This window comes from Aquila chrysaetos, chromosome Z, assembly GCF_900496995.4.
Source record: "Aquila chrysaetos chrysaetos chromosome Z, bAquChr1.4, whole genome shotgun sequence".
In the NCBI taxonomy this organism is placed as follows: Eukaryota; Metazoa; Chordata; class Aves; order Accipitriformes; family Accipitridae; genus Aquila; species Aquila chrysaetos.
Window position 1 is genome coordinate 30,789,395 of NC_044030.1, and position 119,033 is coordinate 30,908,427.

The 119,033-nt window shown below is 41.1% G+C and overlaps 1 protein-coding gene and 1 long non-coding RNA gene across 15 annotated transcripts; one reads left to right on the forward strand and one right to left on the reverse strand.

The window, feature by feature from the left end:
- Positions 1 to 40,287: 40,287 nt before the first annotated feature.
- Positions 40,288 to 103,260, reverse strand: PCGF3 (polycomb group ring finger 3). Of its 14 annotated transcripts, none has more exons than XM_041120813.1 (11): positions 82,949 to 84,311; positions 80,051 to 80,294; positions 69,547 to 69,589; positions 62,372 to 62,489; positions 55,520 to 55,616; positions 53,160 to 53,215; positions 52,066 to 52,176; positions 51,510 to 51,598; positions 50,136 to 50,273; positions 48,041 to 48,121; positions 40,288 to 45,710 (listed from the first exon to the last, which is right to left on the reverse strand). In XM_041120813.1, exons 4-11 carry the CDS (start codon positions 62,478 to 62,480, stop codon positions 45,663 to 45,665), a joined length of 729 nt encoding a protein of 242 aa, XP_040976747.1. In that variant the 5' UTR covers positions 62,481 to 62,489; positions 69,547 to 69,589; positions 80,051 to 80,294; positions 82,949 to 84,311; the 3' UTR covers positions 40,288 to 45,662. The 14 variants fall into 14 exon arrangements, with proteins under 14 accessions (XP_040976747.1, XP_040976745.1, XP_040976750.1 ...); XM_041120811.1 differs by lacking the exon at positions 82,949 to 84,311 and adding an exon at positions 81,505 to 82,229; XM_041120816.1 differs by lacking the exon at positions 82,949 to 84,311 and adding an exon at positions 49,581 to 49,618 and having other exon boundaries at positions 80,051 to 82,229.
- LOC115336914 lies at positions 103,132 to 112,551 on the forward strand. The gene is made up of 3 exons (XR_003921990.1): positions 103,132 to 103,206; positions 108,285 to 108,572; positions 111,785 to 112,551. It is a non-coding gene; the product is annotated as an uncharacterized LOC115336914 (long non-coding RNA).
- The last annotated feature ends 6,482 nt before the right edge of the window (positions 112,552 to 119,033 follow it).

The following is a 119,033-nucleotide window of genomic DNA, read 5'->3' on the forward strand; positions in this document are numbered from 1 at the left end:
CAGGCCAGAATTAAGCTAGAAGTCATAATGTACATGCAGGGGAGAAATCCACGTACTAAAATCTCGGTCCTTGAAATTGGATACATTTCCTCAGGGCCCATATATGTCTGAAGAAGCTGTGGTAAAATTCAGGTACCTTGGGCCACAGTAAGGTCCAGGGCCAGTGTGTCTTGAGGTGCTTTCTGAAAAGAAAACAGTTGGCAGTGCAGAGCTGCTCTCTACTTCATCGGCTCCACAACAGCTCTTCCCATTCACTCTCCAGACACCCAGAAACGTTGGTAAGAGGGGCCTGCTCCAAATGACACCCCAGAAACTTTGGCACCTTTAAAGGATCCAAATTCTATTGTCTAGTTAAGATAGACCCAGAACTATTAAAACTCTACAGGACTTCACACATGGGGCAACAGCCAGGAGGTGTCCTGCCATGCTCCTCCTGTCCAGTGCCTTCCTGGGGACTCTGCTCAGTGTTCAAGACAGTTTCTGGGGGTTGGTGGCTATGACTTTGTCCTTGCTGTCTGGAGAAGACAACTACCCCAATAACCTGGTGTGTCTGTGCCAGGTAACCCCACCATAGTGCACAATCAGAAAGCCAAGGAATATCAGTATGAAACTTCCTGGGACTGGGGCACTGATTCACTTCAAGAGTCATAACACTGAGCAGGTCAGATACACAGACCTGTAACATTTCTGAGTGCAGTCCCTTACTTGAGTCACTTTATATCCAAAAAAAAGTTCTTATCTGAGAACAATAATAAATTTCTGTTTGCCAGGATGCCTCAGGGAAAAAGAAAAAAAAGTCCATTTATTCCATGAAAATCTTCCTTGTTGGACCTTTTAAATTCAAGTTGTCCAAGTCTAAACTGGGAAAAATTCTACAGCTTTTATCTTCTTTCATGTTTGATTTTGGTTTCTTTCATCTTTGATGTACTGTGAGACTGGTGTACACCAAGACAAGTCCAAAAAGTCTGCTGCATTGATGGTGAAGATTGCCATCTGTACAGTATGTTCACTGCCAGCAAAATAATAACAGTAAGAGGCATCATCTGAGGTGCTAAAATGGATCATTGTTAGAGACATCTCCAATTACTGTTTTAATTAATTTTGTGGAAGGAAGGCATCAACTTTTTTCTTATATTCACAGATGATATTTCTGACCACCAGGTGAACAGCCCTTCCTCTCCAGGCTGGTGGGACCAAGGCAGGAATGAACACACAGTGCAGGGGAATGCCTGCCAAGGAACAGATGAGGTCTTCCTCTGAAAGAGGGGGGATAGGGGGAGAGGTGACTTCCAGAAGCATCAGGAGCACCAACACCCAGCCATTAGCTGCTAACACCTGGGACCCACAAAGCCTGAAACAAAGAAACCTGTGGTTAAGAGACTGCTCAAAGTTTTCACATAATGCAGCACAGTGCACAGTCAGTGCAGTGACAGGGGTAACCACAGTACATCTCTACACAGCTCCAACGGGACTCCCCCAAGGACATGCACTCCATTTTATCTCATTGCTGGCAGTCAGTGACGGAAAAGCCAGAAGGATCCATTCAGAGTTGAAAGTAATGAACTGTGACAAGGTTATAGCACAAGTGAACAAGGACTACAGTGCTCTACAACACATATCTAAAGTCCTAATTACCTCATAGGAAGGAGAAAGTATTCAGAGCAGCACAAAGAAATAGAAAAAAAAGGGCAGAAAGGATCCAGGAAAAGATTCAGGATGTTATAAGGAACTTGGCCTTGTCAGTACTAGGTCTGGGAGTCAATTTTAATTAGAAGTGGGAAAGACTGCACAGAGACATCAGGCACACCAGTATACTGGACCCTGGAAATTCAGCACAATTAACTGTTGTGCCTTAAGCAAGCAGAGAACTAGAAGAGAAACTCATCATATCTTACATGTACAGTCCTTGTCATGCCTGAGCCTTTGCTGTCTGTTAGATCACCAAGAGAAATCCACAGACCTTTAGCAGGTAGTAGCCATGCTTCCCCTTAGCAGGAAGCTACTCAATGTAGCAAATGCTTCCCCCCAAAAAATCTTTCCCCAACTTTGGAGAGCTTTTCCAATGAAGGGTGAGCTGACCTCTTAGATAACAATATTTTCTGGAGCTTGCAGGGAGTTTGTCATTGAAATTTTTTTTTTTTTTGACACAATTCAAGCACGAACACAGCAGGAACCAACCTGAGTTACACAGCATTGCCAAGACCACCTCAGAATGAGAAGACCAGATCACGTAAGTCCTTCAATAACCTTTTTGGCATCAGCAAGAAAAAAGTACTTTAAAATAAAATAATAAAAACCCTAAATACCTACAATGTTTATTATAATAAATAAATAAATACATACATACCAAATTGTTTTAATAACAACAAATGCCTACATACCTAAATACCTCTGAAAGCATAACTGAAATTAGACTCTCAGCCCACTAGACACTGTCTACCTGTAACTCTTATTTCAGCACCCCAGAGCGGAAAGTGGGAGTCTCTGTCTCTCCCATACATCACCTAAACTGCAGTGTTTGTGTCATATAACTGAGTTGCTTGCTGGCTCCAGGTGACCTAAGGGTATAGAACCAAAACTACAATAGTGCACACAGGAATGCCAAAGCAAGTTTCCAATAACCTGAAAAAGCAGTCACCTACTCCATTATGTGAATTTGCAAGAAGCCTCCTTTAACTGAACTGACGTATTGCACATAACGGGCATTTGACCCCAGACACTGTCAGGTGTAAGGAAATCCTATAGACAGACATAACTGGAATTGCTAATCTGCAGCCATAGCAACTAGCATGTTCCCACTGAAACACAACAGGCTCGGGACTGGTCCCAGCAGGAAAGGATGGCATTCTTCAAAAAACTCCCCTCATACTTCAGCTGGCAACCACATGAGAACTTCTAAGACATACTCAGCTTTATTTAAAAGGCAAAGACATGTTTCCGACCAATTAGGATTTTGTTCTAATTTTTTTTTTTACTGCATAGTCAGCAGGTCTTAGTGGATCTTCTCTTCAAGAGAGAGAGGTCTCCTCTGAAAGACATCTACACAACAAGTAAAAAACCACCAAACCCTCTGATAAGGATCCCTTTGTCAACCCTGGTAGCTTAGCAAAGGTTCGAGGCCAGTGAGTTGACTGCTACCTCCCAATTCATTGGAAAAGATCCTTAACTCAGGCAGGAGAGACTCCTGATCTGGGATCACAGCACACTCTGCTCCAGCTGTGCCAGGAGTCCCATTATAGGACTTTATACCACATGTTAGGAAGGGTTCAGATAGCTGCATCAAGAAAAATCTGTGCTGCAGAAGATATGGGGAGGCTCCAGGTCATCTGCAAGGTGGAGGAAGCGCATACACCTACCTGGTGTCAGTCAGCCAGAGTGAGGGTCCTGGAGGGGGAAGAGAAGACCCATGACAGGACTAGAAAAACCACAGTAGCCTCCTGCCTTGAGGACTAACAGCTTGGGGTCTACCTCTAGCTTACCATTTCCATCACCACATCCTCCTGACAGAAACTATCAGATCAAGTGACCCTAAAATGCTCAGCAACACCCCTGAAGCCAGCTGAACCAGAGAAAAAAAATGTCTTTTTTGGAAAAGAGCTTTCTTCAACAACCTCCACCCCCCCCCCCCCCCTGACTATTTAGAAATCTACTTTGTAATTTCAGCTGGACAAAGTGCTGTGAACCACAACGTGTTGCCAACTAATTTCTGAGGATAGTGGAAAACAGACTTAGCTAACTTAGTGTTAGCTAAGCAATTAGGAAATCCTCAGTCTCTTTGCCAGTCAAAGTACAGAGCTCTTGACTCAAGACATAGTGGACAGTATTCCTTAAGTACACTTTGTTTTTTAAGAAGATAAGCAACAAATCACAGGTTGGAAATAGAATGTATTGTGGCTGCCCTCAGCATTTTTATTTAGATCATGATCCAAACAAAAAGGGAAAGACTTTTCCTTAATGCAAACTGTCCCCTGAACAGATGGACAAGAGGAGTTCTTTCCTCTTCCTAAACTTTTCAAAGGCTGTGGTTTTGTCTGATGCAAGCAGCAACAAGAGAATAGCACCATCAGAAACCACTTCATAAAGCCCAAGGCTACTTTAGAGGCATCCTTCTCTTGGCAAAGGACGGTGATTAATATAGCACAAGGGAAAATTCTAAAAGAACTGTATTAAACTGACAATAAAAAAAGTATGCAATATCACTGGCAAGTGATACCACAATAAACGAGACCACAGGCAAAAGCATAAAGTCCCTGGGAACGCAGGAGTCAATGTTAGCATTTTTCGTGTTTCTGCTTTCAATGCCATTCCATGCTTAAACATACAAGCTTAAAAGCACTCAAACAGGCATAAGCTGATACTCAATGAAATAACAAAGTTATCCAGAATGCCGTTCCTGAAGGGGATGTTTTGGTGGTTCTGACAAGAGATTAATTTCTGCCTGAGAATCAACAATCATTTCTCTGGCTGCTGGCTGCTGTGCAGGCCTTTGGACAAGAGTTTCTCTTCCCTTCAGAAGAGAAGAATTCTTCTCCTCCTCTTGCAGAGCTGATATGATAAGGCCACTGGGCTTGTTTAGTTTTTTCTTTGCATTTAGGAAATAACTATTTTTCACCTGCTTCCAAACACAACTAAGTTCCTACATCTTTCAAACAACGCATGTATGTTCTTTGTCAAAACCTCTTGCAACTGTCAATCACAGGGCAAAGGCTAATCTTTTCCCAAAAGGAAACTGCTTCCCAAACACATGCTGAAGAAACTGTCTCACAGAGCAGGTGCAGTGGAGACCAAAAAGATCTTGGTACACCTGCACATAAACTGTGCATCAGGCTACTTGAGAACCAAGGAATGATTTAATCAGTGAATCATAGAACAATTAAAGTTGGGAGACACCTCTGGAGGTCTATAGTCCAACTATCTTTTCAAATCCGGGTCAATTTCAAAGCTAGATCATACATTCTCCTATGCCTTCTCTTCTTCAGGCTAAATAAACACATTTCCCTCAGTCTCTTCTTGAACATCAAGCGCTCAAGCTCTCTAGCCATTTGATAACAGATTGTGCTGGACTCACTCTATTTTCTCAATATCTGTCTTGTAACAGAGAGCCCAACCCTGGACAAACTGCTCCAAATGCAGCCTTGCAAGTGTTTAATACAGGGAAATAGTTATTTACCTCAATCAGCTGCTTATACTTCACTAATTCAGCCTACCACAGGATGGGCCTTCATTGCTGTAAGGATATACCGCTGACTTGTGCATTGCCAGTAACTGGGCCTCCACAGAAGACTCGCAGCTAAGACCTGCACAGCTGAGCAAAAGGAAAATACATTTTTTTGTGAACAGGAAACCTGGGACTTAGGTTAAAAGCAGGCTGGAGTCTTTCTACCCTGAGAAACACACGTTTTGTGAATCACTCAGAGAAAGTGCTCTGTTGCATTGTAAAAGCACTTGCAGCCCGTGTATGGGAAGACCAACAGCAAACATCTGATGGCAACTCTATTTCAGCAAGATTTCCTCCTAGGCTCATTCTCACTGAAGTCCACAAGACCTACCCAGCCTGTGCCTGTAGACCAAGGACAGGTAAACCTGTGCTGCTGCTCCTCCAAAAGCAAAAGAAAAGCCTCTTGCCTTACAATCACTTCACCTAAGAATCAGGTGCAGGAGAAGGATGAGGCACACTGAGACCTCATCTCTGCCACATGGTGATGCACAGCCTACAACAGGTTCAGGATCACCATTTCCAGGTGACTTTCCATTCTGAATTAGGAAAAGAATAAATTCCAACACCAGACCAGACTAAATGAGCAAATGTTCTCAATTCTTGGTCATCAAGGGAGAACCAAACTTGCCTCACAAGCAGAGGAAACCAAACTAGCCAAAGAGAAATCCTCTTGCAGCCAAACACAAAACATTCCCTGTATTTATACTCATCGTTGGGCAAATATCCATTCTTGGAGAAAGGAGAGCACCTGTCCTAATGCCAGAGAGGAACCTCAAAATAAAGACTACCTTAAAAAAAAAAAATTCTTTAAGGGCCCGCTTCTCCAGTCTGTTGTTGTTATCTGTGACCACACGAAAACAAAAACTTATTCCACTCACTACTCTGATTCATGTAACACCAACTGGATGGCCACTCTGAACAGGTTTCACCATTTGGCCAGGCAGGAATAATCTCTGTTACTAATCTGGACACTTGAGTAGCAAGTATAATGACCACACATATGTCCCTCACACATCTGCAAATAGGTAAGAAGCCAAAAGAAAACCCCAGAAAATGCTGAGGTTTTGTCTCATTGACTGTGATGAATCCAGGAAAGGGTAGCAAGACCACATGTATGGAGAAAAAGTTGAGAGATTCCCACACATTTCCATAATCCTCCTTAAGACATCCCACAGTACGTTTGCACAGTTCCACAAGCCCACTCAAACATCTCGTAATGAATTTACTTATTCCCAGGAGACCCTAGATAGTATTGTTTCCCCTTTTTTTATTAAGTGGAAAGTCCTTAGTTGAAGGTCTCTGAGGCTATGCTTGGTTCCTGCAAAGACCTGTCCTTCATGGACCTAACAGCTCTGGCCAACTTAGAATCATAGAATCATAGAATCATTTAGTTCAGAAAAGACCTTCAAGATCATTAAGTCCAACCATCATCCATGCCCACTAAACCCTGTTCTGGAGTACCCCATCTACTTGTTTTTTTAATACCTCCAGGGATGGTGACTCAACCACTTCCCTGGGCAGCCTATTCCAATGTCTGACAACCCTCTCAGTAAAGAAATTTTTCCTAATATCTAACCTAAATCTCCCTTGCAGCAACTTGAGGCCATTTCCTCTCGTCCTATCTCCAGCCACCTGACAGAAGAGACCAACACCCACCTCACTACAACCCCCCTTCAGGTAGTTGTAGAGAGCGATAAGGTCTCCCTTCAGCCTCCTCTTCTTCAGTCTAAACAGCCCCAGCTCCCTCAGCCGCTCCTCATAAGACCTGTGCTCCAGGCCCTTCACCAACTTCGTTGCCCTTCTCTGGACACGTTCCAGCACCTCAATGTCTTTCTTGTAGTGAGGGGCCCAAAACTGAACAGAGCTCTTTGTGTTCATGCATTTAATTACATAATGCAAGGCTGGATCCTGCACAGAAAATCAAGAAAAAGCAGAATTGATTCACTAGAACTGCTGAATAAGATACAGTTTTCACAGTTGTGTAGAGCCAATGACAAAACAGGTGCAGCAAGCTGGTAGGGTAACACAGATATAAATGTCTGATCCACAGCCCAGAGCTTTGGTCAGCTGCCTGTGAAAAGCCCGCCTTCACCAAATTTGCTGAGCTTCTTTATATGAGTATCTGGACTCACAGAGAGCCACAGAAAATAATGATTAATGGATGTTCTCCACCCCAAGTCAATGCAGAGGCTTATTTTTTCTGACAGCATATTACTTAACTAAGGATTCAGCTTTCTGCTGCCCATACCAACAATACCAAGGATGCTGTCCTGCAGTGCACCAGACTTACCATTCAAATGCTCATGTTTCTAAATGGCTCCCATTGTTCATTATTTCCCACAAATTCCTGTATGTCATGGCAAAGCGGCTTTCCCTGACCCACCATAAAGGAGGTTCTGACATTAAGTTGGGTAGGTTGTATAGGTTGCCCACAGTTCGTAGTTGTAAGTGGGCTCAGATGTTCCTGTAGCACTCTTCTCTCCGCTCATCAACTCCCAATTCCCAAAGCATATCTTGTACCTATGGTAAGAAGCAAAATTCCACATCAACAGAGGTTGGCAGTTCACTTGAGGATAACAGATACAATAGCATGGCAACTGGCATCTACTCATGAGCATTTCCCCAGGATCACTGCTATGAAAACAGCCCAAACTGCCAGAAGGCTTCTGAAGACAAAGCTTGTTGCTAGAAACAGCTCCATATTGATGCAGAGCCAGGTTTTCTCTGCTTCTTTCATCTTAATTCATAATTTCATTATACAAAGTTACAAAAAATTAAATACAGCCAATTACGGAATTTCAAAATGCATCCAGAAATAGGAAGGGGGCAAGCCCACAATTAGCACAGTCCTTAATGCAGTTTCATAAAGCCCATAGCAATTAAGTTGCAAAGTACTGTAATTTACATAAACAAACAAAACCAGGGGTGCGTGTAGAAATGTTTTCTTCAGAAACAAAATAGATGTCACAAACAACTCTAATACAAGACTGTACAAGCTACAGCATGGATAACATTGCTTAGTGACTCTGGCTGTTGCCTGCACAGACTCGGCTTCCTTCCAGATGGGACTGCATTTGAGAAAGAGAGGCTGGAAAAGGATGGACTGTTTCTATCAGAGGTTCCCACTCCAGGCACAACAGCTAAAATATGCCGAGAGCTATGGGACAGCTAAGAAAAATCTCTTCCACATCAGTGTCTGGCCCCAGAAAGAGGATCAAAGAAACAAGATGCAAAATGGGAACATCACACCCACATTTTAAGTGACAGCCTATGACAACACTCCTGAAACTTCAGCAGTAATGTTAAAAATCTCAGCATTTACACAATTTGCTGAACAGCAAATCACTACAGTGAAAGGGTGCTCACAGGAGTCCTACAAATGCCAGCCATCCCTGCTACCTGCCACCATAGTAAGAGGTGTCTGGGCCCCGTGAGAGGAGGGAAGCATAAATCACTCTTTGAAGCCCTCTTTGAGGAATAACAGCCCTTAACTTTGTTGGGAAAAGCTATGCTGCACCCTCATTGAATATTTTGTCAACTGCCCAGTTGGTGTTGTGCCTGCTCAAGACAATAGGACTAGTTAATATCAGAGTTCTCTTACAGCCTTTGGGCCATGCTGTCTATTTTGAGTGTGTAGGGGCCAGTCCTGGTCCCAATGGCCAAAGTTTTCCTATGAACAACTGGTCTTTCAGGAGCTAGGGAGAACATACCAGTCCTTCAGACATTTTTCAGCTAACTGCCTGACAGGTAGGAGCTCTGGGGCTTCCAGCTTACTTCAGGCAGGCTGCTGAACACTAGGAGAAACTTGCCTCAAAAGTATATTTCATAGGCTGCAGAGAAATGTGTCACTTCCCCTTTGTGTAAGAGTGAAAAATATGTGGAAATGTCACAAGATCCCCACAGGACAGAAATCCCAGTTTTAACCAGCTCGCCTCTGAAATTCGTCAGCATTCTGATGTGCTTGCTGCCACTCCAGACAAAACAAGCGCAGCTCATTTTTTCCATCTGTGCATGCAAGCCACAACAGCCAAGGCTGGAGAGAGGAATTACAAAGTGATTCTATCTCCTATCTCTTCAGCTCCCTCTCCTTAAAGTTTTAGCAGATCACAGAAAACGTGCAGTATCATCAACCAGAAGGAAGGCTTCAACTGGTGAAAAAGTGTGAATATTGGCATTTAAGAATAGTAAATGGCCTTTAGAAGAATTAAATTCCCCAACAATTTCACAGCTTAAAAACTGGAACAGATTCAGTTCTGCTAAAGTTCTGTAAATATCACATCAGCAATTTCAAAAATGTTTTCCAGCTGTTTTCCTCATAGAACCGTAAATACCCTACATTTTAAGTAATATTAGGCAGTCAAAGACCTGAAACACTTGCAGATGTCATGCTTCCCCAGAAGGGTCAAAATGTTCCAGGGAAACGGTTTAATTATTTCTAACTCCTGTATAATCTCTCAACAGTTTTCAAAACATGCATTGTGAATGGTGAACAACACAAGACGTGCCTGACCGGCTTCCCTATTCTGCTGGTGCCACGCGTTTCGTACCAGAATCCTCCACCACTGCAAAGAAGGCCTTCTGAGCAGAGGACGAAGCATGGTGTTATTGAGGAGCACTGTCACTTTTCACGCCCAGAAATCAGTCCTACTGCTTCAGTCTAGGATAGAAAAGGGGCTCTACTTTAAATTACAGATAGTCTTTAAGACAACATCAAGAAAGTACCAAGCAATTTTGCCAAGATGTTTTAAGTTCAGTGTCTTCTCTGTGCCTAATTCTGTTGCTGTGCTCTTCAGAGAGGTTGGATGTGTACATGCAGTGAGTCTACTATTTCTGCTTGCATCCAGAGCCAGAAATATCTATGATCCACGCATGCTAATACCCACCTCCTGTGATCATTAAATTCTACCAAAAACCTTTCTGTTGGGGAAAAGGATCCTTTCTACCTTTCATGGATGCAAAAAAAAGTGGGTGCCCTGTTCAATCTTCCTGGGGTTGCAAGAGAGAGGAAAACCTTCTTCACACTTTCACAGATTTTGTAACTTGAAGACCATTGCTTTAGGCTTACCACCACCACTAACAGCAGTGCCGGTCCCACAGGGAGAGTCTGTCCAGGGGTTGAACACTGGGCCTACGGTATGATTGGAGGTGACTGGACCATAGGAAACACTTGTTACAGCATGGCTAAAAATCCCCAAATGTACACATACACAGTCATTCAGTCTTCTAGAAGAGAATGGTGGGAGTCACCTATATGTGTCAGTCACAGCTTCTTCTGGAGGAAACTATGAATAGCCAAAACACAGATCTGCTTTGCTCAGGTCATTTGAACTCTGTTGTTTTTAACTTCCCTGCCACAGCTTTTGTGGCAGGCACATCTGTTTCCCCAAATCATAAAAGTCAGCAGCAGCCAAGTTCCTCCATCCCCGCGTTGCTGGTGCAGTTGCTAATCTGCTGTGGGTCAGGACAAACCTGCCTTTACAGAGCCATCTTTGCATCCTCAACCAAACCAAAGAAAAACCAACCGTGTACCTTCTCCCCACCTCAGGTAACAGCTAGCTGTGCAGTTCTGCTCCTGTTACATGCCAGAGGACTGTTCAAGAAGACCTCAGCCAGTCAATCTCTACACAAGAAAAACTTGCCCTACCTGGGATCACCAAAGCATGTTCAACATGTTCCCAGTTGCTCTGAATTTGTTGGCCACGGTCACTGTCAAGGCAGGCAGCATAGGTGTTGTCTCTGTGTTCTGAGTCAGCAGGCCAAGAGCCTAAGTAGTGTATGTCCTCCAGGGGGATATCCAACCATCACTGTCCTGACTGCATGGCTCCCACAGCAGCCATTGCATTCGCTGGGAGATGTCCAACACAATGCATTCACAACTCACTCCTCTTAACTCTGAGGAGCAACATGGGGGCCCCACAGCCAAATCCTACTGGGAGCACCCAAAAGCTGGTCCCAAAGGAGAGTTTGCTCAATTCTCTGGAAGACAGCCAGCAACTAGAATATTAGAAGCCATTTGGGATTTGGCTGCAGGTGGGTCCCTCACAGCTCTTCACACATCAACACTTGCATACATCCTCTCAGAGAAGCAGCTGGGTCCTGGCTGACATTAACAGGCATAAATTTCCATCCTGTCCCTGGCACTGCCATCTGCTGAGTAGAAGTATGAAGTCAGCACATGCCAATGCACCTCAAGCTCAACCAAAACCAAAGTACCAGTATGGATGTTATAATCCTTTAAATTCTTTTCTTCTCTTCCCCCTGTGCACTGGATGGAAATTACTGTAAACATTTAATGCTCTGAAATGCTAGAAAAGGTCAAAATCATTTAAAAGTAAATCACTGAACAGACTATAAAGCCCCTCTGCTCATGAGCTGACATCTCTGGCAGGAAGCACAGCTACGGAACTCACAGTTGTACTGGCCATTGCAACAAGTGAAGACTAAAACAAATATTTGGGACTTTTATCTTCAAAACACTTCTACAAGCATTAGAACAGTTAGAAAAGCAAAGGTCCTGGGTAGGCCTGTATCTCCTTACTGCAAATCAGTGCAAATCCAGTGGCAAAAGAACTGACCTCCTCCCTGATAGCAGTTTGGCTCCTTGCGAGAGGTAGAATTCCTGCCAACTAAAGCAGTGGATAGACATTGCTGTAGGATTTGATTTGCTGTTGGCATGGATTGAGTAAATTTTTGTACCCACTACAATGTTTAAGCAGTTCTGCTGAGGCAGTTGTATTTGAGCCTGTATCTCCCTCCTGCAAGTTTTCACACATTTGCTGAGTGTGGCAGCTGGAAAGATGCTCCACAGCAGCTTCTATCAACAAATCAGCTGCATTCACACTTGATGCCTGTGGACCTTCCCTCGTCAGTGTGGATTAGAACTTTTTTAACCTAGACTTACTAGGCTTGAGAAGATTTATAGCCCTTAAAGGACTGAGTAACTACAATTTCAAATCTGACCTCCTTGGCACTGAAATACTTTCAGGTAGTTACCTACTTGTTAGCAAGCTTCCTATTTATGGAAACTTTTCTTGGGCACAAATCATGTAAGAGGCTACCAAGCCTTTCACTATCTTTACAAGCATGGTTACAGATGAATGTAGGAGTTCATGCAGTCTAGCCCTCCTGCCGTATTGGTTAATTTAGTTGGGAATTTTGCTTTGCATTTATCCACAAGACTTGGGATTGTGCAATGCTGAATTTCAACTACTAGTACCACCTGCTGGTTTGATTGGATTTTTTAAACTTCTCAGATTTATTTATCTCATTTTGGGCTGAAATTTTCTGTGATTCATTTCATTCCCAAGGCGGTCTGAGAAAAGAAATCCGATCATGGCTGTTTCTGAATTCTGTTTCCGTATAAGCTATACCATTTCTTCACATTTCAATCGCAAACTGGTAACTCACTAGCTAAAACATTACACACTGTTTACTTTTTAACTCTCCTGTATGCCATGGACCGAGCTGAGACCACTCCACTAAACGTTAGAGGTTATATAAAGGGAATTCATATAATGAATATGCTTTTCACTATTTGCGATTGACTGAACACGAAGTTTGCTAAACTGCCTTCGTATCACCTATTCATACACTGTCTGGCTCCAATAACACCACCTCCATATGAAAACGTTGAGGTCTGCATTGCTCTTTAACCTCCAGCTCTCTCTGACTGCAGATTCTGTGGTCCTTAGGATAGACTGCAAAGTTCCTAATAGCTCACATGGGAAAAGCTGGGCACTTGGGTATCCACGGGTACAAGAGGTCTCGCCTATGAACACTTGTGCTTCTCCAGCTGAAGAAGAGACTTTACAGGCTCCTATTTCTATTCCTTTTAGGGAATTTCTATCCAAAACTCTTCTCCAAATTACTTTGTTAAATCCAGAGTTAAAAATCAGGAAATGTATTGTTAGATGAGAAAGATTTGGATTAAATCAACACATCTGCACACATCTACAACTTTATTCACTGCCTCCAAATTTGACAGGAGTCTTCAGAAAAGAGACACAGCAAACGTTTCACAGTCCTAAGGCTGTTGGGTTAAACAAAAATTCTCTTCTAATGTCTTTGAAACAGAAACTGTGCCTTCACACATAATAAAAGACTAATGAAGAGCAAAGCCACAAGTCAAATCTGCTTTTTTCCACTCCAGTGTACTTTCAGATAAAAGGAAATCAATAGTAGCTGTGAGATTCACATCAGAAAGATCAGCTTATTTAGGTATGAGCACAGCTCTCCAACACCCTGAGGATGCCTGTGCCCTCCCTAGGAGCAGGTCAGCCCAGCACGAGGGCAAGAAAAGCCCACCACAGAGTACTCAGAATTGACATAAGCCTTTGATCTCTGATAAATTGAAAACTTGGTGGAAGCAGAGGAAAGGGATGCAGATAGTTTTGTTATTCGCTATAGCTGAAGAACCTATCTTTAAATTCCTTTCTGTGCAGCAGTAGTCAGAGAAGATTTCCTTTTTGTAGCTTTCTTTGTTCTGCAAAATTCATTTTTCTGCTTGAGAGGTTTTCCTCCTCACAGCAGAATGGGGATCTCTTCCTTCGGAGCAATATACCAAGCAATAGACAGTATAATTGTTTACCAAGGTACTCGAAATTGCTGAATGACACATATTTGGATTTCTGTCCCTCACTAAAGTCTCAAAGCAGAGGCCAGACATTTGCAGCAAACACAGGCAGCTTTAGCATCGTTCCACAAGGCACGTGCTGACACATGGATCTCACTGTTGGCCTGCTACCACAGTACCCACAGACAAGCCCACAGAGAAACTCACCAGCAGGCTGAGCCTGGGAACCAGAAGAGGACATGAAGTGTCAGACTTTGAGAAGGTACCCTGTCCTTCACAAGACTGCACTAAATTTCAGAGGTAAGGAACTGGCACACACCTTCCTCAACTGTGCATGAGAGCTAGAGACACAAATACTGGTCATATAATGCATACCAAACTAGGACCATCCTTTCTCAAATATCTGACTGCCAGGAAGAACATTTTACGTTAAAGGGCCAGACCCTCATCTTCACTCACTTTACTGGTGCAAGCATTGACCATTGCCAGAAGCTCTTCCTTGTCATATTTCTGCATTAGAAAAAATGCCAGTTCACTTCAAAAATCTATTTTCAGATCCAAATTCATTATGAATCCAAGCTCCATCTCCAATTCACAGATACTAAATGCTGTTTAAGATACTTGGCACACAAAACTAGGAGACTGAACTGGAGGAAGACCAAGAGATCTTCTCATCTTCCAGACTGCCTGAATTTTCTTTCAGAAAAGGAAATACTTCCATTTTTACAATGGAATCACTCATGACAGACATCATAAAACACAAACACCTGGGCAGGGCTTTGTAGAGAGTACACAGAGCAATTAATATCTGTTACTTTTTTCTCCCTTCAGTTTCCAGAGCTCTCTCCCTGAACAAATGGTGCACATACTGAAGATGACCTCTCCATGACCAATTTAGTTGTGATGGGACTGTTGATTCTGACAAGCTTTGTTACATTCTATTTGGAAATTTATGAGCTGCATCTCACTGACTGTAAAGTTACAAGCACAAGCACTGACATAAATTTTGCTGCAATATAAAACAGATTGCATAAGAAGTAAACAGAAGTTTAAATACCAGATAGTACTGAGACACTCACATCAACATTAAAGCACACTAGCTGCATTGGTAAACACAGTAATAAGCAATAGACAGTATAATTATGTTTACCAAGGTACTCTGCTGAGATCTTCCCTGGCTGTCCATAAAATGTTGCAGCCTTTGCTTTAGGTTATAGCAAATCTCATCTAGAAGGAACCGACTGAGACTGTTCAGTTTCATAAACCACCTGTGGGAAAGCAGGCAGAACACCATTCTTCCATTCCTTTAATTCTAGGAATTGAAGATAACTGTTTGGGAAGCACAGTATTTTTTCAAATGTTCCTTAACAGAGAAATTGCAAGACAAAAGAAACATCCTTTACCAAGTATGTAACAAATGGATTTAGAACATCATGTGCTGTTCACACTTCTCCTGTATAAAATTTGACCTGCTGGGGTGCCAGAAAAGTCCTCAGTCATAAGTGTATGTCTACATCTATTTTCTGCCAAATTCCAAACTAGAACTTCAACTGAATGAGAATGGGACAACTTTACACATGCTCTGACCTTCCTCTAAGCCATTAAAATCCTGGAGGTGCTGAAGAAAACATTACCAGAATGATACACAAATTATCTGGGGAAATCTCTGTACAACCCCTTACAGGCTTTTTATGCCTTTTTTTGTATGTAGTACATGATGAAAGACAGACCAGGTGTTCACAGGTGCTGTCTTCTCTCCGCATACATCTAACAGGTAAAATAAAATGTTTTAAAAAATAAGGTGAGAGAAGAACATACAGTTTGGGCTTAGGAAGGACCACTTGCTAGCAGATATCTTTGTCCTTTGGTGAGTTGTAAGGGAGTTAAGCCAGGAGGGACACAGTTTACTGGTAAAGGCAGGAATTGCTTCACCAGTGTAAGCTGACTCAGAAATCTAGATGTGGAAACATGGACCATATAACTGAATGTTAATGCCTCTCTCACAGCTTCATACCGCAAAGACACCTGCTCACTTGAGGGGGCACTGCAGGGGAAATCTATTACCCTAATGCTCTGCTAATGGTAGTGGAAAGCTTTCACAGGGCTTCCTGAAGATGATGCCTCACTGGTGCGAACAGCAGCTATGGAGGCTTGACTCCACTTAGCAAGAGGCAGTCAGCTGGCAAAACTCAGCACAAAGGGGCATGCACCTCACCTGTGCAACTTACCCCAACTCTCTCATGACAGGCTCAACACCTTTGAAATTCTCCTTTGGGAATCACCACTGGGCCAGTGTGATAAGAAATGAGGAGAATCCTGGTGAGGCTGGAAACTCTGTAGGAAAAGGAACTTGCATAAGAAAAGCAGACGAATGAAAATAAAACAGGTTGTATGTCCCCAGAAAGACAGCATGGAAAAGGCAGCCGGGAAAGGAGGTAGTATCTCCCCCCATCTGCACATGCACATGGCACAAGGCAGACCCATCCAAACCATAAAATTCAGGGGGAAAAAAAAAAAAAAATCATTGCCAGTGATGAGGGTGAGGGGGAATCTCTTCATTTCCTGATGAGGAAATTGGTACAAGTCTTAAGGAAAACCAATAGCAGATTAATCGACAATTGCATCAACTAGCCAAAGGGTAAGTACTAAAGAACTAGTCCCATGGTATCAGCCAGCTGAACACAAGTGTTGGAATGAACAGTGGATGCCAGAGAAGGATAAATACACCCAGAAAGAGTCATCAGCTTGCAGCCTGTAGTAAAAGCTCGATTTCTGCCAATGGTCCCCACAAAGACTTTTTAAGAAAACAGCAGGTTTATGATTTTTGTTTTAAAAATATTTCTAACTCAGTTTTAGTACCAAATTCACTTCTCCTTTTGAAATGTGTGTGTGCAGAGAGGCTGATGGTTTCTTTTTTTCCATTTTCAGTCCATGGTTTATTTTTAGACCTAACCTTTTGTTCTGAGCCAGGAGGGGGGGGGGGGGGGGGAGGCAGTGAAAATTCCCACAAAGCAGGAAAAAAAAAGGTGTTGCAGAACACCAGTTCTTGAGGAAGACCCAGAGTTACATAAGCCCTTCTTCAAGTCCGCACAAGATGAGCCCTCTAACTCTGCCTATGGCATGACTTTGCCCCTCCTCCTTCCCCACAGACTGCTACAGCCCAGCCCTTCTGAAGCCTTCCTCCCTGACCCAAGATCCTTGTTCCCAATGTTGCCAAGATCATTGCAGGTTGCTGCAATGTGCAAAAGCCCCATAGCAGGCAGGCCAGCTCAAATTTTACCTATATATAATTGCCATCATTGCCCAGATCAGTGGAAACTGGTACAGTACCTTAGAAAATTTAATTGTTTAGAAAACACTACAATCTCGAAACACCCTTTAGTGACTGTTGAGGCTTAAGCCCAGCCAGTAACAAAGCACCACAAAGCCGCTCACTCACTCCTCCCGCCTGCCAGTGGGATGAGAAGAAAATATAAGAAAAGCTCATGGGTTGAGACAAGGACAGGGAGGGATCACTCACTACTTATGGTCACAGGCAAAAGACAGGCTCAACTTGGGAAAAAAAATGAAAATAAATACAATTTGTTACCAGTCAAATCAAAACAGGATAACAAGTAAACCCAAGTCTTAAAACACCTTCGCCCCACCCCTCCCTCCTTCCCAGGCTCAACTCCACTCCCGATTTTCTCTACCTCCTCCCCCCAGTGACACAGGGGACAGGGAATGGGGGTTGGGGTCAGTTCGTCACACATTGTCTCTGCTGCTCCTTCCTCCTCAGGGCGGAGGACTCTCACTTTTCCCCCGCTCCACCGTGGGGTCCCTCCCATGGCAGACAGTTGTCCATGAACTTCTCCAGCATGGGTCCTTCCCACAGGCTGCAGTCCTCCAGGCACAGGCTGCTCCAGCGTGGGCTTTCCCATGGAGTCACGGCCATCTTCGGGGGCATGGGGTCCTCCATGGGCTGCAGGTGGGCATCTGCTCCCCCCCTCACCTCCAAGGGCTGCAAGGGGACAGCCTGCCGTCTCACCACGGGCTGCAGGGGCATCACCTCCTCCAGCGCACCTCCTCCCTCTCCTTCTTCATTGACCTTGCTGTCTGCAGAGGGTTTTCTCTCACATTCCAGTCTCCTCCCCCACTGCAGGTTCCCTTTCCTAAATCTGTTCTCCCAGAGGCACTACCACCATTGCTGATTGGGTTGACCTTGGCCAGAGGTGGGTCCGACTTGGAGCCGGGGAAGCTTCTGGCAGCTTCTCACAGGAGCCACCCCTGCAGCCTCCTGCCCCACTACTAAAACCCCACCACACAAACCAAACACAGTGACATAGGGAAAGGGGGAAATATTTCACAGAAAGAACACCAAATTAAGAAAACTGCTTTACACAAAACCCACTCAAGCACTTCTGTGTACAACTGATGTCACCACTGACAAGTTAAGCTGCTTATATTGCAAGAAAAAAAAAGAAAGCAGGTTTTCACTTGCAGCTGGAGTTTAGTTTGATTCCAGGATAATACCATGGACACAAGAAGTTTCTCATTTTGGCTTCCTTAGTCTCTCATTTCAAAAAACATTTTTCACAAAGAGACTGATCCCTCTTAGTTTACAGTGCAACAGGCACTTAAAATTTCACAGGGCAACAGATGCTGGCATTAGAAAGCTAGACTGCGGCTTGTATCAAAATTTGAATATGCATAACTGCTCTAAATCACAACCTGCTTTGGCCTTCCAGATTCTCTTCAAACCCACAAACTGCATCAAAAGCCACTTACTGCCATGTGCTTGCAAAACTCAATTGGCTCTGAAGCACTTACCCAGCACGTTTTGAAAGAAGCAACATTGGCTAGGGATGGACAAAAACACACACTGCACATGGATTGTGATTACTCAAGTCCTTTCACTTGGAAGAACAGCAACTTTCACAGTCTCGGCTCTTTCACAAAGGTACTGCCCAGGTGATAAGGTCTGTCAACTAATTTGCTGCTTTGCACATGCTGACTTAAAGCCTTTATAAGCAGAGGTGTTTGGCAGTGCAGCAAATGCTGGTTGCTAAGCTGCATGTGTTTCCTCTAACACACTAACTGGGAAACAGCTGCATGAGTGGAGCTCTCCTTCCTCTCCAAAAGATCCCCCACAGTCCTCACAGGCAACCAGCATGGGAAGCTACCCTCTCAAGGGCAGCTCCCAGGGAATGCCATATTGCAGGCCATAATGCAATCCCAAAAGAGCAAAAATCTGATGAGAAGCAGCATCCCTTTTCTTGCTAGTGAGCACCCTAAGATGCCCAGTTCCAGTGCTCTGCTACCAGAACAGAAAGACAATCAGCTGTCACCTTATGACTGAGCAAAATTCTGCCAGTGGAGATGGACTGAAGAAACGTGTTTGTAAACACTGCTTTTCTAGCAGAGGGACATCCATTTCTCCGGCCATGTTCCCAACCACTGTCAGTGGCTTCCTGAGCTGGAAGAGTCCCACAGCATCCCCAGAAAAGTCTCTCTCTTTGTCCCTGGCCGTCTTCAGGTTGTCCAGTTTCCTCTATCAGCTGCACACTGAAACTCTTGGAACAGTCAAGTGGAGCCCTTACCGCCCATCTGCTGGAAAAGTACTGTTTTAAGGCAATAACAACCTTACTGAATTTTGCAAATACTTTTTTCTCCTCGTGTAATCAAGCAAGCTGAGCATATGGACAAGGCACTTCAAGAGTGTTGCAGTCAGGGCCAGGAGGCCACATTTGTTTCTGTTCAGTGTGAAGTTCTGTCAACAGAGAGCCAGCAGAAAGCACCACGCCTATGGCTTGCCTCTCCCATGGCACAACCTGACAACTTCTGGTTCACAGCTTTCAGACACATTAGGAGAGACTCCAGCTCCTGGCATCTAGACACAATGAAGCTTTTGAAGAAGGATTTCCAGTGCTTTGCTGAAACTTGCTGCATATCATCCATCAGCATCTGGTTTTTCATCTACAACAGAAGTAGGCTCAAAGACCCTTTTTACCAGTTCTTTCAGATGGTTTATATGAATTTCAGAAAGCTTTGGGAAGTGCACACATTTTTCCCATTGATATGTATACGGCTGAAAAGATTTTTTTTTTTTCCCAAGCAACTCTCCAACTATTTTTTTTCAAAGTGGGATATGACATGGGATGGCCCAAAAGAGCAGAATCTTTCCCGGTTGGTGAACTCCTACTCTATAACACTCTTGTGCAGATACAGGTTTTGCACTTTGGCTGGCTTTCCTCCTATGCTTTCAAAGGTTCCCAGTTTCCATTTGATTAAAGCACAGAAGAGGCTAGAAGTATTTTTTTTCCTGAGTATTAGATGGTGCATCTTTGAAAGGACTTCATAATCCTCTTCTCCAATTTACAGACTCCACTTGCTGGTGCATGCACCACAGCAGTTTTTCTTTATAATCTCTTTTCACCTCTGTAGCATTTGCCCTTTTCTTTGTGTCACAACAACACACAGAGGCTGCCCTATACTGCTTATGCGAGCACTGCAAGAAGAAGAGCAATAAGGCCATTCTGAATCACATGCTGCTAATTCAAACCAACACTAGAGCACAGCACAACGCGGTTCTTAAAACAAGGGAGATGAAGACGTGTGCCAAATCAAGTGCATTTCTACATCTGTTTCCAGGATGTCATAGGGCCTTGTCATGGAGGGAGTAATGGAAACCGTGAATCTGACTACGATCACAGAGGTCCCTATGAAGAACTGTGGTTCAGCTTATTAATTCTCAGAGGCTTGGGAATTGCAAAAGAGCAGATGCTGTCATGAAAAGGCTGTGACTGTGAATTCATCATTTTAGCACCACTACCCATCCTACATCTTTAGAGAAAGTCAACCCTACTCTACAGAGAAAGAATAATCTGGTACCTAAAAATTCTTATGTTGACCTTAAGAATGATTTTTGGTGGAGGGTGTGGGGCATGGATCTTAATACATCTGTACATGTGCTCTGGTCATTTAATGAAAATACAGAGGAAAGATTTATGGTGCTGTTACAACTCTTTTTCAAGCCACCTAAAGGAAAATGCCTTTGTTACTATGAGAGCAACACTGCTGAAAACTGAGTAGAAAATTACAGAATCAGTGATAACAGCTTTGGAGAGGGGGGAATTCACAGCATTGCATTTTAGGACTTTGGAATCTTTTGTGATCTGGAGACAAGGTTACCATTTTTCTATTATATCAACACAGAATTCATCACAAGGTGTTGAATAGTAAATGCATGTCTAGGCCATAAGCTTTTCAAGGTAGCATTCATTATTTTTTCCTCCCTGTATAGCCTCTAGTATAATGAATCCTTCACTCTAATAGTCACACCTAAAAGGAAAATTTTCTGCTATTACTACTGATGATTGCACTAGGCTTTTGGCCAAGTTTTGTACTATGAGAAAAGTTTAATGTCATATTCTTGGGGCAAGAATGGTACAGGAAGGTTTCGCACAAGATGTACTGTTCCCTGAACAGCAGCTGCTGGAAGCAGTCCTGGAGGACAAGAACAACTGAGGCAGTCTTTGGGCAGATGGGATAAGCAGTCATGATGAGCAAAGGTGAATGTAAAAGCTATTCTTGATGCAACTCTGCAATTAACAGCCAAGTCACATCTCCCAAGCATGTGTTTGCTCGTGCACAGGGAGAGAATTAGCTATACAAACACAAGCTTGCACTGCCATGGTTTATTTTTTCTGTCTGCCAGAGTAGTTCTGCACCTATCAAACACCACCGCAACTGGGTATAAAGTCCTCAAACAGACTTAAACAAATGGTTATAAGAGAAGAGATAAAGAGTAGGAGAAAGCAGTAAATTTTTCCAACAGAGGAAAATCTCCAGAGACATGTGTGTTAGTGACCTTTGCTGTTCAACACAGTCTCAGAGAAGCTGTAAAATGTCAGGAGAGAAGTAGAGAGGCCAGAGACTTCACTAGCCTAATCAGACTTATCCAGACAAGAACCAACTTTGCATAACTATCTGGTAACACTGAGTGACTAGGCAATAAAATAGCAGATTAAATTCCACATAGATAAGCATAAAGTGATGTACATGGGTGGGAATAAAAATACCATCGATTTCATGTATAAAATGATGGTGTCTGAGCTAATCATAACCACACAGGAATGAGATCTTGGGTGATGATACATCAAAAACACCAGCTCTGTGCTCAGCAGTAGTCAAAAACATCACATAGTCAGAATTATTACAAAAGCGGTAGAAGACCCTGGAGAGAACCTTATCATTATCCTCCTGTACAAAGGAATAAAACTTGAATGCTCTGTACAATTTTTTTTTCTGGCACTCAGGAAAATATAATGGATTTACAAAAGGTTCCAAGATGTCAAAAGGGATGATAAGATGTCTGAGACAGCTTCTGCCTAAGGAATATCCCCCCAAAATGGTTGGAACAGAGGAAGGGAATTATGACATTGGCTGCAGAGTGTTATGACACAGAATCAAGAAAAGGGGAGCTACATGAAATGACAAGAATCTCAGAGAGAGTGACCAGGAAAAACTCGTTCAACTGTCTCCTCTGGTAAAAAGTTGGGGACAAAAAATTAATCTATCTGTGATACGTTCAAAACAAATGAAAAGAAGTGACTTTTGAAACACGTAGTTCATCTGTGTGACTCCCTGCTACAGGATGCTAGAGGTTTACACAAGTTCAAAAAGAAACCTGGAGAAATTTACCAGTAAAAGCCAGTCCAGGGCAGCTAACTTAGATCTGCCATCTGCAAGAGCCCAGGAGAGAGTGCTAGGAAAGAATCCTGCTTGACCCATTCTTACACATGTCTCTTGGTATCAGTTGCTGACCAGGGCCACGGCCAGACCTTTGGTCTAACTCAGGTCAGTTGAACTTGCCTTCTTAGGCTGACAAAACTGTAAAGCTTCCATGAGGATCAAAGCACTACCCACCTTAGCAACAGGATGAGGGTTTCAGATCTGCCAGAGTCTGTTAGCAAGTTCCAAATGGTTCTCTCTGTTCTTATGTCCCATCTAAAGCTGAAGTTGAAATTGTTTTAACTGGTGGATAAGCACAAGTTGCAATGGTAACTCACTACAGCTATTGACCTATAGTTAGATAAGTATATAACTATAGTCTAACTGTGGACTATAACTTGCTTCCCTGACCTGTTAAATGTTGTCATTGCATTTATTCCTTATGCATCAGCATAGTACAGTATCTTAGAGAAGGGGGTACAGAACGTGAAAGAAGTAGAGCTAAAAGCTGGAGGAAGGAAGAATTTACAGGGTTAAATAACTTCGGGAACACTGATGTTTTTGCAGCATGTTTTCTAGTCCATGTGCAAACCTATCTAATTAAAGAGTATAATCATAAAGCCTAGCATGCTGGAATACTAGCACCTGCCAAAATCAATAATGTCAAAAGGTGGACATAATTAAAAGCAATATAATTGTAATCCTGCCAAGAATCGGCTATGGCACACTGTACTAAGCAACTCGGAACAGAGCTGTTCAGTGGGTTCATCAACATTCTAACTGAGCTACAACCATTTTCTAAGGTTTGTAATTACTCCAATCAAACAATGCTATTGTCCTCTTATTCACTCTTTCCTCTAAAGAAAAAAGTGCTCAATCCGACTTAACCTCAAAGTGCACAGGTTCCATGTCTTATGAGTAATTGCAGGCTGTAGTCTGACCACAAATCAAACTGTCTTCCCTCTTGCTATGCACCCCATTTCCACTAGAAGTTTCAAAGTCTTCCACTTGGATTGTTTCCGTTTGTGGCAGAGACAGGCTTAAAGCAGAAGTGGATGCTGTGAGCAGCTGAGGTCTTTAGCAATCTCTCCTTCTTTTACTTCCATTTTCAGGTGCACTTCATGCTGCCTTGTGTTAGTAGTGATGGACCATGCATAGCATAGGTTATCATATCACGAGGAAGGCTGAAATCTTTACTTCTTCTAGCTGAATCACGAAAATTTCCTTTTCTCCCTCTCAGTTTCTACCTTCCAGAAGTGGGAGGGAAGCACATTCAAGCAGATCTCATCAGCATGACCACAAATGAAATTCACTTACCAGACCAAAGAATCACAAACTTGCACAGGCCAAATGATGAGAGGTCTTCTGAAGCCCCCCTGCAGAGTTATCAGTGAAATATGTAGTTATTTGACCTCATCCATAATGCTGCCTTGCGCACCTATGTTGTGTAATGAATCTGAGGGATCAGACTGCTGCGTTAGGGTCCTTGTCAGGGAGAGGAAAATGTCTGCTTGAGTTTGCTGATGAAAATTCTTGCCTGTTGATATGGCTATCAAGATTTCCAAGTAGCCTTCTGTCTACCTCCCCTTGCCCAGTTCCAGGAGAGCCATCCCAGGCAGCCCTCTCCAACTTCTTGGTCTCAGGAGCCTTACACATGCAGAACAGAGCTGCTTGTGACTAACCAAAATGTTTGTGAGAGGGATCATACAGCTTGTGGCTCCAACTGTTAGGCTGCATACCAGGCATCATTCCAGGTTACATTGCTATGAAGTCCCCTTTTGGACTGGGATGCAATCTGTTACCCACTGGGATGCAATCTGTTACCCACTGAGACAGAGAAGCAGGCAGGCAGGGCCCTGCGACAGCTTCCTCGGAAACCTCTTCCCAGCCTCTGGCTCGCAGGCTGGTCCTGCAGACCTGAAGAATACCAATGGCAGCCATGTCTCCATAAGGTGGAAAGGGCTGTTTCTGTACAAGATGTTAATTAACATCTTTCTTACTTCCTCAGCATGGAGGGGTAGAAGGGTGAGGGGGAATGTGAAATTTAAAGCCAGTCAGAGCTAAGTAAGTGCAGTGTTAGTGTCTGACTCTTTGTCCCTCAGCCTGCAGACGTTGGAAGGATTTCATTCTGTACCAGTCCAAAGGGACATAGTTTGCTTACCGTGCTTGACAAAGCTTCTGTGGATTCAGAGCAAAGAAGCAATTCATGTTTTAGCACAGCTGGACCCAAAGGATGTTCCTCTCCCCCTCGCCCCAAGTCTTTTCTGTCCCCACTGGGGTCAATTTCCCTAGCCAGACCTTGTGACGTGTCCAGCCATTCCTGCAGCAAGGCTTCTCTGTGATGTGAAAACAACCTTGCTGTCTTTCTGGAGTTGGAATAAGAGGCTGCTGGAATGCCCCACTGCAGATTGCTGCAGGTTAGGCCATGCTGCTCAGCCAAGGCTGACATCAGTGAATTGCTCTCTTAGCCAAAAGCCATGTTGAGATTTCAGGTGTTCCAAGCCAAGGATCCATCAAGCAATAGCCAAAGATGTGTGAAATATAGTATTTTGCTCAGAGCCACCCCACAAGACTAGACCCGTCTGTAAAAATCATGATCTGCTGAAGAGAACATACATGCAGATGTGTGACAGGGATATCACTTCCCCGTAACTTTTAAATTTATTCTGTCATAATGATATGCTCTCTCTCTCCCCCCAGCAGAGAGCTGTCAACAGCTCAAACACTTGTCCCCCATTAATCCTCACTGTGACCAATCTTTTTACGCATTTCTCTGGTGAGGAAACAGGGCTCTGAACAACAGCACTCAAAACTCTTCACCAGTACTTACCGAGTTTGCAAACTTAGTAAAGAGTGGTTATTTCTGCCCCAAATCAGTCTGATGGTCAAAAGCAGAAAAGATTTGTCCTTCCAATCTGTAAGCTTCTTTCTCTGTCTCTTGTCCAGGCTGAGATGCAGACAAGCTTCATAGACAATGTGAGGATCCCATCCATTCTATTGCAAATTCTATACAAGGACATAGAAGAGAAGACAAACACTATCCGTAGCCAGAGAAAAATGTTTTCTCTGAAAGTCTAGGAGCTGTATGTTTTAGTTCAAAGTCTAGTGTAACTTTTTGTAAAAACCAGGTATTTCCACTCATTTTCTAGAACTTGGCAGTACATTAAGAATTACCTATTCCGATAGTCAATTTTTCCAAGGCATGTAACTGTAATAACCCATAGAGAAATAAGAAGACAAATCAAAATATGTAGTGGTACTTTCCCCTGTACAAAATCATCTAAAAAGTTTAATTAAAAAAGAACACATTTATCAGACCACTTGCAGAAAACTCATTTTGGCATGCATTTCAAGGTAGAACCTGGCTCTCCTGGGGGCAGCTGTAATTCACTTTTTTGCCCTGACTTCCGGAAGCAGACTAAGCAAAGGTATAAAGGAGTTACACGAAAGAAGATAGCTGGGAAATGTGCAGTGACATTCTCTGCATTAAAAAAGCAATGAGACAAGGACTTGCACTCTCATAAATGGTACATACGCAGCAAGTTTGCAGGAAACTAAATTAAGTCTAGATTAATAAACTTTATTCTGCATTGAATTAACAGATATTTTAGTGTATTCTGTAGCAGTACACAGAACGGACATTTACTGAATATTTGTAGGGGTGGTATTATTAATTATTATTGTTGTTGTTATCATCATCATCATCATCATCATCACCCACCCCAACTACATTACTGCCGTTTGAATTTAAGGCCGTGGTCTGCAAAATGAAGGAACGGCATTTAAGTGAGGAACAAAACCACTGATGGATGCTGGAGTATTTGGGGTAATCTTGCCAGCCGGCCCGGTTCGCGCTGCGAATCAGAGCGGACGGAGGGCAGCCCGCCGCCCTCCCCGGCGTCCCGCCAGCCAAGCCCTCCGAAAGCAGCACCCAAGGCTCACAGCGTGAGTGACGCCCGGCCAGCAAGGCCGGTGGCGGGGGCAGCCACCCGGCGCAGGGCGTTTGGATTTCGCCGTTCGGAAGGCGTTCGCTTCCACTTTCTGGGTCGGACGGGGCTGGTCGGGGCTGTTACAGTTCAAAGAAAGCACGGCGGTTTTGTCCGCGGAGAAGCTGACGGTGAGCCGGTGGGGTGTAAGGCAGGTGGAGAAGGAGGGGTCTTCTAAGAAAGTAGTCTTGTTCCGGCGCCGAGGGGAAAGTCTGGGACTGCAGGGTTTCCCCAGAACTGGGTAAGGTAGTTCCTGTGTAACAACTTTGCCAGGCCTGAAATGCCTCGTGCGCTGGAAACGCGTCATCCAGAGGAGGTTGTATGGGTGTGAAAAGTGAAGTGCGAGTCACTACACTACCATTATACGCGCATCTCATTAAACGCTGCTCTCCCAAGAGGAGCTGTGAGGATTCTTGTGAGAACTGTAAGGGGTCGATATGTAGCAAGAAAGACTGAAGATTTTGAAAGAACTAGAAGCTAAGCTAATCACTGAAAGCTAAATGATTGGCTTTCTCTTTTGGACCACCTTTTTGCTTAACAAAAGGTGTTTTATTTAATAAGAAGTTGATCCAAAAGACAAGGATAATTTTTTGAGAACTCAATATATTACTCAGAAACGCTTGTATTGTTTGCTTTATCTTAATTTAAAAAACAGCTATAGGCTGCCAAAAGAAATACATGTTTACTACTACAGCTGGGGTTGGAAATTCTCAGTACTGTTAGTACTTGGCAGGTCAGGGAATGCAGAAGAAATAGTAATACTGAAACTGTTTGGGTGCTGAGCTATCAGTTTCAGCTGCCTTTCTAAAAGAAATCCAACACAAATTTATTGTTCAAATAACCCATGACGATGCTACAGCAGATTTGAACAAATGAAATGGCCTAGAAAACAGGTTCAGAAAAGATGCTCATGCCAATGATACCTCAGAGTCATTAGGACTGATTTACCTGTCTACCTCCACACACTTGGAGAGCAACACTAACCAGAATGCGCAGGACATGGGAGAAATCTATCAGCAATGCCAGTGCACATACAAAGCTCCTGGGTTACTTCTGTTAGACGCCACTGAGGCACCTTAAGTCTTTGCGGCCACAGTCTGAAAAGCACAGTCTGCATGGAATGAAGAAGATGCAAATCTGTAATGACAGAGGAGGAGTATTACTCAGCCTTCATCCTCCTGCACCTGCCTGCTGGCCCAGGCCCTGGAGCTCTCTGCATAGTGACACTGGCTGCTGATGGCACCAGGCTGCTGGGCAACTGCACAGACACTCAAGTCAAAGGCCTGTTTTCTTCTGAAAATCTGAAGTAGCCACATGTCAGTCAGCTTATCAAAGCACAGCATTGCCTAGAGCATAGTTGTCTGAAAGACAAGGCAAAGGGAGAAAAGGATAAAAGGACAATTCCTTCTGCAATTTAGCTAACTGGTTACTCAAAAAAAGCGCTGCTGTGAGTGGCCTCAGAGTCACTAAGAAATACAGCAGGTGACTCCACAGTTCAAAAGCTGTGCTATGGCCAACCTACTGGTGCCTTCCCTCTAGCAGGCATGTGTTGGCTGTTTACCATCAAGCTACGGGGAGAGAACAAACAGGCAGTGAACAGAGATGACCATGGAGATGACTGGTGTTTGATCGATTTGGAGAATGCTAAGGCTCATCCCAGTGGCCTGAAAAAGGAGAAGCTGTGAAATAAATGTGCCCTGGGGCTGAAGCAGAATCTCCTCTCTGTCTCAGAAAAAATCTAAGTCAGTGTCCGATGCCCTGCAGATTTGGCAGTGCCATGTTGCATCTCACTTGTAATAGTACTGGACTGCACCACCAGATCACGGTGCAAAACATGAGACACATCTTTAATTTTGCAGGTGTCAGTCCCTCATGAGCATTCCTGACAGTTCTGATTTTTTTGCGAAAAGGCTTTCCAGAAGAAGTGAGGCCTTAAGAGAAAAACCTGGGATGTTCATATACCATCTCTGTGTTGTAGCTTCTGACACAGGAAAAGCCTTTCAAAGGCACTGCAGGAAGGAACCTTCTGAATTATCTGTGCTCTGGGAGAGGTACTGAAGGGCAAAAAGTGGAAGAAACCAGTGAGTCTTTCTGCCATTACATGCCTTTTGCTAAAGCTTGAACAGAAGCGACACGCCCAGAGCATTCTGGTTCAGAATTCATGCAGTGACACATAAAGGTAACTCGCAGCCTTGGCAATTAAGACATAAGCTCCACCACACTGTCCCATCAGATTATCAGTCTGTTTGTGAATTTGCCTATACGGGGGCTGCAGAGCAGACTTGGCTTCTCATTGCTTTCCAACAGTGCCACTTCCCGGTTTAATTGAACCACTGCACTTCTTCAACCACTGATTTGTAAGAAAAGCTAGGATGTGGACTAGACATGTTGTCCTAGGCAGGAATCAGTCCAGGAACCCAGCTTGCCCTACTGTAATGGGCTAAAGTCCTAGGTCTGAAAGTGAGGGTGCTTGAACCAGGAGAAAGTCTGATATTCTCCTTTCAAAGTTTGTTCGTATCCTGAGGAAAGTTACAGTAACTGTTTTGGGAGCACACCAACCAGTTCCAAATCCTCCATTTACTCTTCTTGACTAAATCTGCTTAACAGCCACCAAGCTACAGCATGCTTCAAATGTCCCCAGCTAGCTCCCCAGGACAGATGGGAGAATCTCTACTCATTACAAAGCTAATGTATTACTAGATTAGCCTCCTGAATTTTACACCCTTCCACTATGTTCTCGTTGCTCCAAATATGCCTCTGGAAAGTTAAATAAAATTCACCACTATGAAATACCCAGGAATTGCTGCTGGCTTCCCATAGCTGAGTGCACTGCAGACATCTAAATCGAACGTTTCCTAGGGACAACAGTTAATTTACTTCAGATATTAGCTGTGAAGTCTCACAGAATCCTGCAGTCCTCCAGTGTCTCTGTAGGGCAGGCAATGGTCAGCTGCAAGCTTAAAAAAGAAATACTGGAATGTGAAGGGACACCGTGAATATTTAATCACTTGCATGCATTGCTTCTTAGGGTACTACAAATATTTGGAGAACATTATCTCTGTCTTTCTCCAAATGTAAGATACATGGTGGTAATGAAACTGCAGTGGGTAAGTATTAAAAATACCTCCCTGCAGAGATTTTTAGAAGCGGTTTATGTGACTTTCACACAGCTTCCTCTGGTACTGTTTATAACCAGCCCAGCCCTCTGAGGTGCCCTTGAAATATTTCATTATATCAGCGTGTACCATTCTGCATACACTGCTGGTTCCCTCAGGCACAAAGCAGTTAAAAGACATCATCCTGCAAAGAGTGCATATTTTTCAGCTTTAGTTTATGTTCCAGAAAGCCCACGAAAGCCTGGAAGGAGCTCCAAAATGATCCAGAGCTCCAGGACTGACCTGACTTAGACCTCCAATCAGTTGTGCAGCCCAGTAAAAGGATATTTTCCTCATCTCTCTCTGTACTATGACATCTTTTCTGTGTTAATGTAATAACATATTGGAAATTTTTCAATAAAATATTGCTCTGGAGAGGCCTGCGAATGGTAAATCCAAGAATCCCAGGTGTCGACTACCCAAATTCCCCTGCTCTCCTAGAGCTGTTGCCTTGAGCCCTTTAAATACTACTTTGTATGCAAAAGCATACAAAAAAACCCTCAGAACCTTTCTACGTTTGTAAATCTCTGACATGAAACACAAAAGTTGAAATAGGCAAAGGGTCTGAAGTAGAGCTTTAGATTATGAAGTCAATAGCCATTTTGCCCTCAAACTCAACTGGTTAACAGTGACTGTGCCCTCTGCATGACAGGCAACATAAACTCCTGTGTGACGCCAATACCTCTACTTGAAAACATTGTCTGGGAGTCCTTCAGTCAGAAACATGTGAAAAAAAGTACTGCTCCAGACAGTTGATCAGAGCAGTCCTCTCCACATCCAGCATGGGCAGATGGCCAAGCATGGGAGAAAAGACCCCATATGAGGGTGAGGGCAGGAGAAATGTGGAGTGCTTTCTGAAGAGAAGTTACCTCCAAAAATGTATTTGGGCATACAGAACCAATGGTCCTTTAGCTCACAAACAGTTTGAAATTAGTTTGTACAGGAACCAGAAAAGCCATTAATACCCTAAAGTTTAATGCCACAGAAGTACACCATGGAAGGAATTGCCAGGTAGGCTGAGAAACAACACCCCTCATCCCCACATCAGACAGTTTACATCAGCTGTGAGCTCCTTTGAGCAGTTGTGTTCCAGTTCCCAATGTCCCATACACAGCCTTGGGATTATCAATCATTATTCACAGCTTTCTCTCAAAGGCTCTTCTTGCACAAAGGATTGCATTTAGGTGACAGCAAATAGATTTCTTTAAAATGCTCCAGGACCTCAAGAGCAGGCAGGTGCACTACCAAAGTATTTCACTGGAATAATTTAACATAGGCATGCCCAGGAGGGTTTTAAAATTAATTCGCTTCCCCTTCCCTACAAAGTAGGTGGAGGCTTTAAACAAAGTTTATTCAAAATGCCTTGGAAATTTCATAATCTAGCTTCAAAATGAAAAAATAAAAAAAAGGCAAAAAAAAAAAAAAAGCTACCTGATTTAAGGATTAGTGATAAAAACAATACTAAGGCTGAGGGAACTTGGTGGTGCTTGAGTCATGAGACAAAACACATATGCCCTTAGGGCCAGCAGCATTTTTGTGATGCAGCACCTGCCTGCCCAGCCCTCACTTCTCTGCATATTTTATAAGCTTCAGGGTCACAGGTGCAAAACAAGACAATAGCTTATTCAAAATGGCATCAGGCAGCAGGAAAAACAGGTGGTGGTGTGTTCCCAGCACCCTGAGGAATGGTGACAGTAAGGTAATTGGGCCAACTGATGAAGGAAATGGGGTCCATCCCTGGCTCTGGCACTTCCTCTCTGTGGTTACCTAGTTGATTATCTCCAGATAAAAGCCAGGCAAGTGCTTTGTTCATGAAACACAAAAGCTGTGTGATGGATGGTTAATCCCATGTTGGCAGGCATTACCTCTGCAGAATAACCACAAAGTCTGACTGCCCCACATGCAGCTGAAAATGTTCTTCATCATCATCATCCATGCAAGGAAAGACTGTCCAGTCCTTCCAACGTGAGAAGTGGGCAAGGCCTGCAACCAGCTCTCCTCTACTACCTCTCCTGCTATTCTGTGCACCCACAGCAGCAAAACTGAATCACTTTTGCACCAGGAGGATTTTTGTTCATCTCTAATTCTGAACAGAGGTAAGTATACCCTCAGAGCATACTTATTTGCTCTTCAGGTCCAGTCATAGGGATGCTTGAAGGGAAAGGAACTCACTATAGCCACGTTATTTGCATTAGTATTCCTTAAAAATAAATAGGCTGGGAGATGGTAGCAGGGGCAAAGGAGTAGGAATGCAGAATTTGTTTTGTACTGTAGTTAAAGGTTATAATTTGGCACTTGACACCATCATTTGAGCACTTCAGTCATATCATAGCTGCCCCAGGAAGCCTTGAGCAAGATGGCATTCTCTAAGCTAGGTCTAGTGGGACAAACAAGCAGTCTGCGTGGCCAGGACATCCCATGCAACTTTGCCATGCTTGCACATCACATGTAAGACCTGCTGTTACAGCCCATCTCATACTCCAACAGCATTCTTCTGTGTCAGGAAGACACCTCTCATGTCAGATGCACATAGCCCAAGACTGGCATGACCCTGACACTGCCACATGGGTTGGACCTCATGCCTCAGTCTTTCCATGTCACTTCACCTAACACATAGTTTATGTGCTCATAGCTTTAGCTCATCTGCACACCCACAAAGGAGCACAGAAAGACACCAGTGGGGGCAAACAGTACCAAGACCAGAGGAGCACAGGGGCACAATGGCAGGCAAATTAAGGACTCCTGAGGAGCCTTGTCCAGCCCTTCCCAGGGCTGTCCCAGGAGAACCATCAGCCCAATGACTAGGTGCAATACCCACCATGATAAGTCATGGGGAGCAGCTCTCCAGATCAGGTGTCTGAGGGGGTCTGCTGCCTAGGGCTGTGGGATATATTATGCGATGCAGGGGAAAAACAGTTCTGGATTGCCACAGGACTTATTATGGGATGTTTAGGGGAGTAACCAAAGGCAGGAAGAGGGAGAGGCTTAGGTGATTTGGGGAGGAAAATACATGGGGAAAAAGAGGGTTGAGGGGATTAAAAGGGCCAGTTTTCTGTAAATACTTGGCTGTTCAGCACCCATGTCTAACCATGCCCTGCGCCTGAGCAGTGCCTGTCTTATCTTCATAGTGAATTCCTTTCTAACTCCTTCCTGGGTAAGGGGCGTCCTGTTCAGTGTGCTTGTTGGTCTGCAGGGACCTGAGTGTCAGCAACTGCAAGTCAGACCACAGGTCAGAGGGCCCGGGGAGCCAGCAGCTGCTGCAAGTGTGGCTGTGTGAGTGAGTGTGTGAGCACTAGAGAAGGTCAAGCCAGACGAGACGGTGAATAGGTAAAGTGGCCTGGGAACAAGGGGCTGAATGGGCCAGCTCTGACTGTGAGAGTGCCTGTGTGTCTCTAGGAGCGAGAGCACAGGGGATCGTCTATGGGACATGGGGAGTCCTGGCAAGTTCTGTCTGTGTCATGGTCTGTACCAGCAACTGGAGTGGAGCTGTGGCCTCGGAGGCATGTATGTCCAAGTGACAGCAACTGGGGAGACTGGGTTACAGGGGTCAGCTACTGGGCAGACTGGAGGTCTGAGCCCAGCTGCTGGAGAGATCCACCTTGTACCAATTAAATTTTTCCTGTGAATGACTAGAGGTGAAGTTTGGAGGCCCCAACACATGCAGACATACACAAGCACGTGCAGTCTGCATGTTTTGTTACTGGTGCCAGTTCTGAGCTTTTGTTTCGTCTTTGGCTTCTAGATAGAAGAGCCTGTGTTTCTCAAAACTTTGCTCTATCCTAGATCCCTAAAGACCAATACCATCAATCTGTTCTTTGATTAACAAAATAAACTAAAATCCATGATTTCATCCACTTTCTGCTTTGTCAGGCATATACATCTCACTTGGTGCTGTCAGAGCACAACCTCTTCCATTTGGAACCAAGCGCTGACAATTGAGCACAGCTTTGCAGGCTGGACTGCACTGATCAATTTAGCAGCAGATTAAGAAAGATGAGGATAAACACTGACTAACTCCAACAGCAGGACTGCATGAGGATGTTAAAGAATGGCAGCTAAAGAGAGCTTTTCTCCAATATTGACAGACACAGGAAGCTGACTGTATTCAACAAGCGTCACTAAGCCTGAAATCTGGCTGTGCTACATGGAAGCAACACCGAAAACAAACACACTTTTGTGAGCAGAGTGCTGTTCAGCATCTGGTTCTTTTGCTATATAGCACGGATATCTTTTGCTGTTCTAAAGCAAGCTGCAAATAGATCACCAGCTGGCAAGGAACACAGTTTTGGAATAGAAACCCTTTTGCACAGTAAGACAAAAAACAGATGCGTGAGCTTCAAGGAAAGCCAATAGCTCATATAGCTCAGCTTTCATGTCCATTAAGCAAGAAGCTGGGCTTAAGCAGGGTGGAGGACAAAACCAAGAGGCTTCCTGAATTACAATTCTTATGGCAAAAAACATGTCTTGGCATACAACCCAGTGTACATGTGACAAAATTAACTGTCACTAGTGTGCATCAGATTATCTGCAGCCACCACCTACCCCATCCACTTCTCTGCAGATGTCTAGACCCTGTAGTTATAAGGGAATTTCTAACTGCTTCTGTGCTGTAGTTCAGAGTACGGATCCACCATGCCTTGGCCCAACTGCTTGCTCCCACGGTGGTTTTTTTTGTCAGCTGAGCAGTCCAACACTGTCTTCTTACCATTAATAACCCCCAAATGAACCAGACAAAAAAATCTTTGAAAGGAGCTGCCATTGCATGATACAAGAGTCTCTAAAGTAAAACAGAAGGAGGTAAGGGAAAGCCAATCAAAGTGTTCTTTGACAGATAAAGAAAGAAAAATTGCAGTTAAGGCAGGAAAGTCCATTTCTAAAATAAACAGAGCTGTTTCTGGAGTCCAAGACCAAGAAGACTTACAAAAGGTGGTACGAGCAAGGAGCCTGAACATGGTGTAAACCTATAAGCACTTTGACTGCAGGAGCTGAGTCTGCTGTCATGTTGTAATCTGTCAGCACAGTGCTCCCAAGACACCGATGAGTCCCTGCCAGCAGATGGGTGGGTTCTAGCTGACAGTGGCTATGCATCAGTGCTAAGTTTAGCATAGTTGCATGCATCTCTGATAAAACTCTCTGATGTGTCAGAGAACAGATGGATAGATGAACCATTCACTTGTCAGCTAATGACTGCACCCTAGCTGTCACTTTGATGGTGTATCATGGCCATTCTCTGAAAGATACGGCTTCTCTGCCCTGATGCTGTCTGGCCAGTGGCCATTCAAGCTATGTGTTGTCCCCGTCTTTGGATGCCCTTCTTGTTACTTCAGGGCTTGCCTCTCCCACTGGTTGTTTCATCACCACAGAGGTGCTCCAACGACCCTGGAACACCCCAGGACACAGCTTCTTCCCCACCAGCTGTGATTGGCCACCTCAGAGTTTCTAACCAAGACTCCCTCACAGCCACATGACTCAATACTGGTCTTCTTGCACTAGCTTCTGCATTAGGGCAGTTGGGTCACCGGGACATGCTCAGCACCCAGCAACATGCAAGGGAAAATTAAGAGATATTCAATACAAAATCCAAATACCCTCATGTACTGCAGCAGGCATTTCCCTACTAGTCTCTTCCATTGTGCGCTTCTCCAATTAACCAATTACTTTACACACATACAACGCATAGACTTCTCAGTCATCCCAAGTACCCCCTGCAAACCCTGTGCTTTTTATGTTGTCCAAGCACAGCTCCAATTTTTCCCATTCAGCTCACCCTTCCTGATTGTCTTCAGAACCTCCTGTAGAATTCTGTTTTTTCTTTGACATATAACAAACAGCCTTCAGATTAAGTCTATTATTAGTATGTAACAAGCAGCTGTCCTTTCAGCTCCACAGCCACAATAATTACATTTTGTATTTTCCAGGCACTTAGTGCGTTAGTCTACACGCAATTCCTACCTTTTTCTGTGAACTGTGGACAATAATTCATTAGTAATAAAACCAGCCTCTGCTCCCAATTCCAATCACCAAACCCAGACAACTGTAAGTCATTTGTACTGTTACCAGTACCTATGTATGCAATTCGTACAAACGAAACTGATCATGACTAGCTTTCCTGCACCTGACTGCCTCTTCTTCCCAAACACCCCATCACTTATAACAGGCAGTTGCATGGGCCATGCTCTGTCCCACAGCTACTCAGAATGCCACAGAACATTTTCATTCAGCATTTGTTTAGCAGCAAGATGCTTATTCCCCACTGCCCTTGGGAAAATTGAGTGAGGTGGCTGCTTGGCTGCAAAAGCCTCTGGGTTGCAATCCGGTGTGATCAGGGAGGAATTTTGCCTTGAAGCCAGGCAGTTGTTGAAGCAAAGACACACATGTGGATGCCTGACCCTGCTCTAACCAGGCACTGCACGACAGCAGGCACCTATGCTAGGAAGGTCTCTCATTTTTCTGGGACAGTCACACATGCAGATTAAACTGTGCCCCTGGCAATTAAAATCTACAGAAACGTGCCGGTGCTCTGGCCAGCAAGGACATAGGCACCTCAGAGATCAGCCACCAGGTGATCTCTGCACTGTGTCAGAAACACAGGGCTGTGCTTAAGGTGCCTCTGCATCTCACACACCCTCTGCAGTGTTGGGCTTCCTTGTCACAGCAGGGCACTAGCACTTCCCGTGTGGAGAGCCACTGCACCAAGCACCTCCGGCTCCTAGCACAAAGCAGAAAGCTGAACTGTCATCTGCACCACTTAGCTATGCTTCACATCGAAGTTCTCTTGTTTCCCTTTTTCTTTCTCAGCATGCCCATGTGAATGTCTGCCTTATGCAACTCGGGTTTACCTTAACCAAGGCACTATTAAACACGGAGCAGTCAAACTCAGAACAGAGCTTTCTGCAGGGCAATGTGAGATATCACAGTTGCCCATCACAGAATCCAAACTCACCTGCTAGCAACTCTTTCCATGTGTTTAGCTTCCAGCCATTCTGACTAAAACTACCAAAGTTTCTGCAAGACTTTGTGAACCAGAGTAGAACTATGTAAACCTTGTCTGAACATGAGGATCCTCTAATCCTGAAATCTCCTGACAAGAGCAATGATGAAGCAGTCCCTGTCATATCAAAATGCACGCAGACTTGGGACTGCTTGTTTTCTACGGAAAGAGGAGACTTTCTCCAGAATGAGAAGCCAGTTGTCCTCAAGTCAGAACACACAATATCTGTTGAGGTGCCAGTGGCAGAGGGTCCAGAAACAACTACTCAGTATCTTTGTTTCAAACCAGCATTATCACCAGTTTCAAGCAATGCCCACTGCTGCAATGAAATCCAGAGAAAGCCTCAAAGCTAAGCAGAGGATGAGTTGAAATCATCGTGTCTCAGATATTGCAGCTGTGGACTGTAAGGCTGAAATGAAGCAGAGAAAGGAATCTTTTCCAGAGAATGTGAAAGCAGGACCAGAGGATACATTCTACTTGACATCCAGGTTCACCACTCTACTATCAGTCTCCTTCCAGGCTCTCTCAGAAATGAGCAAAACACATTTAAAACAATAATCCAAGTTATGCTGTCACAATCCATTTAAGCAATGTCTCTGTAACCAGCTGAAGTAGGAAAACAAAAGCATTTAGAGAATATATTGTATTATGAAATATACCAAAGCAGAAATATTGCTCTGCAGCCTATTGAGAACTAGCAGAACAGCCCAGAAGCAGAGACATTATTTGCTGCATCAGCAGTCAGCATTTTTCACAACAGCAATGGAGACCTTCATATGGTGCAGCCTTAGAGCAACCAGAATAAAAGGCTTTGTGTTCTGTTGAATGAAGGGGTCAAAATTCAGGCAAGGGACAGTGAGCTTTTGCATCAAAGGAGAAAATAAATAAATAAACAGCCTTAACAACTTTCATGAAAATGAAGCTTCCCTTCCCTCAGGTGTGCGAAGGAAAAATTACATGCTACAGGCATAGGCAGAAAACAAGAGGCAAGGCTGTAAGGACAGCACCCCCTCGTGGAAACCATCCAGTCAGTCTTCCTATTGAAGCTAGTTGCTTGGATTTTTGTTCTGTTCTTATTTTCACAGATATGGTATATGTTTGGATACATCAAAATACAATCATTACACACAACATACAAAGCACCGACATGCCTAATTCAAACCCATCAATACAAAATCTCTACACAGTGACAGTACAAGTCCAAGAATATTGTCATGTGAAAGACTAGACATGTTTAGATAGATGTGACCCACATCCTACTGTTAGTGGGGGAATCTCTCAGAGTACTCTTAAAAACTTTCTTCTCCACTAAGGCCAGGCCACTGCTTGAATTTCTCATAGAAAAGCTAATCAAAAGGAAGCTTGGGGGAAAAAAAATTCAAGAAAAGAAAAAGCTAAATGAGGTCCTTGTTAGAAGTTAAAGACATGCAGGAACTTTTTACATGAGGGTGCATAGAAAGCTGCATTGCATTATACCTCTATTCAGACACTTACTCAGATGTGGTACTGGATTAAGCTTAACTGAGTTGAGATCAATTTAATCCTGAGTGACTATGCCTACACCAGGGTTTAAACAGCTGAATTTATCTATCTTAAGTTCACATATTCCATTAAAACGAATTATTTTTTCTGACTGCTCCAATCTCAAGGAAACCCCGAGGAAGTTATTGCACAAAAAGAAATCTTCTGCTTGCAAGTACTGATTTTTACAGCAGAATACTCAATCAATGGAATAAGAAAAGTCAGTTACATATAAAATAAGAAATACTGGTTAGACCTTGCTCACATTGAATTACCTCTGGGGAAAAAAACCCGCAGTTGGCTGCTATTAGCTGCAGGGCAGGTTTATGCTTTCAGGGCTAGCTAACACAACTATTAGCACAATTTTGTGTTGTGAGGCTTCGGAATTTCAGTCAAACTGGAACTGTTCTTACTCTTATTTATTAGATTAGTACCACGTTCAGGTAATGAGGGGAGTTAGTTCAATTCCATGATGTATTTCTGTTGTTTAGGTTTTCCACGTTTTGCAGTCTAGTTTTAAATGACTCATTTCAAACTAACACAAAGTAATGGTAATAAAAGATAAAATGTCCAAGAAGTTATTTTTTTTCTGTCCAAACCAAAGCCAGAGAATAGTCTGAATTCCTACAAGTATATTTTACATGGGACAATACAAAACATTGACTTACAAAACAATTTTTGCCACAAACATTTCAAAGGTCATATTCACAACAGATGCTGATGGTGGTGCTTTGATCATTCCTGAAGTAAGGTATACATGTCATTCCTCCTGCAAACCTGAGCACTTTCTTCATGTCTGTGCCAATTAAAGAGATCACAACTTGTGTACAGCACTGACTATGTACTTCTGCTTGCATAGAAGAAAGCTTCTGTCACCTCTTAACTACTCCAGCATTTACAGGGGCCAGAAAATCTGTAATCATGCTCCCATGAAACAGAACCCCTCCGTTCGAGCACATCTCCTCTAGACTCCTGTAATAGTTGCTGAAAATGCAAGAAGGAAAGCAGCAGGCTGAGCTAGGCCCATCACTGGTTAGTTCATAGATTGGTGGAAACAACTGGTAGTACAAAATTCAGGGAAGTGTTAGAACCACCAATACTGAGAGCATGGAAGATTAACAAAGGGACCTTTCTGGGGTAAGTCTCTTATGCTGGTATTTAGATGAAACTAGTAAGTGGCAAATGCCTAATTTCCTCAGGACAATGATATATTGGTATTATCAGTGCAAATAAGAAATACATGTATTAATAAAACCCTGACTTCAAACCAGCCCGTAGTTGTTGGCAGCTCCTAACAAGCCAATAGCAGGAATAAAAGCCCTTCCTGCCCTCTCAGTATGTACAGAGCAGTTCACAAGCTATAGATTTGCATTACTGCATGTATATACTGTAAGAAATTCAACTACTGTAGCATCTGCTTTGCAGCTTTACTGTATTCTCTCAACTAGGCATTTCAATTAATTTTACCTAAAAATTCCCCCATACCTTTGATCTGTTCAGGTATTAAAATAAATCTGAAGGATCTAGAAGGAAAAAAGCTCTTGAAGTTATGGCACCAATGCTTGCCAAATACCACAATGGACCAATGTTTTCAAAGGCAAAACATATTCAGTTCATTAATCAAAGCTTTCAGTAAGTAAAGGACCTTTTTTCCCCCTTAGCAGCTCACCAAAGTAAAATAAAATCAGAATGTGTGTGGAAATGCTTTTCAATTTGGCATCTGTTTTAAGTGAATGTCTGTGTTCCAGAGCGCTGCAGCTGGCCCTTGCGCATCAACATCACCAAGTAAGGGTAAGACTGAAAGTAACACATACAGGTCAAGTAAGTACCTTTATGTATCTGTGGATAAGAACACATCAGGGCAACTGTGTTTTTCCTCTTTATAGCTGAAGCCATTTTGTTTCCTAACTGGCAGTTACTTGCCAGACACCTGTCACGCACATATTGCCATTCTGTGCAGTGGAGTAATACTTTGGGCCATCCTTGTGTTTGGAGTAAAAGGCTGTTTATGACAATGCAATGCCACACCACCACTGTTTCAGTCACACTGTGTTTGTTCAGTGCTATGATATGACAGCTAGTTCCTTATGTTCCTGGGGAAAAATGGGACAATAATTTCCAGCCTGACAGTATTTCAGTTAGTTTCTCTGCTTTTATTAACAAGCATATAATATTAATTGGCAAAACACTGGATACAAGCTTCACTATCATAAAATCAAAACATTAAGCAATAATCCCAAAAGGCTTATTCAGACAAAACTAGCCACCAATAGTACAAAAATTACACAGCAACACAAAGCGTAAAAAATTGTAAACTTTCAAATGAAGCTAAGCCAAAAATATGGTTTTACACTGCAACAGTTCCAGAATCTTTATTATGCCATGTTGAGGATAAAGGCTTAGTGGTTGCACTGGCTTATTGTCCCTTAACCATAACATAATCTTGTTGCAGAAGGAAAGAACAAACTCTCCTTTTGTCCAGATTAGTCACTTGAATTCAAGATTCCATTAAACCAATGCTTTGAGTTTCAAATAAAAATTAAAAAAAAATATTGGAACATCAGTATTCAAAAATCAGGGCTTCTTCCTTCAGCCACACCTAACCATTTGCATGAATGACCCCACTGGTTTCTGTTGAACCATCCAGGTTATTAGTAAAGTTACCAATGTAAGTGTTCATAGAATTGGACATTTAGTTCCTACCCTACCACTAGGATCTGGACAGGTCATTGTGGCTTCAAAAGATTTCCAAGAAGCCTTAAGGATGATCAAATGTGGATCAAATAACAGGACCAGAGCTTTAATTTGTATATAAATAAACCATAACTCCACAGTAAAACATTACTGTTGACTTGCCACAAGATGCAAGTTCCTACAAAATGTCTGTACTGATTGCAAGTCTTGATTAAAGCAGAGATTGAAGCATTGTTCCATGTTCCTTAATGTTGTTCTCTCTGCAACTTTTTATTTCAACAACAGATCTCAAGACCTTAGTTACAGTTAATTATATCTTACGTAGAGATTCTAGTGTATGGGACAATTTTTTTGCCTTCCTATCAACTTTAGGCGGACTAAGTGAAGTGTAGGTTGCATTAACATTTCCAGTGAAACATCCAAACTGAAGTGATTACCTGAGGAAATACAGAAACTTGATTTTTCTGTACAGTCAAGCCTTCTGTACAAAATGCATTTTACGTACTTATTAAGATTCATCTTGCTGATGTACAGACTGGTTGGCTTTCTCCTATTATATTTAGCTCAATGGTAAGACACATAATGCTGTAAAATAGGCTAATTGTCTGGTTATGTTTATCATCCAGTAGAAAAAAAACCTCAATGAATCTCCTAGGACTAACTATGTTGTTATAAAGACAATAAGAGCCAGATAAACTTTCCAAGGCTCATAGCCTATTGGAAAAAAATAGCACCATCATAGTTGTAGTCTGATATTTTTTATGGTCCCATATCCCCAGAGGTGATAGTGTTGTGTAAATATACTATTGCACAACCAATAAAAATAAATATTCCCAGGTTTGATGGTACACAAATATACCAGACATAACAATGGCACAAAACATTTTCAGATAGGCTGCAAGTCTTGCCAATTGCTGCCACAATTCACATTAAGGTTTCTTGAAAGATCATTTATTTTAAAATATTGCTGACAGATAGGTCTTGTACTTACACAAATTTAAATCCCACACTTCACTCTTAAAATAAAAAAAGGAACAAATCAGAAAACAACCCCCCCAAATAATAGCCCCAAATAAAACCCCATTTGAACAGTGAGAAAAACCATCTACATTCCTTTTAAATTTAACGGTAAGTAGATGCTACATTTACAATTTAAACATATGCCTAATAAATGCATGTTTCAAACCTATTGCACAGAAGCATAATGCTCTTCATCCATACAAAACAAAAACATACAAATAAAAGCTACTCAAACTCAATGTAAAAGGAAGAAGCTTGTAAAAACATCTTACAATTTCATTTTATATGCCCGTAAATAAAGCTGGACCACCGAAACCAAAAATACTTGGATGGTAAAATAAGACAGAAGGCTTAAAATAGAATAAATAATTTTATAAAGTTAAAATTTAAAACCCCAAATCTTATTTAAATTCAATATTATATATTCTATCTGAATTCTCTATTTTTAATGAAACTATATTTAATGAGACTCTGAGCGTGGGTGATTCATCAGTCTCATTGCTGCTGAGGATAATGCAACAAGATACTTCTTTACTGCAATTATTTACCAGCATAAGCAATTGTGAAAACTACTTCACAGTAATGGCATCTTCATGAAAGCCAAAATAAACTAACATGATCTCACTAGGACTAAGAGTTACCTATGCTGAATCCAACTCTTAGTCCAACTTTGAACAGTATCAGGGTTATTTTACTCAATACAAATGATATAAATTAAACTGTCTCTTAAGCTTCACAGAAGTGAAACAAGGCTCTGACCCAAAGAAGACCTCCCTCTGACCTTAATTCAATTGCATTGTAGTCTTCTAGTAAGGCTAAAGGAAATAAACATATGGTCCAGACACAGTCACATCCCTCCTGAGGGAAAGAATTTCTGTAGCAAAGATGTTGTGACATGTGATTTAGAAAAATAACTGGGTGGGTTTGTATTTTTTTTTTTTTTTCTTTTTACTGGTGAGGTTTTATCAGATTAAACACATGGCAAAAGCAGTTACACACAATGATGAGCAGAAAAACCAGCTGTAGGTATTAATACTGGCTTGAATTTATGTATCCATACAGGTATAAACAGAGTTTTCAATGTATTGATAGCACCGTAACAAATTCAAGTGATTCTAAAGATGGTTATAAATGTATGTTCTGTACTGTAGATTGTTACAGCAAGAGATAGATTTGAAAGGCTTCTGAATTTGCATGCTCGTAACTAATTTCTCAGTTGCACAAGTACACAGGAAAGTACTAAAATCCCAATGTACTTTTACAGAACTGCATCAATATCTAGTCGTACAAAGAGTTTCTGCAGTACACACACTCTGAGGTAGACAGATCTCACATAAAGATATATATATATTTGTTTTTATATGTGTGTGTGTATATATATATATCCTGATTAAGGTGGTTAATCAGAACGCTGTCTGGCAGCTTTAATTTTATGTCTACATCAGGTACAGCCAGTGTCTGTATACTCAGGGTGCACAGAGGGTAGACACTTACAGCCCTGTTCATATTTTCAGTGCCTCAGTGGCTACAGCAAGTCACTTATTTACACTAGGACAGTAACAACCACATAAGTAGCTCCAGAAAGGCCCCGGAGGTCAGTTTGTGTAAACATCCATACCACCTGCATTCACTGTTTCATTAGAAGATTATAAAAGTCGTAGACCCATGATGTCATTTGTTCTCTTCTGCCAGTTCAAGTAATGTTAAAGACAGAAAAAAAGCTATAATATATACATCTGAGTCCATGAACAGTAAGACAAAACCAGAGCCAAGTTCAATTCCATTGCTTCTATGCATGCACACAGACCATCCCTCCCAGCCCAAACCCAGCCACCCAGCCCAGACGTAGAGTTCTGCATAACCCAAACACTCAAATGCAGCTATCCTATACCTTCATCTGCAAGGACAGCAGCCCTTTTTGGCCTTTGTGTGGCTCTTTCCCTCTCCACAGCTTGGTATGCTCCCTTTCATCTCCTGCTCGCATACTTCTTGATTTCCTTCCCATTCACATCTGTGACTGTGATTAAAAATGAGGAACCCTGTTTTCAAAGGTAATCAGAAGTTGGAGCACCCCTTCTGCAGCAGCAGGGCTGAAAAAGGAGGACTGAAGACTCCGAAAAAGGAAATTATGGGACACATGCTGAGGAATGTGGTGCTTTGAAAACTGAAGAAGAGGAACAGGATTTAAAATGCTTAGATAAACCTTTTGCAGTTAGCAGCTTCCTGTTACTGAGTAACAAGTAATACTTTCTAGCAGAAGAAGGGAAGGAGCACACCTAAAGGAAGCAGGGCAGTGACAGGCAAACTTATTTTCTTATCCAAAGACAATTTATCAAAAAATAACAGGGTTTAATAACAGGAAGAGCAACTAGCTTTTTCAGTTGACTGGAGAACTCTTCCAACAATTAGAAGGTTAACTATTTCCAGCTACCAATAATATGGCATAGCCTGTTTTCAGTGACTTGACACCTGTGCCAGACAAATACTCTCACAATCGCGCTATATATGCTATACTGTATACAGCTTGCAGAAATCACTTTCAACTACTGTTTTTAAAAAGCCAACTATTTCAAAAAGCCTTACAAAAAGTGCAGTGAACCCTGCCAAGTGCTATTGAGGTTGCATTCTATAACACAACATAGTTATATGTGTGTATAGATGTATGCACACATACATACATACGCACGTGTGGATTACCTTGCATCCATTACAGCTGATGCAAGCAGAATTATCAGTTAAGGCCAGAAGGTGCTAAAATAATCTTGTCTGACCCGCACCACCCCCCACCCCCCCCCAACAGCTAGGAATTGCGCTAAAGAAAATGCTATGGTTTTGTAAGAAAACAGCTAAAGAAAATATAGAGCTGCTTATAATGATCTGAGGAATTTTTAATCAGTGAAATTAAAACTGTGCAATATCACCCAAAGTTGCCCAAGAGCCAGTGTTTCAATAGCTAGTGAGAGCAAATTCTCTCTAAATTAAAAACTGATTTCTGCAAGCCACAACTACATAAGAAATGTTTATTTTTTAAGAAGTTCACAAATCTAGCTCTTTTGAGTATTTGTCATTATGTGGTGCAATTGCCACAGCAAAATATCAGGGCACATTAAAATCAACTGAAATTATTTCTATTAATCTTACCAAATCAACATGCATAAGGGAGTGCCAAAACTTTACTAAAACACAAAATGAGGGAGAGCAATAACTGGGCAGAAATGACAAACTTATTGGTTTCCCAGATTTTGAGAAGTTTTCAATGCAGCATAATAAATTATCACCAGTCACTATATCATTAGGTATGTTCAATGCTCTACAGAATAACTTGAATAAAGCCAATGCAATCAGGCATACTATATAAGACAAGAACACTTTGCAAAAATATAGTTTTTAAAGATTCAGAATTTGAAAAGTAACTAAATGCAACTTGGTGTCAAAAGCAACATTTTTAAATCACCTCACAACATTCTAACTTATTTCTGTGTAACTGTAAGAGATAAATCAGGCTGAGCTACATGGAACTGTGAAGTGTTTTCAGCATCTGTAAACTTAGTGCTGGTAGTGTCTTGTTGAGTTGCAACTTCTTTCTTCCGTACAAAAAAGTATAAATATTTTCTGTCCAGAAATCTAGGTAACACATCCCTAGAAGAAATATTCAGAAGGACAGTCCACTATGAAAGCCCTAGTCTTCCAAAATTACTTGGCTGGCTTGTGTCACGTGATTAGTGATGCACTAAGAAGGTGCCAGATGATAGTCTCTGCAAAAAACTCTGTCCAGAAGGACAATAAAGTTCTCCTACAGCAAGTCCATTTTGGGTCTGTAATGTAGCAGTAGAGGTGCTTTCTGCAAGACAGAAATATCAGATAAGTTAAGAAACAAAACCAGAACTAATCTGTTCAGCAGGTAAAACTTTTGTTTCATAAACAAAAGCTTAACTGAACTATCAGAGTAGCTATCTGCCCTGTCAAAATTTCACCAAGGCAAAGACAAGATGCAATTTCATCTGTGGAGCTCAAAGAAGAGATGAAGAACCCTTTCCTGTTTGTCTCAGGAGCTGATCACCTTAAGATTAGTTCTACCAGGTCTGTTTAACCTGGAAAACCCATTCCCAGTAAGGGAGCAACACAGATGATGTCCAGAAAGCAGCATGAGAGCATGTGGTACTTCATATTTAACAGGTCTCACTTGATTTCTCTTCTGTGACTGTAACCATTGCTTTTTTATGCATAGGTAAATTTCTAACATCCTCAACATCCTGCACCAAGGAGTTCTGTGTCTCATGTTAAGAATTGCTTTCTCTTGTTTCTTCTGGACCTCCCACCTCCCACTTTTGTTTTACATCCCCCACCTCTTTCACTTGAGAAGTCAATTTACAGTTCCCCTTTCCATGTGACTTACAACTGCATAGATTTTCATGATAAAGGTGAATAGTAGACTTGTACAGATGCACATCAATTTGATGCTGCTCTTTGGTTCTCTTCCTCACCCCTCCCTCCCAGTCCCTAACATTTGCTTTGTATCCTTTTATATTTACCTACATTGAACTTAAGGTGCTCATTAATCACCTGTCACTCAGAACTGTAAAGGCTTGCTTCAATCCTTTGTCATCAATCTGTCTTCACTATCCTAAATAACCACAATGTTGTCAGTGCACTGTTACTGCACTACTCAAACACCTTTCCAGGTCATTCAGGAGCATCATACAAAACAGATTGCAGTAGGAAATCCCTTAGTGACCTCTCTACATTTCAAAGACTGACCATTGACTTCTATCCTGTAACTCTTATGCAAGTCAATTATTTTTCTACACAAAGACAGGAAAACGTTTCCCCACTCCCACCTGCACCTCTTCTAGATATGCATCCACAGCCATCAAGTGGTTCTACCTCAGTCACTGTAAGCTTGGACAGTGTTGCTTGTCCATTATGAATACTAACTCCTAGTTCAAATATCCCCAAATACACATACACTGACTCTGTAGGTGTGACTTGCCTCCTGAGTGTTCAATTTTGCAATTCATTCTTACACCCATTTCACTTGAGCTGCCATTATTAATGTGGTAACTAATACTCAGAATGAATGCCCCCCTGTTTACTATTCAGTGTCACGGAAGTTGTTTAAAGAAACCACAATAAGCAAATCAAAGATGTACTCAAACATTTTTAACCAGCCTTGTTTATGCCTACTAAATGCTGCTAGAAGTTTTCTTAACTAAGGCAGACAAGCATTTAAATTACTGCCTCTCCTTTAGAGGTAAAACAGCCTTCTTGAACTACAGAAGAGAACTGTGTTGAAAATTTCTGCCTTTTCTGCATCACAATCAATTTCCCCACCTACGTGGATTAAAACCAGTTTTACCTGAAATAGTTAAAAATAGTACTTTCTTGTGGCTTCCCCTTCCTTTGTCAGACTTGATAACAATTTGACAGTTGATGCAGTGTTCCCTTTTCCCTAGCAGTTAATACTTAATTTCCCTTTCCTTCATAGAATCATAGAATCGTTTAGGTTGGAAAAGACCTTTAAGATAGTGGAGTCCAACCATCAACCATGGCCACTAAAACATGTCCTGAAGTGCTTTGTCTACACGTTTTTTGAACACCTCCAGGGATGGTGACACCACCACTTCCCTGGGTAGCCTGTTCCAAAGCCTGACAACCCTTCCAGTACAGAAATTTTTCCTAATACCCAATCTAAACCTCCCCTGGCACAACTTGAGGCCATTTCCTCTTGTCGTATCTCCAGCCACCTGACAGAAGAGACCAGTACCCACCTCACTACAACCTCCTTTCAGGTAGTTGTAGAGAGCGATAAGGTCTCCCCTGAGCCTCCTCTTCTCCAGACTAAACAAACCCAGTTCCCTCAGCTCCTCCTCATAAGACTTGTGCTCCAGGCCCTTCACCAGCTTCGTTGCCCTTCTCTGGACACGCTCCAGCACCCCAATGTCTTTTCTGTAGTGAGGGGCCCAAAACTGAACACAGTAGGCCCAAAACTGAACAGTTTTATCTTCTTAGAAACAAAATTAATACTTGGTGTTTAAGGATGCTGTATTAGGTATTTATTAAAGTAACTTTTTATCGAGTTTGCAGTTACTGCAGTATAGTTCCAAATGACACCTATTTTATAAACATTGTATTTGGCCACTACATGATTTACTTGGAACCACTGTATCATACCTTAAATCTCCATCTAGTAACAACTACAAACTTGAGTGTGTGGTCCTTGCCAAGAATCTCTTCATTGCATAATATGTCCAGCTGACAAAACAAAGATGACAGTTAATTCATGGGGACACAGTACATGAAACAACGTATTTCAGATAATACTATAAATGTTTGACAAGATTTTTTTTTCTCTGAAGACACTGGAACTGTTCATCTTGCAGTCGTTCTGCAAAAAAACAGTACCAAGGAAAGAAAAGAGAATGTCTTTTCTCAACATAAAATGCTGAAAGACCAGGAAATACTGTGTGAACGGGACTTAACTGTTTGAGTTGGCTTCCTGAACAGTACTAATGCCCTTTCCTAAAAGCTTTACATGCTTTTAAAAAGGCCAAGTAAAATGATTAAGGAGACAGAATTCACAAATCTCAAAGACAGCTCTGTTACTTAACATACTATGAAAATTTTTTACTTAACACCAGTCAGGTGGTTTTCTGCTATAAGGATACATTTTTTTAAGAAACTGCCTGCCACCTCCCTCATATACTATATTTATGGGGGTTTTGCAGATACTCAACAGCTATTTTTACTTTTCTCAGTGTTTAAAGATCTTGGTATTAGAAACAGTGAGGATATAAACACAAAAACATGAGGATCATATAACTACTAATCAATTGAACTGTAATAGCTGAACATAAACTAGAACAGGGAACATGCATGAAAACAGTAAGTTCCACCAAGGTGGCTTGTATTAACAATGCTTTACCACACAACCCAGAAAGACCTGAATGCACATGCAGTCCACTTACATGACTTATCTAATTGGCAGTAACTCAAACCTGCAATAGTCTATAGCAATCAACCAAGTGCCCACAAGCTTAAATCCTTCTACTATGTACCTGTTACTTGGTACTGGTACGCTGATTACGCCACAATTCATGTACTCTTTAAGAAGGTAGGGAGGGATCACAAAGAAATAAACAGTACTCCTGAAAGTTTGTTCCTTCAGTAAAAGCCAAGCAGGTTGTTACATCACAGACTAGCACAGCAGAACGGACGGCTTAAACACAACACACAAAAAAATAACCCCCTTCACACAGTGATGGTAGCTATGTTACTGCTGGGCTACAGCCAGGAGTCAACCACTTCCAAGCCAGCTGAGGATGAGACAGAAGATACAGTTTTGTTTCAGGAAGACTAGCAGAGTTTGGGGACATACTCCAACCATAAGACAGAGTGTTGGTTTGAAGTGTACAGAAGCTGGGAAGAAAGAGTGATACAGATGCAAATGGGCTGTTGAAAAGTTTCAGCAGAAAGGTGTTGACACATTGGACTGGAAAACAGATGGTTGGATTTGAATTAAAAGTCTTAATTAAATTCAGTGAGTGACATAATGTGGGGTTGGGAGATGTCAAGCTGAGAGTCAATTGAGACGTCTACAGACTGTGACCAAGACCCAGCAAAGTGGTAAACAGAGGCTGCATTCTTATGTTTGCCACTGTTAATTTTGAATCTGAACTAGGGGAAGTGCAAAGAACTGCTTTTTTTTCTGTACCTTTCACCATAAATTCTTCCCATGATTCCAAGTATTCCCTGCAAAGGAAGGGAAAAGTAGGTATCTAATAACACTCTGGTCATGGTAGGCAGCAACTTCAGATTGAGCTTCGCTGAGAGCATAAAGAGGAACAAAATATTTGTGGTGCTTTCTCTTAAACTGGGCTTCAGTAGTGTTAAAGTGTTTGTTACTGTCTGTCCCCCGCACTGACCATGAAATCTCTGAAAGGGTGGGGTATACCTGACTACAAGCTGTCAAACAAAGCACCTTGCTAGAGTCCATTTCAACACATGTGGAAGCGCATAACCAAGCCTTTTAGCTCAACTATTTGTATATGGACATAAAAAGATGCACTGCAAACTAAATGGCAATTCCTGTATAGACCCAAGAAAGGACAAGAAAATGGCTACATAACATATAATTCAAGAAACAGTATATGCTTCTGTTTTGTGAAAATGAAATCAGACTAAAAGATGTTCCTTTGCAAAGGAACAATCGCACACTTTTTGTAAGGTTTTGATACCTGCAAAATCATTTAAAAAATTAAAATATTACCTCATTAAAAGAAGAAAGGTTAAGTTTTTTGGCAATGAACTTCTTTAGATGCAAGACTGTTGCTTGTGCTGAGCAACGAATCCATTTTCGTTTCAGTCCACGCAATTTGCTGCTATTGCATTCCAAGCAGATGCTTACCTTCAGGAAAAAGCAAAAACAGTCAGGGTTGGCTGGAACAATTTTCTGCAGTCTTCATTATGTATTCCACAAGCAGTTTTTATTAATACAGCAAAGTGAAAACGTACAGTACTAGTAAGTATTCCTTAAACTGAAACGTCTGTAGTCCTATAAAAAAAAACAAAAACATTTCCTAACATCTTGTCAGTTTAGTGGTAAGCACTACTGCAACCAAAACAAATCTAGACAAAAAAGTTCAAGAAAGAATTTTTGATGTTGGAACAAGGCTGCTTCAGTCCAAATTCAAAGGCTGCCAATAGCTCAACAGGACCCTATGTCAAAAGCTGGAGTAAGATACACAGTAAGAATACCATTACCATTTTTTAATGATTGCTTTTAACATAACTTCTTGCTTTTAATGCAACTGCTAATGCCAGTTTAAAACAGAATTTTAACAATTTTAAGAGAGAATTTAAAGTTTAAAAAGAATGGAGTTAAAATTCTAAAGATTATCCCCCCAAAGGTCTCTCTAATTTCTATGCTTCAATTCTCACTTCTTTTCTTATCCAGCTATTCATTACTTAGTCTAAGCTTTTTGTGAAGATTTACTTTATGCACTAAGAGGATCTAGTACTAGGTACAATCCCTTTGAAAGTTCCCTTACATTATAATTGGAAAGAAAATTAATCCAAGTTTAATTTAGTGTGGACACACATAACATGAAAACATAAAAGGGATGGCTTGTTTATCGCAGAAGGAGACTTCACTTTCAAGCATGCTTTCAGTTTAAAACTTACTGGTGAACTTCCCAGCTTTCATACTATTTTTATGGTACATGACTAACACTTAGTATTAGAGGTTTAAAACAAAACAAATATTAAGTTAGAAGAAGTGTAAAAGGTTTTGTTCATAACCATTGATACACATTCAGCTCAATGTAACACAACAACACTGGGATACGGTCCTTCAGCAGGGGGGCCAAATAACCTGAATTTGTTTTGAAAGCAAATAATACTTTGGAAACTCATAAACAAACAGAACTATCAAATCTGAAGGCAAATGTCTTCAATGTATTCTCCATTCCTGCCAAAACCCAAAGATGAAACTCATGCTTACACAAAAGCATTGGGCAACAGTGCATTGTTTGTATCAGAGGACAGAAAAAACATCTTGAAACAGTTATTTTTCTCTTGTTAGCTTACCAAAGCACTGAAGCTGAAATATAGGATAAAATTAAAACATGCGCTATGAGCTCACCTGTTCATCACTTCGGTGGTAGTCATTATCTTCTTCCTGTTTTTCCTCTGAAGCTTCTTTGTTTGAATTTTCATCTGTTTTAGTTTCACCTTACATAAGAAACCAGATATATGGGATAACACATAGCAGCAGCTTGTAATGCTAATTTGATTAAAACAGCACAGTTCAGGACTGCAATATAGAATAAACTTTGCTTTTCCTAAACTGTGCTTATCTGCTTAGGCAACACTAGCCCCACACATGAAAGAGAGGAATGCATACAGAGCACAACCTTCAGTTCAACTGCTAGCAGCCCTGAAGCTGGGTAATTTCACGGAGCCCCCATGCAGGCACTACTATGGAGATCTCCTCTGCCAAGGGTAATATGCTATGACCAGCTAAAAAGAAAGAGTCTGTACACAAATAAGGGACAAAGCAGCAATCCTACACTCACTGTATTGTGCTATAAAACAATTGTGACTCTAATAAGCCAACTAGGCACAAACCTCCAACAGGTCTGTTCATCAATTTACTAGCCGTCATCCACCCAAGACAAAATAAATAAAGGACCATTTACCATTTCGATGGGAATCTAGGTGCTGTTTTGTAGAACATGTCTCCCCTTTGATGTCCCCTGGAACTTCCATGCCCAGTTTGTGATAAAACTCCCTTTGCTTTTTCATTTCCGCTGTTTAAAATTGTAAATATTAATCCCTGTAATAAAGTTCTAATGCAATATTTACGAAGTTATTCCAAATCCCTTCCCTCTTAAGTGAAACAGGCTTGCTAACAAGTAGGGGTATTGTCAGTATTTACTACTCTTCTATCTCTGCTATTGTTCATGCCTCATATTATTTTTCAGATTTAGAAGACTACGAAGTCATCTGTATAGCTACTATTACACCATTCCTATTGGAATGAGGTAGTATTTAAAGCACTATTCCTTATTTTGAATCCCTCCCACAATATTTCAGTCAAATCATTGTTTTTGAATTTTTATTTACAGTTCTGGTTTTCAATATGGTATAAATAATTTTTAAATAATCTATTTAATCTTACTGATGTTTGAGAATGTTCTGGTTTTGCAGCTTAAATAGATTAAAATACTCTATTTAAGTGAAAGTTGTAACATACATTAAGACAAAAAAATTACTGAGCAGTTTACTATAACGTACTACTTTAATTGAACAGATCCAGTCTCGAAGAGGATCATGAAAACACAAATTCAAAGTTACCTGCTAAGAAATGAGTCTCACAGTAGCAGAAACTTCACTGAAACTAAAAGCTGTTCTGCAGTACATTCTGCCTCTGAGAATTTTAGAAAGCTGGCATAACAGGTTTAAGTAGATAGTTTAACAAGAACAAATGAGAGTTACAGTGTGCCAGCATTCAAAGGCTGAACTACCATTCTGCTTTACATAATACTACTTCCCAAAGAAATATCCCATCTTTCCTCCCACCACCGCCACCCCCAATTGCTGCTAGTACAGGTATGACATTAAACTAATTACTACAAATGACACAAATGAAGGAATACAGTTTTCCATTGTATTTCTCCTCATCTCCTCCTCCACCATTTTCATCACCTAAAACTTTTTTTTTTTTTTTTTTTTTAAGTGTTAAAGAAGTATGTGCAAAATGACCTCTAAACAAGGTCATACCACAGCTTACCTTCTTGGAGGCCTGGCACAAGTTTGTAAACAATATCTTGCATTGTTCTGTCATGACTAGCAAAAAAAACCAAAATCAAAAGTTTAAGTCAACCATCTTGATTCAAAACATTTCTCTTAAAAAAGTTCCAGTACTTAATTGATGTAAAAGCTCTAAATTCTCCTAAGAAGAATTTCAATTCTCAAATCAGTATTTATGTCAAACAAGAGAGGACAGTAATGTGAAACAAATTATGAAAAAGTACAGGCTAAGACAGAAACCCAATGGAAGTGTGAGGAAGAATAGTCTTGGACATGTCAAAGATGATGTCCCATGGAACACGGCCTCCTGCATCAAGGCAAGTATGTCACCAAATCTCAAAATTCTTTGACAACTTTGAGGTAAACTCGTTTTTATTACTAAAGAATCAAGGATAGTCTGTTTCTTACCCGTACAGACTCATCTCTCATATTTCTAGATGTTGTGGTTTAACCCCAGCCAGCAACTAAGCACCACGCAGCTGCTCGCTCACTTCCCCCCACCCAGTGGAATGGGGGAGAAAATCGGGAAAAAGAAGCAAAACCCACAGGTTGAGATAAGAACAGTTTAATAGAACAGAAAAGAAGAAACAAATAATGATAATGATAACACTAATAAAATGACAACAGCAATAATAAAAGGATTGGAATGTACAAGTGATGCACAATGCAATTCCTCACCACCCGCCAGCTGACGCCCAGTTAGCTCCCGAGCAGCATTCCCCCTGCCTCCACTCCCCCCAGTTTACATACTAGATGTGACATCACACAGTATGGAATACCCCATTGGCCAGTTTGGGTCAGCTGCCCTGGCTGTGTCCTGTGCCAACTTCTTGTGCCCCTCCAGCCTTCTTGCTGGCTGGGCATCAGAAGCTGGAAAATCCTTGACTTTAGACTAAATATTACTTAGCAACAACTGAAAACATCAGTGTTATCAACATTCTTCTCATACCTAACTCAAAAACATAGCACTACACCAGCTACTAGGAAGACAATTAACTCTATCCCAGCTGAAGCCAGTACACTAGACTACTTCATTATCTTTACTAGGCTTCTCCAACAATGCAAGAGAACGGTTCACAGAAAAAGATCACAACAATAAAATGTTACTTTGCTCTTAAAAGCCAACATTTTAACTGTGAGCAACGTTATGTAGCTCAGAAACCTGTATAGGCTCAAATAAAAGAAAAGGCAATAATCCCACTGGAACTGGAGCAGCAGGACTGGTAAAGATTCTAAGCTTTAATTCCCAGCTCTCATAGACAAAAATCTGTTTTAGTCTAAAATAAGTCACTGACTAAAAGAAACAAAAGTATTACCCTAAATTCCAATTGATAAATAAAATTAGAAATATTCTGAATGTCTGTCTAGGCTGCTGCAAGGTCATTACTCCAATAGAGCTTGCAATACTAAATCCTGAATCTGATTTAAAAGGAAGAGGCTTACAAGACTAGTCTCAAGCTTCTCATCACCTGACATGAGCATTTCACAGCAATGGAGACCAGTGAACAAGTACAGAAACGGTGACAAATCAAGAGATTTACAATGGACCATTACAATCTTTTAAGTAGCACTACAAGAAGAATCAAAATACCATTATTTCTAAATTCATGTCATTTCAACCAGTAGCAATCCCATTTGCACAGGCTGGGATATTCAAGTGTCACATATGGATTGCAGGAACATCTCCAAAAATATTTCAGCATAAATGAGTAAATCAGCCATGACTATTAGATTAGAGGTGAGAATTTAACAGGATTCAGAAATGTGAAATAGGAGACATAAATAATAATGAGAAAATAATAATGATAATAATAACAATAATAAAATTACAATATTAATAATAATAAAAGAGTTGGAATATACAAAACAAGAGTTGCATAATGCAATTGCTCACCACTCGCCAACTAAGGCCCAGTTAATTCCCAAGCAGCGATCCACCCCCCTGGCCAGCTCCCCCTGGTTTATATACTGGGCATGACATCACATGGTATGGAATATTCCTTTGGTCAGTTTGGGTCAGCCGTCCTGGCTGTGTACCTCCCAACTTCTTGTGCCCTTCCAGCCTTCTTGCTGGCTGGGCATGAGAAGCTGAAAAATCCTTGACTTAGTATAAACACTACGTAGCAACAACAGCAACATCAGTGTGTTATCACCATTGTTCTCAGACTAAATCCACAACCTAACACTAGACCAGCTACTAGAAAGAAATTTAACTCCACCCCAGCCAAAACCAGGTCACATGCTGATAAACAAGTAAGAAAATTTAGGAAAAAGCTGCGCTGTATTACAGAGGCTAAAAGTCTAGAGTGAAGCTAGCTGCACTTTTGCTTTCATACTTACCCAATATACTGTAACGGGTGGCTCTGATGTATAACAATTCTACAGGTTGGACAGGTATTGTTTTCCTCCAAATATTTCACTAGGCAGCTTCTACAGACTGGTAACAAGGACATTCATAATTAAAAAGAAACAGAAGAAGTATAATGAAAAAAAATAGTTTGTTTTCATACAGTCACAGAAATGCACCTTACTGAAATTTACACAAAGTTCATTTTTTACATCACGTAAACATGACATCTAATCATGCAGAATGCAGTTTCCGATATCTTTAATTGATGTTCTTGATACAGAGAAGTAATGCACTAGAATTGAGGCATCTGTACCTAGCCAGAGTCTTCCTAATAAAGCACACAACACAGAATCCCACTCCAGAATTCACCAGAACAGTAATTTCTAGCAGGTCAACATCATATTGCTTGCACCATTCTGCTTGCACAGATGATATTACAAGAGCTGTATGCCATTAAAATACTAAGCCTATTTGCTTTATCCATGGCCACATACAGAAGTGTACGGTGGCAATTAACCCAACACAAAAAAATTATTGAAAAGTTGGATGCTTTTTTTAAAAGAACAGAAAACTTTCAAAAAGTGGATACACGGGTGCTATTTTAATTCTAACTTTCACAGAGTACACTACAGTTAAACTTCCACCAGAAAAAAAACCTGCATGGGCACAGACCTTCAGTATTTATAAAATGTCCTGGTAGAAGTTGCTAAAACAGTCACTCATTACAAAGCTGCATGCTTTTGGAACTGTTTCCATACGCATACACACAATCACCCATATCTCTTTCAAAGTAAACGATTTACGCTTTCCCCGTGTCCCGTGTCTGTCTGCACCCCTCCCCCACAAAAAAAACCACTACTCAAAATATACACTACTACATGATATCCTGACTCACTTGAAGTTATAACTCAAGAATGTAGAGGAAAAAAAAAAGGGGGGGGTGGGGGGCCTTTTTCTTGAACAGCAGCAGTTCATGTAGCCTTGGTGCTAAGGCACTTGTTCTTAGCACATAAAATGAAACAATTTCTGTAACTATAGTGCCATCTACCTCTCAGACAAGATGATAATATGTCATGGTTTAACCCCAGCCACAACTAAGTGCCACACAGCTGCTCACTCACTTCCTCCGCCATCCAGTAGGATGGGGGAATAGGACAGAAAGGAAGAAAATAATAACAATAATAAAATGACAATAATAATAATTGGAATATACAAAACAAGTGATGCACAGTGCAATTGCTCACCACTTGCTAACCGATGCCCAGTTAATTCCCAAGCAGCGATTCACCCCCCAGGCCAACTGCCCCCGGTTTATATACTGGGCATGACATCACATTGTATGGAATATCCCTTTGGTCAGTTTGGGTCAGCTGTCCTGGCTGTGTCCCCTCCCAACTTCTTGTGCCCTTCCAGCCTTCTTGCTGGCTGGGCATGAGAAGGTGAAAAATCCTTGACTTAGTATACTACTTACCAACAACAACAGTATGTTATCAACATTATTCTCATACTAAACCCAAAACCTAACACTATACCAGCTACTAGAAAGAAAAATAACTCTATCCCAGCCAAAACCAGGACATAATACAATTAAATAAACACCTGTTAATACCAAAAAAATTGTGCAGCAGCAAATGAAGCATAGTAATTTTGCATTCTGCATTGTATTTACACACTTAGGATAACAGTACTACAGGATAACTGTTGCAGAGGTTAGACCAAGCCTCATGGCTTTGCACATTAAGCACAGGTATCGCACAGCAGTGTGTGCCAGTGGAGCGCCAGAGCAGTAGATCCATTTGCAAAAGTGAAGCCAAACCCCAGTCTTATCAAGTCAATGAAAGCAGAAACCTGACAGTGGAAGTAGGGAAAGGTATCCTGGGAAGAGTATAGGGATGTTGCCCACTTGTATAGGGAGGGGGTCAGGAAGGCCAAGGCACAGCTGGAGCTGAATTTGGCAAGGGATGCAAAGAATAAGAAGGGCTTCTATAGGTATGTCAGCCAGAAAAGGAAGGTCAAACACTGTGTACTCTCTGCGATAAACGCGACCAGCAAACTGGTAAAAACAGACGAGGAGAAGGCCAAGGTACTCAACAACTTCTATGCCCCAGTCTTCGCTGGCAATCTCTCTTCCCACACCTCTCGAGTGGATGGACCTCAAGGCAGGAACTAGGGGAGCAAAGTCCAGAACTGTAAGTCCTCACTGTAAGAGAGGATCAGGTTCATGACCACCTGAGGAATCTGAACATACTAAGTACATGGGACCTGACGAGATGCATCCCAGAGTCCTGAGGGAATTAGCTGATGTAGTTGCCAAAACACTTTCCATGATAGTCATAGCAGTCAGATGAAGCCCCTGGTGACTGGAAAAAGGGAAATATTACACCCATTTTTAAAAAGGGTAGAAAGGGAGGATCCTGGGAACTACCAACCTGTCTGCCTCACCTCTGGGAAGATCATAGAACAGAGCCTCCTAGAAGCTATGCTAAGACACATGGAGGATAAGGAGGTGATTAGAGACAGCCAGCATGTCTTCACCAAGGACAATTTTTGCCTGACCAACCTAGGGGCCTTCTACAATGGAGTGACTACATCAGTGGACAACGGAAGAGCTACAGATGGCATCTATCTGGACTTCTGTAAGGCCTTTGACATGGTACCCCACAACATACTTCTCTCTAAACTGGAGACATACGGATTTGATGGATGGACTATTCCATGGATAAGGAATTGGTTGCATGGTTGTGTCCAGAGAACAGTGGTCAATGGCTCAATGTCCAGATGGAGATCAGTGACAAGTGATGTCTTTCAGGGGTCCGTATTGGGACCAGTACTGTCGTCTTCAGTGACATAGACAGTGGATCAAGTGCACCCTCAGCAAGTTTGCAGACAACTCCAAGCTGAGTGGTGCTGTTGACACACCTGAGGGATGGGATGCCATCCAGAGGGACGTGGACAAACTCAAGAAGTGGGCCCACGTAAACCTCATGAGGTTCAACAAGGCCAAGTGCAAGTTCCTGCACCTGGGTCAGGGTAACCCCCAGTATCAATACAGGCTGGCGAACGAAGGTATTGAGAGCAGCCCTGCAGAAAGGGACTTAGGGGTTCTGATGGATGAAAAAGCTGGATAGGAGCCAGAAATGTGCACTCACAGCCCAGAAAGCCAACCGTATCCTGGGCTGCATAAAAAGTGTGGCCAGCAGGTCAAAGGATGTGATTCTCCCCCTCTACTCTGCACTGGTGAGACCCCACCTGGGGTACTGCACCCAGCTCTGGAACCCTCAGCACAGGAAAGACATGGACCTGTTAGACCGGGTCCAGAGGAGAGCCACAAAAATGATCAGAGGGATGGAACACCTCTCCTCTGAAGAAAGGCTGAGAGAGTTGGGGTTGTTCAGCATGGAGAAGAGAAGGCTCTGGGGAGACCTTACTGAGGCCTTTCAATACTTAAAGGGGGCTTATAAGAAAGATGGGGACACACTTTTTAGCAAGGCCTGTTGCAATAGGACAAGGCGTAATGGTTTTAAACTAAAAAAGGGTAGATTCAGACTTGATATAAGGAAGAAATTGTTTACGATGAGCATGGTGAAACACTGGAACAGGTTGTCCAGAGAGGTAGTAGATGCCCCATCCATGGAAATGTTCAAGGTCAGGCTGGACAGGGCTCTCAGCAACCTGATTTAGTTGAAGATGTCCCTGCTCATTCCAGCATGGTTAGACTAGATGACCTTTAAAGGTCCCTTCCAACCCAAACCATTCTATGATACCTTCTAAAACAACATCCCATCTCAGTACACCTTCCAGTTTGGACTAGGCATGTACTAACTCCTAAACTGAACATGTCACTAGTCGGCTCAAGTTCTAGTAGGTTTATTAGTGTAAGCACAGCATCCAGATAAATGCAACTAGATAGCTTATGAAGGGTGCTGCAGTCTTCTAGATTGGTTCTTTTTTCACAGGGTCAAGTTGGGATTAATAAACTCGCCTGAAGCTGGAAGTCCTAGGAGTATGGGACAGCCAATACGGGAACCATTCTAGTGTCTGAAACAATACTATTACTAGAGTTTTTCCATTACATGGAATTTCCAAAGTCTCCAATCTCCATTTACGCAGATACTTGGGCACTGACTGTAGGCCTGAACTGAGATGTACATTTCCTGGTTACTTTTACAGTACACTTAAATGTATCAGAGAACATTTATTAGGAAAGAAACAGGCAAGGTTAATCCTCACTCTTTTTTTTTTTTTTTTTTTTAACAGTTTCCCTCTTCTTGACTTTTTTCATTTCTATATCTAGTTCAAGAAATACAGTTGGACTTTCATTGTCCTCATGCACCCTCAATACTTGTCATAACATACAAGGCTTTCCCTTTCATAACATACAAAGACAGCTTTCACACATAAACACTAATGAAACTCAAATTACAAATGTGAAAGGTTAACAAGACCTGCATATATGTGCTAACCTAGAATTCCAATCAAGAAACAGATGTAAACTACAAAAGACTTAACACCGAGTTACTACTAAGGAAGTTTATGTCTACTGACTTATAGGCCTGCCTGTCTTCAACAAACTAAAGATACAACAAAGAAACAAGTAGGAAAGGGATCAAAAAAGCTTGGTTTCCCCTGAATTCTGTTTTACAAAGGAAGTTGGCCCTGTCCCTCCAAGGTATTGGCCCTGGTCCTCCAAATGACACTCACCAAAGGACTCAAGAACTACATTTACTACTGAAGTGAAGAGCCTCTGAATGTCTGAAGGACAGGAAATTAAATAAAAATGAGAAAGATAAGACAACTGTGCATTTCTGAGTAGAAACAGAAAGAAAATTTCAAAGTGATATAATTCAGCAGAGAATTCACTATCTTAACAGAGAGGGCACTTTCAGGGAAGATTTTGCAAGGATGCTTTTCCAGGAACATATATTATTAGCATTAGCATACACAATACAAACAATGCCAACATGTATAAAGTTTTTTTAAAAAGACAGGGCTGTGTGCCTCTTCTCAGAAAACTCTAATTCTACAGAACACACATTGAAGTAGTATTCTGAAAATATAAACTGTCAAAATAAGAGAGGGACAAGCCACAAGGGGGAAAAAAAAAAAAAAAAGGAAACAGAAGCAGAAGCTAGCAAGGAGCATTCCCTGGCTTTTGAAGCAAGCACTGCAGCACTGTGGATTAATCTAAAAATTTCCTCCATAAGCAAATGTGAGAATGGTGTAGATGATGTCAGCTGAAGGGTTTTTGTGGTTTGTTTTGGGGAGTTTCTTTGTTGTTTTTTTTTTTCAAGAACAATGAAAAATGACCCGCTAGCTCTATGTCATCCATGTTAACTTGTTATAATACTGGTTTTGTATACAATCTTGTTAATAGCAGCAGTAAAGAACCTGGGGCAAAAACTAAGTCTAGCTTAAGGATCTCTACACTCCAAAAAGAACACTATGGAAATTAAGATGTGAAACAGATGCAGAAGAGACATGAGAATAACCAAAATGACATGGAAGCATGACAAGAACAACAAGCTCATTAAAGCTGATGATGAACAGAACTTGTAAGTGAAATGAAATACAGTGGAAAACAATCTCTGACAAATCATGAGGATTGTATTTTCCCTTTGTAAGACATTTTAGGTGAAGAGTAAGTCCACTGAAACTTTCGTTTTGTGGAGATGAAGCCACTGCCACCAAGTAATTCCCTTCCAAGAAGGTTTAGGGTTATGAGTCATTAAGTTATTCAGACAACATACTAGCTTTATCAGAATAAAACACTGTGACAGAAGCATTTTAAAATACAGAATGTTCGAAGCTGCACGACAAATGCTATTTAATAGATTAATACAGGTGCATATTAACAAATTATATTCTAAGCTCTGAACAGATAAAACTGGACAAATGGAAGCTCCTGGGTGACAAGGACATGTTGGTAAATTGCAGGGATTCTGAAGACACCTTTTGGTAAAACCCTGTAATGTAAGGTGTAAAGCCATCAATGTGGCTGCTACAGAGGGTATTTAATGTCACTACAGCAGGCCTTCTGGACTGCATGTTAATTCATTGGCTGATACCTACCTTGGCAAAGGAAACTATGGATCAGAACAGATTCAAGACAGAAAATAGTTTTGGAGTTACCACTTTGGACTAAAAAGGTGCTTCTCAGAAGGAATCTTTCCAAATCTTTAGTTGGAATTGTGCTAATTTGTAAGGTTTCCATCAGAATAATGCAAACCCTAGCACTCCTATATCCCACAATATCAACAAGAAAGATGCTAGGATGGACTTACACCTTCAGTTTTCTGAAAGCCTAAGGCTTTACAAGGTACTAGGGCATACTTCACTGATGTGAAACTAGAAATTCACAAAGCAATGTAACAACAAACAACTACCTCATCACAATACTATGGAACAAAAGCTTATTTCTAGGGTACAATACAATATACTTATTCTTTATCAAGAAACGATGGCTGCTTTCTGGAGAGGAACAGGAGAGCAAGAGACATTTGTAAGGTTCCAGGTGGAGAACATATGCTATGTCAACTGTCAAAGAAAAGAACTAGGCATTCCACATTCCTTTAGCAGGAAGACAGACTGCATTCTTGAATGCACACGTTACCACTAATTGTATATGGCTTCAAGTTTGTGCAGTACAGCTTTAATGTTCTCTTCATTTGCTTTGTTAAAACAGCAAATCATCTGTTAAAAAAAGCAGTGTCTAGTAAAGCATGCATTATTTTGGCTGATGCACAATAGATTTTTTAATTTCAACTAAAAACCACTAAAACATGTTGCACATCAAGTTAAAAAAACCAAACCAATTTCTTTAACTTAATTATACTTCTACTTACAAGTATGTAAGCATTCTGTTACAGTAGTAGCATCAATCAGGTATCCATTGCACAGACGACAGGTTATATGGGCATTAATGTCCCAAAGCTTAATCTTTCTCGTTAGCATCTTTGGTGTCTGCAGAAAAGACATATCATAAAGTAACACAGCTGTAGTGATCAGGTAAAAGTCATTGGGAATAAATGATTAACTAGAATTAACCCTAACAGCTTTAGGCTCTAATACATCGTATATGCGCGTGCACACATACATGCACAATGATAGCATTAACTTTCAAAGGACTTCACAGAAGCGAAACAGTGTAAAACCCACACTATTTTGCAAGTCAAAATTTCAATAGCATAGAAAACAGTTGTTCTAGCATGCTATTAATAAGTTCCTTTACCAACCAGGGGACTTGGGTTTAAGGTGAAACCCGACTATTCTAGTGGTCTAAGTCATCACATTCAGTCTAGTAATGGAGAAAAATTCACAAAAACATGGAGAGAGAAAATCCTCAAAGTGATTTGAGAATGGAAAGCATTTTGATAATTGAAAAGTCAAAATAACTAGGTCTGATTTGGCATAGTAGGTTTAACCACACTTTTAAGTGTTTGCTTGTGCCAGTATGGTTAAGCATAATTTTGAAGCCGTGTCTCAATAATGGAGCTGACCAGTAAACCATCTGAAATCCCATTTTATTTAAACTCAAGTTAAAGAACATTACAGACTGAAATAGTCTCATTGGCAGAGCTGCACTTTGTTGTACTAAGAAACTTGAACTAGAAAGTTTTTCTCTCTTCAGAGCAAGGGATGGCATAGCCATCATTAAAAGGAAGAAAAAGCAGAAATTAAAAATGAAACAGCTCATTTAACATTTTTTGCAGTAACCCTAATTGGTTTTAGAGAAAACACCACACAAAGCCCATGCCTGCACAGACAAACTGTTACCTTTTAAATAGAGCTATATTTTATTTTTCAAAATATATTGTAAAGAAAATTGTACTGTTACCAGAAGTTTACAGCATTCGAGTTCATTAACAGAGCAGGCTGAACTGGCTTACAACCTATTACATTTGGTCCCTGCACTGCAGAAGTCACTGAATTACACTTTGCATTGCAGTGACTTTACTGTCCCTGGCTCACAAATACTAGTTTCCATCTAGCTTAGTTGGGAATACATTTCAGAATTGGAATGGTGACACACGTTCCCCAAATTTCACACAGAAATATCGTAACAAGGTTGTCTGATGTTCAATTTAATTTGTCAGATTCTTTTTCTGTCTTTAATGAAGTGGTACTAGGCAAAAAGAACTATCAAAAGGCAAACTTTCACACTAATCTGAACTACAGCAGCACCAAAAAAGTACTTTATATTCCATAACAACCTATGGAAAAGCACATCCAACAGCCACCCATTAAAATCTGCATTGTCCTGTACAAAAATGACTAGGAAGCCTTCAGTTTTCATGGCTAAGTAGTAAATGACACAAAAATCAAACTTTTTTTTTTAATGGTATTTGAGATTTCTTAATTAAGCTAGTGTCTAGCCATTACAGAAGAATGATAGCACAACTTGGTTTTGCAGTACACAAAATAGGTCAGAATCTATGCTAGGAAACTGAATTAATTCTCTAAATTTTATTTTAGATTTATTTCTACCAACTGAAAACCAGCCACATATTAAACTGTTGGAAGTTAGTACATGAGGTCTCCAGCTAAAGAAGCTACTGCATGAAGTACGTACATTTCTATGGCACAGGGGAAAAGGTATTTAACATGACTCTTTACTAAGAAGAGTTCAGGAGACAGCTTACAACCACCAATTAAATAGAATGTCAGTATATTGGAAAACGTAATTCGTGACAGGCAAAAGAGAAATTAAGCTACGAGGATACTTAAAAAGGCAATATCAATACAACTCTTATCAATACTTGCCTAGGCAGGAAATCAGAAAAAGGTGTTCAGGATCACCACAGACTGAATCCAAGCACTAATAAGGCAGGAGAGCCAAAGATATTACAGTGAAAACTGAAGCAAGAAATTATTTATTTTCTAAAAAAAGCATGACAGTTTTTCCCCACTACAGTAGACAAACACTGTCACTAAAAAAAAAAAAACCTGCAACAAACAAAAAACAGTTCAGATGGGGTGTAATACCATGAGAACAATGAATGAACCATACCATGAAGAAGGTAAAAATACTACAAAATGGTAATAAAGCCCATTGTGCCAGAAAAAAAGGATAGCAAAGATAATACACACTTCACTGACTGAATGGGAAACAAAATCATACACTTCTTGGCAATGGAAAAATACATGTCTTCTAGAATATCCACAGAAAGCCTGTCAAATCAATCATATGAAAATTTTATACATCTTTCAAGAATGACAGAAAAACCCTCTCATTAGATGTTTAAAGAAAAGAAACTGGGAACTATTGGAAGCAGCAGCAGAATGGGAACAGGTTTTTCCAGGGCATTAGACACCTGTTTCAAAACAAGACAAAACCTACAGGAGAAGATTTCTCCAGAAGGCCTGGCCCACACTGCTATCTTGCAGCTGCTAAAGCAAGAGAATGGTCTCTTCTCTGCGTATGCAGAGGCCCAGACAGAGAGCTTCAATACAGCTTGCATTTCAATAATCAATGCAACTTTTAAGGTCTGTAAGCAGTCTGTCAGTGTCAGACTCCACTTTAGCCTGCATCTTGTGCAATTGAGACCTGTGTCCTCTAGTCTCAGGAAAAACAAGAAAATTGGAAAGCCTCTCATTTTTCAAAACAGTTAACCTGTAACAACAGGAAGCCTCATTAAATATGTTAAAAAAACAAAACAAAACAAAAACCACCAGACCAGTTCATCTCTATTTAGAATGGAAGGGAGGAGCTAGCAACAAAATGGCATATTACCAAGATGTCAGTTCAGTTAGACAACATATTTAAAGACTCAGACTTTGAAGACAATTTGAATTGCTTCCCAGAGGGGGAAAAAAAAATTATTAGCAAAACTACTGATATATATAAAGAAGAAATAGAAGGACTAACGTTACAGCCTCACATAAGAAATTAAATTCATTAATAACAGCAACAAATTAAAAATGTAAAGTAATTCCACATTCATCACCTCTCTGTTCTGTATCACTTCAGAGAGAAATAAATAACATAATTGCAAATGTTACCATCAACCACTTTTTTATCCTTATTAATGTATTTGAAAAGGATGCACAGTCATACTACAAAATACCAAGCTAAGCTACCATTCACAACACTTAGGAAGAAACTCTCCATGCGGGTAGGTGGCTAATACAGGATGTCTTCCATGTTCCTATCTGGAATATGTAAACAACTATCAACTCAGAAGTGGTACTAGTCTATTTGAACCACACATCAGGTGTTGGGAAGGAGTCCCAACACTCCCATATTCCTACAGCCTACTGTCAAACAAAAGTTAAAAGTCAATTTCATCATACAAGACAGCCAAGTTCTTATCACCCCAACAAAAACCGCACCAAACATAGTTTTCAAATAACCATATATACGCTGAAGTACACTGCTATAGGGGAAAAAATATAGATTAGATCTGAAGGTTATAAGCAAACAAAGTACAAAGAATTTCCAAGACATTAATGCTGACAAGCATATTATAAGTAAATCCCCAAGCCCTATTTCTATATCATTTTAACTCCACCTTACTTATTATAAGGCTACACGTTATTTCAACATTACAAGTACAGTAATGAATTAAAAATCTATTTATTAAAAATTTAAGATTGTACATCACTCTAATCAACTTGCAAATTTCAGTTGAAATATTATTTGAGTTTATCAACCAAGCAACTGAAAACCTAGTGGTTTTTTTTTTTTTTAACTGCTAGGCTTCCATGAAAGCAAGATGACATCTATCTTGAGAAAATCTCAGTATCCTTCAGAAGCCTCAGCATCTGTTTTTACTATTTAGGTAGCACCCTCAAAGAGCTACTTTTACCATATTAACATGTAGTAACATAAAGAAAGGAGGAAAAGCGTGTTTACCAGCTGCTGGATTTCTCTGAACAATTCTGAATTAAGTGACATCCTTCTGCTTAGACTACTGACAAGTTGCTGCACATGCAATTAATCCATGTTAGTAATCTCATAAAAATTGGAACTAAACAGCAAGACTACACAATGTCCAAAACATGAAGTTTGACTAAGAACTTCCAAGATTAGCCAGCTTGGTTTAACCAACCTACTTTTCTCTTTTCTAGGCAAACCCAGGTTTCCCTTTAATACTGTCCATTTGAAAAAAGGAATGAGATTTTCCCAAATCTGAACTCCAGGTGGTATCTTTCACAAATCTCGTCTTCCCATCTCTTAAGCAGTGATACATTGAAAAGAAAGCTAAAAGTGAATTCAGAAACTTCCAAAACAAGTAATCTAACCTTAAAAAGAAAACCAAGAGTCCAAAACCATCTCTGAATACACATTCCCAAGTGAGCTTCCAGCTTAAGAGCACAGAAATGTTCAGACAACTGGATAAAGCACTGAGCAACCTGGTCTGACCTCATAGCTTACTCTGATTTGAGCAGTTGGATTACATGATTGCCTGATGTCTTTTCCAACCTGAATTATCTTATGAACTTACTACACTATTACACTACCTTTGACTACCCATGTGATAGACAAGCTGAATTTCTTAGTGTTTGACCACTCTCAAGCTGCTCATTGAGTACTTCAAGCAACAGTCATAATTACATAGACAACAACTCAATGAAGTTAGCATGAACTCAACATCTAAAATTGGTTGCTTTAAAAAGAAAACTGGCAGAATGAGGTTGAGGTTAGTCACACACACCAGCCTGAAGTAATAATAGGAGGGGACGATAAGTTTACTTTTCCAAAGCACCAGCTAGGCTGATGCCTTCTTGCATAAAATTTCAAAAATCAAAACAAAACAAAAACATATCTCCAAATTAAGCTTCTTTGTTACAGAGACTTTATAAACTCACTAGACTGCACAGGAGTTAGTATGAAAAGCAAACCTCTACAATAAACTCAGACTATTTGAATTGCCTTATTTTGTAATGTGACCAATCGGTCACTGGGTAGAAGTCGCATGCTTAGAGCTTCTGAATCTTTGACAGGATCGCAGCCAAGTTCAGAAGCAGAAGTCTCAAAGAAAGTTATCATCCTATATAAAAGCAGGCAACTTCAGACAGACCAGAAACTGGACATTTACAATGTCGTTTTCTGAATCCAATAGCCCCTTTTTCACAGTTGAACACTGCAAACCTTCAGCTCCCATCAAATCCCTATGGCATTAGCAGACAACAGAAATATCCTACCTTAATTCAGTTTTGAGAAAGCCAAAGCCAAGCAAGGCAAATCTGTATGATACAGTGATTCATTAGCTCTTCTACACAAAGTTACCCGCTTAAATACTAACCTACTACAGCAAGCAATCTCAAATAAACTGTAAGAACTGTAGATAACTTTCTGAGATTCTCAATCCACTGAACGAACAGTGACATTTGATAAAAAAAATTAGAGCTTCTCACACTTTACCTAGCCAACAAGTGAACACCAGAGCCGAAGCAGGATCCCTTTCCCTGAAAACCATGTTGCTGGAATAGGAAGAAGTTACTCTTAACTCCTCAGTTCTGTTATCACAGAACACTTCTCAAATATAGATGCTTTTTTTGAAAAAAAAACCCAACACACAACAAAACACACCAGCCTGAACTTCACATGTTTTTACAGGAAATGTAAAACACAAAAAAGTGGCCCCTCAGCAGGTTACATAGATTCATAGGATAATGTAGATTGGAAGTAACCTCCAAACTGCTCTAATCCAACCTTGCACTCAAAGTAGGCCTACTTAAACTGAGTTGCTGTGGGCCCATTCCTGCTCCATTCAGAAAACCTTCAAGAATGGAGATTCCACAGCCTCTCTAAGCAACCTGTTCCAGGGTCTGACCACCCTCACTGGCAAAAAGTGCTCCTACTGTCTCATAGGAATGTCCTGTGTTGCAACTTGAGTGCAATGCCTCTCATCCTACAAGTGTGCACCTCCAGGAATAGTATAGTACAGCACCAGCTTCTTGAAGTCTGTCCACAAGTGTGTTGAAAATAGCAATCTCTTCCCTTATTCTTAGCATCATTTTCTTTAGGACCTTTGTAAACACAGCATAAGAACCAGCAACATCCAAATCTCAGTCAATAGCTGAAAAGCCACTTTTAACCCAAGTTGTTAGTACTTCACACTGGGAATAATTTTTGAGTCAGAACAAAACAAATCAGCACTGTACTGCTTTAGAGAAACAGGAAACCTTCTAAAGTTTTGGAGACCTGAAACATGCCTAAAAAGAAATAAGAGGTCCTGTTTAAAAAAAAAAATTTAAAGAACAAGAGCCCTGAAAAGACTGGGTTAGACCAATCTTTCTCTTGGACAAACAAAGCCTACTTTCCTAACATCTGCCATTTATGAGTCCTGAAATGGATGTGAGACATAATAGAAGAGCTCTCCAATTCAATTTTGAAGAGTCTGTTTTCCTAACAGCTGTAAAGCAATGAATCATTCAGAAACAACATACCAACAATGGAGAGAGAAGAGGCAGTCCCTTTAAGTGCTGGAATGTGAAACCCCAAACACATAAAATGTTCCACACATCCAGCTAATACGCAAAGATGATCACTTGCACAAAGATCAGTATTTCTTCATCTTGGTTCCAACTGACATTATTTTATACCACACTGTTGGCACAGTGTCAGCCTCTCACTGCCTGGTAAGTCTTACACCACACCAGGAGGAAGCGAGTGAAGACAATTACAGAGGCCTCCGGACTATATTCCCAATTAAAAAAACCCAAGCAAACAAACAAAACCACACACACAGAGTCAGGAGAGGTTGGCAGGGGATATGCACAAAACAACTGGTTTTGTTCATGCTATACTTCATCCACTAAGGCAGCGTTCTATTAAGATGATCAAGCAAAAAGGTAAGCAGTGTATTACAGATCTCTCTACTAAAACTGTGTCACCAACAAGACAAGCCTGAATGTCTCTGTACAAGCTTTCACCTTTCAGAGAGATTTCAGCACTGAAAACTATTAGTCATGCAAGCTTACAGAGAGGATCAGCAGAGGGACTCCTTAGAAGTATGGCCTTATCATTTATATATATACTAATCAGGAATATTTTGGCCTACATGAGGCATACCTCTTAAAACAGCGTTTCTTTTCAGAGTCTGCCATCCAGAGACCTGAAAAGACAGAAAAATAGTCTGAAAGTTAACATCCAAAATTCCTCAAAATGCAGCTGCCACAAAGAAATACTTAGCTCCCTAAATTCACCTAACAGTATCTAAGTATCTATATTAATTTAAGATAACAGCGGGGCAGGCACTTCTGAGTAAGAAAAAGAAAGAGTGAAAAGACTGCCAGAATTAGATCCTTGGGGGAAAAAAAGAAAGGGGGGGGGGGGGGGGGGAGAGATGTAATACAGTCTCCTATGAAAGGACACAAATAGACAAGGAAGATTACTCAAAAAATTCAAGTAGTCCTCTCACGATGCGATGGCAAAATGAAAAGAAATTCATTATCTTCACAAATGACAGGGAAAATAACCAAATAAATAAGCAGAAACCTTGAACCACAACCTATGGACTAGATAGTGATCAGTCTGTAAGAAAAGATAAGATTTGGGATTGCCGATCCACAGCCAGATGACTATTTTTCTCAGTTTGCAAGCTATATTTGCAAGTAATCTGCTCTTTGTAGTTTAAGTTTCCAAAAATACTTTCAAGGAAATAATTCATATTTCCAGAATCCCTAGATATTTTCCAAAATAAAATTATACCAAAAAAAAAAAAAAAAAAACCCAAACCAAAAAAAAAAAAACCCACCAAACCAAAACCCCCTTTGCATCACCTTTAGCCAAAGGATAATCTCACATGAATAGATTAGCTTGACAAAAGGCAGCAATTTTTCTTATTAAGTTGATTAACACAGGAAATACTCAGATGTTACAGAGATGGGTAAAGAGTACTACGACTTCCGTCTTCTTGCTCCAAAAAAATCAAAGGCATAGCCTGTAGTTACTGACTTTACTCTTATAGTGCTAAGGGAATTATAAATACAATGATACAACAAGATATTAATGATAGCACTAGGCAAGAACCTCAGTACAATGCAAATAAAGATGAACTTCTTAGGACTGCATTCAGAGAAATAATTACTACTAACTGAAAGCAATGCAGTTGCATGAGATGCTGTTTTGTTGGAACCCACAAAAAAAGTCCTCACTAAGGATGGAAAGCCCCTCATATGGACAGGACAAGAAACTCCAGAAAGCATTTGCCACAAAAAAGATCTATTTCTGCAGCAAAATGTGGAGAACAGAGCAGTCAATGACACTGCTTCTGAAGAAACCAAGTCAGAGGCTTATCACCATTGCAAGAGCACATCAGAACATAAACTTCTGAGTAACAGTCTTTCAATAGGAATTGTCATGCATCTTCCCTCACTGCTACTGAAGAGAACAAGCTAACATTTTGGTTCAGCTGGAAGAAGTGGCACTCAACTTGTGAGGAAAAAGCCAACAACCAAGTTGGTCCTAAATCACCACCATATTCTTCATGTTCTGGTTACAGGAAGATAGTGATGCACTATAAAATCTAAAGACAAGGAAATTCAGTTCATTTTTATATCTAGACAGTTGTTGGAGACCGGGCAAGTAGACCACTCTACTGATCCTGCACACTAACAAGTCCAAAGCGAGTACCAATATTCCTAAATGGATTTTCTTCAAAGGACTGTTCAACTGCTATGACTGCTCTTGGTAACTTGACAGGTTAACAAACTGTAACTCTGGTTTGTACCACCCAGCTTTGTAAAGCAAAACAGGAAGTTACTCTTACCAGGTACAAATCCAGAACTGAAGAGAATGCCTGAAAGATTTACAAACCATTACAACCTTGCTCTATTTTAAAAGGATAACCACATAAATTTTTCTTTTGCTGGAATATAGCATAATAATATTAATTAAAAAGCAGAAGTATAGTGGTCACAGTGGAGAGAGCCTGAGAAAAAAAGTTCTATGTGGCAAATGCTAGTGATTTTGCTGAATAATTACTGAAAGGTACTAAGGTCATACAGCACTGAAAGCTGAATGACAACAGTAATAGAAGCAGCAGGTATACCTCAATTCACAAGGACAGTGTCATTAAAGGGAAAGTCACAGCTCTAAAGACAAAACATTACACAATGGAACTTTGCTCAAACCCAAAACTTAGTGTAAGAAAGAAAATTTTCAAATCTGATGCTTATGATGGCCTGGCTTATGCCAAGCATAGGCCTCACATGCTTTTCTTCGTAGCTGCATGTGGATGAAACCCAGTAGACAAACCTAGGTCTACAGCTAGTTAAATTAAACTGTAGAAAAAAAGACAGTCCTTGCTATGGCAGCCAGTTTAATTATTCTCAAAGACATCAAATAAATATTGATAAATTAACTATTTAAATATTAATTTAAACATTAATATTAAATTCTTAAATACCATTAAGTATTTTCAATTTTAATAGCTGTTTCCATCTAATTCCACAATCTACATTAGCTGAACAGGCCTGCAAACACCTCATTCCATCAAGATAGGATCCAAAAAAGGCTCCTAACATAGTGAACATAACCATGTAACTAGAGTACTAATGCCTGGTTAAAGGGAAGTCTCATTCACGCTTTCAGCACGATGCAACTGAAGGCAGTTTTGCATGGTCACGAGGTCAGAGATTAAGAAGAAATACAAGCACAGAATTGTGCCTCTTCAACTAGCTGGATTAAAACATAAAAATAGCCTGTTATTGTAGCCAATTGCAATAGAAAGATATAAATTGTTAATGGCTGAACAGACAGACCTCTGCTCCATAAGGAAATTCATTTAGCAGTAACTTATTAGAATAATATCATGCTGACCTGCAACAAATCAAAAGAATTATGGCAAAGTGAAACAAATTTAAAAAACCCACCAACATAGTATTAAGTACCTTGCACTTCTGCAAATCTTTCCATCACAAGGCAAGATATTTGAGTGTCAGAAATTTATTTCAAGACAACTGAAGAAGTAGTTGTAGTCCTACTTTCATTGCTAACAAGGTCAATAGAGCCTATACAGTACAGAACGATGAAGACATTACCTCAGGTAAATAACTTAAGATGCAGAACACATTTTTAAGAGATGGAAGGATAAAGAAAACAGTATTTGTGTTTGCTTTAGCTTCAAATATCAAAGTTGTTTATTTCAAATGTTGTCAGGTTTATGTTGTTGAATTTTTACTTTCAAATTTAATGTATCATCTACTTAAAAAAAGAGAACAGTAACATACTAGCAGTAAGAAGGTTGTGCTGGGTTTAGCAAAATGCAATAACAAAATAAAATTCTTCTTCCAGATTGAGCTTTCAAATATTGTAAACTTCAACAAAATTCTTTATGTTGTGTTTGCAAAGCACTATTTAGTAAAATAAACTACTAAACCCAAACCATTTTGTTGAGCAGAAAAAAATATGGCTAAAGATTTAAATTTGCTTTAGCAAGCCAAGTTATGGTTAACAGCCCATGTGCAGGCTTTTATGACTTACTTCAACCACATAATTATATGGCAAGGCAGCAAATGTATCCATGTACTCTTTTTAGTACCATGCCAGAAACTTCCCACACCTCAGTGGAACTCCTCACAAATCGTTTTTCCCATTTGTGGGAATGTACTAACACCACCAGATGGCACCAGTGCCCTAACTTCAATAAAGCGGGTATACATCTTAATAACACAGAAAAAGGACACACTCCCCCCACCCAAACAGAAGAAGAAATTAAAAACAGCCTTTACACATTTGTTGTCTCTGTCTTCTTAAAACAAAGATCTACTGAGCACAAACACACCATGCAGTTAATTTGAATCAGTACATAGTATTTTGACATCATTGTGAAATCAGAACTACCCCCAGAATACAGAGAGCAGCATGCTTCCTGATGCATTTGTTTGGGGGGGGCTGTTATTTTAGGTTTACCTTCTGTTGAGTGAAATACTGCATTTCAGTTCTGTGCACGTTTCATGGGTGTGCTGAGCAATTTGCAGAGATCACATCACATATGAACTAAACAACAGGTCAGGTTTCTCCAGTTCCAGTGGAAATTAGGGTATTAATTTTTCATCATCTCAGAAAAAATAGAGATGGCCTGCAAGAATAGTACGCTACTTCCTTCACTTTTCTGAGTATTTGCCTCATTGTTACATGGCTAAAACACTACTAAAAACTAATACACAATTGGTCCCAAAGAAGGATTTTAAATCATCTAATATTACTTACAGCAATGAGTGCCATCCTCTATTAACAATACTCTTGCAAGGAAAGCCACTTTACCTTTCAGCCTACTTACAGGATTTGTTCTTCTCCTCTGAAAAGATTCAAGAGTGATGATTGATTTCTCTACTGGTGAACATGGTGGAGGTGAAAGGCAGAGCACCAAAGGAGACTTAAGGGAAAATCAGGCTGCACCTGGCAGCCCAAGAGGCAATGCTGCAGCACCTCCTAGCCCCCAGATACAACTAGTAGTGAAGCTGAGCCCGTATTTCCAGTAGGCACACACACACAGAGCACACATATACAACACAGCCAGTGACAACAGATCAACCAAGACAGACACAAACAGCACACACATGAACACAAACAGCACCAACAGCCTCACCCTGCTCCCCTCTCTGCCTGAGCAGAATGGAGGTCCTCTAGTGAGAATACATACACATAGGTGCAAGGTGGATGCACCCAGCAGCTGGACTCAGACCCCCAGTCTGCCCAGTAGCTGTCCCCTGGACCCCAGTCTCCACAATTGCTGTCACCTGGACATACATGCCTGAGGCCACCGCCCCACTCCAGTTGCTGCTATAGACTGCCTGGGGTCTGGTTGTTGGTACACACGTGCACACACATGCACACACAGAGCTTGCTGGGACTCTCCCGCTTCCCCAGTAGTTCCCCCCACTCTACCCCCACCATGGCCTCACACCCTCAGAGACACACAGGCACACACACACACAGATGGCTGAGACTCACTCCACTGGCCTCCCAGTAGCCAGTCCCCTGTGGTCTTGCCCTTAGAGCCTCACATTCACCAGGACTCCCACCCTTAGAGATCCCCAGGTCCTACAGTGTCCATGGCAGCCAGCCGGACTCACCTGGTCACTCCAACAGCCAGCTCCTCCTCCAGCCTCCCCACTAGAGAGGCACACACACCTGGCCACTTCACCTACATGCAGGCTAGCCTGGCTTGTTCTTCACTAATGCTCACTCACTCACTGTAATTACTGGCACTAGGGACACACAGACTTCTGACCCCTGGTCCTACCCCAGCACCTGGCACTTGGTTTCACTCACTCCAGTCTCTCCAGCTGCTGGCAGTCAGGCACACATTGCCTCTGTCCTGCAGTCCCACTCCAGCTGCAATACCCACACCCTCACTTGCTCCAGTTCCTGGCACGATGGACGCAGGGGCCTCAGTGACCTAAGGTCCCACTCCTGTTGCTGGCACTTAAGTCCACTCATGCCAGTGCCTCCAGTTGCTGGCACCCCGGGACCTCCGACCTGTGGTCTGACTTGCAGCTGCTGACACTCGGGCCCCACAGACACACAAGCACACTGAACACCCCCCACCCAGGAAGGAGTTAGAAAGGATTTTGAGAAGGTAAGAGAGATTGCACTGAGCAGACACAGGGCATGGCCAGACACATGTACTAACCAGCCAACTACTTACACATGCCTGGTCTTCTAAATCCCCTTGCCCCTCTGTTTTCCTGTGTTTGTTCCTCCCCAAATCACCTAAATGCCTCTCTACCCCTGCCTTTGGCTCCTCCACAAAACATCCCCCAAGTCCTTGCAATCCCAAAATGCTCTTCCCCTGCACACTGGGTATGTCCCATACCTCTGGCAGTAACACCTCCACCCCCCAGTCCAAAAGGCACTCAGGCATTGGCTCATGGTCATGGATGTCATGTCTGGACAATGGGGCTGATGGCTTTCCAGGGACAGCAGCCCTGGTTAGGTTACACACCTGATGGGGTGTGCCCTCCTCTGAGTCCTCAGTTTGGGTTCCCTGCCTGCCATTGTGCCCCTGTGCTCCTCTGGGCTTGTGGAGGTGGGCCTTTGAAAAGCTGATGGCTCCTGCAAGTAGTTAGGCAGGGTATGATTATCCCATCTCTCCTACCATTGCCTCTTTGCACTCCTTTGTGGGTGTGCAGATGAGCTTTACCAAGTAACCTGATAGGTGTCTCCAATCATGTTCACCGAAGCATGTTCCAACTAAACTGGAGAGAGATGGGTTTGAGGGATGGACTGTTAGATGGATAAAGAATTGGCTGGATGGCCACCTCTGAAGAGTTACAGTCAATGGCTCAATGTCCACGTGGAAGCCAGTAATGAGTGGTGTCCCCCAAGGGTCTGTATTGGGACCAGTACTATTTGGTGTGTGTCGCATCCCAAGGTTGGCATGACTCAGGTTTGTGGATTTCCTTTGTCAGAAATGAGATGAAATGACACCAGGGGAGTTCAACAACAATCAACATTTATTCAACCAAGCTAACCTTGCCCAAGTACAAGTGAACTTATCAATATGAACTTTGCATCATGTCATTAAGCCACTATTTGAAAGGAGAAGGGAGGTATAGAAAAAGAAATGGAAAAAAGAGCATGAAAATATGTAGAAGAAAATGAGAGCCCTCCCATTGAGACACGAGGTTCGGAGTGGACCCCCTTGCCTTCCAGACTTCTTCTCAAAGAAGAGCCCAGAGAAGGCTAGATCCACTCCTAGTCCCAGACTCGGTCAACGGTTTTATGTTTAAAAGGATGAGGTGTAGGGACTGTTGGGGGGAGAGAGGGGGGAGCGGGCTGTGGAGAAAGAGAGAGGGAGGAAGAAAAAGAGAAGAAAAGGATTTCACCAGTCCTGGGTCCAGTGTTGGTCCAGCCAGCCTAGCGGTCTAGTTCCAGAGGGCAGACTAAGACCTCCTCCTACCTTCTTTTATACCTAAAGGGTCCACCCCTGTAGGTGGGGATTTGCCATCATTGGGCAAGTGCAGTGTGAGCTCAGGAACGTTCCAGAAATGAGTCGGTGGTCTCGCCATGTGCAGTTCACATTGCTGGGATTCTCTGGAAAGGGGTTGGTGGGCTTGGGGGGCATAATCAGGGAGTTGCTTCTCCCTCCCTGCAGGTATGACCACTGTCTGACCTTTCCTTCTCATGGTTGCTTAAGATAAGGAAGTGTGGCTTTGGAGAAGCGCAGTCCCACCCCCCATGGGGCCTTCTCCTCCAGCCACATTTTCCTGTTCACACAACTCCTGCACTTTTACAGAGGCCATCTTCTCCACCAAAGTTCTTTAACAAATGTTTGAGACATTGGCTACAATTTGCTAGACCATCACAGTATCTTCATCACTGACATAGTGGGATTGAGTGCACTCTCATCAAGTTTGTGGATGACACCAAGATGAGTGGTGTAGTTGATAAGCTTGACAGAAGGGATGTCATCCAGAGGGACCTTGATAGGTTTGAGGAGTGGACCAATGTGAACCTCATGAAGTTCAACAAGGCCAAGTGCAAGGTCCTGCACCTAGGTCAGGGAAATCCCCCGTATCAATCCAGGCTGAGGGGTGAAGGGATTGAGAGAAACCCAGGAAAGAAGGACTTGGTGATACTGATGAGAAGAAAATTGGACATGAGCTGGCAATGCGTGCTTGCAGCCCAGAAAGCCTACTGTATCCTGGGCTGCATAAAAAGAAGCATGGCCAGCAAATCAAAGGAGGTGATTCTCCCCATCTACTTCACTCTCATGACACCCCACCCTAAGTAATGCGTAAATTCGTAGAGTACAGCTCTGTGTCCCCCAGTACAAGAAAGACATGGACCTGTTAGAGCAGGTCCAGATAAGGGCCACAAAAATTATCAGAGGGATGAAACACCTCTCCTATAAGCAAGGGCTGAGAGAGTTGGGGTTGTTCAGCCTGGAGAAGCAACTTCTCTGGGGAAACCTTATTGTGGCCTTTCAATATTGAAAGGGGGCTTATGAGAAAGATGGAGAGAGACTTGTTACCGGGGCCTGCAGTGACAGGACAAAAGGCAACGGTTTTAAACTGAAGGAGGGTAGCTTTAGATTGGATATAAGGAAGATAGTTTTACAAGGGTGGTGAGACACTGGAACAGGCTGCCCAGAGAAGCTGTGGATGCCCCATCCCTGGAATTGTCCAGGGTCAGGGGCTTTGAGCAACCTGATCTAGTGAAAGATGTCACTGCCCATAGCAGGGGGGTTGGACTAGATGATCTTTGAAGGTCCCTTCCAACCCAAACCATTCTATGGTTCTATGACTCTAAGCAAAGTAAGTGTAAGCTGTTCTTCTGCCCTGCAAAAGGGAAATACTTAATCAGAGGGTGCAGAACACAGGATGGACACTGACCAAGAGGAGTTCTTCTTCCAAGAAGTTATTTCTTAGCTTGCCAACGAGCAAGTATTATTTTGTCTGTACCAGACCTATCAAAATAGGGCATTCTACTGCATGCTTAGAAACAGTTATCCCTTTTAGTCTCTCACAGCAATGCTTGTGGAACATATGAATGCCAAACCAGAGTAAGCTGCTGACAATTAGATACATACTTCAGCTGCAATTCAGAAAAGAAGACAAACATACATGTATGACCAAGTAGCGTAACTTTACTTCCGTGTGCTCAGGTCTAAGATAGTGCAGATGATCCCTTAAGGAAATCCACTGGAAAAATCTGCTAAATGAACATTTTGTGAAGTCCCCTTAATATTTACAGTTCTTCCCAATTAAAAAACACAACAGTCATCATGCCTGGAAGTCATCATATGTATTTTTTAAATCCAGTTAAAGCTAGATGAAAGACTATTTCCCTCCTCTTCCAAATCCAGAATAATCTAACAAATATACTTAAGCATAGGGTGAACCTCCAAAGACTAACTCAGCCATGCTATCTTTTACTCTGTGTATTGGAAACTGGAAACATGCAGGAAGAATATAGCTTCTTGAAGTTCATGTTATCTTAAAATACGACATTTAGAATAAAGAGCCTTAATTTACATATATCACATGTAAAATACTAGCTGCCTTTACTACTAGAAAAAAATGGGTTTAACCACCTAACCATTTCAATTACACAGCACAAAGTGCACATAATTATTCAGGTGAGCCACTACCCTAATGTATCTTTCAGGGACTTGCCTGCCTGCCACAACTAAGTGTGACTTAACAGCTTGATTCTTACAACCAACATAACATTCTCCACTATTTGAGCTTCTAGCCAATTACAACCCAATCTCAGTTCCTTCATAATCGCTATTTCAAAACACAGGTTTAAGTTAGTTTCACTAAAGATCATAGAATCGTGGAATCATTTAGGTTGGAAAGGACCTTTAAGATCATTGAGTCCAACCTAACACAATGTTAATCTAACACTACCAAGTCCACCACTAAACCATGTCCCTAAGCACCACATCTACACATCTTTAAAATACCTCCAGGGGTGGTGACTCAACCACTTCCCTGGGCAGCCTGTTCCAATGCTTGATAACCCTTTTGGTGAAGAAATTTTTTTGTAATATCCAATCTAAGCCTCCCTGGTGCAACTTGAGGCCATTTCCTCTCATCCTATCCCTGTTACCTGGGAGAAGAGACCAACACCCACCTTGCCACAACCTCCTTTCAGGTAGTTGTAGAGTGCAATAAGGTCTCCCCTCAGCATCCTTTTCTCTAGACTAGGCAACCCCAGTTCCTTCAGCCACCCCTTGTAAGACTTGTTCTCTAGAGCCTTCACCAGTTTCATTGCCCTTCTCTGGACACGCTCCAGCAACAAAATGTCTTTCCTGTAGTGAGGGGCCCAAAACTGAACACAGTACTCAAGGTGCAGCCTCACCAGTGCTGAGTACAGGGGAACAATCACTTCCCTAGTCCTGCTGGCCACACTATTTCTGACACAAGTCAGGATGCTATTGGCCTTCTTGACCACCTGGGCACACTGCTGGCTCATATTTAGCTGGCTGTCGACCAACACCCCAGGCCCTTTTCCACCAGGCAGCCTTCCAGCCACTCTTCCCCAAGCCTGTAGTGTTGCACAGGGTTGTTGTGACCCAAGTGCAGGACCTGGCACTTAGCCTTGCTGAATCTCAGACAATTGGCCTCGGCCATTGATCCAGCCTGTCCAAATCCCTCCGTAGAGCCTTCCTACCCTCCAGCAGATCAACACTCCCGCCCAACTTGATGTCATCTGCAAACTTACTGAGGGCACACTCAATCCTCTCATCCAGATCATTGATAAAGATATTTCACAGAACTGGCCCCAATACTGAGCCCTGGGGAACACCACTTGTGACCAGCCACCAGCTGGATTTAACTCCACTCACCACCACTCTTACAGCTCAGCCATCTAGTCAGTTTCTTACGCACCAAAGCATATGCCCATCCAAGCCACAAGCAGCCAGTTTCTCCAGGAGAATGCCACGGGAAATAGTGTCAAAAGCTTTACTGAAGTCTAGGTAGACAACATCCGCAGCCTTTCCATCATCCACTAAGTGGGTCACCTTGTCATAGCTTGAGATCAGGTTAGTCCATCAAGATAAAAACTAGCATATCACAAGGCCTATATAAAACTTATCTTATCAGAACGTGCTTACCTTTCATGAACGGATTAGAAAGTCACCATGCCTTTGTTCTTACATACTCCAATATTTTGGGGGTGGGGGGGGGGGGGGGGGGGGAGAAGGAGCATGAGGGTGCTGAGACGCTTCACTGTTCCCTAATAAATCAGGAGCTTTCTTTAGAAGGTATAACTTCATAAGCTGCAGGCAAGTTATTGGTTTCTTCCCAGTATCCTGAATGTGTCAGAGGTACTGCCTCCTGGCATCAAGAACACTTGGCCTACAAAAGACATTCACAAAGCCAGAGTCACACAACTAAGCAAAAGGGAAGGTGAAGAGAGAAGGACAACTGGAACAGAACAGTACCTAAAGCTCCAGACTGCTATCACATCTTTCTCTCTGAAATATTCCCCAAGTCTATTTCTTTTAAGCACTGTTCTCAAGAACCAGCAAAAAAGAACAACAAAAAAACCCCACCTTACTTTGTGGACAGCAAGTAAAAGCCCCTCCAAGACAGACATCTAAAAAGTTTTAATTAATACAAGAGTATTACTATCCCCACAAGAATACTGGAGAAAATTTAAAATAAACCCCAAAGCTCATGAACCCAGTTTTAAACTCACTATGTGAGCTGGTAACTGGAAGGGTTGTTTTAGTTTTGTTTTGTTGGGGTTTTTTAATCTCTAATCTTGGTTCCATAACTAGACAGATGAGCGAGATGTTTTTTCTCTCCCTCCCTGCAACCACCTAGCAACCAAACTAAGATCTGCCTGAATATTTCTGTAGTAAAATTGCCTGTACGCAGTAAGTATAACTCGATCTTCAATATTACTACCCAAGAGATTGCTTCAGTGATGGGTTTTACACTAGTCAGATTTTTAAGTCAGAAATTGTTACTATTCAGTAGTCATTACACATTACTCAAGTTTTTAAGAGTTTAATTCATGATGAAAAGTCAAAGAGTAGTTGGTGACTAGACAAGTCAAGCAAAGTATGAATAAAGTGATCTTTAGCCAACTTCTTTGAAATAAAGTCTGTCACATTATTTTAGAGAAGTTAGATCATGATTAATGACAACGTCAGCCATCAGGTAATAAAAAACAAAGAAGAGACTCTAATATCACATCACTTTCATAAAAACATCCTCTGAAAATGACCGTGTATTACTCATTTCTTTGACCTATTATGTTCAAGAGTACTTTGGTCTTTTTTGAGGAGACTTGACTAACAGGTTAAAGAGAAACTACTTGGGGTGTAGTCACACCATTACGAACAGTTGCACTAAGGTACCTTAAGAAATGTCCACCCCAAAGCAAACCACATTCACTTTTACACAGGTCTCATTCATTTCAATGCAAAATACAAGACACCACTGTTAATAAATGACATGTAAAGAGTGACACAAACATTTGAGATAAAGTAGAAGTAATAATCAGGACATAGTAGCATTAAATCTACCTATTTAATCTTTATTCACCCCACATACTTACCTGTTATGGTGTAATGAGGGACTGATCTATCCAACACTTTCCCATAAAACACCTCCTTCTGTCTACACAAAATGAATTATGCCCTGGAGTAAGTTGTCAAAACAGCAAAGATGACACTTCAAAATTTCTGTCTTGCATGTTATTAGTAAAAGACATAATGAGGAAAAAAGGACTTGAGCAAGGCAGAAGATATAGCAATGCAACTGACAACCAAGTGATTCAAAACTGGGTCCTACGCCCCTTCACACAGATTTTGGTACCTTATTTTCCGTCATTTCATTTTGCAGAGAAGAATGAGGAACACCAAACACCACCTCCTCCCAGCTGTTACAGGAATTAACTTTCTTCAAAAATTCACAAAAGTACTATCAAAATGTTAACTATACTTAAAAAAAACCAAAAAAACCCCAAACCAACAGAGCCATTCTATCTCAGTTTGGCATCTAATCATAAAAAACTCAAAGTTACTAGTTACAAAGTTACTGACACACAGGTGTCATACCAGGGCTGGATACTAAGACATTTTAATATAAGGTTTTATTTAAATATTTTCTCTCATACATTACTTAGATTTGGAGTCTGTATTAAAACTGACTGTATTAGGGTCCTGAACAGTCAAACAACTACTACCTGCTTGCTAAATTTTAGCTAAAAATGGCCACACAACCAACCCCTCAAAGCGTCTACAGCGAAAGAGATACACAAATACTCAAATTATGGCAGTTATTTATCTTCTTTAAAGACGACGACTGTACTTTAAAAACTCATCTACATCTTTGTCTACCCATTAGCGTAACATAACACTGAAAATAAGATGGACGTCATCCCTGCATTGAGACTCATATTTCATTTTCGGTAAATGTTGAGCTTTATTAGATTCATAGTAGGTCTGAATTCATAGTCACCATGACTTAGTAATATAAAATCCCCCATATACAGTGCCTTCCATCCAAACATGTGAAAGCACAAGTTTCAAACATTAACAATATTTACTGCAGCCATAATCAGCTATATAATAACCGAGAATGTGTCATGGGTTAGTTTCAATAGCCACAGTCTGCTGTCAGTGCAATTTTGTAAGCCATTGGTGAAACACCTTCTGAAATAATACTCAATTCTAGCTGAACACATTAAGGAAGAATGGCATGAAACTGGACTAAGTACCAGGAAGGGTTATCACAATCAGAACAGTGTGAATGAAAAAAAAACCTCTGCCTTTCCTATATTCCCCTATCACATCCTGGCCTGAGAGGGCAGTATGACTGCTACTTACAAGGAGAAAGCAGAAAGAGTTATTTATTTAAGCTAAACACATACTATGGAAAGAAAACACATGCATAAACTAAGAGCTAAGTTTAGGAGGACTTTAGAAAAACATTCCCAAATATCTGTAATAGTCTCACACTTCAGTTAATGTAGGTAATCAGAAGCCTTGTTTACTTACCTAGAGACAGTGGGAGATGGTGGACACATCAGCAAAGTTAACTAAATGATCCAGATGATACTTCAGACTTTTATTGTTTCTCTAAGATGGAGCCCCTGATACAGCAGGGTCACAGCAAACTCACAAAGATGACAATAAATATGTGTTTTTCCTTCTCGGTATGCCAACTGCAGACCAATGAATACAAACTATGCCATACCTTCAATTCTTTGATTTGCAGTGCATCCATTATTAATCCCCTCTTGTAAAGACTACCTGTAACTTCTTCAAATCTTTCGTGTAGAAGCCTGCTATAGAGTTTTGTTGCAGGAGTATATATAAGGAAAGAAAATGAAAGCACATTTAAAATGTACAAATGGAAATTCAAAAGAGCACAGAAATTAAGCACCCTGCTTCTATCAAGCGGGAGACAGATTTTGGCATTAGCTGCCTTCAGCTCTGAAGGTGAAAGCAAACACAGTGCAAAGAAATGCAAGACTAAGATTTTCCTGACTTCAAGCAATGATGATTGAAAATTGGCTTATATGAATATGTATAAAGCATCAATACTAAATCAGAGCTGGCATTTTAAAAGGTTCTGTTTAGGAAGAGGAGCAATAAGAGTAAAAAGTATGAGAACAGCAGATTTTTAAAGTAAGCAAAATGTATATACACACTAAATGCAACCTGGCCTACTTACTTGATTGCTTCCCACCTACCATCACAACTGTCAGCCCCAGCGTGTTATTCCCCATATCCTTCCTCCTTCACTCTTTCTACTGCCTCAACTCTTCATACAGAGTCAGGCAAGGGATAAATATGTATTACATCCACCCAAGACACATTGGCAAGTGTAATTATGGAAGACACCACATTCTCATAATTCAGCAATAGGATGCTTTTCAAGTGGCAACAGATGGCAGGCATCTCTTATCAGAAATAAAACATGATCAGAATACATGATATAAGAATTTTTTCATAGCTTTTCAGTTTTCTTTCAATCAGAGTATTAATTTAAAAAGCTACCTGAAGTGCAGTTACAGTGATCTACCTTGAGCTTAAAAATTTCCATACAGATTTCATTGTACCTCAATGTGTTAAAATCAATACTCAGAAGTCATTGGAACTAATCCAAATGACTGCGGCTATGTTACAAAAGAAAAAGGGGGAAAATAAAAGAAAGATATAAAGATGTAAAATGGAAAAGAAAAAAAGCTGACCGTTGATTGGCAAAAGCACTCACCCCAGAGAAAGAAACATTAATTACAAAAATCATGCATCCATGTAACTACCCAAAAGTGTACAAAACGCAAGATTAATCCAATTCTCAGAGTACTTTAAGAGGGGCTAAAAATAATTTTCTATTCTTTTCTTGAAGCATATTAAGATATTGGGGGAAGGAGGGTTGTTTACATGGTGGTTTAGGGTTTTTTCCTCAAATAAAGTAGCCATCTCAAAAGCAGCGTACTACAGTCAGGGTTCCTAAATTGTATCGGTTGTGTGTATTAATATCATAAAGCTAGACTGTAAACCTCAGAAAGAAAAAAACATTGATTAAACTTTGCTAGGTTTCTTGAATGGACATTTAAAATGGCAGTAAACATACTACCACAAAAATACAGGGACATTTAGTATTGTGAATTTCCATCATTTAAGACAGGATAGAGTTAATTGACTTTTCCTACATCAGTCACTAAGAGGCACCTAGCCAGCCAGGCAAGTTTCAGACCTAAAGATACTGAATCACCATTAGCACCAGACACCAACCACCAGGATCAGAACTCCAAACTTTAGAACCAGTACTGAAGTTCTTCATCTTTGGAGGAAAAGTGTCTTTGGCAAAAGATCGGCCATGAGCAGTGCCTCTGGAGACTTCCACACTGAGAGCATATGAGGTGACTCTACTGCAACACCATGAAAATTTTAAGTTTCATTGCACCTGCAGCACCAGCTGTTAAGGGAAACAGGATCCTCTCATCTTCAACCCCAGCCTTCCCAATCACTTCCTCCTTTTAACCTCTGAGGCAAGTAATATAGCGGACAGAGTAGGAATCAGCAGAAAAGCAGAGGGAAGGGAAAGGGCAAGACAAAAAGGTTCTGGAAACCTCAAAACTCTTTTAAAACTTGGTGTCTTGCACTGGTTTTGGTTGCTCTGCTTGTACTCAACATCACTAAAATTAGAGATGTGGTACTTAACTACAATGTCCATTATCACCACAATACTAAGCCCATTTAGAGAAAGTTAGGATGAAATTTTATTACCAAGAATTTTATGCCCTCCTTTTACACACCCCAGCAGACTGAGTACCATCTCGGGGGGGGGGGGGGCAGGCGCAGTATTAAATAGAAAGAATCATAGGACAAGCAAGTATCTTTCATAATTTTTGCATTCATCTGTTAACAGGGATGACAGAGTTTTTAAAACTCACTTGACTATTATGTGCAAACCTCTACAAGTTTGTATTCAAGCTCAGCTGGTACCTTACCCTCCACAGAAACCTTTTTTACACAGCTGCTTTCACTGGTTTTGAGTTGCAGAAGTATTCCAATAGTGAGAAACAGCAAGCATTCAATGTATCTGTCAATACTCTGAAATCCTGTTACAGTGATATAAGCCATTTCCATTTCATTCTGGTAGAGCTTAGGCAGCTGCAGCATAAACAGAGAAGAACTAAGATGGGAAAATGAGGAAATACACTCTCTCAAAGCACATGTTTCATTTAGTATTAGATAACCTAAAGAAATCTGTCCCATTTGTAATATAAACCAATCAGAAAAGGTTGTTTAATGGTCTCAAAGCTCTAAAATATCAACACAATTATTTTTGATTTTTTAATCATATGAACGTACTACTGGTTTTGTGGTTTATCATATAATACCTGTAATACTAATCTATATGAAAGACCTTTGTGCAAGGCATATAACTAAAATAAAGTTTAGTTAATTAAACTTTTGTTTAGAAAAGCTTTTATAGATTACACTGTCAGTAAACTTTCTTGCAAGAAATTCTTTTGCCATTTTGAAGGAGAAAACATTTTTCCTTATCTGCCATCTAGCTGCCTTGATTAGCAGAACTTTAGAATCCCATCACTATATTGCTCAAAGCAGCTCTTAATAGAGTCTCATTAAAAAAGCATCTTCCATACGGGTATTGCTGTTACAAGGCTTAGGGATGCTTTGGGAATGACTCATAATTCTGTGGATAGTCTTCTGCTGGACTGATAAATTCACTTATTCATAGAAAGGTTAAAGGAGAACTTGAGAACCCTCAAGGGAAGAGGATGCACTGCAGAGGGAAAACTGAACTTCCTTTGGCAGCAGCGACTCATTAGCTTGCCTCCACAGTCTGTGAAACCACATCCTGCAAAACTCTTAAGCAAGGTGCATTCCAGACACTTCTTCCAATTAAAACATACTTGGTTGTTCAGATCATGAGTTGTTCATGGTAGGGTCCTAACACAGTCCTAAGAGTGGACTAACAACTACTGGGATGCAGGAGAACATTTATGCAACAAAAGCTAAAATTTTCTGCAAGATAACCTGGATAAAAATGCCTGACTGGCTAGATTTGATCCTACTAAAAAATCTTCCATTTCTGACAAAGAATCACTAGTTTAATTACATTCACACTGCTCTCTACATTCTGCTGTTTCCTTTGTTTAGCGCTGAGGGTACAAGATCATTTCTGATGAACATGTGTTACAACCACTGATAAAACTGGGAAGAGGTCTTACAGTGTCAAAGCTCTTAAAGTCTTCAAAAATACTATAAAAAACACAGCATTATCTCAGGAGTGACCTTCATCGCATTAATGAATACCACTACCACCTCCTCTAAATAAAATCTGGCTCATTATCAGAGATCAAAATCACTGCTAGAGGCAGGAGGCTTCTGAAGACTACTCTTAACCTGAGTAATAGCCCAGATTAAGTCTTGACAAAATGTTATAGACATATTTGTCATACACTAGAAGAATAAGTTCCAACATCCTCCTTGTTGAGAATTTAGAGACAGAAACTACAAGCCATTAAAAAGGCACTTTGTTTCAATTCATTAGACATGGATTAGAAGGAGAAAAAGAGATCCTTGACTTCCAGTAATTAAGAATTAGCCAAAACTAGCCCTGAATCTCATAAAGAACAAAGTCCTTTAAAACCAAACCTTCAGTGAGATTCTACTATCTGAACCTACATCACTTTTTAAAATGTTTAATATTCATGCACTTCAGAGAAAGTCATTTAAGACTTAACCACAGCTGAAACAGCCTGTAATCTTCATTACTATGTCCTCTGCAGAACAGACAAGCAACTCAAAATAGCAAGTGACTTTTAGTTGTCATTTGACCTGATGGTGTAGATTTGCACCAATTGCTCTATGATTCCATGCAAGATAACAAGGGCTTCCAAAGTTCACCATGGAGAAGCAAGAAGCCTTATGGACCCATGCCATCAACTCCTAAAAAAACTCAAGTTTTGGTGATCTTTCCCTTCCTCCTTCCCCTTACATAGATATGTTTTAACTTCCACTGTTGAAAAATCCTAATCCTACAATGAAAACATCTAGTTACGTAAAATGTTATATGTGATTCTATAACCCCAGAAACCAACCACTTATTAACAAAGACAAAGAAAAGGTATTGTTGGTAGGTAACTTGAGTACTAGGATTTTTATACCTTTTATCTGAAGCAGTTACAGATCTCCATCGGAAACCACAATTTTCCCCACTCTCATGCAGATATCGCCTATTTTTGAAAGAGCGATGATAAAGAATCTTCATATAGGAACCAAAGACAATTCCTCTTGGTATTTAGTAAAAGGCCTTTAAAAATTCAGGTTTTCAGTCGCCTGACTCCACTTATTGGTCCAGACACACTGGCAGCCCCATAAACAGTAGCTGTCTAAATGGAAATCCGTAGTGAGAAGCCAGAAGCTACCAGCAGGTAAGAACTAGGAAGGTGCTACAACTCAACTGAAGGCATATTTTACGAGCAATCACTTTTCTTTTTAACATCCCCACATAGTTTAAGCCCAGATTACAGCACTTGATGGTTAATTAAGCCAAAAAAACTTAAAAGATTTGAAAGGATCTGAAAAATTACATGTCTGTGCCTTTGGTTAAAAAATTTCAGCTTTCAACTTCACTGATGTGTCCAATAATTGCCTCTGTGCTGCTACTACAGAAGATGAGGAAATGTTGCTAGAATTGCCCCATACCTTGCAAATGGTTAGTATGTGTTCTGTATTCTTTCTGGATTCAAATGTACACCCAGTAACTTACATGAAGTTAGCTACCCATAAACCATGCAACACAAATTAAAAGGAGTTTGCAAGATCTTTCTTCTTTTGTTCTTGAAACCCCAGGAGGGTTTTAAGATGCACTCTGCTCACACTTCTATTGTTCTAACCTTCACCTCTTTCAGATACAAATTGAACCAACGATGTAGCACCGTTATCTAGTCTCCTTTGAACTGCTGCTGGAGTTTTACCCCAGACACAATCCTAGCCTTTCAATTGACTGCAAATGTGAAAACAAACCCGATAGTTAGCATTTTTTATTTAGTATTACATTATATAGCAGGATTTTAATCAACAGAGCAGAAAAGCTTTTTTTCTTTCCACCAAAATCAGTCCTCCATATCTTCCAGGATCTGACTGCCCCAATTATTACCTTTTAGTCTTTAAACTTCAGTTTTGACAACTTTGTCCCTCTTTTTTTCCTTTTTTTTTTTTCTCTCAAAACACATTTGTTAAAGTGAAAACATTGAGAAAGGGATACAAGAATGCAATACAAAATCAGAACCATCAGAGCTGGGGCTTGCAGGTGTTACAATAGAACAAAAGCACCAGAGGCTTGTACATGTTACCTCCAAAGACTGCCAGATTTCTCTCTGTTAAAAAATACGGTAGAATGTGCTATTAAAAACTTCCTTTTTCTTAACAAGGAGACATAGAAATCATTTCAATAATACATCAACCCATTAACAGTTGGAATAAAGCTATACTTGTCAATCACTGCCAGCAGGAAAAAAAATTAGAATCTCTGAAGTTTACTCCAATAGCTTGTAATTCTTTGTCAATATACCTACAACGGGCTGGAATCAATCTAAAAAAATATACTTTACTTCACTACTGTGGCATATTTTTCAAGTAACCAGGCAATTTCCCCTCGTTATCTTTAAAAGCATTTCACTTTGTTCAATATAAAGGAGTGTGCACTGCTAGACATTCTGAACTTAAGAGAAACAGTTAGCTTTGAGTCTTCACTAGCATAAATCCAACTGATGTTAAAAATGAAAATTGTACAGGTTTTAAGCATTGGATCAAATTTAGACAGCACTGCTAATTTTACAGCAGACAGTATTCTGCAAGTTCTTTATGTTTAGAGGATACAAAGTACAGTGAGTATAAATAGCAGAGAACTCTGGCATTATGCAAGGCACACAACTTTCTTTTAACTAGATGTTAACACAAATTAAATAGAATCTGTTTTCACAGTGACCATTTTCAAAGTTTTATAGGAAACACTTGTTGCAACTGCTCATCATCACTTTAAGACGTCAAGTACAATAGGAGTGGAGAGAGGGATACACTCAGATCACTTGCACTGACACCATTTATGACGAAGTCTGAGCAATACCAATAGCACTGCAGAGCACAGCCAGTTTTCTTGACAAGTTCTCATTCATTTTTGGATTTCAAACACCTCCTGGCTCAGCATAATGGGAAGAATATGACGGTGCCAAAACAACTTGTGAAGTCTAGTATACCTGCATCCTGAGCTCCACCAGCTTAATCAAGGACTCGGACAACATCCTGTGCCAAACTAGTTCTGGCCTGCTGTGTTTCTATTCCACAGTTCTCAGTCTGCTATGCACATCTGCCCCTTTACTTGAACAAACACACCAGTCTGAGCACACACCCAGCCCGTTCAAAGAGATGATTGAGTCCAAAAGTAAGCTAAGATACAATTGTATTTGCCCAAAAGTTTCAAAGTACAGAAACACTCAACAGGGGATAAAAACCCGCATCAGTACACTTTTACTTCTCATTGATAAAACTGACTGTACAAGTCAAGACAATCTAATCAAATTCAACACCATTTTACCTGCAAAAGGCTTGATTATTTTTAATAAGCAGGAACACAACAGACCTAATATTTGGAGACAACACAGTAACATCTGACTTTTCTTTTACGAGGACTTGCTATTTGCTTCACTAAATACCTTGGACTGTGTCAAGTAAACTACTAAAACTTTTTAGTCCAGGGCTGAACAGACTAAAGCCAAAAGTTTCAAGTTTTCCATGAGACATGAATTGTCATTTCCACTTCTTTGCTGAGTAGAATCTTCAGCATAAATGAAATACTAGGAACTTTTTAAAGTTTAAAGTTAACTATTTTTAAAACAAAATTAATCTTCAGTTGAGTATGCTTATGACACTAGAGACTAACATCTGAAGTAGCCAATTCTATCTTTCCAGGTGCTTTTAGGAAGAAATCTACAGTACTTCAGTTATGTGTTACAGTACTTCAATCAAAAATTTCAGTTTTAATGCCTTACAAGATAAACATACTGTGAAAAACTATTTTGATCACAACAGTAGCATGGAACTTTTCAAATCCTACCATGACGCTTCTAGCCCGAGTTATGTCACCTAACTTTAAGCCAAGCTACACTGCTGCTTGTTTGCTATCTTCCTCTCTCCCTCCCCTTCCACCAGTGATAGCCATACTAAAATACCAGGAGAAAATCATCACTTATTAGAGAAGGTGCACTTGTCATGAAGCAGCATTGGCTCTTACTCTAGCAGACCCTTCTTTAGTGTCAGCCCTATAGGCCTCATGCAGCACACATTTCTCATGGTAAGTCTTTCATTCAAGTATCATCCATTACACACGACAAATTTCACTTGAAAGACAGTGGACAGCCAGCCACTGTGTTGAAGGCCCAAAAGGCATTTCCATCAACCTGCAATGAAGCAGCTGAACTGCCAAGACACTTTGAGGCCCTCTATTCCACAGCTGTGCAAAAAACCCTTAGGGCCATCTGCCCTCTGCAGAATCAAAGGCAATGAATAAGCACTTGTCAACCCAACAAAGGCATGGAAAAACCAGCAACCTGGACCAAGCAAGTGTGTTCAGCAGAACTCTCCTTTTCTCCTGTTGTACCAGTGTAAACTGCACTCAAAACGACTGAGAAATGGGCTTCAATATAAACAGCACTCACTTAAAATGAAGACTGCGATTAGAATGACAACAGCACATATACTTGTAGTAGAAGAATGAATAGTTTAGAAGAGTTAGGAAAGAAATGGCAACGTTCAAGAGGTAATAGAAAGGAAATTGAAAAATAGTTTGAACAAAGGAGGAAGAAAAGGAAGGTTATTCTCCTGGAAGAAAGAGAAAATTAAACACCAAAATAAACTAGTTTACTGTGCGGTGGTTTTTTTGTTTTTTGTTGGTTTTGGTTTTTTTAATTCTTTCCCATTTATAATGAAATAGACTATAAGGACAGAGAAAAAAACTGCACTCATGCAATAAGCACAAAAAACATTCTTCCAATACAGTCATTCTAGCTTTTGCAGCTCTTGGCTTATTTTGACATGCCACCTTTACCATACTAAAAAAGAACAAGAACATGAAGAGTAGCCCTAAGCTACTGATATTCTAACCCAGCCATCTTAACGGTTTTTTTACCTTTACAGCTTCTCAGCAATTAAGTGCAATAACTTCAGCCATTAGAAGCAGCAGACAGCACAGAGGTTTGAACGTGTGTTTTACCAAAACAGAGAAGATATTCACAACTATATTTCATCACCCATGTTTCTCGTAGGCTATAAATTCTGAACTTATCTTAAGATGCTTGTGTTTGGGATCAGTCACATTGCATACAGGAAAGATTCCACCTCACGCTTTAGGCAGACTTAATGAAATCATTACAGTGACATTGTTGAAGAATAACTCAGAGATTTAGAACAGTTTGACTATTTTATGCAAGATGTATTTTGTATATATCAAATTAAAAAGTAATGCTGTAATCAGAAAGGCACACAGTTGGCATTCATAGAGTAAGGACACCCTGGAACAATTAGGCCCTGATGTTTTGAGGATGCTGCGTGTGCACTGCCAACTTGGCAAGAATACTCAAGGTCCATCAGAGAGAAAAGAAATGTTAAGGATAATTGGACCTAATTAATATAAGATGTGACTGATAAAAAGAAACATTCTGCTCCAGAAGGTGCCAAAGGCCAGATGATTGCCAAAGAAGCATGAACTGGGGGAAAGGTAAAGGTGGCAGGAGGAGATCGCGATGTCCGACTCAGTTCCAGGCTCGAAGAACTTGCCCCCCCACACCTGCAAGGAGCATGTGTGCTAATCTACATAGCAAGCAAGGCTAATTTAAATATAACTGGCCAATAGTAGATGAGATGGTGGCTACTAACCGACGAATGTAAATTTAGGCGGGATTTTACTAACCACGTAACAGAATAAATACATTGTTCTTCTTTGGTGTGGTGTGCTAGCTTTGTGGAATTGCCACCTAGGACCCATCTTTGCGCAAATATGAAATAAATAATGTCTCTCCTGAGTGTGTGATTATTGGCTCATTGCACACCGGGAAATGAATCTGCTTTTCAGACAACAACATAAGCCTGATACCTCTGAAATTTCCTTAGACTGCTATGTTTGCTCATGTAAAACAAGTACTACATTTTCAAGTCAGAGTGCAGAAACCAGCATTCTCAAGTACCTGTCTAACTGACCACAGATATTTTTTTTTTTTTAGTGGTTTTTCTGGGGGGTGGGATTTTTGTGATTTAAGAACTGGAACAACCATCCTTTCCCACCCAACCCCATTGCAAATGATTGAAGAACACTCCAAATTTCCAGTTCAAAAAGGTTCACAACATTCTCAACAGGATAACAGTCTTTGAAAACTTACACTTGTAGAAAAAATTATACCTTTAAAGCCCTCACATTCCATTCATTTTCATTTCCTCCTCCTCATCATTAGATCCAGTGTTCTGCATGTGTGTAGGAAGGGAGGGAAGAAGTTAAATGTCTAGTGATACAAAAACATGCATTATCTTCCACAAAGAAAGGACACTTCACAGAAAAGATACCTGCAATTATCAAACCTTTTTTCATTTTGTTGGTGGGTTTTGTTTGTGTTGGGTTTTTTTGATGTTTCACTGGCCATGTTGCAGTAAGGAAAGATTTCCAAAATTTAACTGTTAAGATACTTTTTCACTGCATAATCTAATAATGTGTCACAGTTCAAGAAAACCTCATAGAACATATGAAATATCATTCAATCATTCTAAATTTTGCATCAAAGCCATTATTAATAGGTAGTTCTGCAAACTCTGACCAAAAAACAGAGCAACACCATTACAACATCACTATCTTGTCTGTCAGTCCTAACGCTGCAACATGACACCGGTTTAATGGACAAGGACTCTTGACAGAGAAATCCAGTGGAAAACAATAGCATGAGAAGATTCAGCATTTATAAAACTGAATACTTCGCTGTGACCTGACTTCTGCTATTTTATTTAAAACAGAGAAAAGTTGCTCGGCAGTAGGCAGGAGCTGAAAGGTCTAAATTATTAAGGCAACAAAATAGTCTCACCACGAGACTAGTTTCACTTATGTAAGGGCTTTGAGAGCCTCATTTCTGTGGTTTTAGAAATTACTTGCTGCAACTGTCCACCCTCCTTGCTAGAGAAGGACACCTAGAAGCAAAAACTCCTTATACATCAAGGTGCTTATTTTCACAGTATAGAATATTAGCACAAGCCATGGATGAAGGCAGCTTTATGCCAGTACAGGCTCAATGTAGTTGAAGAGCAAGGGGAAACTCTTCAGAAAAAAGGCAGGTGGAATGAGAGGTAGATCAACCAACTTGACTGTCAGCCATAATTCTCAAGTGCTGTTCTTACAGCATACATTAGTAAGATCTCCCAAAATGATGGTCTGCATTTCCCTTCTTACGTTCAGTAAGATCTACACTTTAATAAGGAATAGCCATGAAAACGTTCTCTAAACTGCCAAATACCAACAGCTTAACAGAATCTCAGAGAAAGTAAGCAATTACCAGTTTCCCTTACTACAACTTACTCAGCACCTGCTGCAGCACTAACACAAGCTTCACATACTCCAGCTAGCAAGAGAAATTAACTACCTTCTGAACAGAAGTTTCCCTTCCCAGCCCTGCACATCGTCATTTTGTCATATGCTCAAGTCTGCCTCTCCAGAGTCAGAAGTATAGAAGACACAACTTTGAACAGAACAAAAGTTAAATTGCTCTTCCTTATCCAGTCATGGTAATTAATGGTACTCTACAGCCTCTGGGATAGTTTAGTTTTAGTCCATGAACAAGCTGAAGACATGCTCTGTATTTAGATCTTTGCACAAAACTCCTCAGAATCCCTTAAAACAAGTACAGATGTCAGCTTTTATAGGTATGGGAAGATTATTGGTGAAAATAGAGAAATGGAAACAAAATCTTTCATTCATTCTATATGAAAAGGTATCAATCATTAAAAACGTACTGAACTTACAGAATTACCACGTAACTGACAATTACCATTTAAAGAGATGGCCATTACCAACAAAACTCTTCAGCTGCACTTTCGTACAAACTATACAAAAACTGTAGCAAGAAAATATTCTCTGAAAAGGTTCAGTGTAAACAGCATCTGACAGTCCATGCAAGAAATAAATAAGTAAATAAACAAGCACTACCTTTGCTATGTATCATAATAATTGCATTCCAGGCATATGTGAAGTCTCCTCCCAGGAATTTTTAAAGGCAAAATCACTTTCATAGACCCTTATTGCTACCTACAACAAATTTCAAACACTAGGTGGATGTATGACATGTAGAGTAAAAAGGGAAGAAACAGTCTTTCAGTGCAAGGTGTTAACTACTGCAGCCTACTAGCAGTAGCTACAGGCTTTAATTTGGTTCCTCTCTGCAATTCACCGAGAATTGCTTTTGGAGACCAAACTATGGCATAAGGGACAATGAAAATAACTTACAAACATTAATAAAGATGTAATATGTTGTTTAAATAGATGACATCTTCACTGACACTCTTTCCCTCCATTCTTTACAACACAACTTAATAAAATACCTCACAAGAAACATGTATCATTAAAAGTTTGGCTGACAAGGACAGAACAGACCCTGTCTCACAGTGAACTCCACACAGCAAATCCTGGGCATCTGAAAGACTTTTTCTCTCAGGATGTACCACGTGTAGACCTCTTCATACACTGTGAGCATTTGAAAAAGTAATTTCAGGGGAAAAAAAGTTCGTTCCTTTGTTTTTGGATTAAAGCTGGGAGGAGAGCGAGCTGAATTTTTTTTTTTTTTCATTTGCATGCTAAAATTGTCAATGTCTGCAGATGGCGATAACGGATGGCTAACTTGAAAAAAGGTTACTTATCATGGGAAGAAATAAGTGGCTAAGGAATCTTGGGGATAAGCAAAAGCAGCTCATTTTTCCCTTGTCTTCACTCTTCCAGTGAATATATCTTACAGTAACATCAGGCCTAATAATGGAGGCTACAGAAGAGGAATCTGGAATCTTTTCATTTATCCTTATACTCTGTATTTCCACATTCTAAAAGTAAAATAAATCCCCATGACACTTTCCAATCACCTCCAGAGATTCAATTCAGTGTCGACTCGTGCTTGTGATTGGAGAACAAACGCCCTGACAGAGCAGTGGCTTTGGAAGCCTACCTCAAGTCCCACTAGGCAAGTCATCTGACCCATGTGGCGGAGTGGAGCGAGGAACTGAAACATGGGGACAGAATGTACTTTCCCTGCCCAAAGTAGCAAAAATACTTAATTTGTAGACCATAATCCATTTATATACTTGATCACAGAATGGCTTATATACAGAGTTAGTCCTACACTTTCTTGTGTCCCATTGCATTGTTAACTTCAGTAGAAAAGAAAAAAGGCCAGGGTAAAATATCTTTTTGTCAAAAAAAAAACCCAAAAAACCAACAAAACAAAACAAGGCATTATCCTTTCTGTATCTGTAACACTTTGTCCAAATTCAAGCCATTTTTAGTCATAAAATCATAATCACACAACCCACGAGCTATTATCATCTAGGCATGATAACCGTACATAATTTGAGTAACTGTTACAGATTAGAGCAAACATATTCCTGATAAACAATTTCTGGTGGTAGCATCTAAGACTATGCCTAAAAAGTTGCACTAAAAATGACTGCAACTAATACAGTCCTTTTTATACCTACATATTTTGAAGATATTAACAAAATAAAACCTTCAAGTGCCAAAATTCATTTAATACCACTTCGATCAACACACACAGACTGCTTCTGGTAACTTCTGTCAAGTCTTGAAAGAATCTCACATGCAAGAAAGTGAACTGAAGAAAATTAGCTCCACTAGTTACCCAGAAGCCTTTTTATCTGGTCCAGTGCCATTTATGCTACCTCAGATATAAGCCTATACAGATCTAGACTAGTTTTCTTATGGACAGTGGTTGAAATAAGAAGTATGAATGAAGCATTTTATTAATATAAACACAAGTCTCTTCTGAAATTGTTACAGAATGATCTGATCTTGAGAGGGACTTCTGCCTCATTCTAGCCAGTCAAGAAATAGAAGTACAAGATTAGAAACACAAGAATAATAAATTGTTATGCAAATACACTACTCACTCTGGTGCCACCAAGCATAACGCTACTGTTAACCAGGATAAATGTTACTAAAAAGCACCTTTCAATTAAACTGCTCCTGCTCAGTAACAGTTAGATTGAAACTTCTGGTAAAATAAGGGTATTACCACAGTATTTCAAATGGACTCGATTTTATATTTCACTGCAGGAATAGACATAGATTGTAGCAATGAACTTCAGAATTTAAAAGTACAGATTCAAGGTAAGGTAATGATAATTTATGAAATCCAAACACGCTGGGAAAAGATGGTTGGGAAGGAAGAAAGGATTTTCCACGAAAAAAACACCCAAAATATTGGGCATTTCTTCATAATTTGCCTGAGAACAGTATGAGCATAGATCAAAGAACTTTCCTTTACCAAGATTTTAACTAAACACTTGTGAATTAATCATCATCTTATGGCAACCCAATACAAAAAGGAGGACATTAAAGCATAAATTGATTTAAGATGCAAGGCTACTTTGCAATCAGCCTTAGGAAACTGGTACAGGAAAAGGCAGTTTAGTTACTTCATTCAACAAATGAAATAAATCCATGCAACTGTTCCTAAAAGAGGTAAATGTTCATCTTTAAACCTGACGGATTTCACTCACAGAGCATAATTTTTTACTACACTGTTTCCCAGCAACACAAAAGAGCTTTTCTGCAAGTGCAGACTTCTGCACAGGGCAAGAGCAACTTGCACTTGTGGGTAAGAAATTCTAAGTGAGCATTTAACAAGTGGTGGTGTTATGCTTGCTTTTCCTTGAAAAAGATTCAGTAAAGCTTGAAAAACAGTCAGGAAACAGCCAACTAGTATAGTGCTAAAGCAAGAAAGACTAAGGGAATCCCTTTGCTGTAGCACTGCAACTGTGGGGCTTTCATAAGCGCAGACAGAACCAATCAGACAAGCACTGTACACTGGTTTGGGGTCCACACCTTAAAAAAAAGGAATAATTCAAAGATGGAAAGAAAAGTATTTCACACATTAAAAGGACTGATTTGATTACAGTGTGTTAGCACTCTCTTAAAGTGCAGAAGTAGTGTTAGAAGTATCTTTAACAGATACAGGTTTAACAAAAGTTAGAGTCTGAAATATAAGTACTTTGATTTAGAAACAGGGGCATCTATTTTCAGCTGTGTGCATGATTCGGTACTTAAACAAGCACATAAAAAATTCCCTTACCTCTTGCCTATTTTGAATCCTCAAACCAAGATCGGAGTTCTTGTGTCTAGAACATACTTTATATTTTAGGAAAAAAATATAAATGAAACAAAACCCAATTATTATCACAATGGAACAGTATGAAATACAATCATCTGGAACACAGAGGTAAGATAAGATCTCAGTCCATACACAACTTTTAACTTACAAATGTCTCTATGTCAAAACGATTTTTGGGAAAAGTCACTCTGAAAGAACAAAGCAAGCTACTATGTTATAAAGAAAAAAAAAAAAAATCTCATTCCTCAAATAAGTTCTGCTGATTGCCACTGCTCAGTACAACAAATAGATTTGTTATAATAAAAATAAACATCTTGTCTACTAAATTAAAATAAATTTGGCAATGTCCTTCAACTAAGTAATCAACTGACCTATGGCTTTCACTATGCCAATCTGCGTACTAAAACTAATAGTTCAGATACCACAAAATGTCAGAGACAATTATTCATAAACAATATATAAGTTAGTCAGCTGTATTGTACCTTTCAGTTTGTTCTTTCAGGTGACAAACCAGAAAAAGCTGTACAGCACAACACCTGACAAAAAAATGGCAAACACTGCACTGGCAATGCTTACATATTTTCATGAATAAATGACATTTATGGTTACAAACATTAATATAACGTTTGCATGCACGTTGCAAGAGAAGATAGCAGAGACGACCTGTTCTGGCATAACATCACACACAATTCACACAAGATTTGCATTATATCCAGTAACATCACAATGATTATATAATAATCAACTAAAGATAGTATCACTGACTATCTAGTTATGCAGAGAGTGAAAAGAAAGTTCTTAACTAAACCTGAAAAACTTGACAAGATGCCATTTGCAAGTCAGCAAATAACACGATACTCATTCTGGCAATCTGAAAAAATAACTTTCCTGTCTTAATTAAGCAAATACAGCACAGTACATTCTCGCCAACATACAACATACACAGAATGCTTCCTACCTTAAATCAAAATGAATTTATGCTATTCACAAAGCAAAGATATCCTCAGTTTCCAACAATAAGGATAGCCTCAGTTTCAAACAAGAAGGATTCTTATTGCCACCAAACCACAGGCCCTTTTAATGTAGATATTCTTCTATGTTATTGTCAGTCACAAGGTCAGGATACAAAATAGTTATCTGCTAACGTCAACCTAAATATATGTCTATAGGGATAATAATAAGTCTCCTTCTTGCCAATTTGCAGAGATGGAAAATAATGGTAGAGCTAGTTTAAATAAGTTCTTCCACTAGCAGCAAAACTACAAAAAAAACCTGGTTTTCTTCACAGTTGCATATTTCTTCCTTACAATCTTACCCTGCATTGTAGTAATGCCAACACACACACCTCGATTATCTCCAGTTCTTCCCCCCCCACCCCCTCATCAATTTCCCCCACTGGCTCCATCAACTTAAAATTGTGATTTGAAAAAGAGGCAGTCATAACTGTGAGAGCAGTCATCTTTTGGCACAAATAACAAGTGACTTGAGCTCATCATACTTTGCCATTCCCCCCACTTTTGAATAATACATGCTATGTTTGACAAAGGAATAGAAAGACCCTGAAGTTCCTACGTAAAATAGGAAGCTCCTAGTATAAAGTACTGTTTCTGATTAAGGAAAAAAAAAAGAAAGAAAAAAAAAGGGAAAATAGTATCATTGATCAACTCACTGCTGCTTTATTCCTTCCTACAATGCTGGCTCTGCAATATGATTGCAGGACTTCAGGTCTCTGTAGTATCAAACTTCAATCAAACTTTCAAAAGCAAATAAGGCTTTCAATCTCACTACTTCTCACCACACTGAGTATTTCACTTTCATAGTCTGTTGATTTAAATATAGATGCACTTATTCAGTAAAATTAACTTGAGAAAATCTAATTCAGATAGGAGCAGCAAGTTTTTTCTTGGCTTTTTAGAGCAATTATAGAACAAACACTGTTTAGAGTGTGTCTTCAGTTAGCAGTGAAACTGTTACATATCACAATAGCAAAGACTGCTTTTAATGCAGAATAACCCCTTTCTCTCTTCCCTTTTATTGCACTTATGACTTTCACATATTAGCTACACTTAAAGCCTAATACAGCAAGCTTGCATTTTAAAAAGAGAGGTGCTAGGAATGCAAAACTATAAATTTACTTCAAGACAGAGCTTCAAAATAAGTCTTGCCGAAGCTAAAAGACAGACAGCTTCTGCCTGGCTTTTAACCTACTCCAATCAAACTGCCCTGAGCAGGTTTTCTCTACATTTCCTCTAAACATACCTAACCTAGCACATCAGAGAAATTTCAACCATCATTAAACATCTTTACTAGCAATGACGAAAAGAGAACAGAGTTTAAACTACTAAACTCTCAGGAACGCCAACAGTCTTAAATCCACTGCATCTCCAAATACCATTATCAATAAAAGCTTCCATTTGGTAACTCTACTTCCTCATGTGTACCAATAGTAGTACACAGTAGTTCCCAAGCAAAAAAATAGAGAAAATGTTTATTTTATAACATACAGAATCTCATTACACTTTCTTGTAAGCTGGTATCATCTCTTAAGACAGTAGCTGAAAAGTGAAACGCTATCAACATGCATACTTTTCAAAACATCATGTCCACATCCACTTTGTAGGTCATATCTAGCTTAGAGCTTCAATGGAAATGCTTCTACTTCTGCTTACAGAGTTTCCCAGAGAGTTCATGAATTTAATCTGAAATTATTTCAGTCCTGGGAGAGCATTACCTGACAAAAGCTAAAAAGGCTGCCTAGATTAAACAGTCATATGGGCAAAAGAAAATGGAAGCTATTAAAGCAAATGTAGAATGGTTCTTGACAAGAAAGCTTACCTGTATCTCAAATACAAAGCTTAGAGATGACCTCCTCTAAATCATGTAGGTAGTCAGGAGAAGTAAGAGTAGGTTGGGCAGCTGCAGCAACTAGAAACTGTACTTTACAGTCTCTTAGTAGAAGTCTTTCATAGCATGGTAATTAATTTCTGCCATTCTAGGCATTAGTATTAGGCAACCATAGTTACAATCTCTTAGTTGACTTTAAAACGGCATTTAGAAGCGTTCAGTCTTGATTTTCTATGGTGACAGCAGAGTAACTAGATCAAGCTGGCTAGATCAGCCCACATAAAGAAATCAAACAGATTTTGCTCAAAAAGTGATTTACAAAATGCTTTAAAATTTATTTATTTCCAAGCTTTCTGTTGCAGTACCCCATGCATCTCTTTAGAAAACCGCCTGACCCTTTTCTAATGCGTCCTACATGATCTCACCAAGTACCTTCAGTTCTGCACAGGTTCTGTATTTTAAACACATTATAAAGTATCTACAAGTACAACTTACATTGAAACAGTAGAGCTACTGGAAAGGTACAAGGTTTCTGTTTCTATTCACCTTCTCACCAACCAAAGAATTAGATGAATTGCAGAGCACCTTTATGAGACACGATAACTATCACAGTTCAGATTCTCATCTGATCTGCCACTAAAAGAATGAACATAAAGTTCACAAGTATGCTACCCAACAATAATAACAACATATTTAGCATATGCCTAGTTGTTCATGCTTTATAAAGGAAACCAATTTACAATGGAAGATACATACACGGGATGCTCCTTAAACACAAGGTTCTTCTCAACCGTTTTGTGTTTGTTGTGTTTTTTTTAAATTCAAACCTTTTCATCCACAAACTTAATTCGTCCGTGAAGCTCTGGAAGACAATTATGTAGCATTATTTTGAAAAACACCAAACAAAATATTTCAAGAAGAACATTCCAGAGCATATAATACAGATAACAAAACAGAATTTCTTGAACTGATTTCTCAGAGGCACACATTTCATACAGAAGGCAGGAAACGCCTAAACTAATTTGACACAAAGCATGCATAGAGTGATAGTTTGCAACAATTAAAAAAAGAAAAAAAAACAAACGTGAAGTAACAAAAGAACATCCAAGTACTTCATAAACCATAATCATCAAGCCTCCTGTGAGCCTTATTAACTTCAGGACATGCTAAACTTTCCACACAGGACACTCTGAAGCAATGCCTGACACTTTCAGACTAAAAGAGACTAACTTAATAGACCCAAATCTGACAGCGTGACAACTCACTAAAACTCAGTGGTCGAGAAAACAATCAGAATTTTGTAATATCAAATAAATAAATACATATATACATGTTAACACCTTAAAACAACTCAGACCACAAGCTTTCTATATTTTACCTACGAGTACCACTTCACTTCCTACTACTCACAAGACTTAAAATCCCATATGCCACTTAGATACACAGCACCGAAGCCACACACCTGCACAGGTGAGGTCGTACACGCAAGGGGCATGTCCCCTCTATTCTCTAGCTTACTGGAAACGGCATCTCCACCGCTACCAACCGCCACCCCGCCCCTCAAAGCGACCCCTTCTCCCAAAGCCGTGGCGTTTAGGAGCCCTGCAAACCCACCCCTGAAGGGGAGGAAGCATTCAGGGACAACTCGGGACAGCTCCATCCACCCCGCTGCCCACAGGCACCACGGCCTTGCCCGCGGCTGAGCTGCCTGTCCCGGGCCCCTCCACACAACAGGCAACTCCGCTCGGGGGTAGGAAGGGGTGGAGGGGGGGTGCCGGGGTTTCCTTTCCCCCAGAAGGCAAGAGCCACCTTCCCCTGGGGCGGGGGGGCAGCTGACCAGACAGACAGAAGGACAAGGACAGACGCTCCCCTGGCCCTCAGAAGACTCCCTGCTCCGGGAGGGGTGTCTGGGGAGGGGAACCCCACACAAAATCCAATCTCCCCTATTAACACTGCCCCCCACCCCGAGGATACAGCGTGCTTGCTGCAGCACGGGAAGTTCAAGCACAGCACACCGGTGCACCCCCCTCAAACCCCGGACACCTGGGAGGCAAAAGGCCCGCTCCTCCGCGGACCCCCACCCCGTGGGGCAGCGAAGACCCTCGCCCCGCACCCTCCCCCACCCCCACGCACACCCGTGCCGGGAGGCCCACCCGCAGCCCCCCACCGCAAACACCGGCGGCCGGGGGGGCCAGGGGGCAGGCCCGCCCTGCCCCCAAGACCCTCGCCGGGCCTCACCCGGCCCGCGGCCCCACAGCGGGGCGGGGGAAGGCCGGGACCTCCGCCCCGCTACCGGCGGACCCCCACGCCACCCCACGCAACGCCGCGGCCACGGACTGACCTGACGGGGGAGGGGCGGCGCCGTGTCCGTTGGCGGGGGAGGGGCGCGGTCGCCTCTCGGGGCTGGCGGGGGGGGGTTTGCTCCCCACCACCGATCCTCTGCTCCCCGGCCCGTCCTTCCCCGGGCGCCACTGCAGAGAGAAAGCGGAGGATGCGAGCGAGGTAACGCGAGACAGAGGGAAACACCAGCCCCTCTTCTCCTCCCCCGCCAAAAAAAAATTTAAAACAAAAAAGGGGGGGGGGGGAAGGAGGGTAAAATTAAAAGGCTCGGCCCGGAGTTTAAAACAAAGAGGCGGAAATAGCCGAGCGCGGCCCGAGTGGAGCCGAGCGGGGGCGCCGCCGCGCTCCGGGCGCATGCGCGCGGGGCGCTCACCCGGGCCCGGCTCCGGCCGCCCCCTCCCCCGAGGAGCGGGGCTGGCCCACGCGCCCTCCCCCCCGCCGGGCGCGCGTGCCGGGGCGGGGCGGGGCGGGGTCCGGACGCGGGGGCGGGGGCCGGCGGGCTGCCCGTGCCGCCCGTCAGCAGGCTGCGGCCGTCCCGGGAGGCTGGCCCGAGGGCCGAAGGGGGCTGTCCCGGTCCCCGGGGTGCCCAGCCTTGACAAATCAGTTGAGCTTGGGAGCAGGGTGAGGTTAATGGAGGTGACTGAATTTTCGGCAGGGTAAGGCCCTTCGTTGCTCCAAGCTGTCTCAAGCTTTTCCTCAAAAGCACATCAGGTGTCTTTTTAACCAGTCAGCACGGAAACTTGAATAGGAGCTGGGAGCACTGGTGGCAAGACACGCAGCTTGCTGGCAAATTGCAGGTGGCTCAGACACTCCCAACGGATGTAACGAAAGATTTTGGCATCCTGGGAGTTGAAGGCTGTGAGGTCTTCCGCCAAGGAGCACACGTAAAGCTTGGGAAGGCCATGCCAAGTTCAACGTCACACCAAGTGGCTGAATGCTAAGGTTGGAAAGACAAGTACTTAGAAATTCACCTGTCCAAACTCTTAAGACACGAGAACAAGCTTCACGTTCCCAATTATGCATATATTTTGAATGTAATGCTTTAAAAGACCTGCGTATTCACTTCTTTCTTTCCTCCCTGCCAAGGAAGAATGAGCCACAAGACAGTCTTCCACCTTGTCTGAGAATGCAACTGGAAATGGGCTGTCTGACATAGCACAGCCCTAGAAGATATTTTCCTCCCTGTCCAAAAAACTACTAAGCCTTTATCATGTACCAAGACTTCGGGGTCTGTGCTTGGCTGTAGGAGCTACGTTATCTAGAAGCTAAGCTGCTTTAATAGGAAGTATGCCAGGACTGTAGATTTGCTCTGTTTAGCTTAAAGGGTTGTGTGGTTAAATGGATGCATCCTGTCTGTCAGAAATTTAAATTCTGTTTTCACTTTAACCACAAATGACTTTGCATGGGTCTTTGCTTACAGAGATATATTCTAGAAAGTAATGGGGCCTTCTGCCTGGCTTCTGGAGTTGCAGTTGAAGTAGCCAGAAGCAAAAGTAACAAACTATGAGAATGTGCATGAAATTATATTCTGGATGCGGGCTTTTTTTGTTGTTGTTCCTAATGTTTCCAGAGCCAAACACTGAAGATTGGGAAAACCATTAAGGCCAGAGTCTATGGGGTTTGCTTTTCTCTTACTATAGATATTTTTTAGAAGATGGTACCTGAAGCAAGATGATATGGCCATGCTTACTCAAACAATTAATCTACTTTAATATACCCCTTGTGACAAGATTGCTGTGACCCTGAGAGCCAAGGCAACGGTTTGCTCTCCTCATTACCCTAACATCAGTTCTAAAGCCTTTGGCAATGCCATTAAAGAATGTGTTAGCCTATAAGTGATATTTCTGAAATATAAGCTTAGCCAGTGACTAGAGTATCTAAGATCATAACTGAGTAGTTATGAGTGCCTTGTCTGAATTGCAGCACTTGGTATTAGGAGAGAAGTGAAACTTTTTGTTAGCATTGTAGCCAGTGAACTGTGATCAAACTATGGAATTTCAGAGAATGACTCGGGAGGAACTAGAAATAGCATTTAAAGGATTCTTTCTGTGAGCTTCACATGTGTTAGTCCTCACAGTTTGCACACAAACAAAAGCGTAACATGAACACAGGTAAATTGAAGCTCTGGCTTCTGGAAGCATGTACCTCCTAGCTAAAACAATTCATGGAAGAGAATCTATCTGAGACCTCTTGACAGGAAAAAAACCCAGACATTTCAAGTAAAAGAAGTTCATTGTCTTCTTTAGAACTTCTAACAGTGAAAAGTTATTGGTCAGCATGAACACATTAATGGTAATGGCTAGAAACCCAATAAAACAGGATATTTTCCTGAACAGTAGTAAAGCACAAAGTAGGCAAATATATGAGAAAATTATTCTAGTTTAAGACTGACCATAATACAGTGTTTACAAACAGCAAAGTTGAGACCTAATATTTAGAGTAGTTGCTCAGTTCCTTTCCAGCAAAATAGAGCTATATTGATACTGTAGGTCTGTGGACTAGGCTGGTTGCATCCAAGGGTACTGAGAGAGCCTCTTGATACCATTGCAAGGCTACTCCCTCTCCATTACCTTTGCAAGATCATGGTGACTACGGGAGTCGCCCAGTACTGGAGAACGGTAAGTACTTCACCCATCTTTGGAAACAGCAAGAAAGATAGTTCAGGGAACTACAGCCTCAATTTGGTCCCTGAGAGAATTATGGAACAAGTCCACCCATGCCATTTCTGAACACATGAAGAAGAACCTGTCTTACCAAAAGTAAATCAGGGTGGACCAACCTGATTGTCTTCTATGATGAAATGACTGGTTTTATGGATGCTAGGAATGTGGTGGATGTTGTATACTTAGACTTTAGCAAGGCTTTTGATACAGTCTCCCACAATATTTTTGCCTCACATTAGGACATTATGGCCTGGATAGGTGAACTATTGGATGGGTGAAATACTGGCTGGATTGTTGGTCTGAAAGAATTGTGGTTAATGCGTTGTATTCTGTCTGAAGGCTGGTGACAGCATGAAGTTCTTCAGCGGTTTTCCCTGGGACCTGTTTAATATCTTTGCTAATGACTTGGACATGCGGAAATAAGTCTGTGGACAACACCAAACTGGGAGTGCAGCCTATGTGCCTGAGGACAGGGCTGTCATTAGGAGGGACCTAAACAGGCTGTAGGAATAAAATTCAACAAATGCAAAATTGTGCACCTGAAACAGACTTAACTTCCTGCAGCGGTACAGGCTGGGGTGTGACTACTGACTAGCTGGAAGGCAGGTCCGTTGAAAACACTTTGTGAATTCTTGAGAACAATAGGCTAAACATGAGCAACCAGTGTGGCCTGTCACTGATGAGAATTAACAGCATTTTGGGATGTAGCGACAGGCCAGTACACTGGGGGACGTGATTGTTCCTCTTTACATGGTACTTGTTAGAACATTCTGAGTCTGACATAGTGCATCAAGTTTTGGGTGCACCAATATGAGAAAGATACCGATAAACTTAATAAAGTCCAGCAGAGGCCACCAGGGTAGTAGCGGGTCTGGAGAACACGTCCTGCAAGGAGGAGCTGAGGGAACGGGAATAGTTCAGCCTGGAGAAGAGGTGACTCCAGGGAGACCTAATAGCAGCTTTCAACACTTACAAGGGGGTCACTGTAGGCAAGCGGAGCCAGACTCCAGTGAGGCAAATGGCAGGCGAATGAAAGATGGTGGTAATAAAGTGAATCAGGGAAGATTCTGATGGGACAGAAAACAAAAAAAAAAAAAAACCAAAAGAAAGATCGCTATGAGGTTTCCCAGAGAGGCTGTGCATTGTGCATCTTTGGAGGTTTTCAAGACCAGGCTGGACAATGCCCTCCTTTAAGGAAGAAGTTGTACTAGAGGTGTCTGGATGTCCCTTCCCATGTAAATGTTTCTGTAATTCTGGGATTAACTGTCAAGCAGAGAAGTCAAAATTGTCCAGGAAAGTTTAGATTAACAGAAGAAGGAGTATCTAAAATGGTTGAATCGTCCTGGGAAGCCAGAGCAACTTCCTCAAACTGCTCAAGAACAACATTGGCTTTTAGATGATGTATGAATAGGCTGATCTAGGTGACTAAACTTTGTCAGTGAACTGTTGGCTGCTTTTTCCATGCTTCATTTTTCACCTTGGCTGCTTTTAGCTCCCAACAGGCCCTCACTAATTATTGCCTCTCTAAGTACAGTACCTACTTGTTAGTTGCAACTGAAAACTTAGATGATTTCTAATCACTGCCTTTCACACTCAGTCTTTCCCAGTGATAAATCTTCAGTCAGCACTTAGATTTCTTTATTCACGTCAAATGGCAAGCAAAGCACTGTAGTAGTAACCAAAGATCTCAGAGCTGGGCTCCAAACATCCTGCAATCTAAAATCAAAGAACCCAAACATTCGCCAACTTTTGTCTTCTGGGTGAATATACCATGCACTAATCATTTGAATAACCTATTCTTATGGGAAGTATCTACAAGATTTTGGCATTAGCAGCACAAAATGATCACTTCAGAACAGACACACTATACATACATTTATATAAGTATACATATACATAGTTATAGATACATATGTAAAATCCTATATTTTGGCATCTCCTTTTTTACACCTTTTACACTGTCAGGTTTCTTTTGTGGATATCTGCACACACATGTACCACATTTCCCTCAAATGCATGTATATCACAGGCCTGCATTGTATTGCATTAGCCCACACTGAACCTTTGCGTCAAGAGTATAAAACATTCCTCATCACTAACTTTGCAAAGTTAGCATGCATTTAATTTAAAGTTTCAGTTCCTGCAGACGCAAGACACACGTTCCTGTTCATGCAAGAATATCCAGATTTATTTTACAAACTTGTACAACATGGAGATTTGGAGAAATGCTTAGACAATGTGACTATGCTTCAAGTGTTTTAATAACAACAGAATTATATACCAATGCTGTTCTAGCATTAAGTCAGTCATGATATTTTGGGAATGGAATAATGATTACTCTGTGAGGTTTCCAGCCACATAAGCCTCCATTCTTCTGCTAATGACCAGAGAAGTCTCTTAACAATAAAGAGATGGTGCACAGCATTTTATGGTAGTATTACAGAATGGATGAGATTGGAAGGGACCTTTGGAGATCGCCCAGGACAGCTTCCCTGCTCAAAGGAGGGTCAGGTAGAGCAGGCTGTCTCGCTTCCTCTATTTATCACAAGATCAAACACTGCCATTCTTACATTGTAGGTTCTGCATGAACATCCCAATGACTGAATGATAACTTCATTCTTGCTGAGGAACCACTGGGAACCAATCTTCTGAATGTCACTTTTACCACGAGTAAATCCTGGCTTCAGACATGTAGTCTGTTAATCCTCTCATTTAAAAACAAAGACCTAGAGGTCCTTTACAGGAGGAGATATGATTTTGCATCTCCTAAGGACACAACTGCATGGGCAACAAGCCAATCAACTGGAGGAACTGACTAAAGAACATCTGTTGCTCCAGCAGTGAAACAGCTGAAGCAGGTGAAAGGTATGTTTCGTGTAGCCAGTGCATGCTATGTCATGCAGCTCCAGATGGCTCAGTATGAACTGTTTGCTAAGTGGCCTTTCGCATACTACCATTGAGCCCCCTTTATGTGCTTCAAGCTCACTTCCCCCCTTTTCCAAACCATTTGCTAGGAGGATGAGGTAGGACCATGAAAGGTCATTTGATCTACCAAGGGATATGATCAATGCTATCTGTATTGTGTAAGCTTCTGACAGGTGAGCTGTGAAGACATACAGTGTCTGTCCTCTGAGGTTTTCAAATAGGTTTGACAATGTAGCCTTGCTTTGTTGGTCGATTGTTAGAAAGTATTTCCCAGTTTTTGACCTTGCTTTTCCTGCTATGATTTTAGCAGACAAAGCAGTTCATACCCTTTGTCTCTGCAAATACTTGTGACATATCTGACATAACCTCCAGTCAGTCTTCTCTTGACTAAGTAACCACTTTTTCCCTCATTTTGCATCCTAAGTTTTGGGCTTGCTGACTTTTGTGTTTCTTTGCCACAGCTTTCCCTGTTATCTGCCCCAATAGACCTTTCTATCTCTTCAAAAGACCAGCCATTTCTTTCCAAGACAGGCAGACACCTTGCATTCCTTCAGGAAAGCACCTTTAACAAGATCTGCTTTCGCCATCCAGATGCTTTGCTCTAATATGTACAAACCCAGAGGTGCAGTTTATTGACACAAATCTGACTTGGGACCCACACTCTCCCAGAAACACTATGACAAACAGGGAAGTATAGTCTGTCATACAAATCTTATGCTGGGGAGCTGTAAATCAAAGGCAACTTGGAGGTTCACTGCCCCACAAATTTCAGATGCATTCCAAAGTATTAATCAACATTTTCTTATAGATTTACTTTAGTTTAAGCATAATCTTTAACAGTTTTTAACTTTGTAACTGTTATGCAACCTCCTTCATCTGTAAAGCAGTAAGATACTTCTATTTCTTTCAATAATCTTTAATCTTTGGGTTTGGGGGAGTTGATATCTTTCTCATGTTGTCCCTGCTGTAGAATTGACAAGGCATGCTGTCTCAGCCTTTAGCTGAACAGTTTTATCCCTATTCTGATCTGCAGCATTTTTTTATGACTGAAGGATACCATAAACCCCAGAGAGATTTAAGCCCAAGAGACAGGTATTTAACTATACCCTTAGTCATTCCAACCCACCTGAGCTCTTCGATCATCACTGTTACTCAGCTTTCAAATTCCTCCATTTCCCATGGCAAAAAAATCCCTGGTTTTCTCTCTAGTGTCAAACTCAAATAAATCAGGTTCATTAAGCCCTCTGGCCAAATCCACTCAACTGTACAAGACAAACTGATTCAGCAATCATTCGGAAAAGATGAAAGACACTATTTTAGCAAATACCAGCCACTTAATGTAACTCTAGGCTTACAAATATTCCCACTGGTAAGCGAAAGATTAAGGCTATTGGAGAGCATGTCAGCAACTGTTAACTAGCAATTAGAAACTTCTGGTTATGTATTCTTCCTCACCAGAAGACCTCCTAGTGCTTCAAAGATGAGCATTAGATAGAAAAGTGGAAATAGAGAGGGATTTAGTGACTCAGGAAATAAGTATCTGTTACCACTAGCTGCTTACATAAACACAGCTTAGATCCCTTCAAGGTTTTTTTTTAAACACAAAAAGCCTCAGCTATATCCTTACTGTTAAATGATGAGATTTACACTGGGGGCGGGGGGTGGCAGGGAGAAGCAAAACAAAAACCCACACTCAGTTCCCAGGAGTTCTGCATCTGGAATGTTCCATTCTCAGAACTTGGAGCTTGTTCCAGTAAGAGGAAAGCTGTCAGGAACCTACTGCATTGTGCAAGTCAACATGTTGTCCCTTTGACCATCAGCTGTAGTTACTGCATTAAAGCTGAGGAGGAAGTTGCTTTCCTGACTGGTGCAGTTCCTTATGACCATCAGTTATCATTTGGCTCCTAACATACCAGTCTATATATATACACAGAACAGTGGTGAGATTTTTGATTGCCTGCACATGTAGAAACCATCACTACTTAAATTCCAGCAATTCAGTTTCAGATACACTCCCAGAGAACCTGTACAAAATCAAAAGCAGAGATGGAAGATCAGAAGTAAATACTGGGAAGAGGAGCACACTACAGGAGGAAGTGACGGACATTTGGAAAAAGGGCTCAAAAAATTTCTTCTTGAATTACCAGCATGTGCTGCTACTAAATTGCAGGGGTAAGGGTTTTTTAAGCAGGTGGGCTCCAAGTTATTGGAATGCAGTACATATGTCCTTTCCCTTGGGGATTTTTCTCTTTTAATCTGAGTTGCAGCTTTGATATGAAACTGAGGTGCAAGATGCAATGATGCCACAATGAAACTTGGCAGAATGCTACCTATTCATTGTGATGAGCCAAGGCACACTTTGTACAAGGCATGCTTGGTTCACATCTCTTCAGGTTCCTGACTTCTTTTTCCAACAGGTTGCTGCGAGACCTATGCATAAACCTGACAGGCTTAAAAACCATGTTAACCAAATGGTTGCAGCTGTATGTATCCACCCTGCTCACATTTATCTGCTGCTGTGTTGTCCCACACATACCTTCAACCCTCCACATGTTTTGCAAGTCACAGTACTGGTTATAGGACAGTGTGTAATTCATGGTCCACCTGCTACTCCAAGTAGTTTTCTGTATATGACCAGTTCTGGCTGTGATTCCTCCCAACAGGGAGAAAGTAGCCACTCTGACTTGGATATTGGCCATCCACTGCTGACCAAAAACAACCTGTAATAGAGCTTTGCTGATTTCTGGTATTTGCGTTTTTTCTTCTGGGGTAAAATCTGTCTTTAGGCAGATGGATTTTATTTGTTAAGATTATCCAGGAAAACAAGGAGGTTCATTTGTCTTCCAACTCAAGCATATCATGTTCATATATATTTAAGATTTGGATTTTTCTCCACCATATACATATATATACATAAGACAAATATTCCTTTACACAAACTGTGCCATGTACACTATATATTTATAGAGTCAGGTACAGTTACCAGTCACTTCTTGTTCACTGATCACTGACATTTCTATGGATCCCTACTGAAATTTCAAGTAACGGTTCTTAAAAGAGTTGCATTATCTAGGAAGGGTATGAGTTAAGAGATAAAGAGGCATATTCAGATATCTAGTTCTCCCCTTTCATACTGTTCTCTTCTTTCACAGAATGGAATACCATGAATCCTAATTGGGTCTCCCTTGAAAGAACAGGTGGAGTGTGGTCATGCAGCACGTAATATGTTTCCTCAGGGTCATGTAGACAAGAGGACACTTCGGACAGCACTCTTCAGCTGGAATGAACAGTTACAAATGAAGGAGCAGGCGGAACATCAGCCATAATATCATCTGGGAATCTCTTGAGTGACTGAATATGTATTTTTTTCAGTCAGCAAAGTTCCTTTGATTACATCAGACAACAAGAGAGGGAGGGAGGGAGGAAGTGAGAACAGGTCCACACAAGTGACTAATGCGGGAGTGTTGATCTTGCCTGTTTGCATTTTGGGCTGCGCGTCCCCTCAGGAGCCCTGATGAGCCTCTGGAACTGTCTGTAAAGCAAATGAGTGTCTTGGCTGCATGCAGTGAAGGAAGAGAGTACCAGTCAAGTACCTCAGTCAGTGAGAAGAGCCCATAGTCCTGAAAGTGGAACTGATGCAGTGGGGACAACAGCAGGGTCTTATGGGGCCCAGGAAAGGGACGCTCCAAGGACTAGAGCGCATTCTCCAGGGAACTGTCCTGTTTCAAAACAGCCTTCATCAGGACTTCACCTTACATGAACTTAGTATAATCACCAGTTGATTCTACGTAGATTTCCAAGACAGAAACGGTTTAGCAATTATATGGAACTATATATTGTAGGGTGACAATAGCCTTTACTTCTGTGATTAAAGTAATTTCAGTGAACAATTCAAACCTGTTAGCCCACAGAGATCATCTCTGACAGCTCCCAATCAAGTTTTCTGTCTCTTCCTGCATATACAGCAGCTATGTTTGATTCTTGCATCCTGATTTGCTTTTGCAAGCATCTAATTTTAGCTTCACATTTACTGTGATCAGGTCTCACTGGAATTTCCCTTGCTGTAGGGTAAATCACTGCACTGTAGAGGGATTAATGTATACAGTGCCCCTCTACTTTTCTTCTACATTTTTTATTTCTCTCTTTCTGAATTCCTCTGATTATATAATTCCAGTTTGATCTGCTAGGTGGTTCTCCATTTCTAAAGAGAAATTTGCTTCAGGTTTCTTAATAGTATCTTTTAAAACACAACTTTAAAATCAAACCAGCCAATTTTCTTTTGTTACATTGGCTCAGTCATCACAAACCATTTTTGCTGCTTACTGTAGTAGTCTTACTAATACAGAAGCTTTATCCCCAATATTCTCAACAATAACTAGAGATCTGTATCACCTGTTGTGTTGTGGACTGAAGTGGCACATCCTTCCTTCCATGGGAAGACACATAGCCTATGCTGTGATCTCCAGCATGTCCGGGGATTCCTGTGGACTTTGATAGACTCCTTTTCAGGCTTTTCCTGAGCCTCCTTGGACTTTCCTCCCTGAGTGTTCCATTTCTCTGAAGGTTCCCCTAGACCATTTTGCACAATGGTATTACAAGAGATTTATAAATTGTCTTGGAATTATCTGGATGATGTCCAGTATACTATCGGAAAGCATTCTCCCTGGTAAGTATTCTCTCCTGGAGTATACTCATCTACATGGAGTTAGACAGTTAGTCAGGAAAGACCATCACAAGATTTATAAATTTAGGATCAGCTTTCTTGTGGCAGAAAAAACATGGGGACATCCTGATGATATGTTAAAGCTTGTCAGATCAATGTCAATAGCTGAGAAGGTTCTGCTGATGCACTACAAGGCAAATGTTTCAAGATGCTGCTGCAGCCTTTGAGGTGAAGCATGCTGTTGATCTAGGAATCAAGAGAGAGACAGAGGGAGAAAAGAAAGTTCAAGAAGGCTCATTTACTACCATTAAGACCTCAGCAATTCATATGTTCAACTTGTAATCATACCTATTTGTGAGACTAACATATTCCTATTGCACCAAGCACAACCAACAGCCACCTCACTCTGAAGAAATAGTCATAGTCCATTATGAAAAGAGCTATGTTATGATAAGCTGCATCAGATGGCTGGACTTGAGTGTGGCAAGAACAGGCTGCACCTGCAGGCGTGGGGAACCATGTCCTGAAATGGAGCAGCTCTAGATGGGGTGGGCTGTGACTTCCCATTGTGACTGTGTCCACAGGGGTGCAGGGATTCTGTGTGAGACCTTCCATGCTAAGTGACACAGAGGATATAGTCTGAGCCATCCCATGCAATAGCTGGGTCTGCATCACACAGGTGATTCTCACAGCCTTTCTCAAAGCAGAAACTACTTACACCACCACCTAATTATCATGAAGCTCCCCAGGAGCGTGTGAGACACTCAACTTTAGGCAGAGGCTCTCAGGACTGGAAAGGATTCAGATGTTTCTATGTGAAGGGGAAATAGGATGTTTTAAATCAGCTTGATAGTGACCTGGACTTAGCAAGAGCTGTACCCACACCTAGGAAGCACTTTTCATAATTTAACATCCAGTTAATTAATGTGGCCCAGTGAAAAATAACTCCACCTTCCCACAGTGAAGAGAAGGCACTTTGGTTTATTGTAAGTCAATTTCTTTTTGTTTGATCCTCATGATCTTGTCTCACAGGGGAACCAAAGTGCCCTGCTTTTATGGTGTTTACTTGGAATAGTTCATACTTACTACTTTACCCGGGAAGGAGGAAGAGATGTAGCCTGGAGACAGAGAGAAATGTTTAATGCTGAGTATAAGTAAGTCCCCAAAGTAACTATTTCTTTGGGATGGGGTATTGATGTCTTGAAGCCAATACTTTTGTGGGATAATTGTGCAAAGGCAGTCTTGGACATTCAAGTCAAGGCAAATCTCTTGTAGATATTAACACTGGAAGTGTTTGGACTGTACTATTCTTTATTACCACAGAACATAGTCATAAATCTTTACCTGGTTCCTCCCTCTCTCCATCATCTGCTACTGTGTAGTATTTCTCCTTTTTCTTTAAGAAAAATATTATCTGAAAATACAGGGACAAGTGAGAGGTAATTAAGGACAAGGTCCAGTCATTCCATGAACATATTTGCAACTTAAGGTCCTGCAGAGTTTGAGCCTTCCCTGAACCTTTCTGGGCTCCAGGGACTTGGCACGGAAGGCAGAGAGCAGGAGGAAACCTTCGCCCCAAGCACAAGCAGGGAGAAATCTGCACTGTTTTGTTTTTTTTTTTTTTGCAGTGATGACACAGCTACCATGCTTGGGAGCTTGCATTTAAGGTTCTCTGGTTGCTGAGTCAAGTAGAGCCCTGCTGCCATGTACCCAAGAGGGAAAGGACAGTCTCTCCAGAAGAAAGAAACAGTAGATCAGCAATTGAGGCACACCCAGATCAAAATCTCAGCATTTCCACAGATCTCCTCTATCATTCTGGCCCTACTTCTTCTGTGCCTCCACCTCTCAGCTAGATGAGGAGGGGGAAGAATGACTGATCTTTCATTCAGCCTGTCTGAAGAGACCACATTGGTCTGATCAAAGGTTTCCAAGCTTTTCTGAGATACTACTAAGCCACCATGAGGGAGAAGGCTGCAGTCTATTGGGGCAGGATACTACTCTGAAATGGTTTGCATACCACTACCAGGACATATAATTTGGGAACCCCTGAACTACAGAAAGAGGGAGATAGAGGGGTTCTGGATTCTTAGATCTAACAATTAAATGGACAAATATTTTGCCTCCACCTTGAACACTACCAGTCAAATGAGCGTCACTCTCTAGCATGCCATTTTTGTCCTGGGTGACATTTTGAAAGTACTTCAATTTTTAGGACTCAGCAAGATTAAAATAAGTATGGGCCAAAGAGTCAGACCATCCTTGGAATTTTGCAGGGTTGGTGGGCAGGTAAGCAGGAGTCAGGAGTCCAGCAATGCCTTCAAACCATTTAAATGAATAATTGCCCCTTCTAAGAGGAAGAATGGTTGGGCAGAGCATCAGAATTTATTTTTTTTTTTCTGAGCTCAGGCAAGAGGTAGAAATCACACTAGCTCAACATTTCACAGACAAGAAACTGGCTCCCAATTATCTTGTAAGTCAGAAAATGCTTCATTCTATGCAGAATGAGGGGAAAACAGAAAACAGGTGACTACCACAAGGGAATACTATATATCGACCATCCCGCCTACCACCCAATCCACCAAGAAAACTAAACAAAAGTGAAGGATGAAAAGAGAATAAAAGTTGCATTTGAAAGTACTAAATACAGTTTAGTTACGGTAGTCTGATTTTCAAGTTGGCACCATTTTACCTCCTTTTTATATCTGCCCACCTCTTTATTTAACAGTATTACTTCAGACATTTAAATACATAACAAAAAAATAACAGTTCTGTTCTGTATCTAGGAGACAAGGCTGGCTCAAGGTTATGTATAACTACACAAAAGTTTTAAAAAATTGTTGTTCTCCTAACAAAGGGCTTTAATTGTACTAAACCTTGGTACCTACTCACAACCTATGGGAACAGTACACATTGCCCACTTTCTGAACAGCTTCCTAGTTTAGGTCAGTACAGTTAGTACCTGGAGACCAGAAGCAAATGGGCATGTTGGCTGGCCATCCTTGGTAAGGGGGAAGTCATCTCTGGTGCAGAAGCAGGGTTGAAGCTGGAAGGCAGGGCTGGCCACCATTTTATCTACATACACTCACAGCCATCCGTCTCCATATTTGCCACCCCTTGCAGAATCTTGCCCTCAGCAGAACCATCTATGCTGTCTGCTTGTTCATGTCAGCCCTGCAGGAAGATATATTACTCAAGGCAACAAAAATCATTGTGGGTTTTATATTTAAATTATTAAGTAGTTGTACATTTTCTGTCTGCACCACTGGAAAAATAAGATCCCACACCAAAGTCATGGACAGGTTTCCTACAATCTACTCCCTGAACTCAAATAGACAATATTATAAACCAGGCCAAGCACTTTGTTAAGTAATGCACACCTCAAAACCAACGCCACGCTTACTCTTCCTCAAGAAGCTTATTTCAAACATTTCTCTTCTTTCTTCCTTTCTCTTCCTTATTTTCCTCATGCTTAAATTCTGCTTTGTAAGAGGTTTGCACACCACACTATGTTTTCATCAGGACACGTACAATGACTTGAAACTAAGGAAAATTTACGTTTATTTAATACTTTGGTTGCAGCCAGAGCTGTGGTAAATTCTGCTTGCCACTGCACCAACATCTAGTATATCCAACAGTTCCTCAAGGATGCTTCAGCTTCAGCCTCAAAAGCAGTTGTGCAGAGTTGTCACTTGCTGGTCTTTTTGAGTGGGAGCACAATTGTCAGTGGACATGTTAGGTCACAGGTCAGATGCTAGATAAATTACCTGCTTCAACATAAAATGCTTTTGAAATATTCTCAGCCAGAATACAAGCTGAAGTTTTTCAGCCTCATTGTCTTTTAAGGACAGCTCTGTTTCAATGTGTACATTTCAGGTTGAAAGAACAGGTCTGCTTTTATAAGTTTATGTGTTCCAAGACCCTACATCAGGCTTTGTAGTTCTGCAAATAGAAAAGGGTTTGAGGAGAAAAGGATTATCTTTGGAGGCTGTAGGTGGGCTTCCCTCGGTTTCCTAGGGTTTATTACCCTTAGGACAATGAGACAAATTAAAATAATTTGTAAGGCCTCAACTCTGGGTGAGATTTTAGATAATGTAGGAGAACAAAAAAATGTTTCCCCAAATGGCACAGAGACCTAGGGCTGATCATCAAGAGGGGTACCTGCTAATGCATGTCTCCCCAAACCTTCAAGCTACTGAAGAAATATATCCAGAACCATCCACTGCATACCATAGGCAACCTGGACAACTGTCACAGCCACAAGACTTACTGACAATTTATTAGTGATGATGGAGATAACTTCTCTGGGAAAATAACAAATCAGTAAGGCCACAGAGGGACAGACCTAACTAGAAGCCATGGGGGAAGGTTGAAGTCCAGCAGAACCAGCTGCTAAACCAAGCAGAAGGTTGGGAGGGATTAGAAACCATGTCCTAAAATGAATTCTGAGCCACTGACAGGCTCCACTGGCAGCCCATGTCTCCAAAGACAGATCTGAAAACTGGAGTCCTGGAAGCTCACATGGAAACTGCAGCCTAAGAACAGACATTCAATCTGCTTAATAAGGTGGAAGATACTCATATGGTCAAGAGGTATGGAAAAGGCTCACAGGTTATTACATATCAAGGGCTTGGCAACTGCCAAATAAAATACAGAGGATTGTAGCAGGAACTTTCCATCACCTATGGGTAAGAGAGATCTCAAGTGATATCTTTTCCAGACAAGACACAATTTCCCAGTTCTCCTCCACTGTATCAACCTTCCCTCCCTCCTCCAAAACAGAGTATCAGTTGCCACTTTTTATAGTGTCAACATCATTTTGCCTGGAAAGATGCTATGAAGAGTCATCCCTCCTCCCAGCAGGGCAAGTTAGTTTATGCACTGTTTCATTCCAGCATAGATCAGTCTTGATGCATTGCCTTATTTATGTCCTGCATTGGCCTGAAAGGACTAGCCAAGCTAACATGTTGGTAGTACTCACTAGACAGGATTTCAAAGCAGCAAGCTCATTTGCAGGGATGAGCAAACCAAGTTTCTCTTTGCTTAGGAGAATTACTGCCCTTATTTCTAATGTGGATGTGCTATGATCACTCTTTGCCAAGGAGGCTGAGGTAAAGCTAGGTCTCTTGCCTCACTGATGCTAAAGAACTCCTGAATATATATGTGGTATGGGAAAGGCAGAAGGTGATTAACACTTTCATCCATTTCCCTAAGGTAATGCAGCCCAATCATGACCAGGATGAGACTGTCTTCACAGAGTGGTGTCAGCTTGCCCATAACTGCTTTCTCCAGACAGAGCAGTCAACATCAAGCAGGATTGCTGCTAGACATCACCTCCTGTAGTGGCTAGGAGAAGCTGCTGTGATGCCTTTTCCCCTGTGCTTGGCTGTTAGTGTCTAGGGGCACAGTAAGGCAGCCACTACCCAGGGGAGCAGGAGGAAGCTAAACAATAGGTGTGAGCATGGGATTATAGTGAGTGGGGATAGTGTAGGGGAAGTTTGTTACATCAAAGAAAGTAGAATGGATGCCAAGGTGAAGTTCAAACCAGATTTTGGAAGGTGGCTGGTTCCTGGATGTGCTAGGGCAGAGAACTAACAGTGCGAGAGAGGCTGAGCATGGATATACCCACATGGTTAGAGTTGCAGTGCCATGTCAGAATGGGACAGTGACGGCATCCCACAACCAACAGGCAAATCAGCAGTCAAGCAGTGAAGTACCAGAAAGTGCTGGGGACAAAGGAG

Coding starts and splice junctions, on each gene's coding strand:
- PCGF3 (XM_030004691.1), bottom strand. CDS start 62,504: ATGTCTTTTCTGCAGACACCAAAGATGCTAACGAGAAAGATTAAGCTT. Junction 55,617..62,371: donor AACAGAATGCTTACATACTT/GTAAGTAGAAGT, acceptor CCTTGTTACCAG/TCTGTAGAAGCTGCCTAGTG. Junction 48,122..50,135: donor ACCTTTCTTCTTTTAATGAG/GTAATATTTTAA, acceptor TTGTTTTGTCAG/CTGGACATATTATGCAATGA.